Here is a 139802-nt window from a genome sequence, read left to right on the forward strand (position 1 = left end):
CATCAAAGCAGCCATTCGTCACTCTCTCCGACATTGCCGTCTGTTTTTCCCCCTAGTTTGTTCTGCCATTTCTGAGCTTTGTCTCTTAGGCCTCATTTTGCAGACCTCTGACCAGGTCTTTGCCACAGAGGTCGTACTGTGATGTACTTTGGAGCATTCAAATGAGATGACACTTTCAGTCGAAATGTAAGATAATCTTGTTTGCAGTTAAACGAGCTCTAGCTGGAGATGTTATTTGTATTTTATCTGCATAGTTTGACATTTCTGAACAAATTGCTCCAGTGATAACTACTGATTAATATTCCTCTGTTCCTACTTTATTTCCTTATTGCTCCCTTTTGCCGTGTCTTGTTCTACTATAATCCTGCTCCTGTAAAGCATTACACACCCCTCTCACCTTTGTCTTGTAGCGACGGGTCGGATGAGAGTGAACTCAGAGTCCCACGCCTCAGACGTTTCCAGAGATGAGGAGCTCCAGGGTGTGGGGGAAGTTGAGGCCGGTACACCCACTGAAGGAGCTCCATTCAGGGGACGGTCCAAGTCAGCTCCCCCTGCCTTGTGGGCAGCCAAGAAATACGGCCGGCAGCTCCGAAGGATGAGCGACGAGTTTGACAGCCTGCTGGACAAAGGGGTGAGAATGAGGGATCAGAGGATGGAAGATGGGTTCATAAGGGGTTAGGAAAAAAAAAAAAAAAAAACAATGACAGCATATTTATGTATTTGGCATGGTTGGAGGAAAAGAGGGCAAAAATGGTACATGAAGTGAAACGGACCAGAGAGCGAGGAGAATCTTTCAGTCGGCATCGAGTTGAAAGAGAGTCTGAAGTAGAGGATATAAAAAGTCCCGGCCTCCATGCTGCTTTTACTGTTCCTTGTTTTCCGGTGTGTTCATGATTGTTGAATGTGACACAGCAGAAACAAACTTCTCAACTGGCAGTCGGAAAGGAGTCAGTCACCTATTTTTAGTTGGTTTACCCAAAAACCTGAATCCTATACATGTTAAATTTGGGGCAAAAGCTGACTAGTTTAAACTTTATATCATATCCCTATTTCATACAGGAAATGAAGAAGTCGAGGAGCGCTGGGACGGCCCAACAGATGCCCCACTCTAGAAGCTGGTGGAGCTACCTCTTTAGTCACCAGGAGACAGAGGGAGAGAACAACCTTCATGAAAACCACACATCCCGCACTGAGTAGCCACTGAGAGGGGAGATAAAGAGTGCTACAGGGTTTGAGGAGTTGATGGGGATGAGAGGAGAGCAGTGGGGAAGCCAAGAGAACAACAGTGTGAGAACAAGTAGACCTGCTCTGAGAAGGGACGGTAGAAAGATGGGTTGATCAAAAAAGAGAAAGGTCCAAACAAGAAGGCATGGCTAAGTCATGTCATTTTTATACATTATTGGTGAGGATATTTAGTAATTTGTTTGTATTTGTGATGGTTGTGATGTTATTCTTGGGCAGCCCACTATGGAAGGGTAAAAGTCAGGCATGAACGCGGACTGTTAGCTATCTGAACCCCATAGAACGGATCAAACGACGGTCGAAGAGAGGAGAGACGATGTCTTCAAAAGGCAAAGAAAGACAAGCACATGAGTGCATTTGAGAGGTGACCTCTCAGTTTAAAGATACCGTTTCAGTTGTCTCGCCCATCAAAACGATGCAATATACTGTGGATGGAGGGATAAAAGCACTGAAATCAAATCACCTGAGGCCACCTTGAATGCTGTTAGAATTTCCTTCCTCGTCTCCTCGAGGAGGACACAAACGTCACTGTGTTACTAATGCTTGTGTAGCTTCAAATGCTCGCGCTCGACTGACGCGAGCTGATGGAGATCACTGTAATTGTGTGCCAAAATAATCTGCAGGCAGCAGAGGAAAGAGCGTGAAAAGGAAGGATTTTTTAAAGTATTCAATTGGGGCCTTTATCCCGCTTCCTATTCTGCTACCTGCAAGCCAGTACCACCACTTCAACAGCTGTACTTGACTATCAACTGCTTTATATCTCAAATTTATCAAAAGAAAAACAATCTTGTACAAAGACAATCTCTGATGATGCAGAAGTAATATCTTTTATAAAATTTCAGGGTTAGATTTTATCTGAAGAAAATGACATTAAACATACATATAAAAAGCACAAACCAATATTAATCTATCTTTTTAAAGCCTTGGATGAGCAAAAAAAAAAAAAAAAAAAGACTTTGGAATTTTTATGTGTAAATATTTTGTTCATAGTTTATCAAATGGGTATAGGTTACAATCTACGTGGTTTAGCCAGAATTTTATTTTCCAAGTTGCTATTTTCCAAGGTTACCATGCTATTTAATAAGTCTGGCCAACCTAGCAATAGGCAGTGTACAATCCATGGCTGTTGTGATAAATGTTATGTGCATATTTAAAGATGTGTGTGGGGATCAATTAACTGCTGTACAAGGAGCCAACACTAGCCTTTGGCCTCATTTACTCAGTGCCCGGTGCATAAAGAAAACGGACAGTTTGCTCAGTGAAATCAGTTCCCAGTCCTGTCGGATTTCTAAAACAATCTGCTTAAACGTGTGTCGTTCACCTTTATCTGCATTGGGATGTGAATAACACAGGATCGTGATCTGTTAAGGTCTAGGAGTGCTGATCTCATGCTATTTATGTATTATATTTAGGCTTTTGAGGATGACTTATTCACATATTATATTCCACACAATATGAATTACGTGGAGGTTATTACTCATATAACTGATAATAAACTAGGATCAGCACTTCTACACTGCCTGGTAAATATGAGTAGGCTACTCGTGACTTGTCCATCGATATGTGATTTATTGAAAATGGTGATAGGTTTGTTCTTCTTGTCTTATCCTCTTCCTCTCAGCTTGTGGGGTTGAGTTGTGACGTGCTCGGGTGTGCAGGCTAAAGGGCTGCATTTGTTCTGTCTTAAAGCTTTTGCTCCTCCTTTTTTATACCTTTTACTAAACTTGGTTAAGGAAAATTTCTAATCAGTAGCTGAGACAATCTGAACGGCACCACCTTTCTTATGATTCATCCTAGTCTGACTTGTTTCTGTAACATGCAGCGCCACGACTGTGTAAGGTGAACTGACTGCAACGTTTTGGTGACCCTGTTAAATTGAATTAGTATCTGGTATAAAGCTCCCAACATGGTTAATAGACGATGCTGTTGCATTAGAACTGCTTAAAAAAGAAGCAATTCTACCATCTTGTGATATCAGATCAGGGAACAGGGACATTTGGAAGAAGTTTACTTTGTTTACATTTGAGCAAGTCAGTCCTAGTCGACCTGTAGCTGTACTTTGACACATGTGGTACAGTTGGATCAGCTGGCAGAGAATATTTATGTACATGGTGTTGAGAGCTTGGGGCCAGATATGAATGCTTTACTCTCTTGAAAATAAAGTTTAGCAGGAGCATAACTTTGTTCTGAACTGCCTTGGACATGCTGTAACCTGTGATGTGACGCCGCATAGCCAGCCTTGTCTGTTCGCTCAATTACCGCCTTAAACTTTACAGCTTGCTGTCACGTATTACGCTCAAGAAAAAAAAAAAAGCACAATAATGGGGGGGGGTGCATTTGCTGTCACAACTGTGAGGAAAGCATGCCAATGGCTGAAGTGGATTTTCAATTCAATTCAATTTTATTTGTATAGCGCCAAATCACAACAGAAGTTGTCTCAGGACACTTTCCATATAGAGACTTATTTTGTCTAGAAAAGGCGTTTCAGAAGATGTCGTGGTTTTGCCTTTTAAACATTTGTGGCAGTGAACACACCCTGGAGGAAAAACCTGCCTGGGCACCTGGAGTTTTGCAACCATCCTTGATATTACTTGAATCTGGAGATGAGTGTGGAGAAAATTGACTTCTGATATTTCCTTCTTTATGTTGGATTCCTTTGAATTTTTTAATGACTTTTGTAAATGTATTTTCTCTACAGCTGTGAAACTTCTGGTATATGCTGTCCTGAATAAATAATTTTAAGAGTGCTTTTAAAGAGAGTGTTTAATTCTCGTACAGCTCAGTTATACAGACTGGGGTCAGTCTTAAAACGATGGCACACAACATTTTTTGTTAGTAGGTGTTTCATGGCATATGGGTCAATACACAGGGCAAATTATTGGCTAGTATTATCCAAACTCCCAGTATTCTTGGTGCATACATATACATTGATCTAAATTCTCTACATTAGCCCAGTGGATTTTTCATGTAAACTCTAATTTCTGTCAGTCAGATCTGAATAACAGCAGCTTTAAAAAGGCATCATGGAAGTTGATGTTTGTTCCCAGTGGTCTATCAAACCACACCTGATGAATCCCAGCAGTACTTGTGGTCACAGTCCAAAGCTGACAGTCTGTCCATGTCCGTGTCACTCAGTGTGAAGTCAAAAAGCCTGGCATTGTCCTTTATTCTGTCTGGATTGGAAGACTTGGGGATCACTGGGACGCCCTGCTGCACAGCCCAGCGCAACAGCACCTAGAGAACAGAAGAGCTAAGTGTTTGTGCTAGAAATGTTATTTATTAAACACTGAGTAGACAAAGTTCACCCAACAGGACCTAAGTCAAGATGTTTTGTCTGTGTTTGTTTACCTGTGCAGGTGTGCGTTCACAATTCTTGGCCACCTCCATGACCACAGGGTCAGTGACCAGTGCTCCCTTCCCTAAGGAGGAGAAGGATTGAAAACACACTCCATACTCCTCACACACACTCCTCAGCTCTGTCTGGCACAGCCGTGGATGAAACTCTACCTGAAGGGAAAAAAAAACATCTGTATTGGCAACCTGAGTGCATCCATCTTATTTTCTCCATCTGTGAACAAGTGTTGTATGTGTAATACATGTATGTCCTTTCATTCTCATGCATTACACACCTGTAGCACCGCAGGAGGGACTTTGCAGCTCTGCATCAGTTCTCTCATGTGTGCTGGTGTGTAGTTGGACACTCCGATGGCCTTCAGCTTCCCCTGGGCATGCAGCTCCTCCAGTGTGGCCCAACTCTGAGCTCGGTTGCCTGGAATCAAATATTAATGAGGACCTCGTCCTCAGTGTTACCCAAGTACAACCACATTGAGACAAGGAAAGTGAGAAGACTGCTTGAATTGTATCTCATAATTAATTAATTGCTTGCTTTACATTTGTATACAACATAAATGTACATACAGTACATGCAAAACACACACCTATGTTTCCAGTGATATTTTGGTTCATGGAGGAAAACACTGACTTAACCTGAATTCCTTACCTGGGTTGCATTGGTCAGACACTGGCACACCCTGTGTGCCCGGCCAGTGGATCAGGTAGAGGTCAATGTAACCCAGGTCCAGCTGAGACAGGCTGTGGAGGGCTCCTTCCATGGCCCTCTTGCCTTGATCCTTGGGGCCCAGTTTACTGCAGGGAGAAGAGAGAGGAGGATTGTTTAGATTTGTACACTGTGCCTTTGACAATATGTGAATGTAATATATGTGAATATGTTTATTCTCCAGCTGTACAGTATACATGATGACATGCATGTTCAGAAAATTGCTGGAACTAAAGAGCCTGCATTAAGAATTGTAATACCCCAAAGGTCACATATTTACTGATATGCTGTGTTTTTTTTGTTTTGTTTTTTTGGAACATATATGAGCCTGCATGTATCACCTGGTTATGAATACATCCTCTCTGGTTAAACCATGTTTGGGTAGGAGCTCCTTCAGGGCTCGGCCCAAGTCAGCTTCATTCTGGTAGACGGCTGCGCTGTCAAAGGCCCGATAACCAGCAGCCAGAGATGCATCCACAGCCTGGTAGACAACTTCAGGACCCACCAACTTGTAGGTCCCCAAACCCAGGAGGGGCATCTGAACCCCCATATTTAGGAGGACAGAAGTGGTAGTGGAGGAGGACATCTGATCTGACAGGCAGCTCTTCTTTGTACCTTGTTTGGGCTATTTGGTCTACTGGACACTGTTAAAGAGGGAGAGAGAGTTCATTCAGAAATGAATGGGGGATTTTTCTGAGTAGCAAAAATTGACGTGGTTATGTTTAGACTGGTCCTGCACCTCTGAAGGTGGAGAAGCAGAGAGGTTAAACTGATGTCTGCAGGTTTCCCACAACTTCCCATCAGTTTCCTTACTGATGCCCATATTGTTGTAAAGTAGCAAATCAGTACCAATGCTGACAACTGTTACAGTGGGAGACCTGAAAATTCTGTAGCTGTAAGTATAAACGGTGCTACAGTGGCGCAATGTTATGACGTCACGGCGTCGCAATGCTGCTAGGTGCACCACATGACTGTGTGTGATATTCAGTACTATTATTATATGACACAATTCTTGAACGCTGGGACGTCACAATGCAGTTGGTACACTGCGACAGTGTTACATCGTTTTAACGTCAATTATGTATAAACACTGTAACAATGAACCGACGGTGACGATGTTTCAGAACACTGGAACGTCACATCGTTTTGTAGCATTGTCACAGTAATGCTGTTTAAGCAAACTTAACGTCATAATACAGTAGAAACAGTGCTGCAGTGACGCAACGATGTTAAAACAGATGAATGTGACATATCTAAGGGGACATTACTATTTAGAAAAGTGGCTGGGAACGCTCTTAAATATGGTTGCCAGTGTTACATATAACACATTTCAACTCACCTTTAGTACTCCTTGAATAGGCAACAACTTGTCGCCTCCTCACATACTAAAGAAAACTGTCAACGAAAGGAAACGCCGTGAGCAAAAAAAGAAAAGTAAAATCTAACCTTACTTCTAACTTTCACCGGCGTACAGAGGGAAATGTTTACAGCTACTCTCCTCTGCTAAACGTAGTCAGCTGACAGTCATGTGACAGTTTGGGCGGTTCTCCGCGTCACCATAGCGACACCTTCCCTTTACGCCGCTGATTGGAAGATCCAGGTACGGCGGAAAACCTGTCCAGAGAATCTCGCGGCGTTTGTTTGTAGCCGGTCAGATTTAGCGTTGGACGTCCTGCTGCTGGAGGATGAAGGTGGCTCTCCGGACGACCTGCTCTGTGGAAATTACGGTCATTTTCAGTGCGAGAGTGAGAAGCACGCTCTCATTGTTGATTCCTTATCATGTTTTAATTACTTTTATAAACAGAGCTATACAAATTATGGCGTATGCTGTCCTCAATAAATAATTTTATTGCAAATTTGTGGCAAATCATAGAGAGCTGAAACAATAAAGCTAGCACAAGAGCCATTATATTCATTTGTAAGAGTAAGATTAAAGAACAGCACGAGGCAACAAAGAATATGGAGGTAGTCTTAAAATGTTGGCAAACTGACAAATGTGTAATTAACAGAAAACATTTTTTCGTCAACATGCAACACACCCAGAGGTACTGCCTGAAAAGGTCCTCCGTGTTTCATCCAAAACATTACTTGAACTCTCAGACGTCTCAGTATACATTTGTCTAAATTCTCGATACATCAACTCAGTGCATTTGAAAAAAAATATTGACTGAGATGTCTGTGTCTTAATCTCCCACTTTTTCTGGTGGCATTTTCCCATCACGGCATGACCACCAGTCAGATCTGAATAACAGCAGCTTTAAAAAGGCATCATGGAAGTTGATGTTTGTTCCCAGTGGTCTATCAAACCACATCTGATGAATCCAAGCAGTACTTGTGGCCACAGTCCAAAGCTGACAGTCTGTCCATGTCCGTGTCACTCAGTGTGAAGTCAAAAAGCCTGGCATTGTCCTTTATTCTGTCTGGATTGGAAGACTTGGGGATCACTGGGACGCCCTGCTGGACAGCCCAGCGCAACAGCACCTAGACAACAGAAGAGCTAAGTGTTTGTGCTAGAAATGTTATTTATTAAACACTGAGTAGACAAAGTTCACCCAACAGGACCTAAGTCAAGATGTTTTGTCTGTGTTTGTTTACCTGTGCAGGTGTGCGTTCACAATTCTTGGCCACCTCCATGACCACAGGGTCAGTGACCAGTGCTCCCTTCCCTAAGGAGGAGAAGGATTGAAAACACACTCCATACTCCTCACACACACTCCTCAGCTCTGTCTGGCACAGCCGTGGATGAAACTCTACCTGAAGGGAAAACAAAAAATGAAATAGAATTACCATCTTGCCATTGTATGCCTCATATGTGTTTGAAGACTCACCCCAGTGCTGTCTTTACTTGGAGACTATTTTTACAGAGGAACACAGAGGGCTGATAGAGAGCTCCATCACATGGTGCAACAGCAATGACCTGAAGCTCAATATCAGCAAAACCAATGAGCTTGTAGTCAACTACAATGCTTCAAATATGAATGTTGCTGCAAAGAAGGCACAGATTGTAAAACTTGCCAGACAACTTCAACCAGCAGCACAGAAGATCTATACAATCAGTTTCAATGTGGACGCCCAAGATCAGTGTCAGCAATTTAGTATCTGACCAGATGTGAAAGATGGTCACAGTCTCCCCTTCTGTTACTGATTTATGGTGCTGATGTCACAGAGAAGTTGAACTTTGACCTTTTGGATATAAAACTTCATCAATTTACCTTATGAGACATTTGTGTGAAATTTTGCCAGAATTAGTGAATGAATTCTTGAGTTATGCTCAATAATGATTTTTTTGTGGTCATAATGACCTTTGACCTCCAAAGCCTAATCAGTTCATCCTTGTGTCCTAGTGACCATTTGTCACAAATTTGAAGAAATTCCATCAAGGTGTTCCTGAGACATGAGAAAGGAATGTATGGACAACCTGGAAAAATAATGCCACCCAGCTGTTGTTGTTGGAAAAAAGACATTTGTGCTTTCAAAAACTGAGTGCATCCATCTTATTTTCTCCATCTGTGAACAAGTGTTGTATGTGTAATACATGTATGTCCTTTCATTCTCATGCATTACACACCTGTAGCGCCGCAGGAGGGACTTTGCAGCTCTGCATCAGTTCTCTCATGTGTGCTGGTGTGTAGTTGGACACTCCGATGGCCTTCAGCTTCCCCTGGGCATGCAGCTCCTCCAGTGTGGCCCAACTCTCAGCTCGGTTGCCTGGAATCAAATATTAACCAGGACCTCGTCCTCTGTGTTACCCAAGTACAACCACATTGAGACAAGGAAAGTGAGAAGACTGCTTGAATTGTATCTTAATTCTATAGTATTTATTTAGAAAACACTGGATACACCTGAGAGCAAATACTTATTTCAGATACTTTATATTTATATACAATATAAATGTACAGACAGTACATGCAAAACATACACTTACTGTATGCTACCAGTGATATTTTGGTTCATGGAGGAAAACACTGACTTAATCTGAACTCCTTACCTGGGTTGCATTGGTCAGACACTGGCACACCCTCTGTGCCCGGCCAGTGGATCAGGTAGAGGTCAATGTAACCCAGGTCCAGCTGAGACAGGCTGTGGAGGGCTCCTTCCATGGCCCTCTTGCCTTGATCCTCGGGGCCCAGTTTACTGCAGGGAGAAGAGAGAGGAGGATTGTTTAGATTTGTGAACTGTGCATGTGAATATGTGAATATGTTTATTCTCCAGCTGTATACATGATGACATGCATGTTCAGAAAATTGCTGGAACTCGAGAGCCTGCCTTAAGAACTACAATACCCCAAAGGTCACATATTTACTGACATGCTGTGCTTTTTTTTTTGGAACATATATGAGCTTGAATGTATCACCTGGTTATGAATACATCCTCTCTGGTTAAACCATGTTTGGGTAGGAGCTTCTTCAGGGCTCGGCCCAAGTCAGCTTCATTCTGGTAGACGGCTGCGCTGTCAAAGGCCCGATAACCAGCAGCCAGAGATGCATCCACAGCCTGATAGACAACTTCAGGACCCACCAACTTGTAGGTCCCCAAACCCAGGAGGGGCATCTGAACCCCCGTATTTAGGAGGACAGAAGCGGTAGTGGAGGAGGACATCTGATCTGACAGGCAGCTCTTCTTTGTACCTTGTTTGGGCTATTTGGTCTACTGGGCACTGTTAAAGAGGGAGAGAGAGTTCATTAAGAAGTGCATTTTAGAACACTGGCAACATCACAAAGCAAGTTACAAGGACATCGTTTCAGAAAATGTATGTATTGTCACAATGAATCAATGATTCACCATTAGAACAATAGAAAGTCACATCACCGATGACGCTGGATTAATTAAGAAGTAGAAACGTCAGTTGTTGGATTACAATCTCTCAAACTAGGTGGGGACGTCATTAAATACCGCTGCCACCGTTAAAGATAATACATATTTTCATCTCACCTTTTGGGCCCCTTCAGCTGAACTATTTTCAAGTGAATGCGCATCACATGTACATGTAAATTTACTGGACTTCAAACTTTGACCGCTGTCCAGAGAAGAATGCTTACAACCTCCCCTTCCTGCTACACGTGGGCTGTTGACAGTCATGTGACAGTTTGGGCGGTTTTCGCCGGCACCATGGTGACACCTGCTCTGACGCCGCTGATTGGAAGAAGATCTAGCTAATCAAGGAAGGACAAGCGACCGGAAGGCGGGAATTAGCCCTGTCCAGCGACGCATGAGGCGTGTCAAGCGTTTGATTGACGTTCACCGTTTTAACCGTTGGCGTCCCCTATGGAGGATGAGATACGGTTCCTGGACGACTGACGAATTTCATGCTCGCCATTTTCTGTAGACATTACGGTAATTTTAGGAGCGAGAGAGAGAGAGAATGAACATGAATGGAAGTTAATGTAACAATCAACTGTATGTGTAAGTTTTTTCTAGCTAGCTAGACCAATTCAACATTTTCAGTGATGTTGTTCTGTGTTTTGGTTTCCCTCTGAACAAACCCTCCATCAATTAATAGATGAATCTGTTTATTTGCTGGTTTTATCGTCCAAACCACTTTAGGTCAGCCATGCCACTGCAGACCTTCTCCTTCCCTTTACCTGAAACTCGATTCGTCAAAGCTAGCAATTTTATCTACAAGTTCAAGATCAGGGGAGGCAGCAGCTACAGGCAAGGCAGACATTGATCGTTACATCGCACAGCCTCATATTCGCACGTAGTATCTACTCTTGCTTCCTCCAGTGTCTTCTCTTTTGGTAAGGACAGCACAGACAAAGAAGACACTGACATAAAATAACATCCCAAAACCAACCTTGAGATAGGATTAAGTGGATAGTAGTGAGCTGGAAATCAAATTTTGTGGCCTATCTCGGTGATCATTCTTCAGATTGGGATGAGCATACTCTAATGACCTGACATGAGCAGAAATTTAATAATTTGTGCTTTCAACTTGTGGCCAAACCCAGGACAGTTTCAAGTGAAAAACCGAATAGTTTAAGGAAAGGTGGAATGTATAAGTGTAAGGAAAGGTGGAAAGTATTTTCAGACCAGACTTGAAACAGAGACTAGGCTCTGGATTAAACAACACAAGCTCAAAAATCCATACAGCAAACATACCAGCAAGAGAAAGACTATTGATTGATGCTGCATCCACTCATTGCTTCTTTCCATTTCCCCCCTGAAGTTCTTCAAAGCTTTGCAAAATGTTCCTCAATCTCAAAAGCAGCTGGGGAGATGTGCTGAGCTTCAGACAAGAGAGGAAACATTGATCCTTTTCTCTATCTTAACTCCATCCTTTAACGCTGCCGCCTGTGTTGGCTGCTGTTACGTGTTCTGATGTGTGTTACCTAAGCTTGTCTCGACGTTTCGTTTCATCTGCAAAACAGGAGGATCTAAGGCCCCACAGGACCTGTCAGCTTTTATTCAGGGATAACGTGCGAGAATAAGAGTCCTAACTGATCCTGGAGGGCCTTAAAGCCAGTTTCCTTCGACTGAGAAGGCTCTTTTTATTTAAACTACACGCTAATATTTTTGACACTCAAAGGCTGAGCAGCATTGCAGCGTTACATCCTCTTACCGTTTGACATTGTGCTCAACAGTCGAAGCCTTTTGATGCATGCGCTGCATCAACGAGAGGGATTCACTCATGTATACAAACCCTGACACTAATCAGCATTTTTTAAAGCTACCAAAACTGAACTGCTAATATTACAGCATAACTGTTGAGATACTAACGTGTAGAGAACATATTATAATGTGTGTAATATGTTTCATCAGTGGAAAGGAGGAAATGGAAGGCACACTCAGTCAGGAGCTGGAGGTAATTATGGATACTGCTCGCCTGTTGACTCCCTGTCATTCTTGCTGTTCTTCTTAAATTAATTGTCTGCTTTCATAGTATAGTGATTCATTCTGACCTATCATTATTCGCAGTGCTCTTTCTTTATATTATTATCTCTTCGACTCTCTCTTTCTGTTCTCCGTTTTCAGGAAATTACCAGAACTGTTCTCGGCAACCTGGACAGTCTCCAACCCTTCTGTAGTCCCCACTTCAATGTCTTCCCTTGTATCCTTTACAGTGAACTCACCACTTTATTCACCCATGAGTGTGTTTATTTGTCTGGCAGCTTCCGAACTACTCCACCATTCATCCCCACATCAGTAATACTGTGTATCTCAGAACTCTTCAGCATTAGGTCATGCAAGTGTGGAAGTATGTCACCAGTGCTGCTTTTACATGAGATCGTGGTTGCAGGGAATAAGTCAAAGTGTGGCCCCAATAGCTGTAGTGCATGCTTTAGTGGACAGTACTGCAGCAGCTACATGTATTATCCTTAAATCGCTACACTGCAAAGTACAGATCCACAGAACACAGCTAGCGATCGTCAGCTTGCTAAATGCTAAATTAAAAGAGTTAACCGTGAACTAACAGATAAAAAACGGTGGGAGGGAGTGTCTAAGGTGATGTGCAAGCATTGTGAGAAGAAGCTGAGAGCCTACCCGTTTACTCTGGTCCTCTACCTGGAGAAAAACACACAAAATGGTGAGGATGAGCAGAAACTCACAGCTTGGTGACACAGGGTTCAAAGAGCAATTCCTGTACTTGGAAAGACGTACACAACTTGTGCATCCCTTGTTGAACTGATTGTCCTCATCAGGACAGAGATGGGGTTCAACAGTGACAGTGACACATAGTGTAGTAGTAGACACTGTGAATCTCAGAGCAGCACATAAACGTACATTGAGATAGTGTTCAGCCATATTAACGCCTCATGTGTTTTTCTTGTTTCAGGAAAGCGAACATTGGAGAAGTTGAGCCCCGTGAGTGGTTGTTCTCTTACTTACATATAACAGAGTGAGAATACAGGGAGCTCAATTTACTGTACTGTATGGCCTGCCTCACAGCCATCTATCATACACAATACACTCCTGTGTGTTGCAGGACAAAGAGGCTGCACAGCAAATCCCCTCTGTGTCTGAGCCGCAGCGAAAGCGCCGTAAAAGAGATTCACCACTAGAGGAGGCTGTACTAAAGGACTTGATGAAGGACTTGGACGCTGAGAGCAAGGTTTCTGTGGTCGAGTGAGTGCTCTGTTCACTACTGCACAGCTAATCTTTGCAAATAAATACTTATGTTGACTAAATTTAGATGAAAAACTGAATCCCCCCCCCAAACTTCCTGACAGTGTTAAGACTCTACAGTGCAACAATACAGTCACGTTTGCTCTGTAAAAATCTACGCTGTGCTCCCACAAACACTGCCACACAGGCTCCAATGTGAGTGAACATTGTGATTATGTTTTAAAGAGAGTGTGTCTGCTTATGTCCCAATGCTAATGCTAATATTTAAGGCGGCTGTTGTCATAAATTAACGAGCCATTCTCTCTACTAAGGCGTGGTGATATGACAGTGTATACCATTAGACAATATAGTTGCATATGGTACTTATCCATCTAATATCTGTGTGTAAGGCCATTGCAGGTATGTGAACACGGCTGTCATGTCATACAACAAAAGTGGGGCTTTGAGTTCTTTAATTCCCATCTGGTTATTGTATTCATATTTTGTAATATGTACTGACAAAAGCAGGCATGGCTGAATTGATTTGCAAGGCTGTCATTGCTTATCCTCCTTATCCCTCTTCACTGTGAACGGTGTGTATTGTTGTAAGGGTGCTGATGTGGATAATGCGCCGCTGACAATGATGGAGGCAATGAGAGGAAGCTTGTTCACTCATACACACCTGCATACACATAATGATGAAAATAAGGGTTCTTATTCATAAAATCACAGACATCCATTCTGACAACTGCCCTGCTTCTCACACACACACACACACACACACACACACACACACACGCTTCAGTGACTCTTGCAGTTATGAAACAGACAAGAGGCGAATGGGCGCCACCTCAATCACACTGACAGTCAGATCAGTGGGGCGCAAATTATTATGTAAAATGCACGCACACACACACAAACAAGGTCTTGCCCTCTGCCTGGTTTATGTATTGACCTTATATAAACAGAATTGTCTCCTTTTTTGAGCTCGAGGAAGACACACTCAAATGCACAAACTGTGTAAACATCCTGCAAACAGCGGAGCCTCAAGCTTCATTACCAGTTCACAGGAAATCAAGTTTCACTGAGCAGTTCTCATTGAATTATATTCACCACATTGACCATTAAAGTTACATGTCTTCACAGAGGTGCTACACATAAAACCACACAGGTTCTGTCAGCAGTACGTGTTCTTTCTGTTCTCAGAGGCATTCATCAGTGTGTGTGTGTGTGTGTGTGTGTGTGTGTGTGTGTGTGTCTGCAGGATGCCCTGGAGAGACAGATGGTTTGTTTTGGTGTTAAACCTGCTGGAAAAATGGGAACAGAAAAGAATGAGTTTCAAAGAACAAGTGTGGACTTAGGACGGACAGAAAATGACAGCTTTTATATTTGTTTTCAACACTTTTTTCTGCTTTGCTGTTCTTAAATTATGGTGCAGTTTCTATTCTCTACAGGCTGAACAGGCAGGAAATTGTTCCAAAGGTATTTCTGATCTATTGTATTGATGGAAAACTGAATTATTAACCATTTGTTGCTGTTGATTGCTGAGGGAAGTCAAAAATGGTTGAAGCTCAGGTAATTTGTCTGCAAACTTGGTGCTCAGGGCGCTTTTTAGTGGAGTCTGTGCATCAGCTGCGTTCGGTTTGCCATCTCTCAGGCCTTCGGCATGATGGTCTGCCTCTCTATGAATTTGAGATGTGTGGAGCTGAAGCTCTGAGGGCTGTGGCCTGCTGCTGAATTTCCATGGTCCTCTGCAGCTGTAGCTCAGGCATGGGGGATGTGGTTTGGTCAGTTTTGACAAAGCATTGTAGTTAAAGGGCTGTTGGAAGGATGTTTTTTATGTCATTCATGTCACGTAAGCTCTTCTGTTTTATGCAGTCTTGGACTTGAGAAGCACAGCTGAGTCTTACTGAACAAAAACGGATAGCTTCACTGCACCCTCTTACTCTTTTCATTTCCAGCAGAGCAGCTTTGCTCCTTTAATGTGTGTTCGGTTGCAGTAAACACTGGGCACTGGGTTCTCTGATGAACACTGCGTGAACATAAAAATCAAGAGTGGAGCTTAATTTGAAAATGAAAAGGAACGTTCTCGTGTATTTGACCTGTTTGAAAGAGTACTTGCAGTAATTGTTCTGATAATGGAAGAATAAACTTGGTTTTGTCCAACATTCAACAGGCCGCACGTTCACCCACATGCAGAGGACGAGGTCAAGGAGCATCCAGGACACGTTGACAAGGTGATTCTTTTCATGTGTTCGTTCACCTCAACCTTTGATTCGTCACATTTAGCTGAAGTAATGATTTGTCGCTCTCTTAAATGTCAAATGAAGAAGTCATTTCAGCCCACAGCTGCTTTGAATTCACCTTCCAATGTCATAACACCCTTTCGTTTCCTCTCTAGTACGTACTTTTAGCATTTCTGTCTTTATTGTAGCTCCAGGCTAACATTAGCGCAGACAGGTAGGATAACAAGCGTGATTAAGGTGAATAATAGCATTACATCAGACACTCAGGTGTTCTGTGTAATTGTGTGTAGAGTGTGTGTTTCTGGTGATGTCCTTCAGTTTGATTAGCAACAAAGTCCCCTCTCTGCCTTCCTCTATGGCCCTTCATCCCATCTCATCCTCTTCTCCACTCTGACTTTTTTCCTACCTCTTCCGTCTCTAACTTTGTTTCCCCCCTCACATTTGTTTCAAGTGGAAAAAATGATTGAAACTAATTATGTCAGCCCATTGAGTTATTTATTTTCTGAGAGGGAAGTGCAAACTCAAGTCTACAAGCTTCAAAAAGGATCAACTCTGAACAAGTTTTCACTGTTCCTTGTCATCCTCTCCCACAGAAAGCGACCAAGGGGTTTGATGCTCCCCAGCACAACCCAGGTGTCAACTCAGGAGATGGGACTCCAGGTGAAGAGCATCCTGGGACAAATGAGGACATGGGAGAGGAAGAGGGTAATGAGGAGGAAGAGAATGCAGAGTCGGCACCTGAGACACCTGTGAAGCCAGGGATTTTGACTCGACTGGCCAGGTTGGTGTGACAGCACAGCCGGCAATAAGGAGGTACACCTTCTGCTGCCATTATACAAGCAAAAGCTGAAAAATGAATCTGCACACAGCAAGATTCATACCCCTGGAGATGATGGTGATGTCGTTATTAGTAGATAAGATTGACTTTTACACCCACGGGAGAAAAAAGAGCTAATTGCTGCTGTACATCTGAGGGAATAAAGTTGTCAAGGACTAAAACGGATCGGGGAAATCCAGCTGCTATAAACACAGAAATTACAATATTCCTGGGAAATATCTGTCGAGACAAGCTGAGACGCCATAGGTCCTTAGGCGCATGGAAGCCTGCGAAAGTATCTCCACGTTCAAAGAGCACGATCGCAGTCTTAATAAATGTCGTCTTTTTGTGGTAGTGATGATAAACAGTGGCAGCCTCGTGGGATGAGCCCCCATGAGCATTGATCATGTGTGCAGTGCGCTAACAAGAGCAAATTGTAAGTGTCTTCTCTGTCTTTGCAGACACATCTTCCCTTTCTCCTTGTTCTTCAGAGACCCCCGAGAGCCGCGGCAGACGGACAGCAGCTTTACTGGTTCCAGCAGTGGAAGCTAACTTGTTTTTCTTTGTTTTCCTTCATCCCACATTGACCATCTTTTACATTAGTGTCATAAGTGAGAGAGTTCTCCTCTTGTTCCCTTACCGTTGCATTCATTTGTATTAAGATATTATCTATTGCCACAAAGAGGGTCTCTTATACATCAGCCTATTGTTGTAGCTCTTTTTTGACGCCATAAGTTAATAAATGTTGCTACTTTTTTGTTTCTTATCCCATTCCTGATTGTTTTTTATGGTGTTTTATGTAATTCACAGGACCACATTCAAAGGCTTTATTCTGGTAAATGTAGACAAAGCCTGCTCTTTCTTAATATTTCCACTCCTGTGTGTGTGTGTTTGCATGTGTGTTTGTTTTTCTATGTTTGTTAGGCTACAACACCAGAGGGGACTTTGAGGGGAGCAAAATGCTGGACGCTATAAGATAAATCATTAAATTCTGGCATTAAGACTTGGGTTAAGGTTAAGGTTGGACAAGGAGGGTTAGGGTAAAGTATGTCTACAGGATATGAATTTAAGTCTATGTAATGTCCCCACAAGTCATGGAAACAAGTGTGTGTGTGTGTGTGTGCGCACGCGTGCACACATGTGCTCACATGTGCTCACCTTGAGTTTAAGTGAGCATCACCTTGTGGAAACTCCACTTTCCTCCTGTCAATCTAAATTAGCTAAGTGTTCTATCTCTGTATGTGTGTGTGTGTGTGTGTGTGTGTGTGTGTGTGTGTGTGTGTGTGTGTGTGTGTGTGTGTGTGTGTGTGTGTGTGTGTGTGTTTTGCGTTTGCATGCTCAGAGATGATGTTTCCCACCTTTAAATGTGCACAAATGTTGGAACTGTGCAAATACAACATTTTAGAGAATAAAAAAGTTATTGTTTAACTTGAAAGAGACATGTGTGTTGGCACGCACGTGTCCGTGCCTGCACCAGTGTGTTTATGTATGGGGGTAAATGGGTCAACTGGCCTGAAACATCGTCTTAGAAACGGGAAAACTGTGCCTAATCCTCTCCTTGTATTGTCATAGAGCCCAAAATAACACACACATAGTTCATCTTACACTCACGTCTACTTACACACTTTGACCACACACACAATCAGCTGTCAGACATAATTATACACACACACATATAGTAGCCTACTTAAAATAACAGACACACACATACATCATATACTTTCATTCACACACGTGCAGATGTACATGTGCGCACATACACACTGAGATTAAAATAACAGGGCAGAAGTGGAAGCGGACACATTAATGATATTATAGTTATTCAAGACGCCACGGTTTCCACGGCAGCCGAGAAAGACGGGGCCACTGAGCGATACAAACATCAGTCACCCCGCTGAGTCACACTGGAGCAATGTGTGTGTGTGTGTGTGTGTGTGTGTGTGTGTGTGTGTGTGTGTGTGTGTGTGTGTGTGTGTGTGTGTGTGTGTGTGTGTGTGTGTGTGTGTGTGTGTGCGCGCGCGCGCATGTCAATGACAAGAGAGTCTCCAGTTTAACAGAGTTCATTCATGTCTGACTCTCCTGATGAGGTGCTGTAGGCCATTCAGATTTATGGTCTCTCTACCTCCTCTCTCTCTCTCTGGTTGGCATGGAATCAGAAGAAACACACACTGCGGCCGTCCCTGCAACTTACAGTCAACACACTACTGTGTGTGTGTGTGTGTGTGTGTGTGTGTGTGTGTGTGTGTGTGTGTGTGTGTGTGTTAGGTGGGGGGCTTAGGTGATGATGTCACACATTCCGTTTTCCATTGACATAACTAGATTGGGAATGTTTGGGGTAGAGGGGCCATAAGATGATAATTGTGTTTTCCTTCAGAGGAGTGCATGTGTGAGATGTGTGCGAATGTGTGTGTGTGTGTGTGTGTGTGTGTGTGTGTGTGTGTGTGTGTGTGTGTGTGTGTGTGTGTGTGTGTGCGTGCAGCCATAGCATCCATCCTGAATCAGTACTTAAATGAGCAGTACAACCTGTTCTTTGTAAAAATGGTTTGAAGCAGAATCGTTTTGCAGCATCTATCAGATTGTAGCATCTGGAAGGTGAACCAAAAAACAATGGTTCTTACTGTGGTGCAGAAGGAGGCTTTAAAGGATAAGCATTCAGCCCTTTAGTTTCCCACTGACGATATAAATCTCATAAACAGGTCTCAGACATGTGGTTTCATTTCTGATGAACAGTTGATTTAATGAAACAGTTGATCACTACTTTTAAATTACTCAATAGACTTTGGAGCTCTGTGGTACAGAGGAATAAGGTGGATTATATACAGTATAAGTGGGAGAAATTCATTGTATTTTTTGTTATTTTAATTTGGATTTGTGGACAAGAAGTATTGTCTGTAATTCAGTCTTAAAGGTTTGGTTTTCTTAAAACAAGTGGGGGGAAAAAAGTCTGCCAGCACTGATAGAATAATCCCACCTTTTCCCAAAGCAAATCAGCCTAATTCAGGTTAATTTTTTCCTGATTCTTGTGCAGCGACCTGCCGTATTCAATCCAATTTGATTTATTTTTCAAACCATTTGAAACATTCTTACTGCACCAGCAGGATTTTCCACTTGATTTAGGTGTTTAACCTACACAGAAATGATCTGATGAGATTTCTGCGGCTGAGAAACGAGCTTAAAGGCATCAGTCAAGCCCCATTGTTTCCAGGATGAATTGCTTATTACAGCGCTGCTCCTCCAGAGAAGTTTCAACGGTTCAGCTTTTTGTCGTTTCAGTTGGTCAAAGGTCGCGGCAAGCATTTGCAGCTCTATGAGGAGCTGCTGCTGCAGCTGAATGCATCCAAAGAAACAATGATTATTTCATCTGGGATCCAACCAAAGAATCAGGGGCTGTAACGACATGTGACCGTGATTTTATCATTTCATCACAAGCTCTGTCGAAGACAAAGATAGTTTTTTAAAGACAAGTCGTTTATTTTTATGGCCCAGTGTCTTTACAGACCCACAAGAGCAATGACTCCCAACCCAGCCCGAACTCTCTAGGAAGACATGGAAAAACTCACTGAAGAACCAAAGTAACCTCAGAGGAGCTGATTCTGATTGTCGCTGTTCCAGCAAGTTAAGACATTTGTTCCTACACCCTGAAAGCCGGTTCCTCTGGGATACTTAAAGAACTGCACACGGCAATCTGTGGTCTGATCTGGCAGTGTGTGACCTTTGTGACATGTCACTCAAGTGTCCAGATACTGCTGCAAATGCCCAGCAAACAGTCTCAGAGTCTATTAAAAGAGCGAATTTACCCACTGGAGTTTGGACAGGACGGTTGCTAAGCCGATTTCCCCTGTTCAAGACAAGGAAGACGAGAAGCAGAGCCAGGCGTTCCCCTCAATGTACCCATCATGTGCCACACACACAGAGTTGACCCAAACCCACAATATCTTCTGACCCGACCCTGCCCTTCCTCCTGCGGCCGCAAATGGAAAACCCAGGCAAACTTTGTGTGTGTGTGTGTGTGTGAGGTCTCCCATTCAGTGCATTTATTAGTTCACTCACAGTGTGTATCAACTGCCAGCTGAGGCCTACAATATTATGTCTTGTGTGATTCCGAGTGCACGCCTGCAGATGTGAGCTGTTTCTGCGCGCCCCTTCGCGTGCGCGTGTGGGGTAAAGCCGTGTGGGTTCTCACTATTGTGGTGGTGCGTTGATGGAAAACCTATCTAGTTTTCCTCTGTGTCACAGCAGCGGTCCCCCTAAAGGTTTAAAACAGAGAGCGAGGAGGGGCAGGGCAGAGGGAGAGAGATGGTAGCACACTCCAGGAGAAAGAAGGAAGAGGTTTAAGGCGGTTTTAATAGTTTTTAGAGTTTCACTTTTTTGTGCAGGTAGGTGGGGAAGAAGAAGAAGAAGAAAAAAAAAAAAAAGATTTACACACTCAGCTCTCTAATTGTGGGTGTGTCCACGGCTATAAGTGCCTTCGCCCTTACCTGTGTTACTTACATCCCCGCATGAGGCTCAGAGCAGACGCGCTCACACACACACCTGTCAGTCGACACACCTGCCCTGCACTTGAGAAGCTGCGCTCTGCGTCTTCAGGTAAGACTTTTTACACCTGGAATCAAATTTGAGTGCATCCGTCTACACATTGGTGGTATAAACGTGTGATTGTTCTGTTAAATTCAGGCTGTGCTGCTGCGATTGTTGTGTCTTTCTTGTCTTTCTGCAAGTGTTTTTTGCACACAAGGGGAGTTCTGTGGTCGAGGAAGGTGAAAATTAGGAGAAAATACACCTTTAACCCTTTATCTCATGCTTATGCATTACATTACATTTCTTTACATTCTGCTTCTGCTGACTTTTTACATGCTTGATTATATTTAACACTTGAGCTGTTAATGTTTCAAAATTTCACAATGTATGCGTAAATTTCCCATATTAAGAACATTTACTTGTCCTTCACATTAGAATAAAATTGTTGCTTGAGTTTTATTTTGAAACTCCTCACTGCTCAGCTGACTTTTTACTTTCATACAGAATGTGTTTTCATAAAAACAAAGCATTATTTTACCATGTGATGGACTGCATAGATCATTCCTTTAAAAAAATGCCTCTTTTGAACCTATCAGATTTACAGAATGTATTCTCCCTTTCACGTTAGCACAGATAACGAACAACAAGTTGTGATGCTATTTAAAAAAAACTGCATGAAATTACACTTGTTTAGAGTTAAGTATAATAAGTAGAGGTTTCAGGCGCTTGTGTGTAATGATGCAGATGGTCCAATACTAATATATATAACAGCAACTTTATGGTTTTTAAATAAAATAAAATAGTCTGCAACTTCGAGGTCTAAACTGACAAGTTGAGTTACAAGAATGGAGGATAATTTGGGCGTTCGACAATGACAAATTCCCTCTTTTTTATACTTTTAAAAGAAAGGAAAACAATTGAAAGTTTAATTCAAAATTAGTTTAAAGGAGCAGTAGCTTATGTTATATAACTGATCTGAGGACGGGACACATTTTTTTAATTAATTTTACATGCAGCACTGATGCCATGATTTTTTTTTCCAACGTGTAAAATAGTGTAACAAGCACTTTAAGGATCCCAGCTTTTGAGGTTCTTTGGCTGTATTGGTGGTCTTGAACACGAGCCCTTGTACTATCACTTCCCAAAGCGGGCTGTTGTGTATTACGACCCCCGTTCCTCAAAGACGAACCAAACCTTCAGGCATGGAAACCCCACATTAGAGGAAAAAGACGGGCATTTCCTGACACAGGGTTAATGGCCTCACACACACTCACACACACACACGGTTCTGACCTGTTAATTTGGTCGTGCCAGCGGCGTTAATGGCGTCCCCAGGGCCGCTCCGCCATCACCACAGCGGCAATTCCCAATGCTCAGTCGCAGGGAAGCGGAGCTGGAAAGAGTTGCCATTTTACAAGGGTCAGGATCACTAAATTCCCAGGAAAACATGACTTTATTGTTGACACACGTGTTGGGGTGTGTGCATGAGGGGGGTCATGAGCACGTGCATCCGCGGACACCCGCTCAAGATCATGCATGTGTGCACATACACATACATGTTCATGCTTATGTGTTTTAAAGATCCTTCACTGTTCCTCTATTTTAAAGACTTTCATTCACGTACAGTATCTGATTATGGGACTGCTGTCATGTGTGCATCTACGTGTACATTTATACGCATCGGCGTGAGCTAAAACTGTGCACGTACATGTGTCAGCAGGTAGCTGTTAAATGAAGCAGATTGAAAAGATAAAGACAGGATTGTTTTTATTCACATCAGCTGCTCCTCAGCTGAGTGACACACAGGCAGACAGGAGAGGCAGGATGGGAAATCACCTTGGTGGGTGAAGGAGGGGGCTCTGGGCAACGCTTTGATTTAAGGGGAAAGTTCAGAAGGGGAAGATCACCTCAGGATGAGTGGAAGCGTCACAGCATTTCTCCTGTTGACCAACCTAGTTTCAGCTATGTGTCGTACACTTCCACTTCACTCTTTACTTATTATAGATTTGCATCAAAAAAAAAAACATAAAAACAGCCACATTTCAGATTTTCTCAGTAAGGTCTCACATTTTTTGGTGTTCTGTTTGGACCCTCCAGGCTGCCATCCAGATGTCGCCGTGCATGAGCTCACATTTCTGCCTGCTGGTGCTCCCAGTGATGTCGCTGCTGCTGGTCTTCTCTCCTTTCGGCTGGAGCTATGAAGGCCTCACCCCAGGGTGTCACCTGCACCGTAAGCAGCACAGACGGTTTTAGAACGTGCTAACACTTTCCCCAAATGGTGTGCGTGGTTTCACAATGAACAAGTCTTTGACAGGAAGTAACAGGGTTTATGGGAAATGTGGTCTTGAGAACAAAAGCAGCCACTCTAGTTGAGAAGTAACCTTGATTATCAGTCTCAGCTTTCTGCTGTTTATATTGATGCATGTTAACAGATTTAACGATGTTGCTCTGACATGTTGAAGTGCTGCATACGTCACCTGACCTCCTTCACCCTCATCATCTGCCTCCTCTCCACCTCCAGCCTTCAATGTTACCATCCGCAGCGACCGTCGTGGCACATGCAAAGGCACCCACCTGGTCTACGCCTGCGTGGGCTACTGCGAGTCCAGCGCCTTCCCATCCAGATACTCCGTGCTCGTGGCCTCCAACTTCACCCACAACATCACCTCCGCTTCACGGTGCTGCACCATCAGCAAGGACGCTAAGGTGAGGGGAGGGACGCGCAGTGGTGGATGAAAAGAGGGGTTAGCCTCTGTTTTTTTCTTTTTTTGCTAGCTCTTCATGTCCTCTGGCTTGTCTTCCCTCAGGTCAAAGTTCGCCTGGACTGCCCTCGAGGTCGTCACCACGACGAAATCGAGATCCTGACGGCGAAGGCATGTCGCTGCGACATGTGCCGCAAGTCCCGCTACTGACACATGAAGACCTGCTGAATGCCAAACGGACACCAGGACAAGAACCAAACACAGCTTAGTCAGTTCATCGGTACGACCGCTGGGAAATGATTGAAATAGTGTCAGTGAGGCACCATTAACTCTCCTCTTTCTATCTATCTATGTCCACCTGGTTTGAATGTTGAAAGAAAAGTTCACTTTAACTTATTTAACTGGAAATCAGCCTCATCTCAAGTACCTATCAAAAGCAGGCTTTCCTTCATTTGCGTTCTCAAGGATTGAGAGCAGGCGGACAGAAAACAATCCAAAGACACAAAGGTCTCTGCAGGTCCACCTGGACCACGTGACTCCACTAACATCAAGTGAAATTCACTCAGGCAAAGTGAAAACTGCTCAATCTTAAAACTAAAATGGGAACTTCACACTTTGTTATGTCTATAAAGATGTGCCGCGTGTGTGTGTTTGCGTGTTTCTTTGCATGTGTTTGTGTTAAATGTGATGTAAGGCAGGTTTTTCTAGAGAACTCGATTGACACAGTTTGTGTTAAAGGCTGTATAAACCATTCTGTTACTCACACTTCAAACAAACCTTTTTGAACTGTTTTTGCTTTGAGGCTTGGCAGACACTTGACTTTCTAAGCAGCACAAAATAAAAAAAATAGTCACTCTACCCTTCATTCTTAGCGGCTCAGTAGCAAGTGCAGAGACTTCAGCATGATAACCAAACTCAAAATCACTGATTTTGCTTGCCACAATGAATTACATTTCAGACCGTTACGTTATCTCTTCATTGGCTTGTATTAAAGAAAGAAAGTCAATATATTGTCAACCATTAGAATCAACACAAAGGTCACACCTACACACAAGCAGATTCATTCTTTGCAATAACCACTAAAACACAGACAAGAGACCAAAGAATGTACAAAATTTATTTATATTTATGAATTTGAACTAAAGGACATTTTGTAAATAATATCTATTGATGAAACCAAAGAGGAAATGTCAGTGAACAGAGACAGAATGCACTGTATAGATTGTGATGAAACTGTTTTTCAATAAATTTCTATTCTGCAACTGTAATAATCGATGTGGACGTTTGATTTTTCTTCTCACTTTATACAGAAACTTGTTTCCATTGACTTACATTAATTCCCTGCACGATCACCACACACTTAACCCCAACACTTATCTCAAACTTAACCTTAAACCAAGTCTTAAGCCTTGCATTTAAACTTGCATTTTATCCCCAAAAGCGATAAAGTTTTAGTCAATATTGACCTCATCACCACTGTCTCTCTGAGCAATATGCATGAATCATATATAGGAATATTGATCACAACATAAACTTCAACAGTGAAGATATTGATTGATTATTATAGCAAAACTATTTTTTGAGCCTCAAGATGAGTGCGGGGCACAGTTTAAGGAGTAATTTCTGCTACAATTATAAATGAAAAATTTAGTTCAACACCTGAAGTACAGAACACACGAATACATGTACTGCAAACCTAATCTTTTTGAACACATATTCAATAGGTTCCCTTATCTGAATGTTGCAGAGAACTCCTATTTTGAAGCGTAATGCTTGCTCTGATGTGACCAAATATAAACCTCTTGCTAACACTTCTTGCTAGCAGTGCTGTCACTCCCCCTCAGAAACTCTCACGCTCACTCAAATGTCTTGATTTCATGATTTTATTCAGCGTGGTTCATGCCAGTGAAAGCATTTTCCTGCCCATCAGAAGGTCTCACACTCTGTGTCCTGCGTGGAGCAGACGGCACAGTGGCACTCCAGAGCCATGGGATAGTGGTAGAGGGGGGAGACGCTGGGCTGGCAGCCCGGCAGCCGGGCGGTCATGTGGCGGGTGCGGCTGTACATACACACACGGTGGTGGCGGTGGATGTAGGGGGGATCCGGCACAGGTTTCTGCAGGGTTCACACACACATACAGGAGAATGCAAATTACTGATTGGTGGTAATAAACAGGAAGTTGTTCTTTATAGAATAGCTGCTATCTTCTTGGTAATGACCAGCATTCAGTTGTGCCACTCAGGGACAGAAACAAAGTAAAGTCTGCCATTACTGCAGCATTCATGTATGAGTAGAACTCTTCTTAGGAGGCACCATTAGTCAGAGATACACTATAAAACACTAAGTTTGCTTCAACAACATCTGTCCTCACTTTGTGAGCATGTGTTGAAAACACATTGATTACATTTGTTTATTCTTGACCTTGGAAGTCTCCTCTCCTACTGTTGAAATCCTGCTAGTCAAGATAAGATTTTAAAACCTTATTCTAGCAGTGTAACTGAGTCAGCTCTGTCATTGCTGATTCAGAGCTCTTTCTCTTCTGAAGGGTTTAAATCTGAGTTTTCCGACCCCCTATGTTTGGTTTTTCAATCACTTCAAGCTGAAATTTGAATCCCTGCAAACTAGACCAAGTTCAGTAAAAGTTCAATAACCCTCCCTGCTTGGATGGATGTTTCTTATGACAATGGCATATGGGTAAGAGCCGAGAATGGGTCGTCAGCCTTCCTGCGGTTTGGTTTGAATCCTGGACCATTAATCATTTATTTGATGTTTCACAATTACAGCATTGCGGAAGCTTTCAGAAATAGCAACGGAAAAGAGCGGAACTCCTACACTGGCTAAATGTTACTGATGTTCAGTCACTTTTCTGCGCGTTTGCATGTGTGCGTTACCTCCCAGGTGTGACAGCGCCCCCAGCAGGCCTCTGTGGTGATGCGCAGCCCCTTGCAGCCGGGCTTCTGGGCCACAAAGGAGAACTCTCGCACAGCGCAGCCTCGGAAACCATGAAGTGTGGTTGTCACAGCAACGCACACCACAGCTGTCCCAGCGACGAGGAGGAGGAGGAAAGAGAGGGACAAGGGATGGAGATGCATGCTGGGAAAGATGGGTAGAGACAGAAAAATGAAAGAAAAAGGAGTATGATGTAATTAGTTATGTTCACTGTGCCTCAGCTTCCTAAGTGACCTGCATGCTGTGGGCCTGAAAGTAACTTTATTCATTTAAAAAATCAGAGCAGACAAAATATTCAGCTTGGCCTCTTCAATAGGTAATTGATACTGAATTATTAAAGGTGTTATTGCTAATATTTTACATCTATAGGGGCAGATGATCCACAAAGGTTGACTTTCAGAGCAGCATACTGTCAATCAGCATTACTCACAACTCCCCCCAGTGTTCATTATGGCTACTGCAGGCAATAGTACCAGTGACCTACACACTGCAAAAGATATATTTATGTCAATGGGGAAAAATTTACGTTCAAACTAAAAACAAACAACAACAAAAGATTTTATTGCTATTTTAAGCGACACTATAGATGCTTAATTTCACCTACAAAAAGCCACTTTTCATTTCTCCTTTCAGTCAGAATCAAGAGTAATTTCCTGAATGCTATTGGACACATCTGCTTAATTACTTCAACTGTACAGAAACAACTAGAGCTATCTTAACTCAGCCGGACTACAGAACGCTTTAGAAATATAACACAGAAATAAAAATACTTTCTGCATGAGCAGCATGATGTGGAGTACTTTTATAAGCAGTTAGACCACTAACACCACACTGCGCTGTCAGTGCAATGACTCCATATAAGCTATGAGACTACACTGACTGTTGTATAAAGCAGCCTGCTAACATAATTATGTACTTTTTGTCCATGAAGCAGTTGGAAGTGAATTATCAGTAACATTTTAATGCTACATACCTGCCCTACATCAATTTATGGATGTATAAAAAAACACTTCTCACCTTTTCAGCTGAAGATCTTGCAGAGATTTGAGCTGCTGGACTCCTGTGTCTCTCTGCCCGGACAACAACCAGTGAATGGAACCAATCTGTTCTTGTTGTTGTTTTTAGAAGCCCATTAGGGCGGACGGACACTCTGACATCATAGCAATTACAATGAAAATACCATTAGAGACCCCAAGCCAGAAATAATGGAGACTCCCTGGAAAATACTGATGCTTGTCTATGTTTTCTTAACCTCAGCCTGTATCTCTCTGTGTGACTGTGTGTGAGCGTGCAGTCCTTTGTCCAACTTCGGTCAACTCAATGATGGGAGGATTGTCAGCACTGACTGTGACAAAGGATTAGTGATGAGTGCAAAGGCAGAACTTTTTAAACTCATACGAGGTACGTTAATGTCTACAGTCAACTGGGTCCCGTTCATTGTTTGATCATAGTGCAATAAAATGAATAAATGAATGAATGAATAATTAATAAATAAATTCAAATAAACTGCATCGCAAAGCAACAAGGTAAATGATCAATTTGATGTTAAGTGCGATGGCTCACGCAACTCAAGCAAGTTTTGAGAGGCTGCTAATTGATTTTGAGAATTTATGGAAATGAATGGAAATCTACGGTCGCCTGACAACCAAAAAATGGTCAGCGAACATGTGTTTAAAACAAGAGCAAAAACCTTTCATGCCTTTCAAACACACTTATTTGCAGATTGAAGCTGCTTTTTTTTTTTTTTTTTTTTTTGCCAAACACCATTGACATCACTATAAAGCTGGAAAGCCTAATGTATCAACAGTGGATGAACACTAAGCAAAAACAGCAACAACAGCAGCAACGTTAGCATTCATTTTACTCGTGTTTTGCAAGCTGACTAATTTAAGCCCAGAACCTACTCTCCTTCTCACTCTGCTGTGGTCTCTACCAACCCCTGAAACAAATATCTTTGCTGCTAGCTTAGCTGCACCTTAGCTGCTCCATGTTCAATTGGCTAGGTGCTAACTTGGTCTGCTGTTTGATGCAAAGAATAAGCTAGCAGTTAAAAAGTTGTGTTAAGCTAAGGGAAAAGCAGGGTTGGGTTAGAATTCTCTATGTGTTTGTAACTACATGAGCGACCCGTCACACTGCTCATTATAATATAAACACAGTCAGCATATTATCCCCGTTGATCAAATTATCAATGAAAGGAAGTGGAATTAAAATTACTATATATATAGTATATATAGGAACATTATCGAAGAGACAAAGACAGCACAGACTCCCAGAGTGTTTTCTCAAAGTGAAGTTTCATTTTTAGCACATAGTTTTTTTTTCTCCATTCTACACCCCTCTGTAATGTTACGTACAGTAGTAAGCCTCTCTACATTCAAACCCCCCCACCGCTGTGTTGGTCCCCAAAATATACATCTTCATCTTCTTCTGCATCATCTTAATCATCTTCTCTAAGGTTTTTCTTCAACACAACAAACACAGACCATTGGGCAGACAGTGCAAATCTAGAAATTCAGTGAAATTGCTACGTAATGCGGTTGTAGGTTTCGATAACATTATATTCTCATTCTGTTACTGTTGCTCTGACTTATTGCCATTCTATTGAGTCTAACTCTATGTCTTTTCTTTCCTCTGTCTTTCTCCTCCTCTGTTTTTTATCTTTACTGGCTGCTTTCATCCAGGCTGTTCACATCACCTCTCAGATTTAAAGCATTTCTTTCAATTTGGCCGTATGAAAATGGCCCCAGAGAGGAAACGTGACAGCGAATGAAACCAGCGTTTGATGGCTGTCTGTGAGGCGATACCAGAGCTCTCTATGAACACTCTCCTCTCTCGCTTCCTGTTCTGTAGCAGTTCCAGAAAGTATGACAGAATCCTCGAAAGAGAGATATTACTATTCATCAACATAATTGAGATTTCTAGAGCAGTGGGACCTGGGGTCCGTTTTTCCCCGAGTCAGCTGACTGACTGACAATAACAATCGAGAGGGTTCGTGAGTAAGCAAGCCAAAACTGAAATCATAAAGTAAGCTGAGTTTTACGACAGCGAGGTCAAGTTTTGTGTCTTTTCAGTTGTGTTTTTATGAGTGTTTTTTTTTTTTTTTTTGCCTGTATCGAAACAATGCTTCAAATCAAATGAGGGCATTTGTTTTTCTTGCTCGCCCAGAATTCCAGCTTGATGGTGTTTACAGCTATGAGGCTGCTATTACACTGAACCATCAGCGCATTTTCTGTGGCTGCAATGGAGCGTTTTACACTCCTGTTGCGTGCAGAAACAAAAGAGAAAACGGCTTAAAGAAAAAATGTACAGCATTATGGTGCTTAGAGAAGAGAGGCATGTGTCAGTGGTTCCCAGCCTGGGGGCCTTAAGGGAAGAACAAAAGTATTTTATTTTCACATTTTTCCTGATTGGGATTTTTGCCTATGAAATCCCTACAATCCAAATTATTTGAAGAGGAAAAACACTCTCTGTTTTAACTACTGGGAACTCGCGTTCACGTGAAGTCCAAGGAGTCACAAGCAGACATTAATTTGGGATCACAGGGGGAAAGGTTGGGAACCACTAGAAACTTCCAATTCCTAGCTTTTGGTGAGGATTTCAATCGTATCAGATGGAGATTTTGGTTAATTGTCATGTTGATGGCTCAGGTGTCATCATGTGGCAGTACACTTAGAACACCTGTTACGACCACAGTTCCATAATTCAGTCATGTGACGACAACTGAGCCATCTCTAGGGCCACTGAGCAACTCCATCCCCTGGTCAAGACCATGCCATGGGATGGCAAGCTGCAGAAAAAGCTAGTAAATGGACCTTGAACTCAGTTTTTATTCAAGCATATTTGACTATATGGGGTTTTGGTTGGACTAACAAACATGTGTGAAGTTAGAATCTGGATGTTGGATGCAACATCTACAAATGACATTAAATGCAAAGCTGTAGCATCAATGTTTGAATGCACCAGCTTCTTTTGTAATAAGAAGCAAAGGCTGATTAACATAGATGTGATTGCAAGCTGAAGAGCATCACAGCAAGTCAACCAAACTCAAAAAGGCCTGGAACTCTGGGGGAACAAATGCACCACTGCAACATGCAGCTCTGTAACACCTGAAATGCCAATCTAAGAGCTGCAAGTCAAATGGATTTCAAAACCTTGTTGACTCAGGCATGATCTGAAGTTTGGAAAAACTGCTGGTCTGAAGGGTTTTTGAATGTTTGGTTACAAAGCAGCCGACAGGTAAGCCAGCTCTGCGTCTCAAGCATCAAGAAAACAATCAATCAATTTGTTTTACGATACATTCGGATTCAAACCCTGTCCCTCAGGAAGGAGAGAAGGAGAGAGAGAGAAAAAGAAACAAAGAGAGAACTGCTGTCTCTCGTTCTCTGTCACTCTGTCTACGCACATCTCCTGCTAACCGATTCACTCGCTGGATGCACACCAGCACACGCACGCACGCATGCACGCATACACAACCTGACCATCGTCTTCAAATAAGGTTACATTTCCTGATCAAATAGAAAATAAATAGCATCAGTATCAGTTTTCCACAAAATGAACAAGATCATACAAAAACCAAGAAAAAAACAACATAATTACAAAGAAAAATCATTTCTCATCAAATAATTTACACAGAAAGTACCTTTAAGACAATGTGAATATCAAGGACGCAAAAGGAGTAAAAACAAGAGTGGGGGGGTAAACATTTGAATGCGACACCCACTTCCTGTTTAACCCCCTGAAAACACACAGATTATCCTGAAAGAATGAAAATATTGCTAAAATAATTTTTTTCTGTTTTTTTCCCCTCTCTTTATCCCATCACTCTATCATAATGATCAGACAAGAATAAACAGATTTTTGTTGGTTCACACCGAAAAAAGTTATCATGGTCATGGTCGCCATCTAGCAGCGTCAGGTCTGCTGAGCCTTAAGGAACAGACCCCCCAGGTTCAGAAAACCAACTGGATCACTGTGTTTTTCTTTTGGTCTGAAACACTTGTGGTGCGCTTTATTCATCCTCCAGTAACCTCTGCGTTGGGTGGGGTTTACTTGTCTGTTTGGAATCCTATTTTTGGTTCGAAGTTGGAGGTTCTACACTTCAACTTTGTAAAATGTAACCAAGAGAAATGAGTAGATTTGTAAAACTTTGAACCCAAAAAATCATTGTGTGCTGCAAAATCAAAAACTAAAGGTACCCCATGGAGATTTTCACCACTAGAGGAGCTAAAGAGCATTATGTTTGTACCACACATAAGGTTGCACATGTATGAGGACACTGGCAATGTGATTCACATCATGCCACCAGCTGCATGCTATTCCACTGATCAATGTGCAGAGAAACAGAACACAGGGAGACTGCTAGCTAGTAAACGTGAATGTAAACAATGCAAGAGTTAAAATATTCAAGTTGACTTTTTCAAATGTTTTAAGAGGAAGGAAATGCCTTAAGCGCATCTGTCAAGACTCGAGGATACACACAATGCGTTTTGGTGAGTAAAACTGAATGTAAACATAACTTCTCCAAAATCCTCCGAAGGGCACCTTTAAATGACCAAAATAAACATAGTAAGGATCTTTAAATGTGGAATGTTTTGAGATTTCTATGAGACACCCCATTAAAATGCACCCACCGCACCACAAACATGCAACTTTTCAAAAGAAAAGAAAAACAGCCACAGCTGATCGAGTTCATTCCTCCCCTCTTTAAGGTCTGTTAAAGGGGAATTCCACTGAATTTCAGCACTCACATTATGGCCTCATACAGTTAAGATGTCATGTGAATTCAGAATTCGAGCTGGCCTTCCCCTTTATGGTATCTGCTACACTAGTGTTTCTCCCATAATACACTACAGAAATATCCAGAGACATATGTATATATATATAAAAACATTATCATCATCATCATCAGTAGTACTTAGAGTAGAGTAGTAGTAGTAGAGTAACAAGTAAGAAGAAGGAACAGTATTGTACTTTATATCATTATCATCATCTTCATCAGTGGTAATTTAACCTCGAGGGACTTTAGGCTCGTCCTTTGGTGGAACCCGACAGAATGGGAGAGGAGTTAGCACCAGAACCAGCTGTGTGTGTGCATGTGTGTGTGTGTGTGTGCGTGTGTTTGTATGTATGTATGTGAGTGAATGTGCGTCAAAAAGAAACAGTGCGAAATATCTTGGTGCATCAATCGATTGTTGGTGTGTGAGATTTGTCTGACCTGGATACACTTTCTCTATGTCTTCCCATATTTACAGTAAATATGTACTTGTGTGTGTGTGTGTGTGTGTGTGTGTGTGTGTGTGTGTGTGTGTGTGTGTGTGTGTGTGTGTGTGTCTGAGAGGGTTTGCGTGTCTGGTCTGTGCCGGAATAGTTTTGGGACATTTGTGTGAAATTGCTTCTTTTGTTTATTAATGCATTGTGCTATCCACGCATGAAATAAGCATCTTTGACCAAAAGATAAATACGAGGCCACAGTACAGACTCTGACTCGGTTGGTTAAATATCAAGACAAGTTAGACACATGTTAAACTTGGTTAGTGTTGCACCAAAAGAGAAATTGTATCTCTTATTTTCAGGCTGATTTGAAGCAGGACAGCTACCAATTTTGAGTACTGACCTGCAGTGTTAACAAACCGACCGTTAATTGAAACGTCAGCACTTCTGGACAATATTCATCTTCTGATCTGCAACATGATGTGTGTACAGCAAAAAGTGAACCAGTTTCACACAACTCTGTCAGAAAAAAGGTACAGTCTTCACCTCGGATCACTGAGTTTGCACACTTTTTCACAAAAAGCCACCCCCTCAGTGATACAAGATAAAAAGATCTGTTTTGCACCTTTCCTGTTTGACCTCTCCCAACACTTTCACCATCAACCTCATGTCTTCTCCCTGTCCCCTAACCCTTGTGTTATCCAATATCTGTGGAGCAGCACCTAGGTGGCGCTCTCCCCAGCTCCAGAGGAGGAAGAAGAGGCCCCGCTGGGCTTGGGCTCGGGCTGGTCGGAGTGAGCCGTCTGCGGGGACGAAGGGGTCGGCGGGTCCCCTCTCTCGCCTCGCTCCTGGAGGTTGCGCTGGTTCCTGGCAGCCTCGGTGAGCATCTGCATCCGGCGCTCCTGGTGCTCCTCCAGGCCTCGCCAGAGCTCAGCACGCTCCCTCTCTCGCTTCATCTCCCTGGAGAGGCAGGTTGAAGGGAAGAAGAGAAACCACACCAGATTACAATGTTGATAGACGAGATGGAAAATACAGTATGGGAGGTGAGGATGTGATTTACATTAAGGAAGGTATACAGTGTATACAAATTCATGTTGCTGCTTCCTTGAAGTTATCAAGGTTAATTTAGAAGGGTAAAGGGAACAGTGTTTCATGACCTACGCAAGCCAATTCAATATGTCTTACTAAGGTGTTCAACTATCCTCTCTCTAACAGCACACTAAATTAGATAAAATCATATCTGTCAGACCGCACCCAGTCTGTTCAGGTAAATAACAGCCTGTATAAATGGGAGTACCACAAGGCTCCATACTGGGGCCACTGTTATTTAGTTTGGAAATCAGTGATCTGCCATCTGTGTGAAGAAATCCTGATGTACTGTACGCAGATGACACAGTCCTATACAGTCATGGGAGATATGAAACCTGCAGTGTGCCAAGAGATTCAGCAAAGAAGTGCTGAGCAGATTGCTGAACTGTTGATCGTCAAGCAATGAGATCCCAATAAACATATTCTAAACTTTGAATAGTGCCAGGTTAACTTTTTCCCGATCCCGTCTTTATGCTATATTACATAAAATGCTATTTATTCTAAATCTAACTCCACCCTGACTCCAAATGCATACTCTGATCACAAGACAAGACTGATATTTCCTAATCTCACTGTTGGAAAAAAAGCAAAAATGTTGGACTACCCCTTTAAAGTTTGCTTCCCAGAATCTGCTATCTTGAGTTTGAAACAGGGTAATGAATAAGTGGAATCATGATGTGATCCATGTTCAAAAGATGACCTAAGCGATACATGCTTACAATGTGAAATATAATGTGATGGATAATGGAACAAATACTGTCTAAAACATGACATAAGAGTCTTCTATTTCTCCTTTCCTCTTGTTGTCACTGTCGTATCCAGTGACACAAACACACACACACACACACACACACACACACACACACACACAAAGAGAGTGAGTCATACTCACTTCTGTTTCTCCACTTTGTAGGAGGCAGTGAGGTCATCAAACAACTTGCTGTTCATCTCCATGAAGGTCTTCAGCACGTTGTAGATCAGAGACACAATGGTCCTGGAGGGGGCAGAATGAGAGGATAATTAACCTGGATGGTCATCAATGCCATGGGATTATGGGTCAGGAGATAGAGGTTAAAGGAAAAGTTTTGGGAAGATTAACCCACTGGCAACCGTATCTGTTGCCTAAAATAATAACACGTGGGTCTTTCACGTGTCCCCGGCAGGTTATTAGCTCTATTAGTAGCTCATCCGCATGCACTGTTAGTTGATAGGATTGAACATTTATCTCAGTGTTGTGGAATTAGGGTTTGTGTCTGCTGTGAAGTTAAATGGTAAATCTTCTAAGTATGAGCAGTGATGGAAAGTAGCTAAGCTAAGTAGCTCCTACTAATTTACTTAAGTACAATTAATTAAGTATTAAATACTTGTACTTTAGTATTAGCATTTCATGCTACCTTGTATCTACACTTCACCACGTTTCAAAAGGAAATTATTCACTTATTACTAAATGACATTTGTTCAACAGCTGTATTAATTAGTTACCTTGCAGATGTGCATTTTACAGAAAATGTAATCAGTTTAGAAAATATGATCCAATGTTCCTAATTAAATAACACAAGAGAACGTAAACTGGATCATACTTGACCAGCACGAGTGAACACAGTAATTATTATTCCACAGTATATTTAACGATACAACACTCTAAAAAGGACCTGAGCATAATTAGTACTTATACTTTTGATACTTTGTCATATTAGAGATACATGAGCAAAAAAATGTTCATGAGAATACCAAAAGCTTTGCAATATGACTTGTATTATTTTGTGTGTGTGTTCATGTGTGAGCCACTGACTGGTTCCAGTGCTCCTTGGACACTCTGTAGAGGGTGGCGAATACCAGCGGCAGGATGACTTGACAGTTCTCCTCTATCAGACTGAGGATGTACTCGTTGTTCCAGAAGTAAAGAGCCCGCTCCGCTACCTTAAACAAACACAGACAGAAGAGTTGACTTTCATTCCACTGACGTCCGTGCACAGTTTTCAGTGTTCAATGAGAGTGAAGGTTGATGTGTGTAACTATTCTCTCTTCAGATGACACTTTTAAACATTTCAGATGGAGGGAGGGCTGGCGTTGACCTGGAAGTGAGGGCTGGAGATGCAGGCTGCGATCTGTTTGAAGAGTGGCTCCTGCACCCGGATGAACTGAGATGGCTCAATCACATCCAAGATCTCCTCAATCTCCCCCAGGAACATCACCTGATGACGCATAAAGGACAGAAAAGACACTCATATGACCCCCAGTGGGTAAAAAAATGTTAAGACGCTTCGAGGAGGAGTCAAAAACAGAGACGCAGGTAGTACACAATTCCTACAAGAGCAGCATACACTAAAGAAATCACATGAGGAAATGTTTCAGCAGTGATTAATGAGAGCAGCTGAGAAGCATCAGCCTCTTTTTCATTATCAGCTCTCTCACCTCTTTCTGCGTGCAGGTTTTTGGCCAGTATTTGAGCAGCCCTCTGATGATCTGCAGAGAAATTTAAAAGTGAATTAATAGAAATAAACACTGGAGCCATTAGCTCAGCAGGGTAGCTGGCTGGCGTCCACCTGTGCCATCTCCACTAACTCATATTCATACTCCAGTTAGTGCATTAAGAAATTCTTTAACTTTGCACTGAGTCTCATTTTTACTGTATGGATGTTGGTGAATGAAGACGTAGGTCAGAGTAAACAGTCCAATTTTAACTCAGACCGGCAGAGGTGAGCTCCCATTGGTGAGCTACTTGCAGGTCTAACATTGATTATAATGTCTGATGGTCATGTGACTGGTAATAAGATTTAATAATAATTCTAAAGAAGCATTTGTTATTACTTTAGTCTTATTTGTTGCAGTTTTGCCAATCATTTCAATCAGTTGTGATAACATGGGACTCAGTAAAGTTAATGCTGAGGTGTTGTTAATAACCTCTCATTACACATTAGGTACAGTAGGTCAAAGTTGAACAATGTTGACTTTACAGCTTATTCTGTTCACCTTTTGTTTTCCAAGTTATTTACTTCCAAATAGCTAGCTAGCTACAGCAAACATGCTAGCAAACAGTTGCTTACTTTACTTTACACATCAAGCAACGTTAGCATTCATTTGGAGTTGTGTCTCTGGCCTCCTGAAGGTATTCTCTCTCCTTTTAGCTCTGTTTTTGGTCTCCACCACCCAAATATCTGGCTCTTTAGCTGCTTTTAGACTTTGTCTGTCGTTGCAGGACAGGTAGTGTACAACGGGCTTATCAAACTATTTTGCTAAAAGCACTGATTAGCAACTTTGCTGTAATGAGCAGAGTAAGGTCATAAAAATCAGTCTTACATATTCAGTCACTGTAGCATCTTTCTCCATAAACTGCACCACACAGTAGGCCAGCTGTAAGGACAGGGGAGACGTGGTTAGAACACACACACACACACACACACACACACACACACACACACACACACACACACACACACACACACACACACACACACACACACACATTCCCTGAAGCTGTCAAGGAGACAAGGGGGATCTTAGCACTTATCCCTCAGGATTACACACTGCTAAAGATCGGAAAGACAAGTTTTCCAAGGGGAGATGTGTGGCCTTTGTGTGTGTGTGTGCGCGAGTGTGTGTGCGTGCACGTGTCTACTTCTGCATCAGCTCTCGTCTCCTCTTGTATGATCTGCAATCATTTGCTATTATTCAGCGAGTGTGCGCGTACATGCGTGTGTGCACGTGTGTGTTTTGCGGTTGCCCCCTTCCACCCAGTCCGGTTGCCGTGGCGAGTGGGCACCGTGGCGACGGGGACTGTGTGTGCGTGTGTTTACTTCGGAAGGAGTGATGTCACTCACATGAAGTCCCTTAAGGGCAATGTGAGATAGAGTTTAGACCTCTTGTCTCGGCCTCTCCGTCTTCCCCCTCTGTCCTCTTTGTACCTTTGCCTTGTTCAAATTATTACTTCACTCCAGTTTATGACTTTTGGATGAGTGAGTTCAAATCAGCAAAATAAAAGGATGCTGGATTGTCCAGTATTATAGTTATAGACAATAGAGGTTGTGTACTGTCATATCTTTTTGGAGGACAATCAGTTTTCACTTTCTTTCATCTTTTTTCAATGCTTCTGTCTTTGTCTGATTCCTGACCTGTGGCTCCATCGTCTGTCTCTCTCCCTGTCTGGCTTTCACATCTTCCACCACTTTGATCTTTTTTTCCCGTCTAATCCCTTTTCCTTCTTACGGTGCACCTTTCTTGTTTGTCTTGTCCCGTTGCTCCATCCCTAACTTTCTTGTCCCTCGCTCGCACCACAGCGCGGTTACAGCAGCAGAGGGGAAGAGGGAGCGGAGGCTATAAAAAGGGACGGGTGAAAGCAGGGATGTCAAGCTTGAATAAGATAGAAAAGGAGGAAAAAGAGGAGGATTAACGCAAACGTGCTGAACGGTCAAACTATTTAAAGCATTAGCGAGGCATTAGAGAGACTGCTTGGGGTAAATATGATGTTGGATTCTGTTGTCAGGCCAGGCTTTGTGGGTGCAGGAGGCCGTTGTTAGGCTATGGATTATGGGCATTGTAGTCTTTTTAAGACTGAGACTTTACCAATATTGATTTGTCAAGGTGACAGGTCAAATTAAGGTCTATTTTTTGGGATGAAGTCATTCCAGAGAGCTCTCATGCTGGGTTGTTGCCTGTAAATTTGTTACGACCTGCACTTCAAAAAGCAGCATTTCCACGCTTTTGCAGTTCTTTTAATTACTTTGTCAGATATAAACATGGTTATTCACGACGTGTGAATCATGCTGACTTATTCACAGTTTCAATTGAAGAGAATTTTGAATTCTCCTGATGCTTTGTGTAAGGTATTTCCTTTTTTCAAACAAGGATAAAAACGCAGTGTCTGCCTCCGTGTAGGCTGCTGACTGGAGTGCGTCATAGCCCTGCGTGGCGTACAAACACTGATACAAGGTCCTGCTTTGTGCTTTTCAACAAGCCTACATAACATTGGTGATTTAAGACATCTGTCCCCTTACAACATAGAAACATAGACGAAACTTGTCAAATCCAACTTTAACACAAGAGAGCCATAAGTGCTTAAAATGTAAAAGCATTGCATTTGCTTTTTTTTTTGTTGCATTTGGAACAATGTGTAACCATGCTGTGGCTACACAATATAGCCCTAACAGCTGTTATTACAATTCAGTGACATGAATATAAATGAGAAAACCCTTCACAGTCTGCAGGAAGGATGATTCAAATGTATTTCACAGTGTTGAGAAACCTTTAAGATGAATAAAAGGTGCTGCTGTGATATTATAATCTGATATTTAGATCCAGAACTGGGTCACTCCTTTGCCGCCGCACGCGAAATTGCTGTCCACTAGCACTGTATCCCCCATGACCCCGTCGTACCAAGTGTGTGTTTGAGTGTGTGAATTATGTATGTGTGTGAACCACAGGGAGAGAGACAGGGAGGAGAAATGTAGGGCAAGCTGATGCTCAGACCCAGTACACACACACACACACACACACACACACACACACACACGCATACCTCAGACCAGTTTGTGGAGAACAAACTGTACCTTCTGCATAATCAAATAATGTGTGACACAAATAAAATGCCCAGAGACACAAACACACATACACACAACACACATACACACATACACACATACACACATACACACATACACACACCATAGACTGGCTGCCATCTGTGTCATCAAATATTATGATAACCCAAACACACATACTCACACACAAACTCACACAGACAAAAGAGACCAAAGGCACACACACCCTCTGAGTGTAATTCAAAGGTGAGTGGATCTCTCTGCAGTATTATCTATGACTCAACTCTGACCCCTAGTGCTGAATTAAACACAGTGCAGGAATCCCAAACTACCACTACCATTGAAGGCACGGGGAAAAACTGCAATACCCAGAGTATTTTGGGTTTCAATTTATATTTTTAGTTAAGCAAACTCTCACTTTCAGCAGTTTACACCCAGGCAAACACAAAGCATAATTCAGAGCTTTGTTTATTGTTTGCTTTTCCTTCAAAATGATGTCCAGAGTATTTGCACAAAATATCAGTAGCATCAGTGTTGGCCTTCAAAAGCCATATGAACACACACGGAAAACAGCTGCAAGGTGCAACCATCAAATAAACATGTGTGCCCTGCATGTATGCACTGCAAAGTGTGTCAGCAAATGTTCCTGCTGTGTATTCACATTTGTGGTGTCACATGAAGCATGAATGGGTGTCAAACAGTCTAACAGGGTAGACATTTAACACCAGAAGTTATCCAAAGAAACTGGTGGTAATACCAGCTATTATGAAATAGTCTAATACAGTATACAAACAATTCAAATATATGGAAGATGCAGGAATATGTCATTGACCTGTGCGTGGAAGATGGAAAGGGACTTTGCCGTGTGTAGCGGGATGAGAACCCGAACCAGGAACTGCTTGTGTTCAGCCTTCAGGGGCAGGGCGAAGCCATTTATGATGCTGGAGAAGAGAAGAAGACAGTTAAAGTTACAGTTAAACACGTGAACTCTTTTGTTTTTTGATCACATTTGCTTTTGCCAAAAAAATCACAAGGTGATGAAAATTAGCAATATTCATCAGATTAAAGCTTCATCTAGTGAGTAATTTCAATGTCAAACAATCTTCCAATTAATATTAAAATATGATACAATGATAGAAAAAGGGAAAAATTATCATTGCAGATTCAGAAAACTCAAGATGAAATTGTCAAAATGCTTGTTTTTTACGATCAACGGTCCAAAACCAAAAGATTTAAGTGATAAAGAGAGAGAAAGAGAAAGGCAGCAGATCCTCACATCAGAGGAGCTGCAAGAAGTGAATATGTGGGAATGTTCGCCTGATAGATAACTTAAATCGATCATCAAAATCTTCGGCCAATCAATAAATCAACTAATCGCTTCAGCGCTAGACTAGAGGTGATCCGGACCAACTGTGAGAATGTGAAAAAAGCCATTATCTCCTCTGATTTCACAGGAAGATGTACCGTCATTATGCATTTATAGCTCACAGCACTGAAATGATGAAAACATCACACATTCCTTCTAAAATCTACCACTCACATCTGCGTAAGCATGTCCATTCGTCTGTGTGGTCTATTCTTGTTCTGTGTCCACTTTCAAGTGACTGGACAATTGCGTGGTCTTCTCTCCTCACTACTACACTGACTGACACAGAGGAGGGAAGAGCATGAGCAGCGGAGGAGTGGGAACTAAACTTGGAAACATTTATTTAGCAGCACTCCGAGCTGTTTGTCAGTTTGTATGTCTGTCTGTCTCTGTATCAGCTCGTCTGTCTGTCTGTCTGTCTGTCTGTCTGTCTGTCTGTCTGCCTTCATTTTTCTAATAGCATCTTTGTTTAATAGAACATTCCTTCAATGATATCTCCCTCCTGCTGTTTCTCTAATCTTTCTCTCTGCTTCCCTCTCATCCCTTTCTTTCTGAATACCTCCATCATCTTCCTCTCTCTCTCTTTCTGTACAATGTATCCTCTTTCACCCATCTCTCTCTCCCTGTCTCTGTGTGGGCGGAGCTATAAATACCTCTGTTACCACCAACATGAATACAAACCTCTCTCTCCTCTCCTGCTCTCCCTCCTCCTTCCTCCACTTCTGACTCACCGTTCACTCACTCATCCTCCCTCCATCTCCTTGCATGCCTCCATCTCTCATCCCTCCATTCCTCCCTCTTTTCTCACCTTGGATTCATCCTCTCCTCTACCCTCCTCACTTTTCTCCACATTAACCGGCTGTTCTCAAACCTCAGATGCCATCGTCCATTTTGGATTTCACTGTTTGATCAGGTGAAATAGTGATTATGGGTTAGAAGAAAGGTTTAAGATTTTGTATGAATCTCTTTATCCTTTATGTTGGGGAAAAACTAAGCAGAAACTTTTACAAAAATATTCTAGCACTTAACCAACATTCAGACAAACCACCCCAGTCTCTCTAAACCTCTTTGAATCCAGCCGTCTTTCAACTCCCTTTACTTTCTTCTATGTTTAACATCAATACAGATTATTTAAAGGCACTTCTGTCTCATTGGTGTCAGATAATGAAAGACAGAGACAGAGGGCACAAGCTAGATTCCAGCCACCAGAATGGTTTACAGAAAAAATAATTTTTATTCACTTAAATACTGATTTGTTTGCTGTGCAATTTCTCATCCTCCATCTTCTTTTATTCTCCTTCTCCTTCCATCTCCCCCATGTCTAAATAATTCAGCTCTCAGTCCGTCTGTTCATGTAACACAAGTATTTCAACGGAACAAACTAATGTCATTACTAGTTTCTCTGTCTCAAACTTGAGAACAGATTGATAAAGCTCTGCACTCATCTGCTTTCTTTCCACGAGAGAAACTGTAACTGAGCGCTCCTTTTGTATAGGTTAGCATGACATGGCCACTTCCTACCTAGCTGGCTAACTAACTAGCAAAACTGGTATGTAGCATTAGCTTGGACTGTTACTCAGCATCAAAGTGAACAGCAGCAGCTAGCTGGTTATCAGAGTTACCTTGTTAGTGTTTTGCTTTTTAAAAAGTTCTTCAGAGAAAGACAAACAATTCTGAAATGTGCAAAAAGTGTTCATGCTAGCCAAGAGGAGCTCGCTAACACTGCTAACACTTTAATGCTGACTAATAGTCCAAGCTCAGGCAAACTACTGCAGTGTGCCGTCATTTCAGGTTTCATCCACTTCTTATAAAATCAATACATATAATCAATGCAAATTATCTAAAGGCATTTCTGCCTTAGTAGTGCTGAATAATGAAAGACAAATGGTAGAATAAATTCCACTAGAACGTCCTTGAGAGAAAAGCAAAGAAAGAATGCAATACATAGGCATACAAACAAGGCTACATGCTACCTAGCTAGCCAGCTAAGTATTGTAGCTAGGCTGCGATATGAGCTTGAACTATTATTCAGCCTCAAAGTGGAGAGCCAGTGTTAGTGGGACAAGGTAGCTGGTTAGTTCAGAAAATGTTCCTCAGACTAGGACAAAAAAACTGACCAAGCAGCAGCTAGCAGACAATTCTAACACTGGGTGCTGAGTGATAGCCCAGAATATCAAGTTAGCCTGTTAGCAGATAGAAAAATTTCACTTTGGACAGACCGAGGCTAACTGTCCCCCTTCTTCCAGTCTTAATGTTAAGCTAAGATAGCCACATCCTGACTCCAGTTCAGTAATGCACAGACATGAGGTTAATAATTGGTCCTCAGTCTTCCTCAGTCTTGTTTGTATTCATTCTCCATTTTCTCTCTCCCTTCTATGCACTTTATTACTGCCATCTTTCCATTCTTGTTCCTATTGATTTGTGTACGAGCACAGGCAGAGAGCAAGACATGTTTGTTTATCAGTTTGGCTTTCTTCCTTTCTCTCTCTTCATTTCTATCTTCCTCATATTTCACTTACTGGCCTCAGAGACAAAGCAACAAACTATGCAAACCTCTGAGTCATTTTCCATTTATGTCTTTAACCCCTCTCTTGTTTCTGTCTCTTCTTCCTGTCATGCCCACCCACCTTTATTCATTTCCCCCTGCCTCATAACTCATTTCTCCCTCTGCCAGGCTTCACCCACAGTTGTGTTTACCTGATAAGAAAGAGGCAGCCATGACGATAAATGCAAAAAAATTGTATATTGGTTTTTGTTTGGAGCAGCTGCAGTGTTTATACTTTGTTGCCATTTTTTGTAGCTGCTTAATTCACTGGGTTTCCAGCTGTCTTATAAATTGGAGCAGCTGGCAAAGTACAGTATGTGTATATAAGTGTGTGTGTGTGTGTGTGTGTGTGTGTGTGTGTGTGTGTGTGTTTACACTCAACTCCAAATGCATTCATCATGCTGTAATATACAACAAAGTATGCTTTCCTCCAGAGCGGCAGAGTATGCGTCAAAGTGTGTGGATTGATTGTGGTTACAAACCTGCCGAGGATTTCAAGAAGCTCCGCGACTCCATTGAAGTGCTCAGTTTCATATATGAACCTGAAGTTCAGATACAACAGAGAGAGAGAGAGAGAGAGAGAGAGAGAGAGAGAGAGAGAGAGAGAGAGATGTAATGATTCATCAGTACATCAAAGCATCTTTTTGTAGTTTAACTAAAGTAATGGCAGCTAAAGGAAGGCCTGCAAGTCAAGAAATAGTAAAACATATTCTGTTAACTTCTTATAAAATGACCCACGCATTAAATTCCCTGGCAGGGGCTGGAGACAGAGCAATATCACAATGTACCATGTCTGAAGTACAGCTGCGGTACCTCTGTGATGATATCATGTGAGAGAGGGAGAGAGAGAGAGAGATGAAGGACAATAACAGATTTATGCTTACATTCTATCTCTTTGCTGTCAAAACACTGAAACCAGTTAACTGAGACAGAAAGAGTGTGTTGCAGCATTGCAGCTTGACCGTGCTTGAACTGCAAACGCAACCATTCAGCCACACTTGGTGAAGGAAAAAGATGAAACATGATGGTGCATCATGGCACTCTTATTAGTCAGAGCTGCCAAACCAATCACTTGAGGAGATTTGTGTCACTACGCCATGACTTGAAACTCTCAGGATAGATGCAGGGAGGCTGATTCAGTGAGTGTTATGATGCGAATGTGCACAGTCATGTCCGTGCACGCCTTGAGCCCTTTCGTTTGATTGTGAGGCTACTACTAAAATACCACCAACAACATTTGTGATTCTCAAAATGTAAAAAATGTCCCTTAAACCCTGGTTCTTCTTTTCACAATAAGGATGTTGCTACTTATGGCCCATTCACATCCTATCATGACAAGCAGCTATAGACAACAATAAATATGCATCCTGAAGACTTGTTTTAAGTTTGTTTGTACTGTAAAATCATCATAATTTGTTCCAGTGAAGGCCCAAGCCTAAAAAAAAAAAAAAAAGAAGAAGCATTGCACAGGTCATAAACACAGCTGTTCTCCCTGCTGATGATCTTTGTTGGCTAATATTTGATTTATTGATGTTAAAATGCTATAAATAGCAGCTTTGAATCCTGTGCACTGGATTGGTGGAAAGCAGACCGTACCTGAGGAAGATGTTGTTGATCTGTTTGCGGATGTAGGCTCGGAGGCCCAGTAGTTTTCCATAGACACGGTGCAGGATGGTCTTTAGGTACTCCCTCTCCCTGGGGTCCTCGCTGTCAAACAGCTCCAGGAGCTGCAAATACATACGATAATTACAGGCGAGTACGCTTGTGATACAGCTTTCGTCTCACTGCAATCATCCGAATCCTAACCTTCCACTCATTTTAATTATGGAGTATTTGTCTCATTGCTTTCCCCTGTGAAAACATTTTATGGTCATAGAAATATTGTTTTTATGACCCAAAAGGAAAAATGAATATTACATTAACCATCTTTTTCATCATCAATTTCTACAATAAAACAGGATATTGGACATAAAAGTTGGATGACTTAATAGAATCTTTTATATGTTCCCTAGCCTGGATAACCAGATTCTGAGAGCACCTCAGCAGAGATGTTACTAAGTTCTGCAATGGCTGCGGATTCAAAGAAGAGCTTCATTTATTTCTACCTTTCCACTCATCAGTATTCTACAAACATCTCAGAGCTTTGGATTTGACAAACTGTGTCCCTCAGTGACAGAGAGGATTACCTGCAGGACAAACTTCTGGTCAACGTAGCGTTTAGCCATGGAGGGCTGGAAGTCCGGGCTCTCCAGGAAACGCAGAAAGAACTCGTACACAAGCTAACAGAGGCACAAACAGCAAGCGATTAGCCATGATGATAAGAGAAACCCTCACCTGCTCAATGCATGCTCAAGTTCACAGACAGCAGCGGTTTACATCAAAAGACGCCAACTGAGCGAGAAAGGCAAAAAGATTTTGTTCCATGAGACAGTTTGGACTTCACGCTTACTGACTCATCTCTTCCTGAAGCAGCAGAAGCCTACACCAAACCCAAATGTCATCTGGGCAAACATCACAAGTCTATTCACGAGATGTGACATTCGCCTTTGCTGGAGCTTCACTTTGTGGTTCAGGCTGATTAAACAGGTACATTTTGTTATAATGTTTTGCTTTAGCACAGCAGATTTAAGTGATATGAAGGATCTCAGACTCAGGTACAGTATATTTATGTGCAGATAAATGCTGAACTCTGCATTAACAGCAACACCTGGAGGGAGCTGTGTGCATGCTGGCCTTGTCCCCCCTCCCTAATATAGTATATAATATGTAGTACAGCCCATTTTTCATGGTATGTACTGACACTGCATTGTGTTTCACTTTACTAACAGAGCAAGGACATCACAACATTTCCCAAGCTGACCAACCTGCAGATGTGGCCAGGAGGCTTCGAGTGTCGGCTCGTCTTCCTCAGGGTCAAACTCTGGATTCTCGCTGGGTGGGAGAGTCCGGAAGATATTCACTGAGATCTGGAAAACCCCAAACAAGGACGAGGAGGGAAAGAGAGAAATGGGCACAGCAGGGGGAATGTGACGGAGAAATCAGGAAGTGGTGGAGATGAAAATGGATTAGAGGGATGTGGATACAGGAAGGGGATAAGGGAAGATGAGGGAAAGAGACATTAGAAAGAACTGGCATACAGCACATTCCTGTTAGTGTTGGACATTAGGTGTGTTTTCCAATTACGGGTCTGTGAGTCTCAGAGTCATAGTCATGAAAAACATTGACAAAAACATCCCTTGACTCATCATGCTGACACTTCAACATGATGCACATCACAGATTTGTGTCACTACACATTAAATTAGCTCTAAAGACCGATCCAGGATGAACAGTTGGTGTTGGACAACAATGACGATCACTCAAATGCAAAACTTGAAAGAGTCCTCTATGAAAAGGACAGTCAGCTGCCGTTATTCTAACTATATTGCATGACTGTCAATAGTCAAAAGACGAAGCTGCATCGTGGTCTTGACTCACTGCTTTAGGCAACTCCAGCTATTGTCCGCCATGTTTGATGCTGTTTTTTGAGACTGTGTTTGAGAAGCACAACTAATAAGCCATGCAACCTGACATCTCGTATCATGATTTATTCAACAAATGCATTTCCACCGGGCCGGCTAGTGCATAAACATTATTGCAAAAAGCAAATGTGGTAAATCCCAACGCCCCACTTCAGAATTATTTTCTTCCCCATTCTTTGCTTCTCTGCGCAGCGCTGTTTGCATTAGTAAAGCCTCTCACTGCAGGGGGATAAGGGCTCCTTTCACATGACCATGCAAGCCTCGCTTGGATTTCACAGGGTCCACACGGTGCAGCCACTCATTCCTTATGCTGCAGTACTTCATCAATATGGTTTTCTGGACATATGAGCCCTGTCAGGCTAATCACATCATAGCTTCTCTCATCTCCTCTCCTGACTCTTACCTCACTCTTACCTCCTCTCACCCTTTAGCCTTGATCCTTATTATTTTATCATTAATATCTATTTTGTATTCATTGCTCATCAAGATCTTAAGTCCCATGTTGCCTTATGTTAAGATACTTTATTGACTTGTTTGCCACAGTTATCTTTTTGGTGATTTAGATTTAATTCCACCACATTTCCATGTTTGGGAAATACAATTTTCTTACTTAAGTTCACTCTCTCAGCCTCCCCCTTTATCCTGCATTACATTTACTACGTTGCAGCACTTGGGCTCTAACTTGTGCACTTAGTTGTATTCGCAACTTCTGTTAAAGGATTTTAGCATTTTAGGGTGAGGGTTAAAATTGTGGCCACACATTAAAGCTTTCACCCACTTTCACATCCTCTGGGCTGTGACTCCATAACTTAAGCCATATCCTCGGCTCGCTTTACCGTCTTTCCTCAATCCCCTTTTCCCTCTCCTGCTCTTTATATCCTCTGGGACCTCTGGTGCTCTGTGATGCTGTCCACACATTTTCCATCACACTCCACTTTATCTTTCTTGTCCCTCCCTCTCTTTCTCGCCATCTGTGCAGCCCATTGCGACTTAGCACCCTTTGCAAATGTTCTATCCTTTCCTCTCCTCTCCTCCCCTTATCTCTCTATCCCTCTGCTGCTTTCTCCTCTCTGCCTTTGTTTATGGTGTCTGGTGACTCCACCTGAGCTCCACAGCTGGATGTCACACTGTTTACCTCCTGTCTGTTCCTCCTCCACCCATCTTTTTATCCTTCCAGGTATAACTAATGATGAGGATTGGTTGATAATCATTTGTTTGGTATTTGGCTTCTTAGCATTTAGTGATTTGTCTTTCATTTAAATTCTTTTATCCATCATTTCAACCCTTAAACTCCCTTCTCCTCCTCCCCTCCTACCATCTTTATAGCCTCTGGGTACAGAGGCTCTATGAGGACTCCTCTGCTCGTGGCCACACTCTCCACCAGCTCGTTGAGCGCCGCACGTTTGATCTCCTTCCCCTTCAGGTCAGCCACACAGTCCAGGAAATCAAACAGTACGCAGCACTGCTGCAGCTTCTTACAGAACAGGTCGTGTAACTCTGCCACCGGAGCATCTGGATGATTGAGAGGCAGACAGAAAGAGAGAGAGAGAGAGAGGAGAGATATTAGGCTCTGAGGTTAAAGGACAAAAAAGGTGATGCAGCTCTGCTAAATCTGATGGCATTCCTGAAAGTCACTTTGTGTTTGGTAGTGAATGACAAAGTGGGAGTGTTGGAGTACACAGAGATGTATTCTACAGGCTAGATCTTCTCTCAAAGGTAATGAGGGAAAGAGAGCAGACTATTACTCTACAAACACATTTGTACACACCCACACACAGAGGGGCTTGGATCCATAGACACACACGCGCGCACACACACACACGCGTGCGCGTGCGCACACACACACACACACACACACACACACACACACACACACACACAGACACGCACACACACAGTATCTCTGTCCTATTACCTGTCAGATTCATTCTCAAGACCTGTTCTTCACAATGAAATAACCTGCTGCCGGCCGTCAGATTAAAACCTTGTACATCCAAAAAACACCACTTTTCACAGATGTAGAGAAAGTGGCTGATACCCATGGATTACTGAAGACATACAGTGGGTTTTAAATTGATTCCACGAGGCCTGAGGGGGTGTGTGAAACTTAGCAGCTCGGCTTCTAAAGCATTATGCAAAAAGTGAAAAAAAAATCAAGTAAACACTAAAGTACGGTTACAAGCTTTGGCAGCGGCCAAATGGGAATGCTTGGTTCTTTTTCTGAGCAACCGGATGATTGATGACTCAATAGCTAAGTATAGCAGGGAAATATACCAATTTTAGCGAGACATATGCGAAGTTTGGTATGAAAAACAATATGCTGGCTTTTATTGAGATAAATGATACAATGCACATCAAATCGAAAAGCTATTCCTCTTTGCAAAGGTCTTTGCAGGATTTCCAGTAGAACGCTCCAGACTGTATGTTTACGTCAGGATAACTGCAACGAAAATCAAGAGACGGTGTCCTGGAAAGACATCACAGACACATCATCGTCTTTCAATATACATTTAGAGCTGTGAATCCTTTTTGTAAGGTACACAACCATAACAAAATTTTACACCAATTGGTGCAATACTTGTTGAGATATTTCAGCCTGGAATGAAGTGCGAGGCACACAGACAGATTGCCATCCCTGCAGCCATGGCGCTAGTGTGGCTAAGAAGAAAAAGCCATTATGTATGATTCCTGACACTACACTTGTAAGCTTGGTGCTTATTTAGCCGTTGCTGTTTTCTTTCTTTCTCACCTTTATTTATTCAGGGAAGGCCAATTGAGAGCAAGCTCTCATTTCCAATGACGCCCTGATTACAGCACAACACATTTCAATACACATCACAATACATATCCATACACTCAACAGAAGCACATAATGAGATCAACAAGCACATGCACATTCAGAAATCATGAAATCAACAAGAATGCATTTAAAATGATTAAAAGGAATCAGTGTATCTAATCGAAGCTGAGACAGCAAATTATTCCATTTAAAAGGTGTGAAATAACTAAAAGCAAATTTCCCTACCTTCGTTTTAACAGCTGGGATATTAAGAGCCAGTGGATTTTGTGCACGAGTGGGGTAGCTAAGAGATCTGAAGCTCAATAGGCTTGATAGGTATAGAGGAATTTTTTTAAGTAGTTCCTTATAAATAAACAATATACAATGTTGCTCCCTTCTCTGAGCCAGGGAAGTCCAACCGACATTATGATAGAGATGGCAGTGATGGGTCATGAACCCATTGCCAGTAATAAATCTAATAGCAGAATGATAAATTGTATCAAGTGGTTTAAGAACAGAGGGAGAAGCATGCATGTAAATAATGTCACCATAGTCTAAAACCGATTGAAATGTAGCACGGACTATCTGTCTCCTACAGTGCCGAGGAAGACAGGATTTATTTCTATAAAAGAATGCCAATAAAGGCTTCAGCTTCTTTAAAAGTTCTGCAACATGAAAATTAAAGGACAATTCATCATCCATCCAAATACCCAAGTACTTATAACAAGAAACCCTTTCCAACGGAGTCCCATCTGCTGTGGCAAGGGTAAACTTATTTAAGTCAACAGTACATTTTTTTGTAAAAAAAAAAACCATGTACTTTGACTTTCCTGGATTTAAAACCAATTTTAAGATGATAATGCAGAAATCATCTTGAAGATTATTTAGAGCTTGTTCAACAGATGGAGCAAAGGAATATATGATTGAATCATCAGCATAAAGATGAATTAAGCTATTTGTGATACCACAATTAAAATCATTGATATAAATAGAAAAAAGCAGAGGTCCTAAAACCGAACCTTGCGGTACCCCTTTGTATATGTTTAAAAATTCTGATATGAAACCAATCACAGCTTGGGATCGATCAGATAGATAATTCTCAACCCATTTACAGGAGTGGTAATCAAAACCAATATCATGCAAACGCTCAAGAAGGATGGAATGATCAACCGAATCAAAAGCCTTAGAGAGGTCAATAAAAAGGGCAACACTGTCTAAAGCATGCGCAATATCATTCACAACCTTAGCAGTGGCAGTCACAGTGCTGTGCCCAGGTCTAAAACCAGACTGATAAATATTTAAAACTGCAAATTCAGATAAAAAAAGATCTAATTTGGTTGTTTATCAAGCGTTCTAAAATTTTTGCCAAGCAGGATAATTTTGAGATTGGACGGTAATTATTCAGATCATTTGCGGGGCCACCTTTGTGCAGAGGAGTTACAAATGCTGTTTTCCATATATTAGGAATACAGCCAGTTAAAAGAGTCAGATTAAAAACATGCAAAAGGATGTCAACAATAAAGGGTGCAGCTAGTATCAGAAGTCTAGTGTTCAATTGATCAGCTCCAGTAGGCTTCCTACGATCAAGATTGTTGCCTGAGTGAAAGAAACAAAAGAGTGGGTGACCAAACATAGTGGCTAATAAGAGGCTGCACAGAAAAGATGAAATAACTAACAAGACACTGATGTCTGTGCCACACAAACGAGAACAGTGGCTCAGCCTGGCTCCTTACATACTGTAGGTGTACTGTATATACTGGTTACTCTGTGTACTTACAGCTGAACAAATAATCTCCCTCTGCCAGAAGAGAACAATACGCTTCACCAATGGCTGGGAAGCAGTCTAGACTAACTGTGCAGTTGGAAAGAAGATGATCCAAGGCTCACACAGACACACACACAGAGACACACACACAGCAAGAGCAGATTAGATTTAACCCTTCTTAACCCCCAGGTGGGAAACACAGGCTGGTTAAAGGGGGCTGACTGGAGCATTTCCAACCCCAGACCCCCCTCACCTCTTGTGGGCACACCAGGACCATCTGCTCCCTTTGGCACAGAGCTGCACAACAGTGGATGAGGACTGCCCTTTGTTTGACTTATCAAGGCACAAGACACACACTCTTTTGAGACCACTGAAAGTGGCCTTTTATTCTATCAATTATGACCAACTGAGCTTCCCATACTGAAGATGGTGATGTAACGCAGTGTCTATATTCACCAGAGGATTTATTTAAGTTTATTAAGTCCAAGGATGGTGACATGGAAACACCTAAATGCTAAATTATGATTAAATTAAATCCCAACTTTAAGTATTAAGGGTTAAATTTAGTTTAGATTCAGACTAAATTCAGATTTGTCCAAGTTATACAAGCATATGACTGTGTGTTGTTTGTGTATAAAACCTCAGAATACCAGAACTTCTTGTCCTTCATGACATGACCTGCACAAACTTTCTCTGTGACTCGTCTTTAACGTGTCTTTTTACCCATTTTATATTCAGTGTTGACATCTATGAGCCTGTCCACTGAGCTGCACTGAGCAGTCCATTTGTTCTTGAATTGCAGCCATTTCTCAGTGACTGGACAAACGTGTGACAGCCGAGTTCACACGATTTTCTGACTGTTTGTGACTCAAGACAAGTGTGAAAAGTTTAAGCGGGTGAACTATTTCTTCTGACTTTGCTGTGAGGACTAACGTGAGTCTAAATCTGCGAGGCGACTGAGGGCCTTGGCTGGTTTGAGATAGCTGCAGCTTCAGGCTTTCATCGTCCTGACCCTTCATCGCTCTTCTTCCTCCCTCCCTCTTCTAGAGGACCATCCTTTCCTTTCTTTCTCAACCACTCTATTCTTCTTTCCCTTCCTAATCTGTCCTTTCCTATCCTCTCTATCCCTTCCCTCCTCTCCCCTAATTCCCCATCATTTCTCTTTTCTCTTTCTCTTCTTCCTCCATCCTTAGACAGACTGTGAAGGTGAAATCTAATCCATTTTTAATGGAGAGTAATTGTATGAAGATGTGCCGTGCTGGGATTGAGAAAAAAAAAAAAAAGAACAGAGGGAGGTGAAAAGACGATGGGAAGGAAAAAGCATGTGTGTGTGTTTGGGAGACAGAGAGTGAGATAGTATGTGAGAAAAAGAGAGCGAAGATGAAGGGAATGAAGAGACTTGTTGGGTCATGTGAGAGCAAGTGTGGGAGAGAGCGAAGAAAAAGAAAATGAAAGAGCAGGGAAGAGAGGAAAAGTGGTGGGAGATGACAGGCACAGACAGTGTGTATTTTAAGGCAACGCAAATGGGCCAAAACTGTTTGTGGTTGTCAGTGTTTGCTAAACTGGACACCAGTATTACCTCACTGTCTATCACCACGTCTCGTACAGGTGCTTACATAAAACTTCAAAAGGTAGAAGAGACACCAAAGTGAGATGAGACTGGCTCAGGTGAATTCTGGTTTTCCTCATGGCTGATTTAATATCAGGTCAGCACAGGTCCCTCCAGACCCACTCATCCAAAGCAGCTTCTGATATCAGTGCAGTCATTACAATATTAACTACGATCTTAATCACAGCGAGTGAGTCATTTGTGACTGAGCTATTTTCATGTTTCTGACAATCTAAACAGGCGTTTTGAATACGTAACAAGCTGAAAAGTGTTGTTTTTTTTTATCTTTATGACCTCAGAATGTCCCCACAGATTAAAATGCGTGTCACACCATTATCAATGTTACATTACTACAATTATAAAAGCATGACAAACAGTCAGTAAGACCAGCAGGCTTACAACACTCAACCCATCTTAAGAAAAGCAATTACACTCTCCACTCCATTTCTTATAAACAGACAGCTATCAGTGCCGCTACAAAGTGCTTCAAGGTTTGTATTAATATTCCTTTAATTCTCTGTTCTTCATATAACTGCAGAAAAAGGACGATTTTCAAAAAGTAATCCACTTTTATTCTGAAAGATTTACAGCAATACTTTCTTTAACTTCCTTTTTAAATCTACCTTTATCAATATTTCTGTTCAGCGATGGATCTAATAGCTGTGTAATGTCAGCTCTAAAGAAGATTTCAGTGTCTTTCAGCTCAATGTTTTGATTGATAGAGTAGTGTGCGAAGCAAAGTGTGTTTATTATATATTATGTCTTACATATGTGCGATGGGGTTTTACAGGCACACATTAATAATGGTTCCTGTGTCTGTCTAAGAAGAGTAGAAAATTCTTCGATGGAGGAAAAATAACGTGAGGAAGCTCTGGAGAGGCGGCTCAATGAGAGATCCCCCCTCCACGGATGGCTGGGGGTTCAATAGAAGCCGTAGGTGGCAAAAAAGCAACAGCAAAAAAATGAACAGAAAGTTGGAACAATAACAGTCCAATTTAGACTTACTGTGACAATACCACAAAAATAAAGACAGAAATTGGACAAAACACTATGAAAAAGTCCAATAGCACCTTTTCACATCGTTCACAGTCCAAGGGGAGACAGACAGAGACAGGCCACATATTGTATGCAATCTAGAAAAACCTCTGGGTCATTTTACATCTTGCAGATACTGAGGAGTGCTGTAAGATACCAATAAACAATATCAGACAGAAGGAAACATTAAACTGGCAGATATTTAGTGGAGTCTAATGAGAGATTACCTCCACTAGCATGACCTGAATCGGGTTAGCAGCAGACCTCCAACTCGGCCAATAGTCTTCTGTGATATTAAAATCTGCAGTGCAACTGCTTGGTGTATATGTCTGGATAGATTTCCAGAACTGTTACAATCATGTCAAAATATGGTTTGTAATCCCAGCGCTGCATGCATTAGATACTCAATTATCCGTATCCTCGTGAAGCGCAAAGGTTGAACATTTTTCCTTAATATCTCTGGTGGAGTTTATTGCAGACGACTCACAGTCGGATGTGAGTAAGAGCATAATTGGTTGTATGATATGTGTTTCCATAGCCACGTCTTAGCTTGAGATAAAAGCGTTCTCCCTCCCTTGTCTGCTATGACTGACTGTCATGTGGAGTCATTGTATTTCTACAATTGGCCATGTTATGTCACTATCGAACGTTACATTACGACCGCCTGCTGATTTCTTCTCCCAAGGCCAAATCTCGCAAAGGATCTCGCAATGTTAACAAAAGAGAAAAATAATTTGTGTATCTGTGATTTGGATCTGCTCCAGAATTGAATGGCTTCTTCCTTAGCCCGTGCTACACCCTTCCACCAAGTTCCATCAAAATCGGTTCAGTAGTTTTTTCCATAATCGTGCTCACGAACAGATCAACAAACCAACGAACAGACAAACCAAAAACAGCCTCCTTGGCAGAGGTAATAACAACACAACAAAAACGGCAGCTCAGCCACACGGCGCGCAATTATATTGAAAATGCTGTGGGCTGGTTCTGTCTCTTCAGCTTCCTCTTTCTTTGTCCCATCTCCAAATTGTATTTAAGAAAAATGTTTCTGTGTACCACTTACAAGAAAGAGCGAGAGCTGCTGTCGTTTCTGCTTGTATATTTGCGACTGGTAGAAGGAAAAGCACTAACTAAGCACTAATAATAACTCTCCAATATGCAAGCCGAACTTACTATGAATTATACCCTGTATGCAGACCCATGCAACCCCAAGCCCAGTGATTCCTCCTGGAGAGGAGAATCTTTAAAAACTGGTCATGAATACGTTTTTTGCAGTTTTCTTTAAAGCAGTCATTTCCTTAAGCAGCTGTGAACAGTAGTTTTTAGGCAACATTACCCAAACAGGAGTGAAGTGTTTGTTGGGGACTATTTTCAGTGGCGGATTAAGTTTTTGGACAATGGAATCGAGTGGAAAGACAAATCAGGATTTGGCTCCACAGAAAACACTCGTTAGTAACATGAAGTCATTGTTGTCTGTTTATGATATCTGTTAAAAAAAAGACAAATGGCAAGTAAGTCCAGACTCATCGTTTAAATACAGAGAGGAGGAAAAGACGACCTGACACACACACACACACACACACACACACACACACACAGAGGGAAAAGACAGCGTGTGACGTCGAAAAGATGGTGGGAGAGGAGGGAGAGGGGTGGATGCATTTGGTAAAATGAGCGGTAACATATAAGACTGAGCAGTGCCAAGCTCCCTGCAACAGCATCAAAATACAAACACACACACACACACACACACACACACACACACACACACACAGCTGCACTCATCTATATATAGTCCTGCAGGCTAGAGACACAGAGAGGAGAGCAGAGGAGGAAGAATGTGGGGAGGAAACAGGAGGGAGGAGAGGGGAGCGGTATAGGGTTAAAAGATGACATCATCCCCTTCGTCCTCACCCTGCTTCTCTCCCATCTTCCCATCACAAGGTACCTCCCTTCTTTTCCTCCCCCTCTTCCCTCCCTCCATCTTTCCCTTCGTCTACTCCACCCATCAATCTCTCTGAAGCTTCTCTTTCTCTTTCTCTCTCTCCTCAAATGAGCAAGTACAGCTCTAGTCTTTAAATAACAGTTATTCTGTTTGGGGCTGAGTGTGTGTGAGACAGACAGAGAGAGAGAGACAGAAGGAGAGGAGGACAGCTTCTGTTTCAGCTCCCATCCAAGCCGCCCCTGCACCTCTGTCATTAAGCACACGCACTCATGCTCAATGCACAGATACGGTGACGCAGAGAGGAAGAGAGGGAGGGGAGCGGGAAGACAGATCCAGATAAAGAAGGAAAGCAAGTGAAAGACAGTTATAAATAGGAGAGGGGAGCTACAGCAGCTATTAAAAGTGAGACACCATGAAGTGTAGAAGTCAGGGCAGTATAAATATCACGTTAAGGGGTTTAAGCGATGCGCTTTGAGTCCATCTCTAAATAATCTAATCCTCCTGATAACACATCCACGCCGTGACAAACTGTCTGGGAAACACGCACAAGACACAATCCGTTATCCTGCTTATGAACAGTCTGATTAGAAAGGGAAAGCGAAGAGGGATGTTATCACGTGTGATTGACTGCAGCCCCCTCCCATCACCCATCTTCAGATTTTCAAGCAGAAAACAGCCATTAACCTGCCAAGAATGACCAGGACGAATCATCCCACTGCTCTAAATTAGAGCAGGAAATGCCGGGAAGCTGTCACTCGGCGATGGTACAGAGAGCAAGTAATGAGAGCGGCTGGGTATTTGCATACAGCATGTAAATACAGTTGTATGTACAGTCTGCTGCTGGCAATCAAGCTCACTGACAGAACAAGGAAAAACGAAGCACATTTTTGGACACGTCTGTGCTCTGTGCCGAGGATGTTATGCTTTCTTCCTCTCAGTCAGCCTGTCTGTCTGTCAGCAGGAGATCTCACCAAATTCCTAACAGATTTTCATGACATTTGGTGGCCAGATTGGTCTTGGGCCAAGGAACAATTCATTATATTCAGATTTTGATCTGGATGTGGAATTTCCACTCTACTGACTAAGATAAAAAAAGAAGACTGGTTTCTAAATTCTGTGTCTGCCGTATGTGTCAGAAGTAGCTCTTTGCTAACACGCTGGCTATAACGACCATAAAATGTGATGTCAGCGTTGTGTTTGCAGCCTGTTCCACTGCCCCGAAGCAGCCGAAAACCATCAATGGATGCATCTTAAACTCACAGCCGTCGCCAGACACGTCTGACACATGATAACAAGTGGTTATAAATGGGGAGAACTGAACTAACTTCAAATCATTAATGAAAACTGTGGGCTGGGTTTTAAGATATACATAAAGTACTGTACTTTGACTTTTGCTTTTCTACACAAAACACTCTCAAAAGTCTGAATCTACAATGATCCAAATATGTGTTGTTTTCAAAGTTTCTTCTTCATAACGTCTTTGCAGGAGACGTCTCCTACATCACTGGCAGGTCAGTGTCAGTGTTCGTGCACTTGAGGCTTCAGGTTTCCACATTGCACGCGTGTAAGTTGAGTATTGGCCCAGGATTCGCTTCCAAACAAGTGTGATGTCACAAATCGTGACAAACTTTCCACTTTCAGCAAACGAATGTGGAAACAAAGTCTGCCCATAAATCAGAATTAAAAACATATTTTGAAGGGAAGGGGCCTTTGATTACTTTCTGAAAGACAGAGATTAAAATCAAAATTCAAAGGGATGTTTGCAAACTTCTAGTTTTTAAGAAACTATCATCTTTTCTTTCTATTTTCTAGGCTAAAACACAATCGCTATGACCTTGTGAGCACAAAGCCTGACATAACTCTAATGAAAGTCTCCAGAATTTTTGATTATTTCAAATTAAGATGGCTACCATCTGAAAAATCTAAACGATTGAAGTGAAGCCAATGACTGACTGCCATTCAAAGTGACAGCTCCTGCGTCTGAAGAGCTTAAAAACAGCATTGTGTTTTGATGGCGGCAGATCTCAAAACATGGCAGAAAGTCTTTATACGCTGCATTCAATGGACGCACAGACAGAACAGTCCAATCCTCTTTAACAACGGCGGTGAGAGGAGGCTAAGTCATTGCAAAAGATTAAGTGGCGCGCTAAGCCCATCTTTAAATAATCCAATGATTCTAATAATACACATTTCCGCCACATAGCATAGTGAACTGAGAGCAGCTGGGAGTTAAAGGCTGTGGTTCAAGCTGTATCTCTATGCTCTGCTGTCTGTCCGCTTTGCTCCACCTATAATCAGCTGACTCATTATCAATAGATAGATTTCAATTAGGATCACTAAACCAGATCGCAGTTCTTTGGGACATGCCTCCTCTTTCATTCAAAAGTCCCAAATTCTCCTTGACCGCAGAATGACTTTCAGGAATTTGGGATATTAAAATTCTCCTCCGAAGGCAGTATTTGCTGAGTGAAATGTAAACACAAACTGGAGACAGTGAGTAAACAAATATGGGAGCTGGTTATCCCAGCTGGAGACATCCTCGACATTTGATTAGCAGCTCTGTAACCCACACTTGTTGAATAATATTCCGTTGGTTTGCTGTGCAGCGTGCACATCAGGCACGGCGCTGCCCGTGCTGCTCGTCACACACAAGGAAATGTGACGAACGAAAAAAGAAATCTCACATTGTCTTGTCGTTGATTGAGCCCGGCTGTGTTTTTCTTTTTTAAAGCTGGTTGTGATTCATTGCATGCATTTGCAAATATCGTCTGCTTTCAGCGCCTCATCGCATCTCCGACAAATCGTCCTTAACAACTGACTTGAAGACAGATTCCCAACACGTCCCCTCTGCATGCACAGTATTTGATTTTCTTTGTTGACTTAGCTTTGCACAGCCTCAAAAACCGTAAGAGCATATTTAATAGTGAACACCCAGAAAGGTGAACCTTGTAGTGATTCAGTCAGAGGGCTTATTTGCCTGAGCCTCGGCGTAATCAACTCTTCCTTCAGTGACACAGCAGCGGTTGTGTTTATTGCATTGCTAGCTGTTTCATTACATCCTCCCCCTGCAATATCCTGTCTTTTTTTTTTTTTTATTCTTTATCTCACCGTCGCTCCTCCTCCCACTGTTCCTCCTCCACCTGTCAACTTAATGTTCAGTCATTTCCTCTTTCCTCATCCACTCCATTTCTTTCATCACCCCCCACACTTTCTCCTCCACTCTCCCTCCTAATTGATATGAGACAGTCATAGAGCAAAAACTACTCCATGCCTTCTGTAACCCAATACCAGGCCCATCCAGCTGGCCTCTCCCTTACACACACACACTCATTCAATGTCCCACATACAATCTGTGTGAGAAGGTGACTCTTTGACAGTAAACAGCACATTTAAAACAGAGGCTGACGTACATTCATTATTATAATGTGGACAAACACACATGCTGGACAAAAAAAAGGGAAAACACAGACAAACATATCATCTCATTCAGGTTTACATGCGACCTAAATCATGTGAGGTTATGTTATATGCTGCACAGGCAATTTATCATATTGACAAGTATAGTATCACATCGTGGCCTAAAGAAACAATAGAAATTACATCTAAGCAGGCAAATGCACCAGGCTATTTGTCACAAGCAGCTATGTGTGCCAACAACCAAATGAAACACTTTGTCGGCACTCTCTGAGCCCACTGGCTATTGTGTAACGATGATTTAGCCTCACAGGGCTAAGCCAATGGCTTCCAGCATAGCCAGCTGCTATTCAGATAATGGATATCTGAGCCAAGACTTCCTCTTCTGTCCGCCGGTCATTGTTTACAATCCAATAAGAAACTTGAGATGTGATATTTTGGCTAATCTCTATGAACAGATATCTGCATTTGAGCTCAGATAAATGTTAAAAAAGCTAATAAAAGGTTTAATCGTCGTAGGAGGATAGCTGATGGGTTCTGAGGCTGCGCTTCAGTCAGCGCTTCAGTCTTCCTTTTACAAATAAAAGCTTTAGTTCATACACAGTAAAATGTGTTTAATTCCACACACTCAGTGCTTTTGCTGCTACATCTGGTCCAGTATAGCCAGTAACTCATAGCAGCTAATGTTAGCTAATGTTAGCAAACTTTAGATACTGTAAATATTTCTGTACAATGGACTTTACTGAATAGCTCTGTTGACTTTGTGACTCTTCTCCATTTGTGCTACTAGTACTCTATATTTTAGCATTTATCACATTCCCATAATTGTCCCTTGAGTCCACATTTTTCAGCAAATTTACATGATTTAACCGTCATGTTACTGCAATAGCACACACTGTGCACTGTTAGCGGTTCTCACTGAAACTAAAAGAATGAGATTTTCACATTGGCAGTTGTGTTGTTTTTTAAAACTAAAGCCAGTGTTACCAGAAAGTGGCCAAATTCATCCTTGCACCTTAAAAATGTGCTTCTATAAGCTCAGTGACACGCTGCACGGTTAGCTGCTAAACTAGCCATAGCTTACTGCTAACAGACTAGCCGGCCTAGAACAGTAGCCTTCCAAGCTAACATGCTTGCTAAGTGTCAGTTGTTAAAGAAAGTGAATGTTCATGGTCAGTAACGTGCATCCATTCACATCAAGCAGGAGTTGTTACATTTAAAAGCTTAGTTTATGGTGTTTTTGCACCTTTAGAAAGCTGCACGGTCTTTGTGAGGACATGCATTATACTCTTCCTCACTCCAATATATTATGTATTCTTTAAGATTTCATAATGCACATGTCTGACGGCATGCTTTCCTTCTGATCCCTTCATTGTTAGCAGTGGAAATGGCCCATTTTTGAGTACGTTATGAAACACAAGCAGCAAATGCATTTCCTATCATTTCATAAAAATAGAAAGGTACACGTTGGCCTGTTAAACAGCATCCAGTGTGCTGATAGCATAATTAGACAAACGTTTAGCTGCAAGACACCCTCATTGCAAAACATCTGACTACTTGCTGGTCTCCAGTAGGATCATTATCTTAACGGGAAGTATGAGCGCACAAACTGATACTTCACATTACTACTGTACCGAAATGTCAAACAATATTTAACTTCCTGTTATCTCACTCTGGTTTGACTGACCATCTGTTTTTCTGTGAAACAATACCTGATTCAATTACATTGTCTGTGGTGCTCATCTGCAGAGTGTTTTGTGGCTTTTAGAGATGCTTAAATGCTAACAGCACCAAGCAGGAAGGGGTTTTGTGCAGGTATGGGAGATTTAACACTCTAAGCTCACACAACATCCTTCAGGGCCTGACATGGTAGTTATTTGAAGCCACTCAGCAGCTCTCTGAAAAGCCACAACTGCTGGCCGACACTGATGGAAACGTCATGGACAGAAACCATCACGCACGGCTATTTTGTTGTATGCATATTTTTTTGCATGGTCAAAATAGCAATTAGACATGCTGCTGCTAGCTTGCACACTGAAGGGTGTTTGTATGAAACATCCACCTTTTAATTACTTGATGTGAGTGCTTTCCTATTAATGATTTTTATGTTGAGCTGTTTGGAGGATTCAGCACCCAGATAGGCATGCTGGAGCTGAGCGTGTCGATTCATTTTCAAAATAGCAATTTGGCCTGCTGCTGTTCTGCCGCTTTACTGCCTTCACATTGGTGTGGGAGATAATAATAAACAACCAGGTATCAATTTTTGATGAGAAGAAATCCAACACCACAGCTGACTGAAGAAACAGCTGTGGTTAAAAAAAAAAAAAAGAAAGAAAAATTGGACTATTAACATTTTTTCAGCTTCATCTGCTGCTGTTTTCCAGATCAGATGGTGCGCCTGATAAAATTTAGCTTTTTTTCTTAACTAGGACAACAAAACTAGAGCCTCTCGTGACACACAGTCTACAGGAATAGTTTTAGCATGATCATCTTGTGACTTCCAAATACAGATACATGCGTGATAATGCCTTTGTTTTAAATTTAGAAAATGAGGCCCATTGTGAAGATGTTTGTTTCATAGAACAGGCGTAACATGACCTTTTGTATGTATTGGCTCTCCTGTCATGACAGCTTAGGTCTTCATTAAATTTACTGCAGTTTAAAATGCAATGTGAAAGAATGTGGCACCGTCTGAGCTCCTGCTGAGGTAGCTGCTGGCTGCCACACTGCTCCTCAACATCTCAAGACAGACCAAAAAGAGTCCCATGATCGCCACACATAAATACTTGCTTTTCACAATCACAAACACATACTTTGTGTTTCTGTAAGATTTCATCCTCTCTTAGCTCAGAATAGAATTACTGACCAACAGCATAGTAAAACCCACAAGTGTCAAAGCTATTCCTGACCTACATCCCTCATCATGCTGATTTGCTATCCGGATCGCGTTTCCTTTAGCAATAATATTTTTACGCACTATGACAATATTTCTACCTGCAGTAAAGGTGTTTTTATTCACACTGATGATATTTCTATTAGCAATGATCTCATTAAATTTCTACATGTTCTGATGGATCATTGTTATATTTACTTTCTACATGCAGTGATGATACTTCTGTGATGTTTTTCCTGTCGTCATGACATTTACATGCATAATGTTTTGACCTGTGGCGATGATGTGATGCCAGTATCACAACATACATTCTGCATTTTAACACCAAGTGTAGCAGGCGAGCAGCGAAGGACGAGGTGGAAAAACAATGACAAATTAGCTACAGAGGCACCTGAAACTGAGAACTGCTCAAGGACAAAAGACAGGAATACAGTTCTGTCTTGTTTGTTTGAAGGATTAGAGACAGTTGGTTCAATAATCTTCTTGTGTTTAAATGAAAAATCATCCTGAACCACGCTTGTGCAAACTGTTTTTAGTGTAGGCATAAATCTTGATCATAATTTTGTTAATATGTGCTGACTTGATGCTGGGCAGGAATGTGACCTTAGCCTAGTTAGCCTCCCAGCGACAGCACAAAACCCGTGACCAGGAAGCCTGGCTGGTGTCTGTGGCCCCAGGGGAGAGCATCGCAGCTGGGGAGGAGCGCTGAGCTAACAGCCTGCTCTCTAGTTAGACAGGGAGCTGCAGTGTAACTGAAGACATGGAGGACGACCAGGAGAGAGCAACTCAATAATCGATTCTGATAAATCTGTAACAAACAACAGCTTACATGATCAGCTATGACGCATGAAAGATTTTACATCAGTGTGGCAAATTCATGCAATGATGAAAGAGAGGCTGACATCAACACTGCTACAGTTCTGCATGTATGCGTAGACAATTTTCTATGTTAGTTTTCAGGTTGATAATAAAACAGCTAATTAGATAGCTAGCAAGCTTGTTTCACTAGTTTGTACAGATAGACAGTTAGCTCTACTGGGCTAGTTTCCAGAACCATGAGCTCCCAGCACCATCTTTACTGGGCACCGTCCTCAAGCAGTTTATTATTTAATGTGACGATTAAAGTGCGGAGACACAAGAAAGGAGGGGAATGCTTTCACTGTGTCTGAAAACATTTTTGATGCCCATCTGGAGGTTCTGTAACTGTGACAGCAGATATTAAAGATTTTAATTTGCCTGGGTCCCAGAGAAACACTAAGTTGATCGAGCCCTGGCGCCTCGGCATGACTTAATCATCACCTCATTTGGGGCCCTGTCTGAAAAATTTCAGCGGTACTTACATTAAAGCTCCATTTTTAACAGGGACATTTAAACAGTGATAAAAGAGAAGTAGAATTACTGCTAATAGTTGGTAAGGCAGTGATCAATCTCCATTTATTACTAGATAGTTTGTAATGCCTACTGAGTGCCCCGTTAGGGTTGACAGGTGTCACCACACATTCTGTGTTTGAAACAAGTGCGTCCATTGGTACAGACATAAACCATCCACTGCAGTACAGTGCAACCACTTTGAAGTCCACAAAGGGACGAAATGCCTGTGCTTGTGCATGTGTTTGCTGCAGGCCTGTGGCCAAACATGAATACACTGTAAAAGGATTATAGGTACCCTGTATCCTTCACCTTTCATCTGCGGATTAATTGGCTGTCTTGATCGTTCCTGCTGCTCTTTTATTGGTTCAGTGTTCCAGATCAGTTCACCGTTTACTGGAGCACCACAACGGTAATATGTCTCACCTTAAGACGGACTTATCCCTGTTTCCATGTGCGTCAGCGGTGTCTAACTTCAATGCATATCACCTTAACTGTGTGCAGAGATATTATAACACTGTTTTTATGACATGAAACCCCTTTAGAGAAGCTCTGGGTGGTTCAGAGGTCAAGTACAGAACATCAGCCATGAAACTAGAAGGAAAGTCAATGCCTGGTTCGGTGACACATCAGCAAGGTAGATGTTTGTTTCCACACGCGTTGAATCAGACTGCAAACATTTAAATAAGCATCTCATAGGTCAGGTAACAGCTAGATTAACTATACTGACACCTGACCATACCACATACATAATACATGGCAGATGGCCAACACGTCTGCAGTGGAATTGGCCAATGAACTGACCAGAAGACCAGAACCAATTGGCTAAAAAAATAAGCTGTTTTTCTGCTTATCCAAATTTCCAAAAATCAGTGTCATGTACTTATGTGACATTTAGCCCCACATTCTCCATAGTAAGTTTTTCAGGTCCGGAAAGCTGAGAGCAGATGGACAAAAACATCTGGCTGCTCAAATTTCAGAAAAAGGACAGTGTTTCACACGCTACTGATGACAGATCTGCAAAAGATGCAAACTGTGGCCGCGTTGCTTTCTGATCGATTGAGGCTAGGAATCAGTTTGTCTACCTCTTGTGTGATGGATTTCTTCCCGTTCTGACTGCTGAAATTTGCCAAAACATTGAGGCTCTTGCTCTTTCTGAGGCTAATATCTGAAACTCGATGTTCACTATTGTTGCAGCGTTCCCTGCTGTCAAGCCATTGTAGCTGTGCTGAAAATGTAATTTCTTTGACTTGCTGTCTATAATACAGCATCAAACAACAAAACTGATCCAGAAGAATGCATCGCTGAAGCTGTTTTTTTGCAGCGTTCGGGTGTTTCAGGGTGGATTTTACCTTTCATGCTGTGCTTTTTCTTTTGTCACACCTTCATTCTTGCATGTGATGTACTTCTGTTTCTACTGCGTTTGAGCAGAAACGAAACTTTGCTCAGGGCTTCAAGTGAAAGAGATGTTAACAGAAGGAGGAGTTCAAATTAACAATAGGAATGTGATTCCCTGGAGGGCAAAACACCCACAAGTCTGTCTACACTTGGCCTACATACTGCCCGTTAAAAGACTTCCCCACACCAGGCTTTTCTCCTGCACCGGTGCTGCAGGATCTTACTATCACTTCCTCCTGGGGATCCAGAAAGAGTGCCGCAGCGGTGCAGCACCAGCAATGTGCTAACTGGGACTTCAGTCTATGAAGTCTACAGCACGTATGCACACAGAGGTCTGAACCAAAGGTGCTGTAAAGATGCAATGGAAACCCTCCATCATCATGCTGCACGCACCCCTCGCTCACAGGCCTGAGAGGGAAGTCGAAGCAGGAGAAATAAGGTGTAAAAACATGTTAGAGGACACAGCTGCACACACCTCCTATCAACTCTAAAAGCAGAAGGGTCTTTTCTTCATAGAGGGTTAATGGGAAGAGATTGCAGGCTACATGAATGAGGGAGTAACCTTATAAAAAGGGGTCAGAGGCATATATGAGGACTTACAATGTGCCCTTGTGCTGCACAGATTGGAAAGAGAGTGAAAGAAGATACGCAAGGTGAGGGATGGGTGTAGATTAATAGGCTGAGATAGAACAGCTCTTGAGAAAGCAAACAGAAAAAAGGTGAGGGAACATGAAGGGATAGGTCTTGTTTACTGTGTGAACCAAAAGAAAAGGTACACAAGTATTGACTCGGACATCAAGGACATTTACTGGCTGTCAAAACACAAAATCTAGCAAAAGAAATTTACTTTTGGAGCTTAAAGCAACTGTACAGTAAAACATAGCCTAACAGTAACGCATGTACAGAAGAGCCATAAAGTCATTGAACTGATTCAGCGGCATCGAGCTTAGGTTTGCGGATATTAGCCACAAAATGCTTCTGGTCATCATATCAGACCAAGTAATGAATTGAATAAAGTAAGGGTGCATTTTTCATTTTATGTCTCATATATAAACTTTTCATTTGTTTCTTCATATAAAAAATTACATGGTGTGGCTTTAAAGGACCATCATGTAAGATTTAGGTGGATTCACTGGCAGAAATGGAACTTAATATTCATCAAGTATGTTTTCATTGTCGCCTAATAATAACCTGAAAGTGAGAATTGATGTGTTTTTGTTTTTGCGTCCTCTTCCACGGAGTTGACCATGTTGCACCGCCATGTTTCTACAGTAGCCCAGAATGGACAAACCAAAAGCAGGCTCTAGATTGTGCCTGTCGTGTCTCACAGCCCCCCTCCAAGCTTGGAAATGGAGGGTTGGTTGTAATCTGCAACCTCACCACTAGATGCCCCTACACAGAGGTCCTTTAAAGTATGAAGTTGCATGGACAATCTTTCTCCATCTTTAGGTATTTTCATCGGCAGTGAGTACCTTCTCCTGACACGTCTGCTCTTTTTTGCCCGTGACTCACACTGATGTTTATTCTAGGTGGTGCAACTAATGACTATTTTAATTACGGATTCATCTGTCAGACGTGTTGTTTTTTTTAATTCATTGATTTAAAAGGGGTGAAAATTGAGCAACACAAGTGGCCAGAGCTCAAGGTGACATCTTAAAATGTCCGTCCAACAGCCAAAGATGTTCAATTTACAGCTACAGTAAGAGAGAAAAACAGCTGAAAACAACAGATGTCCATAACTCGATTACTAATATCATTGAACAACTTGTTTTCTGTCAGTTAACTAATAGATTATTCAGTGAACAGCTAAATTCTTCTTTTTCTCTGTGAGAGTCCTCTTTTCCCCACTGTCTCACACCAAACCCCACCCTGATCCGTCTGCAGATTGAGCTGATAGATCCACAAATGTACACGACAATACAGTATAAAATGAAAGCCAGGGAGCTCCATGCCTTTGCAGTCTCATGCCTTCATTCAGAGAGGAAACTGAACAAGCCCACATTGATCAATGTGGCCTCGCGTAGTAACAGCAGTTCTAGGGTTAGAGCTATGGCACCTTTACGTGGCTTCAATTTGTACAAGTATGTTTTATTTTCTGTATTTTTGCTTGAGGTTTATCTAATGAGGCAATTAAGAGGCAGTTCTTCCTCTCAACAGTGGTGTGTCAAGGGGAAAGGCCTCATAACGGAGAGATGATTCTCCCATTTCCTCATCAACCGATCAAGGAAGCAGACAGATGCTCGATGGTACTGTGTTTTAATGAGGGTGTAAGTGGTCAACATCAGGCTCAGTGACTCGGCATGCACGATCATGAACTTGAAACTCATTCTTCACCAGAGATTACTCACAGCTTCTTGAGAAAACACTAATATTCATAACTGTCTTGGTTGTAAACACTTCTGTGAAACCTGCACTTTGAAACGTGAAGGCATCGGAGTTAACATACAGTAAAGTTGATGATTGTTGCTAAAAAGTCGGATAATTGGAAGGAAAATGTGCCATTTCTTACTCATCATTATCCCTCCTACCGCACCATATCTTCATCTGCTTTGGTAATAATCACATCCTAACATCAGCTCAATGTAAGAAGCTGCAGAATGGATCTGAATTATCCAATAATTCAGTTAGTTAAGTGGTAAGAAAATACTCTTAAAACAAAACTATCATCCACTCACTGGTTTCAGCTCCTCCCGCATAAGATTTGCTGTTTTAAATCATTACAAACTGACTTTCTTTTGGACTGTTGGTCAGACAAAACAAGATATGGGAGGATGTCACCTTGGACTCTCCTGGGAAACTGGAATGGGCGTCTCTTTCCTGTTTTACTTTCTGCCATTTAATCGCCAAGAAGATGAATTAATGACAAAACAGAACATGGCAACAATGGGCCTTTAAAGTCATCTGAAAGCAGACTGGCTCCTATCAGACAATAAATCAAAGCCATTGCAATCACCTCTGTGAGTTAGAAAGGACAAGGACAGAGAGGACGGTATGTTATCAGTGGACACCTATCAATAGAAATTACATCAATAGACCTTCCCCACAGTACTGCTCAATGGGTGTCTTATGTAAAGTCAGTGGATGACATCCACTCTCATCTTTTCCATCATATCTAAAGTGAGGCAGTGAGTTCATGGTGCCCTGGACTTTCCACCCCCCTCCCCTATCATACACCCCCTGACATTGACCCATGGCTGCCACAGTAAAGCAGTGTCTCACCTTTGAGCAGGGGCAGCGGGGTGAGCTCCACCTGGGAGCTCTGGTACCGGAACTGGGACGAGCTGTGGGACCTCCTCTGCCGGGCTCTGCGCATCGACCTGCGCGGGAAGCCGTCCACCTTCTCCGCGGACGGCACCGAGAAGCTGGTGGTCGGCGAGGACGGGCTGGACGGAGGCAGCTTGGTCGTCTCCATGATGGCCGTAGATGGCGGCGGTGCGTGCGTGCGTGCGTGCCTCTGCGCGTGTGAGTGCGTAAAGAGGTGCTTAAGAGGATGTACGGGTGAATGGGGCAGAGGATGGAGGAGTGGGTGGCTCTCTGAATCACAGATGGATTATGAATTGATCAGGATGAATAGACGCTCCGGGGTGGTGGTGGTGGTGGTGGTGGTGGTGGTGGTGCTGGTGGTGGAGGAGGACAAGGAGGAGAGGGGTGGGAGGTAAAGGGGGAGACAAGGTGCAGAGGCGGAGGAGAGGTGAGGAGAGAGATTTTCTGGATGCCCAGTCCCGTGCTGTGCGCCTCGCTGTCTCTATCAGAGCCGGACTGGAAATGGCAGCAGCAGCAGCGGCAGCAGCATCCCCGATTCTTCTCTTTTTCACGCACAGATGAAAAATCGCTTGTGTATCATCCCCGTGGAGGAGTAGCCTGCACAGCTACCAGATGATGTTCAGACAGGCGCGCCTCCTCACACACACACACACATACATACACACACAAACACACCTCTCTGCTGCTGTATTGGCGTCACACACACACACACGCACACACACGCACACTAAGTCATCGGCCTAAATTTGGAAATGTATTTCTATCACTGATCACACAGCTCCTTGTGGAAAGAAATCAATGCAATCACGCGCCGATTAGCCTCCTCCTGTTTATCCAGATGAAAAACAAACAAACGGACCCCAGGTCAGTTTGTAGCTTATTCCCCTCGATGACGTTCCTTATCAATAAAATCAGTGATCGGTCCTGGCGGTGGATGATGATATCATAAAATCATCAATCTGGGCCCACCTCGGCTGCCGCATCACTGTTGTCCTTCTGGCTCGTTTTTAACGGATCCTCTTTCGACCGTCAAAACGGCCGCACCTGCTTATTTTGATTTTTCTTGTCTTCCTTCAAAAGGTTGATGATGTTGTTCTCGTCGCGCTTTAAAGCCCCTCCACACAACGTCCTCCTCCTGCCGTCCTCAAACCGTTATCGGGGCGGGGAAACAAACGCTCCTCACCGCGCCGACATGTGCAGGTCCTCCGCCAGCGGCCGATGCAACACCGTGCCCCGCTGCTCCGCTCCGTCTCTACCTCCGCGGTGGGACAAGAGGGAGAAAATAGAAAAAGAGAAGAAAGCAGCCACTCTTCCTGAAGTAGCAGCCTGCAATTAAAAGACTGAAGGCCTGTGTTATACAATAGCACCCCGTCTGTCTGTCAGACTGACGCGTTTTGCTCCTGTCCCCCTTCTCGGATCCCGTTATCCGGTCGCCCTACAGCGCCTCGGCGAGCCGCGTCAAAGCGCACGCAGTGAGTCAGGCGTATACAGGAAATGAGGCAACCCGGCTTTCAAAATAAAATAAAAGCGAGAGAAAATAAAAGCGTGTGTTGGCTTTGATTCGTGAGGACTGTTGTGGCGGGCTGGCGGCAGTTGACATTTTGCTTCTAATATTCCCAAAGAAAGTTACGCTTGATAACATCAAGCAATTGCTACACAGTGACCTTTCAGGGGGCCCCAGGGGGTCACTTAGGCAGTTCACCATATTGACCAGCATTTAATGGGCCAAACTGAGTGTAAATACAGAAAGTAGACTAGGATATCAGCCTATAAGCCTGAAAGCATTTATGGATATTTACTTTATTTATGCAAATACGACTCAAGTGTTGTGAACCTATTCCCACCAACAGTGAATGTGAATTAAAAATGACTAAATGTAGGAAAATAACAGTAAGTAAGCACTCTGTCCATGGAAATTGAGATTTTCTATCTCATTCCTCTGTATCCCTGCAAAGGTTGGGATACTTTTGCCTGCACTGTGAGGTTTCCTTACATAACAAGATTTCTTAGGCACTAAAAGAAAACACACATCTTTTGAAGTGAGGTGCTGGTTTGCAGGTAAACATCAAAGAAAAGAGGAGGAATGTCTCATACTTGAAATGCAAGATGTGTTGAAACACTGATCTAATGAGTGCACAGCCATGATCCTTTCTTTTATAACAATATTTCTTGTATGGTGGTGCTATTTCACTATCAGCATGTGCAAAACTGTCTCTGTGGAATAAAAAACAGCACTTTTTGATTCCTTCAACACAACCTCAGGGTAGATTCTGCATCTAAGTGCATTCAGGCATTTAGCAACAAAACTCTATATCTATATTTGAAAGGACAAGTAAAGACAGAGGTTGATTTATTGAAAGATCGTAAAAAAAGAAAAAAGAAAAAAAAATGAAAAAGGACTATCTCCATTTTACTGCAGTATGCACCTAAAAACATGGTATCACCAAAATCCAGTTACACGACCACTACAAACGTTTGGCCCTCATTCATTTGGTCAGTGACACACTTTGCCACACTTGCTTGTTTCAGTGGAAAAACTGTTACAATGCAGATTCATTGATAAAGGTTTTATTTTGAAAGCTACGACCGGATGCTCCCTCATCTCACGCTGACTGTCTTGCCGCTGGTCCCTCAGCCTAAAGGTGGTGCAAGGAGAGAGAGAGGAATGAGGCTCCACACTGCGGATGACGCTATAGGATGTATTTATTTATTTATTTGCCTTTATTTATGTGGCATGGCTTTGCCTCTTAAAGCCGGTTTAATTTTGAACAGATGCGTCATTAGTGCTCTCACTGCATCACCTCTGCTGAACGGCTTCACCCTGCAACGAAATATTCGCTCCTATTCTCCAGCAGTGCGCCGCTTTGACGCTCGTCAGTGTTTGTCTGACTCCCCCCACTCCCCCCTCGTCTGCCCATTTTCCTCGCTTCCTATTTGAGTTGAGCGCGCGCACGTGCGTGCATGTGTGCGTGTGTGTGTGTGTGTGTGTGTGTGTGTGTGTGTGTGTGTGTGTGTGTGTGTGTGTGTGTGTGTGTGTGTGTGTGTGTGTGTGTTGTTTGTGCTTGGACGCGGGGTTATAGTGGGTTTTGAGGATCAAGTCCCATCCATTGTTCTACTCTTCACGAGCCACTTGCTCTTTCTCTCTTGCTCTCGCGCCGGCGCACACACGCTCGCGCACTCAAAAACACAATTATCCACGCGCTTCCATCTCCCTGTCAAAGTCACACCTTGGCTTGCAGGGAGTGTGTTTTGCTGGAGTGTTTGCGCTGCCAGCCCTGGCGCCTCCTTACTGCTCCTCTCACCATAAACACACTGGGTCCTTAATCTTATATCCAGCACAAGGGCGTGCGTAATACCACGCGCCTGCGCCCCTTCCTCTCCTCCTGTGTCCCCCCCCCCTGTGTTGTGTCGCAGATGAGCTCAGCCGGTTGCCTTCTGGGACCGGCAATCCAGTAAGTGGCTGGAAGTGCTACTGGTCTGCATCTTGTTTACCAGAGGCTGTTAATACTGGTCTGTTAACAATGGCCAGTGGCAACACTGGTTTAAAGCACTATTATTGTGTTGTACTGTACAAGAACAGTGGACTAATCTTTGTAAAATCTGGTAACATTTTAATGTCTAACAATAGGCTGTAACATCTAATATCAAGGCTAAAATGTCAAGGCTACTTCAGTCATGCTAGCAGCTCTATGAGGCTGTAAGCAACATGCTAACATAGCTGATTTTACACAGGTGTGATTTTTATTATGTTCACCGTCTTAGTTAAGCATGTGAGCATGCCAAGATTTTCTAATTAGCAAAAAACACAAAGTAAAAGTGAGGCAGGTTAAATTAAATCAAATTAAAGATGCTGACCTGCTGATGGCGCTGGTAGAAAGGTCAGGGGGTCACCAACATTACGGAGCGCGGCTGGGATGATGTATTTCTGTAGGCCAACCTGGACATTAGCATCACCCCGATACCCTCTGCAGACGTCAATGGGTTTTTCCACTGGATTTTGGATTATTGCAGAAAATAATACCTGCGGCAAATAAAAGGTTAGGATGCTTTGTTTAGCAAGATAATCTTCATGAATTAACATTTTCAAGAGTTTTAAAGCATAAATGCATTTGGCAGAAGTAAGAAGCAGTTAGGCAATAAATGTACTACAGCATGGTGGCATGACTCAATTGTCACCACCACTACGCACACTTCACTATATATTGATAAATCTACAAGTTGGAAAATTCGAGTTAGTTTGCAAGAAAGAGGCTGTAACGATGAACTAGTGTGTATGGATGTGCGCAGTTAGTCGCCTAGACAATTAAACTTTGCTACCCTCGCTCGTCTGCACCATAAATATTAGCTGGTTGAACTTATTATACTTTTATTAAAGGGTTTCAGATCTGGTAATTATTGTTTTTTAACTGGGAAAATCTGTCGACGTCAGACATGTTTAAGTCCTCACTCCACTCATCATGTCTGGTGAATTTAATTAGCAAGTTAGATGTGAAAATATTCCAGCTCTACACGCTGTCGACCCCCTCTGCTTCTCTGTCCACCCACTCCTGATTCGGTGAATTAGTGGTGATTGTTGGAACAATGGAAAGATGAACTGAGAAGGTTTTGGTGAGTTATATTTTGTCCCTGATTGAAGTGTGTTTTGCAATAATAAAATTTCTGCAAATGGAGTGTGGTGGCTTTGGCAAGAGTGACAGCGACCATTTCTGGTTAAACGGCGGTGACCCTGTCTGAACCCCTTCTGGAGGTCAGCCTGGAGAATTGCGGTGAAGGCTGAACTTTTCTGGAGGTTGGGCTGGAGGCTGATGGCGTAGGCAGGTCCCCTCTAAAGGCCCATGAGATGTCTCAGGAACGAGTGGCAGAGAACCTGAGCAGCAAGCCAGGAAGAGGGCAACAGGATTGGAGACCGGTGGCAGGACTGGGGGTCGGCGTGGGACATGGAGAGGTCAGGGGAACCGGCCGCTGATGAACCCCCACTACCAAGGAATACTGCAGCAGTATCTGAGGATCGTTACAGCTCTGGCTCAGACAATTGCTGTAACCCAGGGACTGGAGACGACTGCAGCTCTGGCTCAGAGGATGACTGACGCAGTCAAAGGCAGCCAGGCTCAGTAACAAGAGGGCAGTCCAATAGTGAATGCTAGAGAGTCTTACAAAGAACAATCTGGCAATGAGTGAGTGTGGGAGAGCAGCTTAAATACTGGGCTGATTAGGAATGAGGATCAGGTGAGTGGGCAGGTGGGCGTGGCTGTCAAGGATGAGTGGAAAAGTACTGGCTGAGCAGGTGAACAGATGAAAAGAGCGACAGCAGGTAAGAGACTGAACGTACTTTGATGTCAGTACGTCTATCCAAAGTTTGCTAGCATTAGCCACCATAAGCTAACGGTCAGACCAGACCAAATAAGGCAGAGTGCATCGAACTGATCATCAATGCAAATTAATTTGACTTTTTGCAACAATAATGTATGTATGTATGTACCTGTATTGTAGCTATAGTTCTATATTATATTAAAATATATTGTATTGTATCATAGACCAGAATTATAAATTGAACAAAAGTGAAATAAAACTTTTAATAAAATGTTTTATTTGTAATTAGCTTTTCAATTGCAACTAACATTACAGCATAAATATATTAATTCAATGCATGATAAATACAAAATAGTCAAAACATGTACACCAAGCCTCACACTAAATGCTAAACCTTTCTATGGAGTAAACTCATATATTTCCTATATATCTACAGATAAAGTGTATATAAGGCAGAGTAATCTATGTAAATCATCCTCTGAAAAACCAAAATCGTCATTTTTATACAATCATCGTGCAGCTACATCTCCTGACTTTTTATAACAAATTACAATCCACCTTTAATTTCCTTACAGCAGTAATACAGCCAGTTTGAGCAGCCCCGTCTTATGTCAGTTACATATAAAGGGAGTGAAAAAATTAACTCTGACTCACTTGAAATGAGCACAATAAGGGAATTATTCATTATACAACTATCATTCCTATACCATTCCTATCATAGGTTTAGATCCATTGGGCTGTTAGTGGGCCGTTATATGTGTATCTCACTGAATGACCCGTCACCATCATCATCCTTAACGAAACCGTCCCTGACCACCTCATCACCTCATTCTGCAGTTTTCTAACTGCCTCTCCCTCACAGATCAGTGCAGGCCTGCCGTCAGTATACTGCGTGTAACAGCTAATCCAAAAATTTGTGATCTCATTCATACATTTTGCTGGATCTGATCATGCAGTAGCTTCAGACAAGGGTCTTGATTTGGCACAAATTGTCCATGAAATCATGGCTGGACTTAACCTCTGGGTGGCCAGAGGGCAAACATGAGCTGTGAGCTCCTACTGACCCTCTGTGGTCAATTAGTTGAGCAAGCATTTATGAAACAGATAATTAATACAGATACTCAAACTATTTACCATTTACAATAATGAAATTACCACAAACTAAGAGACATACATTCAGTCTTGGGACTTTGGGAGACAGTCACCCATTTTCTAGTTGTGCATCGACTCTTGCGAGCAAAGCCTGGCAAAAGATTTCTAGAATTATATAGCAGAAGAATCACAGTAAGTTGAAGTAATGCAAATAAGTTAAGAAGAAATAACATTAATCCATTTTGTAATAGGAAATGTAGAAAAGTCAGTTGCAGTTTTTAAAAAGACAAACTTAAAAACCAGCCAACTGACTGATTTTTTTTCTTGGATTCCAATAAGGCAGTACATAAATAATAGCAGCAGAATATGTGAGGAGAGTGCATGTGTTTGATTATTTACTTTGAGCACGGAAAAAGAAAAGGGAAAAAGAGAAAGAATGTTTCCTGGTGAATCAAAATGACCAGCGCGTGCAGCCAGACCAGGGCTGTGGGGTCAACTTTGGCAATTCCTATGTTCACACTGCGACGCAGATGGAACTTTCTCCTAATAACATTTCCTTGAAGTTACAAGGAAGTGAGCACTCCACCCTGTCTAAAAAAAAGTCAACCTTTTGAATGGTGAGTCAGTTTTTCACTGCCTCGCACATTGAGTCTACGCCTGGCGTATGAAATGTGCTTTATAAATAAAATTACTTACTTACTTAGTCGCCTCGTCTCTTATGGAAGGCTTCTACCTGTGATTTATTTGAAAACATAAAAACTGTGCAATGCGTTTACAGCCTTGTTTGTTCATATTTCATCTAAAAGTAGATAATTTATTGTAGTTGTATTATATTATTATATTAGCTATTATATTCATTGAGTTTTGGCCTTTTGTCCAGCAAAGTTAGCGATTTTAGGAGCAAAAACAAATCAGACTCCACTCTCTGAAACCTCATCTTTGCATTGTAAACGCACTATTTTGCAACACTAAAACACTAGAGTATCCCTTTAAGAAATAAAAAGCTGAATATGAGCAACAGCCCAGACATTTATTGGGCCCTTGGTTGATTTTATGATGTCAGGTTTTCCATACAGGCGTCAGATGTATAAAGGTGTCTCATAAAACATTCGCATTTCACAGTCGTTGCTATAGCTGAGTTCTTTCAGAAGATCTCCATCGTCCAATGTCTCTGTGCTGTGATTCAGTATCACTTGGTCCAACTTGATTGAGAAAACTGCGTACTGAAATGTATTAAATGTCTATTTTGGCACAAGGAAGCTGGTTTTCCTTTGCTATGTGGCATGCTGCTAATTAGTCCCATTTATTGCAGTATCCAATCATTGACCTCTAAGAGCTCAGAAAGGGAGAGATCTCTCGAGGGATCTGCCAATGGTGGCGGCGAGGGCAGGGGTTGAGAGAGAGGACCATTAAAGCTGCTGGAGGTAGTCTGAGGCTCGTTAAGGGGACTCGGGACAGTGAGCATGGAAAGCAGGGACACGGAACTGGGCAGCATGTGTGGACTATAGCTTGGTTTTAAGGCAAAAGCAGGGGCAGAAGACGCCTCCGGGCTCGTCTGAGGGAACACTGAGAGGGACTGAAGAGTGGGACCTGATAGTAAAAGAGAACGTGGTGAACTGGAGTTGACTGGATTTCCTCTGAAGTGACCCGGATGAAGCTGGGGCGCATTCATGGGAGAACTTTGTGCTACTGGACCTGTGTTCTCTGCCACCACATGGGAGTTAAGGGGCACTACATTAGATGAAGCAGTCAGAAAAGAGGGTTGTTTCATTAGAAAGCTGTCCAGTGCCCCAGGACGAAGTGTAGAGAAACAAGCGTCCGCTGACAGTGAAGAACCCTCATGGACGGTGTCTTGCCTTGATTGAGGCCGAGCAGCGGCGGTGAAAGAGCCGGAGGGTACTGGGTTTGAATCAAGGCTGGTGCAGAGAGGCCTAACATTTGTTGGCCTTGATGTGATTAGAGAAGGGAGCTCATTGTAAAACAAAGAGTGAGGAGCCGGGACAGAAAAAGGAACAGTCATAGAGCTGGAGGAAGTGAAGAGTTTGGAAGACGAGTTGGTAGGTGAGGCTAATGTTGTAGTTGTTGGAGCAGCGGTCGAAGATGAGAGATGGGGGCTTTCGACACATTCAAGGTTTTGAAGACCCAGGCTGGAAGTTAGGGAGGTAGAGACTGAAGAGGCAGCAGCTTGAGTGGAGGCTGAGGCTTGAGGAGGGACAACAGGAGGGCTGGAGCCAGACTGACAGTCCACTGAGGGGGATAGCGAGAGGCGAGTTGTTGAGCTGGAGCTGGAGCTGGATGCGGTGCCATGGAGGCAGCAGTTAGGCTCGTGGCGATCCAGAGCCGTTGTGTAGCGGAGGAGGTCTCTTTTCAACGAGGCAATCTCCTTTTGAAGAGCTGAATTCGATCTCTCCAGACTCTGGAGCTCCTAAGTAAAGGGAAAAAGGAAAGTAGTATTGGGTAAGATAGACATCGGGGGTATAAATACAGAGATGAACACAAGAGGAGATAAGAGGGTCAGAAATGACAAAATAGTCAGTGTCAAGTTGAGTCAGGTATATCGTTATTATCCCTAAGTGTGGCACTCGCCAGCCATAAAAACTGATTAAAAACATACATCAAAAGACAATAATAAACACAATCCCATCCCACCCACATCATCTCACTCCAGGCCTGACTTGTACTGTAATGAAACACTACAGCAAAACTTTACTAATGACACTCTTCTTGAAGGCTATTCTCAGCCAGCCGTAAAGCAGATGATGTGCGGCCAGAGTCAGAACCTCAAAGGAGAACTGAAATATTGCTCTTAAGTGCCAATACTGCGAGTTCAGCAAGAAAGGAGAGAGTTGGTGGTGGAGACAGCAAAATAAAACCTGTTCCTATTAAGAGTTTCCAGAGGTGGTTTCTCGTGGTTTATCAGTAGTACTCAACTCTAACTTTTATGGCCTCTTTAAGTTTCAGTACAGTCTGGATACGTTTCAGTAATAGCCACTATTTATCTCCACTGAACATCAGTAACTGTGAGTACAGACTTGAATAACACTCACAAGAACAGGGTTTCCCTTCTGTAAGATTTAATTTCTGCTATGTTCTTCTAAAGGCCACAGAGTCACAGTCAAACTAGCTGTGCTCTGCAGCTGTGCGTCACACGCGCTGACATCGGCTGTATAGCTTTTGTATGTTAAACTGGTTTGTGGTAGGCGTGGAGGGTGAACTGGTTTGGTCAGTGGTGGGACGTCAATGCGACGGTGTGGATTTTTCAATACCGTCATTAGTGTGATAAAAGTTTTAGCATATTTACTTTACTGTGGCCATAACGTGCAGGTAGAGGGCTACGCACATACTCATAGACCTGGAGTTACATCCACTAATAACTATTTTCCTCACTATACCACCGACTCCTGTAATACGAAGATCTGGCAGTTACATTATGAGCAATGCACGCTAATTTTTCTGTTGTTGGCTGCAAGGGCCAACACGAAAGTCTCACACTCACCATCTCATAACAGTTATTAAATTTTTTCCCTGCCTATCTGTTTGACTGAGATTTACTGGTCAATGAGACAGCACTGACTTGAATGAAGTTGGTTCAATGTAAAAAAGAAATAGCTTTGATGGAGTAAAGCTGAGTAGAGCTGAGCTTGCTACATTTCTCTGGAGGTAGCTTCAGTCTGGTGAAACTTCATTTAATGTTGAATTACTGGTAGCTTAGCCCACTACACTTTCCAAGTAACTTGCGCAACCCTGGTGTCTGTTGCTGCCATATGTAAATGTACTTAATAGACAGGCCCTGTGGTATACTGGCTTTTGGATTTACACAATACACTTATGGTTTTCTGCCAGATAAACGCTGTTAGGATGCCCAATTCCACCCTTATCTAACTCTAAGAACGAGTCACATTACATTCACTAATTAACCTACGTGATGAGTTAAAGCACATGTATACTTAATATTCATTCCTATTTAGAGCCAATAAACGCATACATTTTTTAAACCTTTCTCTATTTCTTAGATGTGAATTGTTATAGTGTAAAAAGAGGTAGAATCATGTTTTGAGTGGAATACTACTTTTTTTGAGTAAGACTGTGATATAATACCTTCACCCTAACAAAAAAAAAAAAGACTGTGATATAAATTTTAGGTCATATCCGCCCATCCCGAGTTTGTGGCAGAGACACTTCTTTGAAATGAGCACGTGCGACATGCACAACAGAAAGAGACGAAGAGAGACAGAAAGTGAAAGTCTGGACTCCTTCCACACAGACGGCACACACACACACACACACACCTATTTACAAATCCAGTAAACACACACTTTTCCGAGTTCTAACAGATAAAGTAGGAGGACAACAAAGCAAACTACAAGCACTGTCGAGGAGAAACGCCTTCAACCATGAGGTTAGGTTCAGCACAGTACACTGGATTTCACATTATCTTAATGAGAATCATACAACACGTTTTATGTGTCCTGAAGATCAGATGTGATTGTTATTATTCATTGAGACACAAAACCACATTAAGATTAACGCTACTGAGGGACAAATCATGTGTTTAGCTGTACAAAATCTGTTAGAAAGGACATTTTAATACAGTAATCTATCATCGAGTACCGAGAGCGAGACGAGGAGATCAACACCACTTTCATGTCTGTCTGCTAAATAAGATGCTAAAGCCAGGAGACGGTTAGCCTAGCTTAGCTGCACTTAGCGTGAAGACTGGAAACGGGGAAACGCCTTGCTAAAAAGGTAACAAAATCCACCTACAGCACCTCCAAAGCTCACTTATTAACACGTTACATCTCCTTTTTTTCATTTGTATACTAATAGAAGTGTAAAAAAGGTAAGTTATATATCAGACTGTTTCGTGGCGCGGAGCAGTGACTTGCTAACCCACCACTTTTTGTGTTGACGAGTTTTTGCATGGATTAAACAAATTAAATATCATTTATTAATTCGTGGGCTATAGAGGTGCAGGTAGATGGATTTTTTTGGCCTTTGGATAGAACCAGGCTAGCTGTTTCCGGTCTTTATGAGAGTAACATCAATCTTCTCATCTAACTCCCAGCAAGAAAGCCAATAAGTGCATTTGTCAAAATGTCAAACCATTCAGCATCCGCAGCAATGCCACCTGTGTTTGGTTTGTTTTACACCATATTTGAACAATCAGTCCTGTTAATTTCATTAAATCACCTCTTGCCTTTTCAGAGGGATGACGGTATTCTTGGAGGATGAAATTATGAAATGATGCCTGAAATTTAAAAGAAATCTATGCGTGCGTGTGTGTCTGCGTTACACCACCTGTGGAATTTTTCCCTCAGGGAAAAAAATACAGGGAGGAAAAGGTAGGCGGGACTGTGTGTATATCTGTGTGTGTGTGTGTGTGTGTGTGTGTGTGTGTGTGTGTGTGTGTGTGTGTGTGTGTGTGTCTAGGGCAGAGGGAGGAAAGGATTGGCCGGTGGGAAGGGCAAACAAGAGGGAGTGAAGTCCTTCTTCTAAAGCAGACTATTTACAAGAAACGGCTATGAGCATGCTGACAGATTACACAAGACACACACCACTAGTCACACAGCCTGTGTGTGTGTGTGTGTGTGTGTGTGTGTGTGTGTGTGTGTGTGTGTGTGTGTGTGTGTGTGTGTGTGTGTGTGTTTGAAAGAGAGACAGAAAGTGACAGAAGCACAGTGTGATGGTTGAAGGAAGGAGAGAATGGAGATGAGTGAATGTTTCGAACCTCGTGGAGTTCGTCCGCTCTCTGCGTTTGTTTTCTCCGGCTCCTCCTCGCAGCGTCTCGGTTCTTCTCTTGTCTTTTTGTCCCTCTCTTTCCCGTCGGTTGCCCCTCTCCCTCTCTCTCCTGTAAAGATTAAACACACAGACGCACCCATTCCGTCAATGACAGCCTATATGCTGAGTCTGTGTGTTTTCCAAGAGCAGCTTTCTTGCGGTATCCCTGCTGCTTTTTAGGAAATGTTCTGTTTTTTGAGCAGATGTGCAGCGTTGTTTGATTCTGCATGATGTTTTGAAAGGTTCCCCAGTTCATAAGGTCATGAGACAAGCTTATCACATGAAATTGCATGTGTTCTCTCCGTTAAAGCAGGAAGTTGTTGTGTACCTTGTGATGCTTCACTCAGGAGCAAAGCAGAAAAAGTCAAGTGTAAAAGCTAATTTGATGAACAGCAAATGAAGTTTAGACGTGAGGGTAAATTGTCAATTTCCCGACTGATTTGCCCTAAAGCCTATGAGGAATAGGACCCAAATTGGGACCAGGAAGCACCAATTACTTTACCTGTATTAAATGTTTATTCAGGTCACTTTATTTATTTATTTAATGTTTATTTAACAGGGACGATACATACAGCATTGCCACAGGAAATGGGAAAATGTGATGTACATAAGACGCCTAGCTTCTGCTATTTTGCAGTCTTTGTCCCTGGTCAGGCTTTAGAATACTCTCCATGAAAACCAGATAACTTACATTCATTTAGATGTCATCAGATTGGAGGTGCACCCGCTCACCCACTTCTGGGCAGAAGCCAATAATCGATATCATTATCACACACGAGAACTGCTGCTAACTGTTCTATCTGCATCGTGTATTATGAGGTACAAAGAGACATATGGCACATATGTCTAGATCGCTCTCAGGTGATTGATTTATTCTATTTTAAGTATTCTGGGGCCATTTTTGCCTTTACTCAATAATGGATAGTTGAGATGTGACATAAAACAAGGAAAGCCAGAGAGGGGAGTGGGGGGTTGACATCCAGTAAATGTCCCCTGCTGGAACTGAACTGGGGCTTTGCAATCACAGCATATGGTGTGTGTCTCTTTATACCTTGTTGGGAAACCCATTACCCATTATAGTCTTATTATAGGGACCTGGGCTGTATCTGAGGTGTTAGATTGTGGGTTTTGATTGATCTCAGAGTGATTTGATAGCAGAAAACAAGTTACAATGTGCTTTGAAAAAGGCAAAAACGTGAAATGCATGGATCAGAGTGCAGTGAAATGGACACAAATAACATGAAATGGATAGTTTGAGTGATTGTTCTCATTTATTCCCATAATATTTCGATAAAATCTACACTTCTTGCACATGAGCTACCCAGTATTTTAATGCAGGTTTGTATTACAAGTCTCTATTACAGTAATCAAACACTTGTACATGGCAAGAGTGTTAATATGATTTGATTATAGTCCATTTGGACTGATTGATAACTGAAACTCACCGATCCAGCGGTGGTACTGTGGCTCTCCTCGTTTGACAGCGAGTCGGGGCTGTTGGCCTCGTACACGGTGTCCATGAATAATGGGGACATCTCTTCCCGCGGCAGCAGACAGGCCGACAGACCGTCCACGGACAGGATGAACCTTTACCCCGCTCGGATCATCCGTGCAGCGTTCCCGCAAGTGGAGTCAGTACCATTCAAACCATGAAGCTGGCGCACGATCTGCAGCTTGGAGTAAACTCTGGATGAAAAACCAAACAGTGCAGGTCAGGAAGGAGGTAAGGCTGGATCTCCGTGGGGTAAGATAATATCTGCTGGTTGCTTGGTGACTTGTCGCGTCTGTCGCGCTGTGGGGAAGCGCTCAGCCGGCGTCACTGGTGGCTTTTGAGCAGGAGGCTTGGCATCAGACAGCCGATGATGCAACACGATACTTTCGGTTTCTCATTATTTTAAACTGACCCGTTGCGGGGTAAGGGTGGCGGGGCTGTGCTGCCTTCAGTGGAGTATGTTAGTTTCTGTTTTCCGAGTCTCCGTCGGCACAACAGCACTAGAAGCAGCAGAGTTTAAAACTGGACCGCTGATAAAAGTCGTTTTGTTTTTCAAGTATCTGCTTGGAAAAAAAACAAAAAAAACAGGAGTGAACCAACCTGATTCACATCAGGCATGATTTACACCCAATCTGTTTGAGTCTTTATTCTGCAGATATTGACGTATTACACTTACAAATTTCATCCTGTTTTTCAAGAATCCTTACCTAAGTAAATTTTTCCATCAGTATCATGCAGCTATGTTGCCCTACTGTAAATGTGTAGTCAACTACAGTATACAGATATATATGTATATATATAAAAAAAAATCTCGACAGCACGTGAACGCATCATAATAAATGAATGGGAAAAGATGCTTTGGGACAGGAACAGATCGGGCCAGTCTGACCAATTTAAGAAATGGGTTGAGCTTCCCTCACGTGCCGGGGATTTTTCAAGTGACTTTGCCAGGAAATGAATGACCTAACCCTCAGACAACATCCAAGAGCCTCTACTGGTTCTCCGCAGGAAATGATGTAACTGTAGGTAGAAATAGAGCCGTTGTACCAACCATGCACATGGTTTAATGTCTATAAAGAAACTCAAAATATCCAATCTAGTTTTTACTAAGTTTGCTCATATTGATAATCAGTGTAAATTATCCTTATGTGAGAAGGAATTCTTCACACACTACTGTGTTAATTTGGTAGTGAGGATATCGGTGCTTAACGAAATCTCATAGCTCAGATGATATGATGAACTTAAGTAGCTTAACTGAGCTTTCAAAGTATCCAGCTAAAATCCAAATGTATTATTAAATTCATTATTTTAATAATAATTGCTATAAATAATTGCCAGTTATCAAGAAGAACACCTTTTTTTAATTCCTGCAAGGAAACCCTGTGAAAAGACTTTTTGTATTGTTTGTTTATTTATTATGCATGAGAGGTGGAAAAAAGAAAAGGTTTTGGATTGCAGGATGTTTTTGCACTGTTTTAAAATGTTTGTAGGGGGCTAACAGAACTTTTTACAGTGTCTTGCTTAAATGTAGAGCATGTTTTCTCTTTTTGAAATTAGTATCAGCTTTGTTATTTTATCTTCCAATTAATTTTATGTTCTTGGAAATACAGCAGTACATTCTGCATATTTTTGGAAACAAGCTGACAGATCATCTCCGGATTGCACAAATCAAATGTGTAATTCCCACAACAGACACACGGGAGCGCCAAACCTACGAAAACACGCGTGCACATCACGGCCACGCCTTAAAAGTGCTCACCGACCAATCACCCAGCTACGAAAGTCTTAAACCAATCAACGTCCGTTTTGCACCCAACAGTCCAATTGGTGGCTGCGTGGGGCGGGACTATCTTAACAGTTTCTTCCCGGTTCGCAATGCTTTTGGATGCTAAATATGTTTCATACAAAACTATAAATCAGTTAATGTAGCCTCCTTTTTTTCTAACTGTACGACAGTGGGACATCGTCGCGATGGGTTTGCTGACCATTTTGAAGAAGATGAAGCAGAAGGAGCGGGAGATGAGACTGCTAATGTTGTATCCTCTAACAGTTTAACGTTACTAGCTTAGCTGGAAATAAAGTAATATTCAAATATCAACGTGATAATGACTTTATGTGTCAGTAGCATAAGAGCTGCGAGCAGCAATTCATATCTGCGTATGGATAGAGAATATAGAATAACTGCTGTATGCTTGTGACGTTTGTTTAGCGTATTTTGTGCTCTATCATGCTAACGTGCTAGCTATTAGTTAACAGCGTTAGTTAGCCAGGCTATGGGTTTCTTTAACCTGGCTCGTGCAGAGGTCTGGACAACGCGGGCAAGACGACCATCCTGAAGAAGTTTAACGGAGAAGACGTCAGTACCATCTCCCCGACACTGGGCTTCAACATCAAAACACTGGAGCACAGAGGGTAATGCACACGCATGTTTTTGTTGCACACTGCACGTTTAGTATCACCTCACATTCACCAAAAAGTCCACATCCACACAGTCAGTGTTCACCCTGCACCTCTGTTCACAGTGAGCACCTTGCGTTAACTGTAATGTTAAATTGTCGTGCTGTGCCTTTTCTAGGTTTAAGTTGAATATTTGGGATGTGGGGGGTCAGAAGTCACTGCGCTCCTACTGGAGGAACTACTTTGAGAGCACAGACGGGCTGGTGTGGGTGGTGGACAGCGCAGACAGACTGAGACTGGAGGACTGCAGGCAGGAGCTCAGTGCACTGCTGCTGGAGGAGGTATACACACACATACACTTTCTATTGTCACAAATAGACTGATTGATAACACTAAAGGACTGTCTTCTTAACTATTGTATCATTATCTATGCTTGCATCTTTTCCTTCATGCAGAGGTTAGCTGGTGCAACGCTGCTGGTGTTTGCCAACAAACAGGACTTACCAGGTGCACTGTCCAAAGAGGCAATACGAGAGGTGACGTTCATACCCCTGTTCCAAGTCTGATTTCACTGATGTTGCTGGTGCTGATTTAAGGTCTTCATGTCAGATTACAGCTGAGTTAACACAGTGTGTGTCCTCGCTGTGTTTGTCCTGCAGGCGCTGGCCCTGGATGAGATTAAGAGTCATCACTGGTGCATCATTGGCTGCAGTGCAGTAACGGGAGAGAACCTGTTAGCTGGAGTGGACTGGCTATTGGACGATATCGCTGCAAGGATCTTCACCACTGACTGACACTCCCCCCCCCCCCCCCCCCCCAAATAAACAGCAACTTCTCGTTTGGTGAGCTCCAGCACAATTCTGGGCCCATTATTGGACTTTGGAGATCTGAAATACAGACATCTGCACAGGCTGCATCCATGATTACAGGAATCACAACTGGCTTTTACATTTTATTTGTTATAGAGTAGTGCTGTCAATTGATTAAAATATTTAATCTCATGAATGTCATAGTTAACTCGCGATCAATCGCAAAGTAATCGCACATTTTTATCTATTCTAAATGTGCCTTGAATTATCATTTTAATACTGTTATCAACATGGAAAAGTGGATAAGCTTGCTCTGTGCAAATGTTTTTCAATTGAAAACAATAATGTGCAGTGTTTTATTTCACACTAACATTCTCACTTTGAGCAATCATTCACATTTGAATGGATCAAATCTCACACAATTTAACACTTAAACAGATGACAAAGAAATAAATACTTGGTTACAAAAAAGCCCCTTCAACAGCCCTTTCTAAGGGATCAAAACAGGGTGATCCAAGATACAGTTACAAAGTGCACATCATTGTAAACTAGGACTCGAGATATTTTTGACAGCACTAGTTAAGAGATATTTGATTCAGGTCGCATGTAGAAAGGACAGAATTTGTCCAAATGTTCTAGTAAATACATACATATTGAAAACTTGTTTCCTGTACTGACATGAATCCTCAGTTGGCTCCTGCTTTTATACTTCAATGTACAAACTGTCAGATGATAATTTGTGCCTCACTTGCTCTTTAATAAATTTAAATGCCGACTGATTTAATATTGCCATCACTACTGAAAGGCACGGGTTCATAAAATACATCCTCAGACATGCTCGCTCACACACACACAGTCTACATCATATTCTCTTGGTGCTCTTCGATCCTTAGCTTGTATAATTTGCTTAAAGGTTATTTCAGTTTCTCAGTCTTCCTCCATTACTTTAGATCCACTCTTTCTAAGAATGTCATTTCACCTTTGATTTGATCTTGGATGTAGTTTCCTGGTGTAAGCGACATCACAAAAGAGCTGTGAGCAGATCTACTGTTCACAAATCTGTGTGCAGTTTAGAAACTGCCCTTGCTTTTATAATCCATGCTGATGGATTTTTTGTCCTCAGCTGACATCAGGGCACTCGCTATGGATGCACTCATCAATTGGTACATCTTGTGATCATCATTTGCATGACTTCGAGCTTCTAAAATGCATATCTTTCCTTAAAATTTTGGAAGTTAATCACATTCGGGCTCAGCCTGCAGATCTGAAAACCCTCTGAAACCCCTTTTATGTAATTTGGCCTAAATGAAGAGCTGGATAATTGACGTACACCTGAGTGCAATATTCACATTGCAGGAGCTGCAGATTCTCTGATAAAGATAAATGTATAATGCCATTCTTAAAGAAGTACTGTGCTGCTACAAGTCAGTCTGGTAGCCCTAAATTAATTGTATAGCTCTTACTATGCTTACAGCTTTGGATTAGTAGTTGTCCCCGTTTCCGCTGTTCTGGCTATTCAAACTTGTCATTTGTCTATGAGAAGCTTGAATACATTATAAAACACACAAAATAAGTTGTGCTGAACTCTGTATTTTATTTGAAGTTTCCACCATTTAATTCAGTTAACTGGAAATGGACATCAGAGTCCAGGCAGGTCGTTACAAAGCATAATTCAACACGTCACAGCAGTCCTGTTGCTCAGTTAGGATACATGTAGCATCAAGTGCCAGGGTCTGTCTTTGTCACTTCATCTTCAGACAAACTGCAGCAAATGTGTTGCAACCAAGATGGCTGAGTTATGACGGTACCCAAATTCAGTCCCGAGCCTGCAAAGGAACACATCTTAGAGAGGGGTGGCAAAAACCTCAATGCTGAACAAAAAATGTTCATTACAGTGTTGATCAGAGGGGATACCAATCAGTCATGAATCTTCAGACTGGGGCGGTAATAAGAAACTCATCACTTCTAAATTAAGCTTTAAGCAAAAGTAACTTTCAAATTCTTACCAAATGCTGGCCAAAGGCAGCAGCACAACAGGTCCAGCTGGAGTGAAGACACTATAAAAAACAAAAATAAGACATCTGTCAAAATGTGTACAACCAACACAAAATAAATAAAAGAATGCTTGTAGTCTTGTGATCAGAGGGGATACCAATCAGTCATGAATCTTCAGACTGGGGCGGTAATAAGAAACTCATCACTTCTGCTTAAATTTACACATGTAACTGGGGGAAAAAATAAAAAAATCAACACTTTGAACACTCACCTTGTGGGCGAAATGAGCAAAAGAGCATCAGGACCATGTGATTACTTCATGCCGCAAAACTGAACCTGCCACAAGAGACGAGGGTTACTCATCCAGTTTGAGAAACGTAAAATGACAACATTTAATTACGTGTGATCAGAGGGGATACCAATCAGTCATGAATCTTCAGACTGGGGCGGTAATAAGAAACTCATCACTTCTGCTTAACAACTGCCAGCGAATGTGAGCGTGCTGACCAGTTACATACCTCAACTCCGACATGCTGGGGCAGTGATGCTGACCTCCACGTCCTCAGGTCAGCTTTATGTGGAACTTTAAGAAGAAATAAATGGAAGTCAGTAACAGTCTACCATAGTACCAATGGTATTGTTGCCAACATTTAGTGTGTGTTCATGTTTGCTGCTCTTCTAAAGATCAGCCCTATATCAAATCTGACTTCAGCAAGCACCCACATCTCACTGGTTCTTATGCACCAATCACAAGCACCTCAACAGAATTAAATCATTGGTCACATTCGTGTCAAGTTTGTTTCCATTCAGACTGTTGGTGCCCCAACAGGTCTTCCCCTTATTGCCACGGTAACGCCAGTGGGTTCACCTTTTCAGGTTCTGGCATTAACACGTGGCGTAAGACGTGTGCGGGTGTCATCATGAAGGAAACGATGCAGCGAGACATTTGCAGCCAGACTTTATAAACTGCTTTAATTCCCACCATTTTGGGCCATGTCATGTGATTTGGGCTCTAGAATGACACTTGTGCCCTGGTGGCTGCTCTGAGCATTCACTCTGAGTACTCACTCACCTTGGCAGACACCTTTGGAGAGAAGATAGCATCTTCTGAAGGTCCCAAAGCCAGATACCTGCAACAGATGACACACTATGAGGTCAATATGGCAAGAGTTTTTGGGGTTTTTTTTTTTTTTAACCTTCAACAGTTAGCCTTTGCTGATGTCAGATATTCCATTTCTCAACAGCAGTTCAGACGAACGAGATTCCAAATATATCTCATCACTTTCAGCAAGTCTGTTAATAAGGGCCACTGGTGCTGTAGTAGTGACTTGACATCTTACCTTCAACTCGAACACCTTAGTCATGCTGCTGAAGCGGCCAATTAATCACCTGTTGACAGAAGACAAAGTTTCATTATTGCACATTAAAAGAAAGTACTTACTGGTCACGTACAAATTGTCCAAAATAAAACACTGGTTACACAGAACTAATTCAGATGGTAACATGGGAATGTTTACAGTAAGAGTTAATCTGAACAATTTTCAAATGCTACTGGATCAAACAATAAATGGTGAGTTGAAGGGAACAGATTTGGTGAATAAATGCAGTTACTCAGATGTTCGTGTCGTTTCACATCGGTTCAAAGTGAGCTAAGTATCATCATCATTGGAACTGCATTATGAAGAGACACTCCCTCATTGGGTGCACTTAAAAACGAGTCAACCAAACAAAAAAATAAAGCCTCACCATGTGATGTCAGCGGGTGCTCTCCTCTTCCAAGTATCCACTCAGCCTCTGCATGAGAAAGTAGCCTTTCAGTAGAGTTCAACAATAACCTCTCGTGACATAATGAAATTCAAACGCTTGATCAGTGCTTTGGTGACAAACTGCCATGTGACATTAGTCGTCCAGGCATTTGATGGGTGTTACCCCATGTCATCCTTTCAAACGGTCAGAAACACCTCGCCTTTGACTGAACACTGAAGGAAATTGGACATCCAGCTGAGCTTGTTGGTGCCAAAGACCAACTACGTTACACTAAACGTATACTTAATTTGTGCCATTTCTTATGTGAAATAACACTTGGTGCACTTCAGGAAAGGTATTTCTGATAATGTATCACTATCACAATCATGTTAAGACTCACATGTTCATCCATTCATGTGTCCTCCTCCCTTAAACTTCACAGCAAACTCCTGCCTGGTAGAGAAAACACCAGAAAGTGAATCACATGCTTACGAACTACACATTGTGTATTAGTTCACCTGTGGGTGATCAGATTAAAGGCTGACATCACTCGAATCAGGCATATGCTTGTCATTAATTCTAATCATCATGATAAGACCCCACGACTGAATACTTAAACTAGATCAATCTTTCACTCACCGGTGTGCAGTCCAGACGCTTTGAGGAGTTTGGTGAGTAGACAGCGCAGACCAGCCTGCAAAGACAACTGGTGGTTAGTCATAAACTGGGGTGTGAATCTGGCCTTGGGTATTTTGAAGGGCTGATCAGATCAATAACCTAGCATCACAAAAATCAGGCATATGCTTGTCTGTTTGAAAAAAACAAAATCATCAATCATAGCCCTGGTAGAATTTGATATATCGTTCAGCATCAGTCTAGCTCACCTGCTAAAGTCCTTCATTCTTGATCTTCATCTCTGATCAGCTTTGAACATCTGCAGGGAAAGAAAAAAAAAAGCTTCAATTTAGAAAGGAGGATCATTAAGACAATGCTGCAAATGACAAGTACTTATAACCAGAGTTGTGTTTTGGCCTTATTTTAGTATATTTGAGCCCATGTGCTACTCAGAATCTGGTAAAGAAGTTTCTTCAAAGGCTGATTCAGTAAGAGAGAGTTCAGAGATTCATCACAGCAGCACTGAGCAACTTTAGAGCCAATCATAGGCTAACTGACAACAGCAAAAACACCAATATTACTAGTTATGATCAATTTCAATAGAACATTTTCTAATTACCTTACGTAGGAGAGTTTAGCCACATTCTTCGCACACCTGAATAACAGGAGGAAAAAAGAATCATATCACATGTTGTGAGAGCAATTTCAGATGTGCACACTTGTAAGAGCTTCATGCTACTCAGCATTTGAGAGATTAAGTTTCCTCAAGATAGATTCAGTGAGAGAGTTCAAATGGGACATCACAGTAGGATGAAGCTCCATGTTAGGCCATGCTGTTACATTTCATCTGCATGTCTTATTAAAGCATATCTAAATCAATAGTGTAAACGAGTCAGATGGCATAAAGAAATTACCTTTGCAGCAAGCAGTCTCTAGATCCTTCATCGCCATCTAGAAAACAATATGAAATGATAGCTTTAGCACTCTGCAGCTAGCAGGTTAAGGTTCCACGGCCGGCCAACACGTGACCGCTCCACGCAACGTGTTCGGGACATTTGTGGAAAGACTTAATATAATTTAAGTGTCTCACATCAGAATAATTAAGTGCAATCACAGTCATTCAGTACAGGTCTGTGAAAGTTATCATCATTGAGAGACACTGCTTGCAGTCACGGCAAAGATTGGCGGCCATTTCTACAATGAGCTTCGTGAAAGAGTTAATCTTACGTTGTCTGACAAATACTACATGCAGCATGTAGAAAACATGTTGTCGTTTCTGTTAACCAAATTAATCAGATTAAATTTTTAAGTTTTAGTGCCAGATGGTTAAGGATTGTGACCCTCAATCTGGTCGGTGCGGTACTGAAACGCTGCACAAGTTGATAGCTAATTTGCTGTAAATACGTTGGAAATAACAAACTATAATTGCATATATATATGCTATATTGTCAAAACATTACTTATTCAATGTTACACCTTATCTACTAAAATAGAAAAATATGCAACTGAATCAACGCCAACAAACAATGTACAGGATCTTACCTCTTACAGCAGAGAGGAGGAAGTGGAAGAAGAAACCGGTCCGTTTGGTTTTTATGTCCCGCCTGAAGGACTCCTCCCACCCGGCAAACTTTCACCGGGAAAACGGCTCAAAGGTTCCAAAGAGCCACATTTAGCTTTGGACAGATTTAACTTGACAGAGGAAACTGTTATACGTGTGCTAAACTCACCATTTGCACAGCGAGGACTTTAAAGCTGGAGATGAAGACAAACTTGTGGAAAGTTTGAAGAGGGTTTTTTTTTTTTTTTTTTTACTACGTCATTTCCGCGAAGAAAAAAACAACGTTTTTCACATCCGCAAGGTGGCGGCAAAGATGAGGAAACGGCTCGTGCGCAAAATGTCAGACTAACAGTCTGCTGAATGATATTTTCTGCCCAATTAAACCAATTGAAGATGTATTGACCATAATACTTTCGAAATTGTTATCAAAATAAAAGAAGTTTAGCGTGTTTAATAGGCTAATAATGATAAGAGTAGGAATATGAACCACATTATCTCTCTCAGTTTTATTTGTGTTGTGTAAATAACAAAACTTTATCCACATAGAAACTGTGGTTATCACAAAGCCACCAGACTCCATTTGCAAAAACTGCCATTTTATCATTGTAAAACACACTTTAGACAGGAACAAAATAAAACTCAACAAAACCATCTTGGTTTGTCTGTCCAACCTTCCAACAATCACCAAATCTGGTTTTGTCAAAATAAACCTTTAATTCACCCTGTTAGATCTGGAAATATTGGGAGAGGAGCAAGGAGGGACATCAGGGAAGAAGTGGGGAAAACAGTGTGTAGAACCAGAATATTTTGACATCCAACTTGGTGAAGTAAGGATTTATTTCAACCACACCAGAGATGGTGATTGAACAGTGGAAAGATGAACCAAGATGATTTTAGTGAGTTTCATTTTGTTTCTGTTGAGTTTAAATTAAGTGTGTTTAACAATTATAGAGATCGTGATTCTGTGAATGGAGTCTGGTAGCTTTGGCAAGAGTGATTTAGCAGCTGTTTTTGGTTAAAAAAAAGGGGGGGGGGGATTTTATTCTTAAACAAAAAGGTCTGTTTCTACAGGGACACAGAATAATATCTGAACCTGTCAGTGGAAAAAAATAAGCACTTTTAGTGGACCTATTCTGATGTTGCAGGATTACATTGCAGCCCATTCCATGACTGACAGCTGCAGTGGTCTCACTCAAAATGGGCCAATTGAAAAAATGACTCTGACATTAGCTACATTAAATCTTAACATGAACATACAACAAGTACAATAAATTAAGTCTTTATTTAAAGTGCTTCTTGTTACAGTTCATGACTTCAGAAGCTTTGATTAGGATACAACAAGATTTTTATAAAAATTAATTTTTTAGACAATCACTGTATTCAACCACAACAAGTTTTCGACCCTGTTCAGTCTAGTCTGTAAGAATTACTGAGTACACTTGAGGTAATATAAAAAAACAAATACATAGTGGATAATAGGAAATTAAACCAGGCTTATTGTAAACATTGCATTTTTCATTTTAAGGATTCAATCATTAATACACTGAAAAATGTCCTGAATCAGTTATAGTACATCGTGTCTTCTTCATGTTGATACTGAAGCTATAGTTAGCTCTTAAATGTTATTTGACCTTTATGGAGCCAATGACTGTAGTTTTAGGCTACTAAAACCTCTCTTTTAAAATGACAATGTGCATAACAAACATGATTTACAGCTGCATTTCTAACAATCACAACGCATATTACTGCATTTAGAGCCGATTAGCATAGCCAACCTTTTTGAAATAATCTTTTTCTCTTTCTGACATGCACACACATTCAAACGCTCTCCTGTCCTGTCCCTCCAGGTTAAACAACCCTCACCAGAACACACAGTGAGAGATGAATGTTATCTCACGAGGAAGTCAAATACTGACTGTCACTGACTAAGCTGAACTATCTGTGCATACACAGGTGAGAAAACCACTGTCGAAATGGTTTAACATTGGTAAAAAAAAAAATAAAAATAAAAATAAACCTTTTCTCTCAAATACTAACATACAATCACAAGTTTTCCCTGATTACTGATTAGCTGCCAGACAGCAATAAATGGCACTGATTAACCTAAGACATCTGAATATCTCCACAACTCACACAAGTCCACTAATCAGTCATCGCTATACGGTGGACAATTTCCATCCCTTTTGGTTACACATCAACACTTTAGCTTCATAGTGCTAGACCAAAGGAACAAAGATTATATGTGGCGTAAGCTCTTAATAGTGGACTGGATGTAAGGAGCTAAGATGCTATTAAACATAGCAGAAAGGAACCTGAAGGAGCTGAGCTCAGTCACCTAAAGACTTGACTTTTCCATTGAAGCCAGTCCCATCCACTTCTATGTGAAATCAACAGCTCGGCTCCCTCAGCTCATGAAGTAAAACTGGTTACTTTCAGTCTGTCTCTAAATTAATGTGCAACGTGATGAGACAAGGCAGCAGACTTTATGATGAGTAATTAGAAGACTCAGTAACAAGCATAAATAATTAATGTTAGGCCTTATGCATGAGTCAAACGCATCACATGGCTGTAAAAGTCACCATTCAGGTCTTGGTGAAAGTCATGCAGGCCAGACTGCCCATCACAATTCAGCATTAGTGGAAATAGTATGTAATTAGGATTTGAATAAACAAAATAGAAAAGGGCTCATTTTATGGTCCATGTTGCCCTCTAGTTCTACCGAAATTCAGCGAGCACAGAGTTGTGTGTCAGTTTCTTCTTTGAGGAAGGTGAAGAGGACGGCGGTGGGGTCGATGTCACGGGCGTGAGCGTGACGCTGTAAAGGTTGGCGACGAAGGTCTCCCAGCCGCGACGAAAGGCGCGGTCCAAGGCCTGAGGGGAACAGGAGGGCAAAGATTAGTGATCCACATACCTGATGTGAAACACGGCAAGACGGCTGACCTGAAAACTGATTGCTATTCTTCATATATGGTGAATTGTTTGTTTCCAATAGAGAAAGGTCACATTTCTGCATGTTCAGCTGACCTGCTGTGTACTGACTCTGTTTACACAAGCAGCTATTGAAAAGAATCTATCAATGGGAAGCTGAAGCTGTTTTGTCTGGAGTTACTTGGCCTAAATTACTGGTTTAAACAGTCTGACAACTGTAATATTGATTGCACTTCAGTCTTATATAGTATAATTGTGTACTGTTGCATTAAACAAGTGCTGTGACCCCTTAAAATAAAACTAGATCCACTTCCTTAGCACAGGTTGCACATGTCAGTAGTTGGTGGGCAGTTCAACTCCAGAGAGATTTCTCTCTCTTAGATTGTTGTGAAGATGTGAAACAATCCAGCATATCATAAGCGAAACTAAAACTTTACATGGCAGAAATGTATTTTTTCCGCTTTCTTGCCCGCAGGAGCTTTCTTGTCCTCAAGAGGTCAGGCTCTGAGGACCGAGGGTGGAGGCTGATTGGCTAACAGTAGTGGAATGCTCTTATGGCGTGAGTTTAGTAGGCGGGTCAACACTGCCATACTTCGTTCCACTGATCAAAGGGCGCGATATTGGAGGCTCAGGAATGTCACCTCTGTACACATGCTTCAATGGAAGCAGAAAGTCTTAAGGCACATGCGAATCAGGTGAAGGTACATGCTGTACGTTTACACACCGCTGCCACTTCACCGCCAAAAGCCTGTTAGTGGAACCTCTGGTCCAGCTTGGCTTTTTCATGTCATTAAATGTGACGTGAAGGAAAAAAATCCTTTCAGAGGAGGTTACCTAATGGGTTGGTGACATGCACCAATGGCTGCTGTACCTTGACCTTGGTGGCAGGTTATTATTAAGGTGATAGTTTCCATGGTGAATAATAGCCAGTATGTGGAGGATGTTGAGGGAGAACTTTACCCCTCTGTTGTACAAACTCTGACTCTGTTACGTAACTTTGAGGGGCTTAAAGTTTAACCAGGTGGAGTGAAGCTGAATATGGAGTAACTGTGAGCGGCAGAATTTAAAAAAGTCTTTGATAGAAACAACATAAAGCTCTCGCTTTGTATTTCTTTGTCTATTTTCCCTCACCTTACGGTAATTCTTCACCGTGTTCCTCTTCACCATTTTCATCCCTTCCTCTTGCTCCCTCTTCATCCTCTTCTCCTCCTCTCCCTCCTCTTCTCTTCCCCTTTTCTTGTCTCTGATCAGGACCTGGTCATCTGCATCCTCCTGAACCGTAAAGTGCATGAGCACGGGCTCCTTTCCTCCTCCTGCCTTCTCATCCTCTTCCTCCACCTTCTTCACTGTCTCCATCTCTACCTCGATTATCACCCTTGTGTCCTCCGGGACTTGCGGGTCAGCTGGACTCTCCGTGCCCAGGCTGGGCCTCTCATCCCAGGCTGTGTCCTCCTTGGCTCTCTCCTCCTTCTGCTTCCTCCTGGAGCTTCTTCTCCACCTGCTGCTGCGGCGGCTGGGTTTCCTCTGGAGGAGAGTCTCCCCGTCACCTTCCATCATCCCTTCATTGAAGTCAAACACCTCAGCTTCTTCTCTCTCATCTGCCACAGAAACATGCACTGAACTTGGGTTCGGGCTGCTCACGACTCCCTCCTCTCTTTTGCTGTCCTCCATCTTGTTCCACCTCTCCTCCACTTCTTTTCCCCTCACATCCTCCACTTCTGCAGTGGCCTCAGGCTCATCAAGGCGACCGTAGAAGCCGCTGGATTTGTCCAGAAACTTTGGGGCCCGGATGGAGCTCCGCACAGAGCTTTTCCTGGAGTTCTTGCCAATTGCCATCTTTTCTCTTTCTGTTCTTCTTTCACTTCTTGCGTTTTCTGCTGCACTCTTCGTGTTTCAGAGCTTCTTTCTTTGTTGTTGTCTCTGAAAGATGGGGGACATGAGAGATTAGAGTTTAATGCTGTTACATAACATAGCCCTCATCCTCACTCCTTGAGTCTCCGTTTACACACACACAGGCCTTATCATTTCATAGTAGCTCCCAGAGACTTTCATACCAACCAAAGTTCAAGAAAGATGATAGACAACAAAAAACAAAGCACAGAAAAGATTCAATGGTAGTTCTTCTTCTGATTTGACTGTGTGCATGTGTGTGTGCATGTGTGTGTGCTTGCATGTGCGTGAGACTGATCCTGCTAGTCACAGTCAGTGTTATCAGGGTTGTAATGATAACTGAATGTCACCGCTAAAGACACAATGTTCTCCCAGCTGCAGACAAACATACACATGGACACGCGGACTCAGACTTTGACACTGATTTAACCAGCTGGATGTTGTACTGAAGCCAAAATCAGTGACTTCATACTGACTATCTCTCAATGCCAAAGGCAACCTAACTGTTAGCTCATTCGCAGTAATGTCAAACAGGTGTGTGATCAAATTCACCAAAAGCACCTTCTATGACGATGCTATGAAAAATGCTTCATGGTTTCACTCCAGAGAGAGCAGTGTAGTCTGATTCAGTGACAATTACCCATTAAACCCTTTGCAATACAACCTTACATAAGAAAGAAGTGTGCACAAATATTGCTGTATGGGAGTGCACTTTGGTCATCCGTGTCAGTATCTGTGTTTGACAACAAACATATGTAAGAGAACCCTATTCACTGTTGGCTTTCTAGTCCTTGAGCAAACCCAAACTATGGCACCTATTGTTAAGAAAAACACTGTAGAACGTTCACACTTGAGAGAAATAAAACTCAAAGCATGAAAAGATACTTCTCTTGTGTCTGTCCAAAGGTGAAGGTGCAGCCAGCAGGTAATTAGCTTAGCTTAGCACAGAGACTGGAAACAGGGGGAAACAGCTAGCCTGTCTCTGTCCAGTGGTTAAAAATCTCCCTGCCAGTTCCCCTAAACTTCACTACTAAATGCATTACATGTTGTTTGTTTAATCCATACAATAACCAAAGCATAAAAAGAACAGCTTGTGGTTTTACTGAGGGCTATGTGACAGACTATTTCTTCACGGGAAGCAGTGACTTCCTGGTGTCCTCCAGGCTAGCTGATTCCAGTCTTTAAACTAAGCTAAGCTAACAAACCGACTATCTACTGCACAGACACGAGCGTTATTAAACTTCTCATCAATACCTCAGCAAGAGAATATATCAAAATGTTGAACTATTTCTGTAAGAAAGCGCACCGTCTATAGGCTACATTAGAGTTCTTAGTGCTTACATCAACTTTGAGCAAGTTAAGAAGTACTAAGTTAGCATTTGCTATAGCTTGTGAGTGTGCTTGTTGGAAGCTAGCCATGCAAAGATGCCATTTGAGTTGCCCACAGGCTTTAGCATTTACGTTCCATGGAGTGATATAGGACTTGGTTGTCTGAGAGTGGATAAAATTAAAAATTGTTTAAAACAATAGTTGTAATAAGTACAGCTAAAATTGAGAGTAGAGCCAAATTCAGTTATAGTAAAGTAATTCAAATAATATGATTACCAAATAAATACATACACAATATAGACAATATCTACATTCTGTGCGGTGATAAATTCTATTTGAGTGCTCAGCAGGTAAAGTTAAGCCAGATGCAGGAAACATCTCACATCCAAAATCACTGAATTAAAATTTGATGACACAATGCTGAGAAAACCAGACAAACAGAACTGAAGGAATGAGGAAAAAATAATTTTACATCCTGCTATTTATTGTAAGAAGAAACCAGTTTTCCCTGATTTTTTTTTTTTTTTTTTTTTCCAGAAAGTAACTTCAAGATACATGATAATCTTTTTCAAATTGTGTAGCAAAAAGCAAACCGCAGAGACTTTCAGATAAGACAGAGTTGTAGGTCTTACCTGATCTCCTGCTGTGTTCTCCTTTCCTTCTCTGTATGTGTGTGTGGACACCAGTGAGCAATGCCTTTCTTGTGTGTGTGACTGTGTGGAGTCTGAGTAACTGAGCTCAGAGCTCAGGATACTCCCCTAACACACAACGTCACACACCCACTCTGCCTGAACCTGCAGCTCTGTCATCACTGAAGCAAATACACACATGCAAAAAGGGCATATACAGCAAAGCACTCTCACTGTCAAGGACTCTTTGTCTCGCTCTCTCTCCCTCGGACTCTTTCTTCTCAACGGTGCGCACACACCTATTCTTTACATGGGTAAACACAAAACGTCTCAGAGATAAAGTTCTGATTTCAAATCTGTAAAACAAACACGAGCTATGAGATGACACAGTCAAAAACTATTTCAGCTTGCAAAACAACGCCTCACCACACGCAAACATCCTATTCTTATATCAGTGTCTATCAATCATTAACCATTGAACGTCCTCAGCTGTCATAGAGGAGATTCTGTGCATAGAGATGTGACTTTCAACTCAGTGTTATCCTCAAAGGCTGAGCGTTCAACAGTCTTCAACATGCACAACATGTTAGCATTTAGCTCAACGAACGGCATTATTAATAATGAATCATAATTTAATGACAACATGTTTACTGATAACATTTACAGAATGAAACCATGTGTTTGGGTTTGAAGCACAATGTGACCCAAGTTCAAAACAGTGGCCCCTGAATTGAGGTCATTTGCCTTCATATCCACTGGTGTGCCCATGGTACAGCTCTTTACTGATAAACTGACATATCTAAAAGGAAAGCATGTGTGCATGAAAATAAAATGAATGAGCTCGACCATTGAATGCTCTCACTGTGTGGATGGTAAACACTGTGCCTGGGTGGGACGTGGAGTGGGAGCTCCACAGCTGTGTGTGTTTTCTCAAAGCTTCCTGATGTACAGTACTCACACACCTTCTTGTACATGCACACACAGGCATACTGTGTGAGGACACACCAATATTGGGAAAACTTGGCCACAAAGACAAACATGATTTCCAAGGGCGAAAGCATGACGGCGCAGATGATGACGGTTTAAAGGTTACAGTGATTAAACTACTTCTGCGAGCAGTCTGTTCAACAGGTATATGCATGCGTCTGTGAGTGAATCACAGGGGATCAAAAGATGGTGTGCGTCCGGCTCTGTGAGGTCAGCTCCACTGACTCATCTCCCAGTGCACCTTCGCCTTACAAGCCCTGTGTGAGTGTGTGTTGGGGGATGAGGTGGACTCATAGCCCCCTGACACTCCATATACAGTCAACAAGCAGGCGAGGGCGTAAGAGCCGTCAATCACACCGGCCTGTAAAAACCTCAGCTGTGTTGAGGTTAGAGGATCCCCGCCCACGTGGATAATCACTGATGACGCTACCGGACGCCGGGAGCAGGTTGCCATGGTCACTGTCAAGCAGGGAGCATTTAGGTAGAGGGGTCGGATGATTAGTGTTGATTTTCATGCGGTGAGGTTGTCTGAACAAGCAGTGGACAAAGAACGCAGATTTTCTACTCAAGTAAAAGTGCCAATACCACGATGTAAACAAGTTTGTGACATCGCAAACAAAAACACGTCCGGAGGGGATGTTAACTGTTAAAAGGAAAAGTATTTGTTCTGCAAAGTACATATTTTTCTGAGTTTACATGATCAAAACTGATGAATAAGAAGCTGCTGTCAGTGGAGCTCAGTTCAGTTTCCAACTTAGATGAGGGGCCCATTTAAAGGGTCACAAAATAAATCTGAGGGGTCGAGAGATGATTAATGGGAGAGTAAAGAAAGTTCTGATGCACCATTCATATTTTGAACTTGAATCTTTTTTAATGAAATACACGGTCATTTGATCTCTTTGGGGTTCTAACAATTACTTAAATGAAACCACGTGAAAAGCTTAAAGAGGAAATGACTCCTCAACAATTCAGATACAGACCAGCTGCAGGTTTAATCTGGAACAAACAGTGTTTTAGAAACATATAATAAAATCAATTAAATCAAATTTAAACATCTTAATTTGAACAGTAACTTGTGAATAAAGCTGTCAAATTGACAGTACTTGAGTGCTGATCTTGAACATAATGTACTTGGGACATAACGAGACAGACATAAGGGCAGAAAGGCACAGACATAATAGAGTATGAGAGGTCTGTGAAGTGTGACACTAAGTATTACCTGACACGCTCAGAGAACAGATGTGCTGCTGGCTGCGTTTCAAATAAGACACGTGAGGCAGACAGTCGAGACAGTCATTCGACTTCTTCGTCCAGTCAGCATTTCTTCAGCTGGTCGGGATCCAAAGTGTGTTCTGAGGAAAAAAGGCCCTTAAAGACACAGAGCGGACAACCTGCAGCCGAGTTTTAAACATTTGACATGAACGCATTTCATCTGCTGTGGCGGAGAAGGAAAGATCAGATCATTCTTGGGCTCATTTTGGATCAAAAGTTGCAGATCACCTCAGTCTGCTGCATTTCTCAGCAGGCCTGCGGGATCAGTCAGGTTGGGATTTAATTCCAAGTTTCTGAGAACGTTGCCACACCCAGCGAAACTGGCCCAACAAGAAGTTTATTTCACAGCTTTCTCCAAACCCGGGCAAGTAAAAACAAAACAATCTGCACGGGTTCAAACCCCAAGAGGCAAGTGACAAAATAAATGACTGCAAATACCACAAGATACCAACTGAACAATGCTCCGTCTCTGTTCCACTGTGTGCTAATTCCTCCCAAACACAAACCGCATATCAGCTTGTGAAGCAAGTTAAATATACAAAATATAATTTCTAAGCTTAAAAAAGACCAAATGCAACAAAACATGTTTTACATTATCTATTTTTATTTTCCAGGCCGAGGACAGACATCATCACATTGTACAATGTAAAGAACAGTATTACAGTAATAAATACATTACACACCAGTAGAGAATTGACTTACAGGCACTAATTACACTTATGCAGGCACTAGCTTGTTTTTACAGTATCATACAGCAGTAGCCGAGGAGCTATAATGTTATGTTGCTCTTTAATCTTCCAACTTCTGTGTCGTGGAAGATCATCAAGCACAGCTTGAGTAGTTCAATTCATATTTGTGACTTCAAATATACACTTGAAATACCGCTACTGTAACGTACCAGGGATTTCCTGCCTCTTAAGGCAAATTCAAGTCTTTCTCTTGTCATCGGAGTGCAGAAATATAACATGAACAGCGTGCTTTGTATCTGTTTATTGCATAATTTATATGAGCTTCAGTAGTGGGTTGTTGCCTTGTTTGGGGCTTTAAGATTGATTTCACAAGCCTTATGATTTTAAAAGCATCACTAAAAATATACACATTAAAATGCTGTCAAGCTGAAACTAGCTGTGCTATGACACTACTGAAAACCAGCCTTTGGACGCTGAGCTTTAAAGGTATAATATGTAACATTTCTGCATTAAAATGTCTAAAAACAACAAGACCTGTTAAATATTCTGTTGAATTGTGCGCTTACATTATTCCAAATGTTTCCAACAATGTTCAAACACAGAGAAATCTGCAATTTCATTAATGATTCATTTCATTTGGTTGCCTGACAATGCCTTCATGTCCCCTTTACCCCCCTCTAGTTGGTTTAACTTCTAGGGAATCACAGGAAACAGCAGATGACACGTCAGGAAGTGAGGAAGCGAACGTGACAGACCGTAACATGAATAACACTTTAAAACATTACCTTGTCCATGTTTCTGGCTGAGTCACATCAGACAGATTTTCATCTGCAGTGGTGGTTGTTTACCAATGAAGACAACAACTCCCATGATCCCATGCCACTACACAACGTCATCAAACTACGTCCTTGTTTCATTGTTTTGATTGAGAGACACAGAGTGACAGAAATTACTGTACATACTGTGCGTTGAAGACTAAAGCTACAGTGGGTGTGGAACCACAGAGTCTCTGTATTTACTGTACCTGTGTTGCAGCACAGTTTAGCATATTTTTTAAATAACTGGAGAGTTTTGTGGCTCTTGTCTAAAATGCTCTTTTGCACTACCTTTGTGTCACAATACTACTATGTTGACAGCAAATGCATTTTGATTAGAAAGGGTGTATAGAGATTATTATCATGCCTATGATGATGACAGACAAAATAGAACATCTAAATGGCTGAATCCAGAGTAACGGACACTAATCGCTAAAAAATAGAAGCCATGCATGAATAAAGTGCTCCGTTGCAATTGTATCTTGGTCAGAAATCAGTAAAGAAGCAGTTTCAACCCGCAGGGGAAACAAAGACAGACTTGGTGCAGCTCTAAATATCTAACGTCTGACAGGAATGAGTAATACTGCAGGATGTGCACTGAGCACAAGTTCACATGTGAAACCCTACAAATGATACAAGCATGGACGTCTGTAATAAGATGCATCGTTCCTCCAGCTTCAAGCTAAATGTACTGTGGTGTAAGAGCACGGCCTTGTAAAATTACAAACCGGCGCCCCCATCAGGCAACTGTTTAAACCTCCAGAGTCCTCATCCACTGTACTGCTGGACAAAGACAAGTACACTCACGAAAGCCAAAGAAAACCCTGATACATACACCAACAAACAGCTTGAACAACACTCACTCAATATATACACACACACGTACATTTGCTATCTGACACAAAAGAACAGACAGTGATAACCAGTTCAATTTAAATGTCAATCCAAACTGATTTCTGTTTTACAGTATTTACAACGCAGAGTTACATATGCAGCATTAAACAGCAGAGTACGCTTTACAATGTGTGTGTGTGTGTGTGTGTGTGTGTGTGTGTGTGTGTGTGTGTGTGTGTGTGTTCCTCAGACCTCCACTGCAGGGTCTGAACCCAGTCCCTGAGCCTGCAGAGCCTCCTCTCTCTTCATCTTCGGCTTCTCTGTCCGTGTGTGCCACACCAGCACCTACAAAACACACACACACACACACACACACACACACACACACACACACACACACACACACACACACACACACACACACACACACACACACAGAGGAGTATAATATCTGTAAAAAGCCCTTTATTCCAGCTTAGACATCTGTCTCCATTCTCTCAAGTCCTCCACGCATACACACTCTACATACTTTAGAGCAGTTGTCCGCTTTGGGCTCCAGTTCGTCCATGGTAACCAGCCCCTGAAGGAAGCTGCTTTCCAGGAAGCCCATTGGTGCCTCTCCATCAAAACGAGCCTCTGGATTGGCCAGGACCAGTCTGAGGGACACAGCGAAGCCAGCCATGTCCATTGGGAAGGGGCGACTGGGACGCCAGCCGGTATGGAAGCGAACCACCTGAGAAGAATCAGCAAAACATAAATAGAGAATTCTGTAAGGGTAAGAATATTTAGGCATTAAAGGCAACTGTTTGAGCTTTATGAGAGGGGAACTGTTGATACTATCATATCCTACACTAAGCCCAGATGAGGCTAATCATCATGTTGACGTGTTCCTTTAGTTCAACAGTTGACAAACCAGAACATAAAAAGCACCAACCTTCCCGCCTTCAACCACGGGCCTCTCATATTTCATCCCTCCAACCAGCCCCACCGGCCAGACCGACACCCGCTGGGTACTCCTCATCTGAGACAAGAGGGCATTTGTTTTTCTTGTTCAATCACGCCACATTCAAAACAGACAGCTGTAGACATCAGTACACCACCAGCCCACTGCTGAGGATCATAAAAATGAACACTCCAACACAAACCTCTTCAAATATCTGCAGGCCGTATGTGTTATCATCATCGGCGAAGTAAACCACTCCCTGCTGGTTGTCTCCCCCTGGCTGAGCCCTTCTGTCCTCTCTGAGCCACCGTAGACCCTCGTTCCTCTGCTCAACACCGCGAGGCTTCAGCCAGCTGGGGTCACCCTAAGGTGGAGATTGAGCATTCAGACTGGAAGTTGAGAAACACTATTTTTTTTTCATACTTCAAATGGAGGGAAAACAGTGAATGCAAAATTGCAAAAATCTGCACAAAAACAGGAAAGACTGAGGAGATTTTTGCCTGATGTATTGGCCCACCTCCTGCAGTTTGCGGTCCTTGGCGGTGGGCATGTGTAGGTGTGTGTAAGTCAGGCCACTCTTCACCAGGAGGTCAGTCACCAGTGGCGTCTTGTGCGGCGAGTCCTCCACCACGATCCAGTGGAGCTGAGGAACATGGAGGAAGGTCTGGGACAGACGAGTCAGCTCAGCCTTCTGCACCAGCCTGGACAAACACAAATCAGAGGGGTGGTGTGTTTATGTGTGGAACAGGCATGGACAGCAACAGAGGAAGGTGGAGATGAATTGGAGGAGATGAGCGAGCAGTAAATAGGATAAGGATGCCTGCCTCCTTGGCTACCTTGCGTATGTCGGGGTAATGACAAAGATGGTGGGAAGGGAGGGCTTGGCTGCCTGTTTCTGGGGTTGTTTAGTTGCCTCCAAGTTCCTAATAAGCTCCTGGAGACGATGCACTTCCCCCCGCAGCCGAGATATGGTACGGTCTCTAGACATGTCGTGTTCTGTGCAGTCGCAGCGCTGACCTGCAAAGTGTTAGGGGCACAAGATGAGACGAGACAGTTTAAAGGACAAAAACAAACAAGTACTTCACTGCCTGTACAACACGAATACGTAAATGTGACTTTGTTTGGTCGTTTGTTTTACTTTGTGTATTTGTTCACCCGTCTACCCATCCAATGGAAAAAGTATTTAATCTCAAAGTTTTGATCATTCTGAGACTGTGTGGCGACCACTTACCAAGCTGCATCAGTGCATAGACCAGGCCCAGGAGGGAGACCATGAAGTAGAGCACAAACACAGTCTTCAGCTTCAGCTTCATCCTCGTGGCCATGGTACCCTGTGTAGGCAAAACGTGACAGAAAACATTAGTTCACTTGTTAATTCTTTTAACTTTTGCTAATTTTTCCTCCCTTGGCTGCGGGGTTTGTTAACGAGGACCGAAAGCTGTCCAAAAATTCAGCTTCTCAACTGGCACTCTACATTTATGCTAGCTAGATAAACAGTTAAAAGTGTTAGCATTCCCCTTCAGCAACATCAACTTTAAATTACCTGAAGCTAAGTGTAAAACGTCGAAGCTCAGGCTGGGTTTGTTTACGCTAGAAGGTCGGCTAATATTAATATGCAGTGAACCTGATGTTAAATCAATATAAGCTAAGCTATGTTAGCATGACAATTTGTTTTAACAGCAAACAGCTCGATTATCATCGTCGTACCCTTACCAAAGGCGGGAAATCGTGGAAGGTCGGAGCGGTAGAGTTGAGTTATGAGCTTAAAGGTTCATGTCATCTTGGATAGATGACAGCAAAAGGCACCTCAGTGCATCAGAACATCCATTCATTCGCCTTAGCTAGGACATTTTTTGCAGCAATATACCAACAACTTCCGGTTTCAGTGTAACGCAGCAAGGAGTCCCCTCAGAACGTGTACAATCACGGATGGTTCCACATGAGACAGTAGCGAGATTTTCAAAAATATTGTCTTATGTGACACTCAAATGATATTCAAATGTTTGATTTAGTGTTTCGTGTCTCATATCTAACTTAATATTTTTTGACTTAGTAAGTCTTAACTTAACTTGACTCTTAACTTAATCACACTTAATACTATATTTCCTTTTCCAGACAGAAAAGGGCTTCGACGTGTTCCTCTGTTTAGTCCGTTGAAAAGAAAAAATAATCATAAATGACGAAAAACAAAAAGGCATCTCCTGAAAAGTCAAACAACTTTCCTTTATTTGTAACATACAAATAAAACACTGACAAGGCATAATGACTTAGTTTTCCCTTTCATTATCGTTTACGGACAGGACTGAAACACTCACTCTCAAACATGGAGTTCTTCCTTTAACATCATGTTTAAAAAAGTGTTTTACCTGTAAAAGGCCAAGAAATGAACATGGATCCACAACAGCATATTTATATATATGTGTGTGTGTACATGTATATATGTATGTATATACACATACATACATATATATATATACATACATATATATGAGAGAAAAGACTAAGAAGGATCTGTGATTCTGTGAGGGTATGAAACAATTTTCTAAAATAAAAGTACTCACTGACTTAAAATAAACTGGTTAAATTTAGGCTCATTTTTGAACTAAAGATATTTTCACAAAAGCATTTTTACTCCCAACGAGCCTATTTCAAAGACAGCCCACCTGTCTGGATTGAATGCAACACCTCAGCACTGATCTACGGTCAGTTCCAACATTGTTCCACATCTATTTTTTACGGCAGCATATCATAAAAACTGAAATCAGTGTCGTCGCTTCCCTAGCCGTGTTAAAAGTAGAAATTTAGATTAAGTTCTTCAAATACAATGGCCTGACAAAGAAAAACTGACTCTAGGTCAGAGCTGCGGCGCAGTCAATCCAGTGAACAGCTCACGAGCAACACGGCTGCTGAACAGATGAGGTTTGATTATGTTTGATTAACCTGAGAGAGAGACTGTCAGTCGGTTGATGTACTAACACTATGTACAACATCCTTTTTACTGAAACCTATGCAGTACAAAAACTGTTTAACCGTACTTATCAGAAGGAAGTCTAGCACTAAAACAAGCAATATGTTGTTTAATTGTTTTTGTTGTTCATGATAGAATTAGCATGAGACACCAATATGTTGTCTCCAGGTGATTTTTTTTTCTCTCCACCCAGTCTGGAAACAGCCAGAAACTTTGACCCCAGGATCTAGACTCTGTCACCCAAAAGGGTTTTCTTCTTCTTCTTTTGTTTTTTGGTGATAAATAACATTTTGTTCTTGCGTCACACAGATTATTTCAGTCTCCCGTTTCCCATATTTTGACCAGGTATTAATCTGCGTGAAATGTTGAGTTGAGCCTTGATATGACGTGCTATAAAAAACATTTCAAAACGTACCAACTGAAGCCCCTCATGGCCGCACCACACAGAGGAATCTTTCCATCCACAGCAGTGTAAATAATGTCTTTTACTCCTCCAGCCCAACATGGAGAATCTGTACAACAGTCCTGGAATTAAAGGGTTTGATGGTGGTTTCTAGACAGGGCCTCTAAACCAGCTGACACGAACGGTCCAAAAATACCCTGAAGGTTTTGTACAAAACAGATATGGAATCAATGAAATTAAATGGTCACAGCAGCCTTTCTAGGTTGACAAGTATCATGGTGTCTAAAATCCTAAGTGGAGCTCCTGCAAGCATCTTCACCTTTAAACCCCCCCCCCCCCCCCCCACATACTGTACATCTAACATGCACCGGTGTTGATGAGAGATTTGTATAAAAGGTCAATTTCATGCCATTAAGGACCATGAGAGGACTTTAGACCCATGTTCGAACAGTGAAGCTCAGGTTCAGAAGCTGCTGTGTGATCCCGATTTAGACGACAGGTTTTGTTTTAAAATGCTGTCATGCAAACTAATGAAGGTGGGCTGGGAAAGCGGTTGACAACTGAGGAGGAGGAGGAGGACGAATGACGATCAGAAAGAAAGGGGAAAAAATAAAACACCTTCAGTGCTCTGCGATTACTTCGTCCATACATCCATCCATTCATGTTCCTTCCTCCAAGGTAATAACATTCATCAGTTTCAAACGGCCACATAATGAAGAGGTGACTTCTATCAATCCTAATCCACGTTAAATCAATATGATTTGTTCATGCTAACAGAGAATGGAAGAGAAGGGGTGGGGGGTGGTTTTCAGTATGCTGTTTTTTTTTTCATTTTGTTTTGTTTAAATACAGCTAAAGGTAGCGGCAACATCAACTTGTTTATCATCAACACCTCTCGGAAACAAAGAGGCCAGCAGGGAGCGATGCAATTATACAAAGGTGAGGAAAGGGAGCACAGAGGCATAAAGCACAGGAGGAGGGGAAGGAGAGGAGGATACAGTTTTACTGAACTGGAGCCTGGGAAAACACCTGATGGGGAAAATAAGAGTGAATGATTGAGTGAGGGAAAGACCCTCTTTTCTTCAGTGAAGCAGAAAACGGAGATCCAGTTCATGATGTGCACCTCTGATAAGGAAATATGGTAAAACCAAGTTGAACATCTGATTGAGCGGGGGGGCGTATTGGGATTATTGTCTGGGTTGGGTTGCAGATTAAAAAAAAAAATCCTGATGATCTGAGTGCAGAAGATGGGTGGTGCTAATAGCGTGCTGTTATCTTTTAGCATAACGGGCCGACGTAGTTCAAAACAGTGCATTGCTGCTAGCTTGCTAGCTGCAGTGCTTCTGCTACAAACATAAATTACAAGACACATGTGCACATAACAGGTGATATTACAGTATAGCAGCGCTTCTCAGCCTGGTCTGGACCAAGATGTGACTTAATGTTCAGCCTAATCCCCGGACCCACGTTCACAGCAACCACTCTGAGGTCCAGAGCCGAGGTTTGAGAAGCGCTGCACAATGATTCAATACAGTAAAGCACGTCAGGAGATGAGAGCCAGGTGGGATGAGGTTCACTGCAGTGGTAGAGAGCGTCAGCAATGCTTTAGCTTGTGTTTGACTGAGAATTACTAATTGTCATCGTTTACTGGGATAAGAGGACGAGGAAAGATGGCTTGGACGTTGAACCAAGAAGTAGGAAAGAGGAAAAAAAAAAAAGAGCTATGTGTGAAAGCTCACACTGCATACTGCTTTTTGCAGCAGGAACACACACACACACTTACACACACACACAAAAAAAAAAACAGATAAATCTCACTCCATATTGCGACATCGATATCTGTAGCCAGGTATTCCACCATCGGTTCATCTACAGCCGTTCAAACTCAAAATGCTTGCGGAGTAGCAGGCAGCTCAAGCTTTCACACACAGCCATGAAAGTTGCTGGCTTTTAACAAATCATAAAAGGAGTAACTGAAGCGGATCAGTGGCAGCAGCCCCCGCAGTGCCCGCCCCCGTGGGTGTGTCCCGCCGAGGCCTCGCCGTGTTTGGTCCGCCGGCTGAGGATCTCGTAAGAGCAGTCGTCGCCACAGCAGCCCGACATGCTCGGTGAAGTCTCGTCGATCTCAAATCTAAATGCACGGGGGGGGGGGGGGGGGGGGGCAGAGGAGGGGGGGTGAGTTAACAAGGATGAAGGAGTTCAATGAAAGAGGACGAGTCATTTGTGGGCATGCCATCAGTACTGCAACTACTTCTGCATCTGTTCGCCTGAGTTTAAAACTACTTCACTGATTGTTGCTGACATGATTCTCACATTAAAACAGTGGGATCAACAGAGCCCACACTACACATACTGTGTACTATATATACTGCAGTTTTATCTGGTAAAGTATCTCAAGTCAATAACACCAGAAGCTTTGGAGCAGTTCTTCCCAGCTTGTTTGCTCCGTGGCCCCTGAAAACAAACCAAGTTATTAATTTCATGACCCATCAGATTGAATCTGTGGCCCCTTGTGTGGACCCAGGTTCCCAAGTTGGGAACCACTCCTCTAGAGGGGGAGAAAAAAAACAACGGAGCTCGGGACACATTGTACATTAGCTCACGGTGACCCTTGCGTTTGTCCTCTCTTCTTTATGCTTGAACAGAAACTTCAGATCAACCTGTCGGCAAAGGCCGGCTTCAGTGTGACAGACGCCAAAACATTTCGGGTATTTCCTTTCATGTTCAACTTTCCAGTTCCACATTTCCACCAAGAGGCCGCCTTTGTAGAGCTGATATACTCACTGTAAAGCTTCTCTGAAGAACTGGTAAGCCCCGTGGTTGTGTTTGAAGACTGTCAGCATCACTTTCTTCATCTGTGTACTGGACAGAGAGCAAGAAAACAGAAGAAACAAACGGATTTACTCACATTTCTCAGACAAACCTTTGCTACATCATGCATTGCTTACATCTACGTACTTTTCAGTCTTGTGAAGCTTGTAGTACAGGACACAAATGTACAGTCATGAGCCACACAACTATCTTTTTAACACTTATTAGCAGAGCGTAAAGCCATTAATCCAGATTCACTTGGTTATTCATCCACATCTTGAATCTCACACGCGGTCACACCTGTAGCTGTGCATCTTACCTGTTAGCAATGAGCTGTAGTATTTGGATGAGGAACTTGCCGAGTCCTTTCCTCCGCACTCTGCTCTCTAACTGCACCTCATAGCTGCAGAGTCAAGACAACAAGTTAGACACATCTTTAACACATCTTTTCTCCAGCTGCTGTTCAAACAAAAGTGTCTCTCCCGCTGGAAAAGCGGACCTATGCCCTTCAAGACAAGGCTGAGGGATTTACCAACATATGACAACGAGGCGTGGACACAGTGGACCCCTCTGGGCTGGACTCTGAAGTGTATGAATTAGCTGAACCTCATAAAAACAACAATCTCACAGGCCTTACCAATATAAAACCTCCTCCCCACACTCCACGTCGAATCGGAAGTGAGAGAAGGCCACAGGGGCGGAGTCGCCGTCGCGGGCCAGCAGGTACCACGCCCTCTCATCGTTCATCTCCTCCCTCTTTTCCCTCTCCTTCCACCCCCACTCGCTCTGCTCATACCTGCAGCACAGCAAAAAAGAAAATGGGTCGACTCCAGCGTGACCCGGCGTGCTAATTTTACCCTCGCCTTTCCCCCCCATCATCAGCCCGCTCTGGCAGCACCGCTCAGAGAGGGCACATTTTCTAAACGGAACAAATTCAGCCTGGACTGACCGGCCGCCATTTGTCAAACTGAATGCTACTCAGAGTCGGGCAAAGCGAGAGAAGATGCATCTCTGCCTCCGCCTCACATCTGTCTACTTTTCCTGTGCTCTCTGGTGTGCATGCTCTCGATCATGTAAAAACACTCTTACTCTGAAGCTGCTTAATATCACTCTCCTTGATTCTCCTGACCAATTTCTGGCTCGTCTGCACTTCTTCCCCCCCGCTGTCATCTGCCACTCATATCTACATGAGCATTCATACATTCTACATGTCCATTCATCACTCTTTCGCTAAAGCACAGGGTCTTACAGTGTCTGCATGTTGGCTCTGGTGAGTTCGAAGGCCCACTCCACAGACAGCGGGTTGAGGGAGGTCACTCTCTTGCACTCTATCTGCAGGTTCAGCCTGGACGAGAAAACAAGCAAACAGGGTCAACAACCTCAAGAATGTGTGTGTCTCAGTGAAAGACAAAGAGAAGAGCAGGCGTGAATTCCATCCGCGGACCAACTCTCTCCTCCATATAGAAAACCAAACAAGTATGTATTTCATGACACAGTGAATGCGTCTTTTGTGTGCGTACAAAGCAACACGTACCCGTTTCTGTCGTACTTTTTGAAGGCTGGGAAGGCAGCCAGTGGGTCGTCGAGCTGTGGGGAGAAAGGCAAAAATTAGAGACTTTCAAAACACAGAAGCATCAAGTCTTTCCCCTCTTCCACGCCCGAGTCTTATTAGATTGTCCCCGGCTGCCACGCTGCCATCGTATTTTCAGTTCTCAGTTGATTATCTGATTTGACTGTCAACATAAATCAGCCTTTTTTAGTAATTAGAGCCATTTTTGAGGCACAGAAGCCGGATATATGCTGGTTCTAGCCTCTCAAATCTAAGAATGATCTGTTCGTCTTCGTCTTCAATGGAAATAAAGAAAAAGTTTGGGGTTTTGAGTTGCTAGTTGGGGAAAAACAAGATATCTGAAGATGTCATGAGCTCTGGGAAATTCAGGAGGGCATTTTTTTTTTTTTACTGTTTTCTGACATTTTACAGACAACAACAGTTCATCATTAAAACAACAGGCAGATTAATGTTTAATACAAATGTGATGGTGCCGCTGGAGGGAATGTGGAGAAATCATGGTTGATCACGCTCAGGTTTTCTGGTCTTGTCCCTCTGTTCAGTCCAAATTAAGACAAATTTGCCTTGATTTACTGATCATCCCATTACCTAATTTGTGTGTCTTGCTTTGGGCTGTTGTTTATTATTTGCTTTTTGCCTGTTCACAGCTGCACCCCTGCAGTTCTTTTCTATTTTCAAATCGAACTCTTCTTTAACTCGAGAAAGCAGTAAATCTCCCCAAAATAGACTGTAAAAGCGACTCTACTCAAGCATCCCTCAGGCTCAACTACAGGCCAAATGGGGCCAACACAGGCAGGAAAATTACAGGGCTATTAGTATTATAACCCCATTAGTCACTCATAGTAAGCCCCCACAAAGTCATCCTTTCTGGGCACTGAGAGTCTACATAAGCTCAAATTAAGAATACCCCTCTTATTGCAGACAGAGACTCTGGGCCTCTGGGCACAGACGTGTGAACTACACAGCTGTATTTGGGGAACTATAACACAAACAAATATAAATCTAGATTTGGTATCAGCAGATATTTAAAGAGCAGAATAAATGAGTCATGGGACTTTCCCCAGTGACAAACGGGACTCTTGTTTAGGGACCCCCTGACCCCTCGAGGTCGTGGGCCTGTGCCCAGTAGGCCTGTCAGGGATACAGCCTTACCTTTCCTCCGTTTTAAGGCCACGGAGAAACTACCAGATTGGGGTTTAATGGGGAGGGGGATTTTAAAGCAGTGAATACACTATTTGTTCATTTGAAACAATAGTTCAAGTCAAGATTCATTACTGTTGGCGAGAGCACAAACAAAAATAAACGTTGTTACTTTGGGAGACTTTCTTGCATTCCTTCTCGGCTGGCACATCAACAGCGGAGAGGGGCGGGAGAGCGAGAGCGCCGTGGAACACAGAGTGCCCCATTTTGGGACAAAGTGACACAGAAAAGTAATAAGAGCAGGCAGCTCAGCTCAAGGCGAGTGCGTTTGCTCCTCCAGGCTTCAATAAGGGTTAGCCATGCTCCAGCCCACCTTCAACCTGTTGCGCAGGGAGGGATTAATAATGCTGATGTGTGTTTGGGGCAAGGAGGGCATCCCCAGCTTTTGGTGGCATTATATGAAACCATGTCTGTGACTGTAATTTAACAAATGAGGATAGATCTTAAGGGCTGAGCTCGATGCAATCTGAATCCACAGGAAATCCAGCACATTAAGGGCCAAGCGGTGGAGGCTTTTACGTGAAGCACTTAACGAGAACGACATGACTGAAAATCTCTTGCTTGTTTTGCAGGCTGCAAGGAGCGAACACCTCAGCCTCTTTTTCTTGAACAAGATGATTCAAATTCCCTAAATAATTTCAGCTCCATCTCCTCACAAGTTCCCCAAAAAGTGCGCCACGCAGCCCGCTCCCAAGGCCAACGCCACTTCATCTGCAAAGTTACCTTATTGGCTGCGTCCACCTTGGCACAGACGGCGTCCATAGCTGCCCTCTCCTCCAGACGCCGGGCTTTCTTCTCCTTTGCTCTGTTGGACTTCCTCTGGACACAGGAAATAAGGAAGGGATGAATGGAGGAATTTGTGCAGACGGTAGTCGACATGCAGAAGAGAAAAGCAGGAAGAGAGGAACAGATGCGACAGAGGATGTGGGGCAGAGGACAATTGAAAGCAAACATAAGCATTAAATTAGAGAAACTCTTCCCCACTACTCCTGAGTCGACCATGTCTGATCATTAATATCTGTAACAAAATAAAACAGAATCTGTCGAATCCATTTATTGGATTTACTGAGAATCTTTTGTATTTTTTGTCACTTAATCAATCCCCTTCTCCTTTCCATATGATCAATTATATACTTGAACTAATCTTCACTGTAGGCTGTTAAATGTGATTTAGTGTTTGCTGGCAGATTAGAAATGATACCATTCTTCATTGTGTCTTCAAACAAATCGATCCGGGACGTGCGTAGCTTCTCGTTCTAACATGAAAAGGAATTGCAGCGTTTTGGCACAAAGGCATCGGCTTGTCAGATAACATCATCACAAAGCCCGGTGGCACAGACCACAGAGCGCAGCCCAGGCAGGGTCCACGCGGTGCTTTTGGCCAACACACAAAAAATGTCAAATGCATTTATTAGCTTATTCAGCTTCGGTTGTTTAGTCCATTCAGGAAACGTGATCAAAGAAAGAATGTTGCTCTGATGTAAATGGCATTCCTGTACTGTATAGACCTTGTTAGAGCCATAACTTCAGGCTGAATTTAAGGGGGGGATAAAAGAAGAACAGAAAATGAGTTGCACCTGAATTTAGCAACTTAGTTTGTTTGTTTTGCATGTGCTTGTAGACCTTTCAATACCAGTAATGTTCCGTGTTTCTGGTGATGCATCATGTGCAGCAGCATTTTTTTCCCACACGCGCATTAACAAGAAAACACAGGCCTCATGACAAGAACGGAACAAACGTCAAACCGAAAAACAAGCAGAACCAAAAACATCAAACAAAGGAAGGTCAGGCGCGTGGAAGAAAAACTATTCCATGACTGTGATCATCCTGTCTGTAAAAGCAGCAACAGAAAGTTAAGAAAAATGCATTCATATTCAAATCAGCAGCTATTATGACCGCCGTTTGTCAATGTGTAAAAACAGTGGAGTGTTTATATCGCTGAGGTTGCATATTGCCTTCAGTGTGGGAGCATAATATTGGAAAAACTCTAATACCGATACTGTAATTTAGCCTTCTCTTGGCTTCATGTCCAATGCTAGTATCAGCAATGGTGCAGCCATAATTCACACAAATTACTCCTGACTGCATCTACGCCTCGCAACAGAAGCACACTACCATAAATAGTGATTATTAGCTGTCTTTAATCACAGACACCTGCGGTTTACAGAGAAAACGAACACTCAGCCACAGCAGAGGTGGCTTCATGCATATATTCAATTTCAGGGTATCTAGCTGCACTATTTCCTGAGGTAACTCCTGCACAGTGGTACTACAAAGAATGGGTGATTCAAACATTTGGATAAACGATCAATCATTTGAGTCATTAAATGAGGGACAGGCATTTTTCAAATGTGAGGATCTGCTGCTTAACTCTGTCTTATGTCTTTCTTTTGGACATATCTATCTGAAGACATTTGGATGGGGCTCTGGGAAGTTGTGACGGGCATTTTTAAAGCCATTTTCTGACATTTGGAGGATGAATCAATAATTAAATATTCATCAGCTGCAGCTCTGTGGGGAAGCTCTTGGGAAGCCCATGATTTTCTGACATGTTAATCAAGTTTTCAGTGACATGCCTACAGAGCAGAAATGCTTCATGGACTAACAATAGCAACAGACAAGTATGAATGAGCTAAATTCCTTCATTAGATCCAGACCTGAAGCGAAGAGGGAACAATTATAGGAAGGAATGCACTGAATAGCCAACTTTAGCTCAGAGCATTAACTCTGTACCAAGCACAGAGAGGCTGCAGACTGAGCTGGAAACACGTGGATTGGTTTATCTGGACTGAAAAGTGGAGGATAAACTCCAGTCTGCTCACAGAGACAAGGTAAAGTTATGTGTGCAGGCCTGGCCCGGTGCTGAGAAGTACACGATTCACATCCAACGAGCCTGAATTTAGCAGAACCATGTGGGCTAAAACAGAACAATCCGGCTTCCTATAATGTACACACACACACACACACACACACACACACAAGTGATGAGCAGAAACGGCTAGCATAGCGACGCACTCGTCATAAACATGGCATTCCTAAGTGGCTAACGCAGCCAGCACGCTAACAATGACACAACACACACCAGGAGGAGAAGTTAGCTGTACACAGCGGCAAGGACAATGCAGGAATAACGCTAAAAATACCACGTATAGTTGTGTGTGTGTGCGCGTGGGCTAACGTTATTATGCTATCGATGCTATCTGGAGGCAGCTAAAGTGCTAACGCAGCCAAGTCAGCCTCGGTGCCAAGCAGCACCTTTGACTAACGCTGCATCCATCCACCATGGTCTCTCTTCCTTTCCCTTCCTCCCCCCTTCCTTCTTTCTTTCTCCCCTCTCACCATCACGCATTTACGAGCCCCCAAAACATCCACCTTTCATTGTACCACCTCGCACCGAGACATGAAGCAAAACATAGACAACTCACCCCCATTTTGCAGCTGTGTCTTATCGATCCCCCTCGAGAAACACACCTCTATTGTCCCCGCGCTTCACTGTCGCTGAGTTATTAGTATCGTGACTACAGACAGAGAGAACGGGGCCAGATTAATATGACAATGATAGATAGTGTGCTAGCGAGGCTAGCTGGCTACAGCACCGACCGATGGCTGCGAGAGAAGCGGCGCTTAGACGCAATTTTGATCAAAACGTCAATGAAAAACTGGTTGTTATTTCCTCTTAAAATCGGATTGGCGCCAAGAGTGCGAGGCTGAATTTATTACACGTCCCTTCCTTGCCCTTTTCTTTCCTCCCGTCTCCGTCGTCCAACTGTGCTGCATTCACGTGCTTTTCAGGAGCTCCGATTTTTGAGCTCCGACTTCTGGACTCCGATTTCTGAGCTCCTAGTGAGTTTCACATGGACTTAGAAGTGTTTCATCGAACACTTCACTCCAAAATGTTGGGGAAAGTACAACCTGCGGCTACTCGCAACCTTTCTGTGTATATACTTGTGAAATCAGAGATTTCCATAAGTTATACACCTTGGCTTTTGTGTCAAATATTACTTTTAACATTCGTGTACTATTTTGTATTCATCTTTTTCCACACAGACAAGTCAAAGTTTGGAGCAGTGAAAGATGAGGTATTAAGATCCTTTTCCCACAATGTATTGTTTAACTCCATATAAACTCCATTAGAAATAAAAGTACTGCATTCAAAATGTTAGTAAGTAAAAGAGATAAATGTACATAAGGTATCAAAAGTGAAGGTATTTATTATGCAGCAGGGTGACCCCCTGTCAGTGATATATCATTATTTACCGTTTTGCTTGATTATTGTTAGAGATGCATTAATTGCAGATAGTTTTAAGTATTGTACACAGCTTTGGGAGGTTTAGCTAATAACAACGTGTAGGGGCATTATAGTTTTTGTATACGATCTGCAAAGTGAAAATTTATTTCTTCAGAAGAGTTGCGTAAATGGACTTCCACCACTCCACAACTCCACAGAGTATTCATCAAGGTGGATTAGACTATTTTACAAACCAAGTGGAACTTTTGTTTTTACACAGTTCTTGAAACAAGAAACCTAAACTTTTCCATTAATTTTAGATATTTCTCTAAAAAAAACAAAAAAAAAAAAAAACACGACTGACAATACAGTATGCTGAGAATCTCCTTGAAATGAACACAATGACAGTAGTACAGGCGTCAAGGTTTTGTTGCACTAACACACTCTGCAACAACATATATATCCTGCTTACACAAGATATGGATATAACAGGCACGGAGAAAGCGTCTACGTCTAAAAGCTTCTTGGCAGCGGTGGGATTCGAACCCACGCCCCCGAAGAGACTGGAGCCTTAATCCAGCGCCTTAGACCGCTCGGCCACGCTACCTTGTACGTCTTGCAATGGAATTGGGTGTAGTGGATTATTCCGACAACATTTGAAAGCACCACTTGTTTAGCGCGAACATGGTTTCCTTGTTTGGAAAGTGACGACAGACCCACAGAGCACTGGACAGGGTCAAGTGGTACGCCACACTTCACATTGAAGGAGGATAACCTTTGACCTTAACAGTATTTTCCATACTGTATTCGATACATGAATGACATTGTATTGTATACATAAATCATGTAATATGGTTATAAATCCATCATAATAAGCAACAGCATTACAGGCAGTGGGGGGAGCAACATATTATACTAACACAATTGCAATAATTTAATTACAACAAGGTCACTGACATGTGGAACCCATTTCACCTTGTTAGCAGTCAGCTATGTATTCCATTTCATTATAATCTCAATAATCTTAATTCAATAAAATTTCTCTCACATGTTTTACTTCTCATAAATCTCGTGGCAGTCAACTGCACGAGAATGTGATCGAACTTGGGCAATGGCCCTCTGCCTCCCTGAGCTCCTATATGCTGGAAAACACCACATCCATACAGACAAAGGCATCAAATGACACTGTTTTAAGTGGCTCCACTTAAACTGAATTAGAGACAAACCGCTGATTGATACAACATACTGTCTGAGATGATACACCCAAGTGTTTGAATTCAGCACTTCAAGATGAAATATTGACAACATGTAATATCAGTAAAACCACAACAGCGCCCAAGCAGTTTTCCATTATTCATTGTCAATGGAGCAGCTCCAGGACTAACACTCCAAAACACACATGTGCAATCATTTGAACTGTATTTAGGGCTGACTCTCCCTTTGACATGTACTGTATGAGACAAAGTCATCCAAGATGGTCCAAGCCATCATGGGAAAAAACTAACATATTGTGTCACAAAGTTTGCCACTGTAGCAGATTTCAATCTCTTTTCAGTTATCATCCTAAAGTTTTGGAGTAATGAAAACATAATATGTGAAACATTTGTCATAGTCAAACAGGGACCCATCTCCTGCTCATTGGTATGACAAGAAACACACACACAAACACACACAAGGTGAAATCACCTCCTGTTCGATTATTATTTAAGTGTAGTTTATCACAGTGACCACTAGGTGGCAACATGTAGCGTGAAATCACTCAAGTCATATTGCGGCCTTTTATTTCTTCCAAACCTAGAATTAAGCCGCAGACAGGATAAAAGATGAGCAGCTATAGAAAATATAAGCTTTTGTTTCAGCTTTTCCTGCCTCGGCATCCATTCTGGGTGCTCTTTTACCCTTGACGCCAGCTCTTACAAACAAACTGTAATTGGCTGGTGAAGCATAAAAAACACCCTGGTATCTCCTCTTACCCTGCAGCATATAGGATGCTGCTGCATATTCCTTCATTAGGTGAGACAGCAACCACAAAAAAATGAAGCAGAATATTAGATCACTGTCACAATACAGTGAGAACATCATCAAGAGGTTCCCAAGGAGACAAAGGAATATCATTAAAGTCACTAATAAGATGCAACTCATTGGCATGTACAGAAACTTTCCTATAGGAATATTATAGCAATATTGTGATACTTCTATGGGGTGGAAGTTACATCACAATCATATCTTTAATTTGTACAGTTCATAAAGTTTGGTGCTGTATGTTGCTGGTCAATATGACAATTTATGCTAATTATCTGTTCTAGAGTTGAAACAAATGATGATTTTCTCCAAATGTAAGAAAAGTGAGAAAAATGTCCATCGTATTTTCTCAAAGCCCATGGTGGCATCTTGAAATGTATTATCCTTTATTACGGAGAAAAGCAGCAAATTCACAAATTTGACAATTGACTGGTGTTGACAGTACTCTTCTCAAATCCCTCACAAGTCTATTTGGATTTCTGTTATTGGAGGATTGTACATAATGCATCCAACAGGGAGTTTGACCTCTCTGGGGTCTAGGTGACCTCAAATAAAATAGCATCACTGTGAGGAATAATAGACAGAACATTTCTTTGTCTGTGAGTCAGTAAACAAAAAGAATGCGTGTTTTAATGTGGAGCTCATATGACACATAAAACATGGAATATCAAATCAAAAGCTTTATGAGCCCATATATATCAAACTTGTCATAATGTCATAAAAGGGGAAAATGGAAAGAGAAAAGCTGTTGATTTTGCAGTTATTAATAATATTTTTTGCATATATAACAGTGAAGTCTTTGGAACCGCAGAACAAAAGGGTTAAATATTCATCTGTAGGACACTGAGCATGACCACCAGTTCCTGCTTTGGTGGGATATGAGATGGCCACCTTCACGAGCCTACCCACTTTTTCATAATGCAAATAAAGGCCTTGTATAGGGGGCTCTCTCTCTCTTGCACACACACACACACTCACTCACACACAGCAGCCCTCCCCAGCACACAGATGGCCCAGTCTCCAAACCCCGCCTACAGTCTTTTGTCTTCAGAGATCTGTCTCTCGGCTGTCGGTGGAAGAACTATTTATTTCAAGTGTCAGTAGGGGGCGCGACGAGGCTCTTAGAGTGTATACAGGGTCCTGGTGCTCATTGTAAGAAGTGTCTCTGTCTGCATACAGCTGAGACACACGGACAAATATCAACACATCAGCTCATTTAGCAGTTATGGGTCATTGTCATACTATCTAATGCGTACTCTGTCTGTAAAAAGTGTTTTATGCTTTCTGTACATTCTCTCTGGTGTGTATGTTTGCTGGCAGGAGTGGATAATGATATTCAAGCTGCCCCCCTCCCACCTCCACCCACACATACATTGGTAGATGCACACACACACCTTCTCTTGTAGACCAAAGATAGGTACATAGACAGATAGATGGACAGAGGATGGGATGAAGAGGATAAGAATGATGGGGGCGATGGTAATGAAGAGGACTGGAGAGAATAAGGAAGAGGAGGACAGAGGAGAGAGATGGGAAAGGGGGGTGGAGGGGGTGACAGAGCGGGAGCGAGGAGGGAAGGAGAGGGGAGGAGGATGAGAGAAGGAATCAACAGATGCAGTGTGGAAAGGAGCAGAGGAGAATGGTGGATGAGGACGAGGCCTCTCTCAGCGCAGCGAGCCCTGCAGCACAGAATCACAACGCATAGACTGGACCTCCTCCCCACACGCCTGCTCTGCTCAGGAGAAATAGTAGCACATGATGTCTGCACATGGAGAGAAAATGCCTGGTATCCATCTCCTGCAGCGGGAGTCTCATATCTGCGCAATTATAGGAAGTGATTTACAGCTGATTGTGTCCAACTATGTGGAAGGCCTTCAGCTTCCATATCTGGTGGCGATGCAGCATGAGCCAAGTCTGCATCAACTCCACTAAAAGACCTACATTCAGCCAGCCATGCGCACCAACGCTGAAAGTGATGGCCTTTCCTTTAGCTCCATTTTACAGTTTAGATCCAATGCTAATGCTAGTTTAAAAACAAGTGTTAATATATTGATTGTTTGCTCTGATGGGAGTTATGTCAAATACAGCAGCCTACTGGACCCTCTAGTCAATTTTTTATATTTCTTGTTCAATGCATTGTGGGAAAACAGAGTGCACAAAGCATGTTAAAAAAAAAACATTTTTTAGTATGAACAATGATTTTTTTTAACACTGCTATTTGTTGCTTTTCCAGTGTGCTAACAATATCAGACTTAGAACCTGTTCAGAAATAGAATAATTGAGCGTAACTAATCAGGACACTACACACCATTGGACAGTACTGGAGAGAGCAACGACAACCATTATCACTGAACCTCAGTATACCACAGCTGAATGTGGGTAAATAGAGCATCAGGACAAAAGATCATTATGACTTTAGGTACATTATTACTTTAAAGATTACTTTTAGGCCTCCTGTTATATGGGAGTTTCTAATCTTTTACACACCTTGTGATATGGCAATTGCACAGGGGTTTAAGTTGTAACTTCTCAGTGTTATATAATTTAAGTTTGAAATTACATTGCATCATACTATCTTGTGTGAGACTATAGTGAGTCATATAGTGTCATACAGTGTGACTTCAGTGACAATGCCTTGGCATCAGCGCATGAAAATCATGTAATTGTGAGCTGGCGAAGGGCATCATTTTAACGTGCCTATATCAAGGTGAGTAATACAATACAGAACATTTAGACATACATCCTGTTTGACAGTGACTATTTATTGAATACAACAGGAAGAGCACGTTCTATCACATCTGATTCTAGACATGCATCTCCTGAGATAACAGAGATGGGAGTCAGGGTGAGGTGTAAGGGAAGGAGGGACAGCTAGCAAGGGAAGGAGACAGCAGAGGAGACAGACATTTACCTCGACAAAAGTGAGAAGAGCAGACAGATAGACAGGCAAGAGGGAGAAATGAAGCAGGTGGAGAGAGGAGGGAGGGGAGGGGGGTGAGGAAAGAAGTGGAGACAAGAGTGAGCTAAAGGGAGAGTGGGAGGGACGCTCAGTTCTAAGAGATCGAAGAGAAACCGAGCGAGAAGAGGAGGGAAGGGGAGGGAGGGAGGGAGGGAGGGAGAGAGAGACGGAGTGACGAATGGAGAGGAGGACAGAGGAGGAGAGGGGAGGACAGGGAGAGGAAGAGGAGGAGGATGAAAGGGGAGCCGAGAGGTGAAGGGAGGGTGGGGAGTGATGTAGCAGTTGTTCATTAGTGAGGATGTGTTAGGGACTGGAGGACTGAGCGAGGGGAGAGACAGTGGAATGGTGAGTTTCATGGACACTGATGAAAGGAGAGGAGGGAAGGAGGCGAGTGGAGAGGAGAGGAGGAGGTGGCAGGGGTGAAAATGAGACTGGAGAGGGAGGAAGGGGAAAGGGGGAGGAAGAGGAGAAAAGAGGGAGAGGGAGGCTGAAGGTGAGCGGAGTGAAACTGCTTTACTGTGTCACCATAGGGGGAGGATGGGGGGAGGGGAAGAATTTGCACGTACGCACACACTGTTGAAATCGAAAGCTACATGAGAGGGAGGCGACAAGAGGGGGAGACAGACAAGTAGCCAGGGAGAGACAGGAAGTAGGAAGAGGAGCAGGAGGAGGGGTGAGGAAGGAGATGAAGAGCAGGAAGGAGGGGAGGGAGGCAGAGAGAGGAGTCATCACTGGAGAGAGAATGTGTGGGGGGGGGTGTAGAAGAGCAGAGGAGGGAGGGGGAGGAAAGCAGAGGAGGCAAACAAAATGGATGGGGTGAAAGGAGGGAGGTGGGGGAGAAAAGGAGAGAGGAGGAAGAAAGAGGAGCAACAAAAAAAGGTGGTGGGCGCAGACAGTAAGAGGAGAGAGAGCAAGGAGGGGGAGGAGGAGGAGAATTAGGGCAGATATTCAGGAGGTGGAAGGAAGAGGGAGAGGGGAGGAGGGAGATGGAGAAAGTATTGGAGAAGGAGAAGAAAGAAGTAAATGGAGGGAGATTAAAAAAAGAAGTATAGGGAGAGGAAGCAGACAAACAGAGGAGGTGCAGATAGGAGCAGGAAGCAGGGCTGTGGAGAGAAGGGGGGGTGACAAATGAGAAACCTCGAAGGAGATGGAGATAAGGTGGGAAAATGGGAGAACTGAGATGACGAAGAGGAGGTGGGGAAAAGGAGGAGGAGGTGGTGATGCCAAAGAGAGTAGAAAAAGAAAAGATGAGGAAGTATGTAACAGGCTGTTGTGTGTCAGCAGCAAGAACTCGTGAAGGTAGCAGCAGGTTCTGTGTGTGTGTGTGTGTGTGTGTGTGTGTGTGTGTGTGTGTGTGTGTGTGTGTGTGTTATTGTGTTTATTGCCTTCATCAGGTGTGAGAAATCCTGCTACAGCTATTGAAACGTCCCCTATTCTGGTCACACACACTCATCCACCTGTGCACTCGCACGTGCACACAGATTAATGCACACACGCGCGCGCACACACAGATGGCAGAAGACTTTGAATTGTTTGACATTTACAATAAAAAAATAAACCAAGTACAGTGAGATTATTTATCTGAGTCATTGTTAGTTCATGCCCAAAGTCACGCACGCTCTTGAAGACACGTTGATTCTATCTCTCTCTCTCTCGCTCTCTCTCTCTCTCTCTCACACACACACACACACACACACACACACACACACACACACACACACACACACACACACACACACACACGCTGGGTTCAAATGTGCCCCACTCTCCTGCCCTTTTCTCCACCATGCATACATCAGTACAAGTCTGGACAGCCTGCCTCAGCACAGAGATGCGCAGCTGACGAATCCCTCCGCCGACACACTGGCAAGTAGTCCCTAATTTAAGGGATTTGATAGATGGCAGATTAAGAGTCTATAACAGCTGCTGCTTCTACACAACATAACTGTCTCTTCGTTCTCCTTCTATTTAAATGAGATTGACTGTGGACAATAATCATAGTTTGAATGAGCAAATAGGCAGTTTAAAAAGCATTTTTTGCCAAAAGCCTTTCAGTGCGTCATGTTGATGGAAAAAAAAAATCACTCTAACGCGACTAAAACAGGCCCGGCAATAAAAAACCCCAAATTAAGAGTAGCTGCACTTAATAGTTTAACAGGACTACTTTTTGTCAATCCAAACGGCTGGTTGGGAGAGGCGAACGCATCGGGGCGGATGTCCACCTCACTTTTCCCCGGGTGTTGTCCGTCTCCCCGGCACACACTCGCGGCTGCTACCATCTATCCATGCAGTTCACCTCATTGTACTGGCTGTGCTCATCAATTAAGCAAGAATTAAGCCGTTTCAGATGCAGTAATTGCCCTTTAACACTCCGAAGAGGATTGTAAACCGCGGACATAGCCGCAGATAAGTTTTGAGTGCGGGAAAGCGGAGAGGAGCGAAACACAGGTACAGTGTGTGACTGTTATCTCGACTTCCAACTACCAACGTTACTAATGTAACGCGAGGGTACTAGCCGCAAGCTAACTGGCTAACGTTAGCATCCGAGCGACCCAACTCGCTTTGACTTCAGATAGCACTTTGGTGAGGTGAGGAAATGTCTGCGTTTTATTGTTCAGCCTCCAGAAATCACTTGGACCGTTCAAACTCACGCCGTGTGTGGCTAAACCTCCTGGAAGAGACCGCCAACTTGAGTTTTAATGATCCAGAGAGCGGGTTTTTACTCCATGCCAGCGGCACCGTAGCGTTAGTAGTAGTAACAGCAACGCAGGCGTGGGGAAAACAAAAGGACTTCAAAGTCTGACACACAGCACAGATGACTGATGAGGAAAGATGTGAAAATGTTGATTTAGTTAGCAAACGTGGCTCAGATTGGGCACCGGGTGAGAGTCTACCCGCTCGTATTTCTGTGAGGTTTAACGAATTTACACAAAAACAAGGTTTAACAGATTACTAGTTGACGCTGAAAAAGGAGCAGCCATAGTAATAGTATTTAAAAAAAAACACTATAAGGTAACTTTAAACTTAGTCCTGAGATCCATGAGCACAGTATTAGTCACTTTAGGACCACTATTGTCAACGTTATTTGTCAGTATGACTCAAAAATGATGCATCAAACCAGCATTTATGATAGAGAGGAAATTAAATAGACTTTACATACTTTCCCATGAAGATAAGATAAGACTGTACACTTGATCGATCGGGTGTAGCACTGCGTTGTGTGGATTGGTTTTGTCTAGCATTAAGCATAATCATATCAGATTTCTTAAAATTGAAAGTTAAGGTGCCAGAAGTTCCTTGTGGTGGTCAGAGGTTGTGAAAATCAATCCCTAAAGCGTCAACGTGTGGTTGAGCAGTGTGTATTACTACAAACAGACTTTGTTAAGTCGAGTTTTCAGTCACGTGTTGTAGTTTTAGCTCTTAGTGCTCTTAACAGTTTATGGATCTGGGAGAGACCGAGGCTACCGTGGCAGTGTCCGAGGCTACCACAACCCTCCAAAACTCTCTGAAAGTGACCCGTGGCGGGTTTATACATCTTTTAAAATGCTTTGTAGCGATTTCCCACCCTTAAATCCGTCAACATGTAAGTAAATAGACAGCTATGTGTCTCGGTTCGGGTGATGTGACTTTGCAGTGAAGTTAGAGGGACAGCTGTTGTAGTTGTGGGGCCACCGGGAGCCGCGATAGACAAAGACCCCCAGAGAGCCTCAGACACTTGTATTGTCTGCCGGAGTTTGGTAGATGTGTGTCGTCTCGCAAAGATTGCCCCTCACCCTCACCACAGGCATAACTGGATCATGTTTGATCAGGAGAAAGAGAGAAATGAGTCAGTGTCGCTCGTCTGTCATGTCACTGCGCGTGCCTGCTTTGTTCTGCTCGTAGTTCAACTTAGGACACCGGAGACGAAGTTGCTGTGTGGTCGTGAAAGACGGCGATCGTAAGCGATTAGGACTGGTCTGATGTAACTGGTGTGCATACTCTGATCTGTGGGAGATGTGTCTCTTTGTTTGCGGTCACCTGTCGTTTGTAGCCGCGCTGGTTTAACTGGGAGGGAGTTTTAACGCGTGACTCTGCGCTGTGTCCTGAGCTGACCGTCTAGTCTTTTGTGTTACCGTGTGATCCACTGGTCTGGAGATGCAGAGAGAGGGGGAAGAAAACGAGGCTTAACCACGTAATGATACAGCACTGAGTGTGGATGACACTTAAAATGAGAGCCCCCTTCGTGCAGGAGGGCCCTCATGTTAACCGTGGCATGTTTTTTTTTTCCTTTTTTTCAACGTTGTTTTTCTCACGCTTCCACTTGTGAGCTGTGATGGGTTTCCTTTGCACGTATGAAGAGGCGTGTGTGTGTGTTTAATTTTGGTGATGCATAGGTTTTCATACTGCAGACTGGAAAAGATGTCAGGCTAAAAATAGGACATTTCATTTTGGACATCTCAACAGTGACATTGAACATGCATAGACTGATATAAAGAACATGGTCAGGGCGAAGAAACAGCACTTTTTTTGTCTTTTTCGCATGTACTACCATACTAAGGGATGCAAATTATTTTCATTATTGATTAACGATTTTTTTCTTTATTAATTAATTGGCCCACAAAATGTCAGAAAATAGTGAAATCACCAAGACAAACACCTGATAAATTAATGATTTCAGGTCTAGATATCTGTTGTAATGTAAACAGTTCTGGTTACTCTGCTACTAGTCTTCAAATTTGAGGGAATATTTTATATTTTTCTCGAAGAATTACTTCAATAATAAATCAAGCACCATACCAGTCTGCCAGATCGATGTCACTGATACTATCTTGCTGCTCTTTTACCGACCTTGTGGATCAGATATTGGCCATAACGTGAGCAATCCACATTAAATAACGTTTATTAATCAGTGTCTCTATAAAATACACTGTTTCTGCTGTCACTTACAATCATTCATGATGGGCTGCCAACTCAGTTCTTAGTGCCACTGCAATCTGTGATATCCAGGTACCCTCCATTATAAACCATGCAGTGAGGTACAGACTTGTGATATATCTGTATGGGCAGATACCCTGAGCTGAGGTGTCAGAATTGGTATTAGGAGAGAAGAAGTCAAGAATCATTTATCAGTTGTTGTTTCAGACGACTTTTCTGTCAATTGACCCGTCATCTGAGCGCTAGTGTTTCTTAAACAGTGGTCAGGAACACTAAATAGCCTTCTGGTCTGTTTATGGGTGTTGATAAGAGCATCTTCTTGATTAGCTGGAGTTACAAAGGAAGACTAGAGTTAATCAGTTTGGGTCCTGTGATAAACAAGATGAAGAAGCACCTGTGGATTGTTTTTGAAGGTGTTCTTGAGGTCAATACCAGTTGATAGAAGATCAGAACTTAAACTTGAGCCTAAATGTAGTAATTAGCGAAATTTGTGTGTGAGCCAACGAATAGAGGCCTCGTTATGGCATCTTCATCACCTCACGTCCCACTGAACTGATAACAGCGCAGTGGGATTTTAGAGAGGTACCAAGTTATAAAGTGACCCTGAGAACCATGGGGGACATAACTGAGAGCTGTTGACTGTGAAGGACTTCTCATGCAGCAAACCAGAATTTGGAAAAATGAACTCAGTTTAAAGGAAAACAATGGGATTACTTCCAAGATGGCAGCAGAAGGTGCCAGTCTACTTTACAAGAGTGAATAAGGTTTTACAGGGTTTCAAGCGAAAACAAGTAGCAGCCAACTGGCTAATGGGCGGGAAAAACATTGTTTTATGGGGGACTGAATCATACTGAAGACAAACGAACGGTGGTCTGTACCTGGTGAAGTTGTATTTTTAGGGTCTGTGTGTTTATTGCAGCCATGCCCTCAGTGATGGAGCGCTCGGGGGCCGGGGTCCTGTCCAGGAGCAGAGCCAAGACCGTAACCAATGGCAACAGCCAGCCACACTCTGAAGAGGAGAGCAGCGATGAAGAGCATGCCCATGGTAGTGACACACACGTTAAACTGAAATATAATCCACTGACTTCATCTGAATTCAATTCTCCGGCTAAGTTCGAGGTTGATTTAGCGACTTAGCGCCTGGGTCTGCTGTGCTAACATGAATACGTGTACTTGCAGTGGACACATTTCCATTGTACAGATGCATCACGCCAGCTGTTCCAGTTGCATTCATTGCACTGCTGCAGTGCTTCTTTAGTCCCTTGCACACTGCTCTCCTCTGTCGTCTCCTCCCTCCTTCCTCCACCCCCCTCCCACACTCGTCCATCCTTGTTATCCTCTGCCCACATACATCTTTCCTTCCTCTATTCTCTCCTTCACCCACTGACTTACTGTTGATCTTTTATAACTGTTATCTCACTAGACACATGGATATATTATGAGATCAAACACAACATTAACTTAGCTCTCAAAAGGGACGTCACTACCCAGATTTCCCCACTTGGTTTCAGTCTGATGCTTTGCATCACAAGCCACCACTCCAAACATTATCGCAACCACCACTTTCCTCCTCGCCTCCACCTCCTCGATCCCTTTACAGTCTTCTAGTCACCTCTCCATCTTTCATTTTTTGCCTTCTTTCATGCCCCTAACATTCAATTTTCTTTATTCTTCATCCCCTTCCTGCCTCTCTCCACCCATTTACTCCAGTTTCTATCACCCCCATCTCCTCCCTTCCTGTCCTCTGTGCTGTCCCTGAGGAAACCGTAATATGTCTCTTCCTCCTCCTGGTCTGCTTCCCTGCCTCTCTCGTAGTCTCTCTTCACTCTTTGCCTACCACAGTACTAATTACTTAGTGTCTGCCATCCGCTGTCGCCCTTCCTCTCTCTCCCCCATCTGTGTGTGTCTGTATATCTGTCACTCAGCGATGAGCGATATGCTGAAAATGTTAGCACAATGAAAATATCATGCATAAAGATGTTTATCACAATATGTGCTATTTCTGTTGAATTTGACTGGTTCTCTTGTAAGATGAGACAAATTGAATGCTGTGATTAAAAACCTCCTTTTGTCCTAGTTGAACCAAACTGTTCAGAAACCCAAATATTTAGAACAGTTAGGAAAATGGAACAAGACCATGACAACCACTGTGTCCACCAAAGAAATGATTTGTAAACTACGCTTAAAATGATGCTTCACAAAGCAAATGCATTAAATTTAACGATGGATTGATCATCTAGTAATTGCATTGATTACGAGATTAGATGTGTCAGGATTTGCCTGATTGAGCCTTGCAGGTGATTCATTGATCGATCATATGATATGCTGTCCTTTTGGTTCTGGGCCAGGCTAACCGTTCAGCCACCGTACGGCGTTATCCACCAGCTAAAACAACAAATGGTTGGGCTGTGGCGGCTGTAGTCACGGGACCTGTCGCTATTTAACGTTAATTCCCTTGATGGTGGTCACAACTCAACTTGTCTGTCATCAAGGTTAAAGTGCTCCATGCAAACCAGTGTCTGTACTCAGCCAAAAATTGAGTGTGAGGAAAGAAGCTCCTCTCCCTGACACCACTGAACAAGCACAAGTGGACCAGGTGCTTTAGTTGGTCCAACAGAGTGACACCTCTTCTTTCTAGTGGATCGCTTCACTTCAGTGACAGGAGTCATAAAATAACCATGGCCTTCAGCGTTTTGATCATGTGGATTAAGAAGGCTGCAGCTATTGTTTAATTGTGTCAGATATTTAATCAACATTTTGGTAATTGTAAGCAGACTCGGCACATCCCCCCTGGAAAAAGATCAAGCTGATACAGTACTTTCTCATTACCTGGATGTAATGTTCAAAGAGTATGTGCTCCTTGATGTGATAAACCAGTAGTGAAGCCTGTTAGAGGGCAAAGCATGTAAAAAATACAAGATGATTCTCATTCTCAGTTATTTACTCTGTCAGGCTGCAGATGACTGTCCATCTGTCTCTCCCCATATCTGTCTTCTTATGATACAGTCCATCCAGCTCTGCAGATTCTTGGAAAATTTACAAAAATCCTTGTCCCCCATCCTCTTTATCTCTCCAGCTCGACCCATCCTTCTGGGAAATAAAATCTCATGTTCATCTTGTCTCTCTCTCTCTCTCTCTCTCTCTCTCTCTCTCTCTCTCTCTCCACAGACAGTATGATCAGAGTGGGAGGAGACTACCAGGCTCAGATCCCAGAGTTCAAACCAGGTAAACTGGGGGAGAGGAAAGCACTAGAGAAAGGGAAATGAATAGAGAGGGAGGGAGGGGATCTGGGCTGAGGAGGAGACATAGAAGTCGGAAGAAATGTGGAGGACATTGAAATGGAGGAAGGAGAGGAATGCAGATTATGAGAGAGAGAAAGGTCGAATGACCATTGTTAGTGTGGAAAGCCAGGAAGATGGAGACCCACCAGATGTCAACTAAAAAGATTCTACTAAATACTAATTCTATACTAAATCATAGTTTACGTTTTATTTATATATATCTCATGTTAACAATGTGTCTGTGGCATGTTGAAAAGCCTGAAATGAATCTGATGAATGTAAAGTTGAAGTCTTAGAAAATACAAAGTAGTTAGTGGTTAGAAAATGTGTTAAATAATTCATATTAGTTGTGACACCATGTGGTGAAAGGCTTCTTTGAGGTCGGTATCAAGTCTTTGTTCAAGAAATAAGTTAGATGTGCAATATTCAAACCCTTTATTTTATTTATCAGATTATCTTGGAAAACGGGCCTCAGATAATTTTGAGTCGTTGTAGTCGACCACAGGCTCACCGGTTCTGCTGATACTGAGCTTCAGCCTGTGATGAAGCTCTCTGTCAGTCCTCTGTACTGGAAGCATACATGTCAGTACAGTGGTAACTTCTGTTTCACCAAAAAAGACTGAATCCTTTCAAAGTCATCACTACATATAATATGAGTCTGGACAGACATGGATGGAAACTCCAATTTGACTTTGAAGTAAAAGAGTTTGTTCTTCCTAACAGACAGTCCAACCCGCTACAATGAGAAGGACCAGAGGAGCATGTTGGTCTGGTGTCCCAACAGTCTGCTATCTGATGCAATGTGTAAGCTCTACACACACACACACACACACACACACACACACACACACACACACACACACACACACACACACACACACACACACACACACACACACACACACACACACACACACACACACACACCTGCCCTACCTGACATGCACCGGTACAAGCTTAACTATGTGACCTTCAGTTTAATGCTACATGCTGACTGGAGAAGACCAATCAGCTTTTTAGTTCTCTGTTTGTGTCCTGTGCACTCTTTCTTTCTCTTTCTTTCTTTCTTTCTTTCTCTCTCTCTCTCTCTCTCTCTCTCTCTCTCTCTCTCTCTCTCTCTCTCTCTCTCTCTCTCACCCTCTTCATCTTCATCTCTATCTCTCTCTTACCCCAGTGGACGAGTACATCCTGATGGCGAAGGAGAAACATGGATACAACATGGAGCAGGTATGGCAGACCAAGATAAAATGTCTTACCGTCTTCACGGCTTGCTTGTGTCCCTCTCCTCTGACCCTGTCCGCGTCCCCTCTGCTCCTTCAGGCTCTGGGCATGTTGTTATGGCACAAACACGACGTGGAGCGCTCGCTTGCCGACCTGGCCAACTTCACCCCCTTCCCGGACGAGTGGACGGTGGAGGACAAAGTGCTGTTCGAGCAGGCCTTCAGCTTCCACGGCAAGAGCTTTCACCGCATCCAGCAGATGGTGAGACGCTGGGAGAAAAGACACACGTATACCCTCACAGAATATTTAGAGCAGAATTGTGTGTAATTTTCAAAAAATTTAATACTCAACTTATTGATTTCTGTGTCTGCGCATAGCTTCCAGACAAGCTGATCTCCAGCCTGGTGAAGTACTACTACAGCTGGAAGAAGACCAGGACCAGGACCTCTGTCATGGACCGACAGGCCAGGAGGCTGGTCAACAAGAGAGAGAAAGACGACAGGTATGAGAGACAGAGACAGAGAGAGGACGGACCAGGCTGGAAGGAAACCTTAAGCTCTCACAAACGGCTCATTTGAGATCTGACATTTGCAAAACTCTTGCTAAATGACGCTCGATAAGCATGTCGTCCTGGGGAACAAGAGTCTCATGAATATGTAGGAGACACTTTGATATTATTTCTTTGATTTTTCAGTTGACATTCTCTGCTTCTATAGACAGCCGGCTGGGGACGAAGCTTAACCACGGGCAATTTTTCTTCTCTCTTTTCCCGTAGCAATGATGATATGGAGGAGGGAGACCCCGGCAGTGACAGCGACTTTGAGATTGACACCAAGAAAGAGGTGAGCGGCAGAAAGCTTAGCAGTGGTCGCGTGTGTGCAGGAGGCATCATTCCAGTACGACCTAATGTCTGTCATTTCTCTGTCCACGCAGGCGGTGAAACAGAACCCCAGCAGCACCGCCTCTGACAAGGCCACCCCCAGCCGCTCTGGGCCGGTGAAGAAGGAAAACATCGGGGCTCAGTACCGCCACCACCCACTCAGAGCTCGCCGCCGGCCGCCCAAAGGCATGCACCTAGAGCAGGGTGACATCACCTCGCTGTCAGCCTCCCACGACGCCGGGGTGCTGACTGTACGGCAGCTGGACGCACAGTTGGTGTCCCTCAAGAGACAGGTTTGTACTTTAGGTATGAGTAAAGGCACCAGTGGACTTCTAGAGGTAGCTTTAGGGAACACCAACATCATATTATTATTATTATTATTATCAGATTATCAGAAGCTGCTTTGTGTCTGTACTTCTTTTTGGTTGACAGCCTCATTTCTCCTCCTCCCTCCTTTCTCTCAGGTTCAGTCGATTAAACAGAGCAACAGTATTTTGAAACAGGGCATAAATGAAGGTGTCAACACTTTGAGACCTGCTGAGGTAAGTTTTTTCTTTACTTCCTCACTTCTTTCTTTCCACATCTTCCCTCCTTTGCATCCTTCATCTGTTCCCTCTTTGATTTTTGCTTCCTGCTTGTATTCACTTTCCTCAGCTCTGATCTCTCCTCAGTTTGTTCCCCCTCCTCTTTCATTTAGTCACTCTGCCCTTCCCCAACTCCCTTCAGATATTATTTCACCCCCTTGTGGAACTGAGATTAGTCTTAATCTGCTCTTTGCTCTCATGTTGTCATTTTCACCTCTCAGCCTGCCCCTAAGATGAACTCTCGTTGGACCACAGAGGAGCAGCTCCTGGCTGTGCAGGGTGAGTAAATGCTGTAGCATCATAATCATCATATGTTGTATTGTCAAAATGTATACGCTGGCCTCAGGTAAAGGTCTCAGGTAAAGGTAGAAGTGTTTATAACTGTTCTGGGGTGAAAAGCAGCCACCTCAGCCTCACTCTGACTTGATCACACTGCCTCCCTGATCACTCTCCAACAATAGACTGTCCTCTGAGGCATTCATAGTGTTGCATTCATTTGCACACACAGCAGGTGACTGAGGTTGTTGTGTAATGCTTCCTCATTTCACACCCCGGCCAATCGCTGTGTAAATCAGACATGATTGTCGGGTTATCTGCTTCAGAAGGCGGTGATTAGACGATCCAGAAAGTGTGTAATTTATTAAGGCCTTGTTCAGAATAAAAGCCGTGAGGAATAAAATAATTGGGGCTGTGGACAATTCAGTCTCTGTAGCTCCAGTTGATAAGTTGCAGGTAAAGTCAGGAAGACAACTTCCCCATTCCCTCAGCAGCTGCAGTCAGCAGCAAAGCCTCTATCAGCTGCAGCTGTGCAGTGCAGTGCAAACAGACATGAATGTGTGTAGTAGTGTGAAGCAGGACGGGCCTCTAAAAGAGCAGGTGCACTCAGGCAGCCCACCTCAGGTGAAGGTTAGCAGAAGACGCACGCATCAACAAGCCTGCTCACGTGCTTTTCTCTCCTCCCGTCTCCTATCAGACGCACACTGACATACTTCTCTGACAGAGCCACAGAAAGTATTGGTGGCAGGTGATGTACATAGACGCAACATTAACCTGACATCTTTCCTCTGTCTCCTTTCCAGCTATCCGCCGCTATGGTAAAGACTTCACAGCCATCGCCGAGGTGATCGGGACCAAGACGCCAGCTCAGGTAAGAATCCTCTTCCTCTGGGGTTTAAAATCTGATGAAGATCACCCCTCTGAGCTCTTACTCTGACCTCCGTCTCACCCTGCATCCATCCAGCCGTTCACAGTGTGTGTGTGTGCTGCCGATCAGCTTTTCATCTTCCCAGTTTTGTCCTCATCCCTCATAACTATAATCTCCATCATCCCTCCTTTCATCTGTCTTCTCACCTCCAGTCTCCTTGAACGCAGTACAACTTTTCTGTCCTCCTCCATCTCTTTTCTGACTCCCCACCCCTGCCTTGTCCGCCCAGGTGAGTTCGTTCTTCGTGAGCTACCGGCGCAGGTTCAACCTGGACGAGGTGCTGAGGGAGTGGGCGGCCGAGCAGGTGGCCACCAGCCGAGACCAGAGGGACCCCAGGAGGAGCGGCGAGGAGATGGCGGCAGCTCCAGATGGAGCCGCCGAGGAGGACGAGGTGAGGACAGAGCGTACACGCGACACGAGGAGCACCCTTAGTCATTCATAGCGTCTCTGCAGATATACACAGATATACAAACGCTTCTAGTGAGCCATAAAAGATGATTGAGCGGGATTACTTTTGTCTATCCATCCTTTTTGAGGAAAATCCTCCTCATTTTCCTTGAAGTACAGAGCTGGTTTCAGAACATGGTTAGCCTAGCTTAGCATAAAGACTGGCAGCAGAAGGGCTAGACTGGCTCGAAGGCTTAAATGAACATGTTGTATCTTGTTTTAGAGAGGGATATATTTTGTAACCTCTTCACAAACAACAGCCCTCCACAGTTGTCCTCACCATATCTGGTGCTCAGCAGCCACATCTGGCAACAGAAACCGCACAGAGGTCCTGCGCAGGCAGATAAACTTGTCTGGCAAGAAATCGTTACACACACGAACTCCCTGACAACCACAAAGTTTCACTTTCACATTTCTGTTTGTCTACCTATTAACAAGATACGACAGGTTATTCAGTTGGCAGGTGTGTTTTTGAAATGCTTGGCTCCGTTCAGTCTGTATGCTAAGCTAACCTAACACGTAGAAGGAGACTAATGTCCATCTTCTCATTCTTCTTTCTCTCTTGGACTTTGATTCAAAATGAATGCTAGAATTAAACAAAACGGCTGCTTTCAACCTCAGATTTGATGGCGTGTTTTCACTTTGTTACCAATCCAAGATGGCGTCGGCCTTAAAAAGAAACGGCGGAGAAAAGCTTACAAGATATTTGGTCTGTGACATGAACAGGACCGTCAGCTTAATGCCGACTCTCACAGCCTAAATGCTTGTTGGTGCTCTGGGTGGATTTAATGGGTGACGTTCATACATCACAGCTCCTGACTTTATGGATAGAACATGAACTTGTGCTGTGGCTAAAGCAGCTAATATGACATCTGTCCTCCCTCTCCACCTCCTCCCACATCTGTGTTGTTCTTATCTCGCTTCATCTTCTTTCATCATTTAAACTGTTCGCTCTCCTCCCTCCCCTCAGGTCAAAATGGAAGACTCTCCCTCCGACACCGCCAGCGGCTCGCCTACCCCCTCCTCCACCCAGACCCCCTCCTCCCTCTCCCAGCCTCCTCCACTGCTGCGCCCTGCACCTCCCTCAGCTCCCCCCAGCCTGCTCCGTCAGCCCCCACCTCTGCAGACCCGCCCGCTCCAGAACCGAGCGCCCCACAATCACCCTCCGCCGCCGCTCATTCGGCCTGCGGTGACCACCTCATCCTCCTCCACCGGGAGCTCCAGCCTCAGGGCTTCACCTCCCAGCTCCTCCTCCGCTGCAGGGCAGATGCCTCCGTCGCTGGTTGGGCTCAAAGTGGAGCAGCCCAGCTCACACTGATACACACACATATCAGGAATAGAAACACACACACACAGAGATAATAGGAGTACAAACACACACAGTTAGCATGCAGACTTCACTCTGTACCTCCATCACTCCTAACCTTAGTTTTTGGGATCATCACACATCACATGACCATGCACACACTCAGGTCCCGAAGGTGACATCACAGCTCTTATAATGTGGCAGGAAGAGTCAAGGACCCCCCCCCCCCCCCCCCCCCCCCCCCCCCCCCCCCCACACACACACACACACACACACACACAAACAAACAAACAAACACACACAAACAAACACACAAACACAGGTCCACTTTGTGAGGCAGTGGCCTGAAGCCCCTTTACTGTACTAACAAACACCTACCTCCAGACCAGCGTTCTTTAGCGTAACACACACACACACACACACACACACACACACACACACACACACACACACACACACACACTACAAATAAGCGAGGAACTCAAAACAAACACTACCTGCACAATCGTCCCTAAAGAAAACAAAAAGAGACACTGGATCATTAAGCTGGTGAAGAAAGAGCAAGACCCACCTTCTTGTTTCCATGGCAACTGCTGAACATCTGGATTGTGGAGGAGTGTGGTTGATCACACACACACACACACACACACACACACACACACACACACACACACACACCCTATATATATATATGTACTATATCTATACTGTAGGTTCCACTGGGCAGGTATCAAGTCATCCAAACAACCTTCAGGAAAATGAGATGAGTTAACGAGGGAAAGAAAGATGGAGGACGAGTTTCCCACATCTGAGCCAAACCCGAGAGGTCACGGAGGTTAGAAAATCGTTCATATGGCTGGAAACGATGTGGCGAAACGAGCGTTTTCCTAACGAGCTCTGCTTTAAAACTTAGACCCTCACACGGGAGGGAAAAAAAAGGTACTTTTGCAAAGAAACCGGGCTTTGTAACAGAAGCTGTGCTATGAGTTTATCGCTCCGGCTTTTAATAATTAAAGCTGTTGGTTCAAAACTGAAAAAAAAAAAGAAAGGAGAGCGAGAGATCCCGCCTCTCCCTCTTCTCTCATAGCCATGTATTGCTAGTATTAACTGGAGTGATGTTTTCTTCTTTTTGTTTTTGGACTAGACTTTTTAAAGTGAGCCTTAGGTAGGCAGTTAGTTATTGTTCGTAGTTTAGATGGTGCATACTTTATTATTACGGTGATGATTATTGACTGAGCACTAAAGAGAAGAGGAGCCTTTAAAGGTGTGACTGGACTTTGTGTCACATCTCAAGACGAAGTTTGTTTTTCCCTAATCTCTATAAACAGATATCTGCATATGAATCCTGACTCTGTGGGCACGGGGCAAGGTTTGGGTATTGGAAGCGTTGTAGATTCGGTTTGTAGTTGAGGAGTTGAATTAGTATTGACCAATCAGGTGTGACCATGCATGCAGGTAAAGAGTCCACGTGAAGAGAAAAAGAGGTGGAACGCCCTGGCAACGCCGTCTCAGAACCCATCAACTGTCTGAAGACGATTTGGCCTTTTCTGCCTTCATTTGCGGATATCTGTTGATAGAGATGAACCAAAATATCATCGATACCTAAACCAAGTTGCTAATCCTCAGATTGTCTTTGGGCTCTGAGATTGGTTTTTCATTGGCTCACAGAATCCCCACGTCTGCAGTCATCTGTTGGCATCTTACAGTTATTAACTTCCTACATGTTCTACAGCCAAAGTAGCAAAACAAAAGGTGTTAAAAGAATAATTCAGCATTTTGGGAATAGTGTTCACTTTCTTGCTGAGAATGACTTGGATGGACTTTTTTTTTTTTTATTATTATTATTTCCAAAATGTTTTGGTTCATTTAGCGCCTGGTAGTTCAGAGTCCTGTCCAGGCACAGGTGGAGGCGTGGGAGGTCAAAGAGCATCTGAATGGATTCATTTAGCCTGTGAACTGACAGGAAATGCTGGATCTCGTCTTTCAGTGCAGATTTCGGCCTCTGAAATGTTCCTCCAGTTGCGTTCAAGGATATCAGCCAACCACGTGCACAAATGACTGAGCGATGTTCTGCTCTGGTGACGTGTGTGCGATTTTCTTTTGTCGGCTGCTGAATCTTTCCCCTCTCCATCGTCGACTTGTCTGCATATCACTGCCTTTCCTTTAATCTGTGTTCAGTGCTTCTCCACAACTACTTTTCGCATGGCGCGCGTTTGTCAGCAGAGGCCTTCAGCACTCACTGAGCAGGAATCAAAGCGGCCCTTCACTACGTTCGGCTTTAAACTAGCTTGCCTTTTGACTTTGACTTATTTTTGTTACATTTGTTCCTTCCTCCAAAAAACTGCTTGTGTGTTCTGTAAGTGAGAAGTTGTTTACATTGTGGAAACTGAACTCTGTGTTCAAGAAATGTTTTTGTTTTTTTTAGAATAAAGAAATGACCAAATTGTACAGTATTTGTCCTAAATTTGAAAGTAGTTTATTCACATCATTTAGTCCCAAAAGCAAAGTCTTATGAAAGCACCGTCTGCTGACTGGCTCATCCACCTGCAGCTCCCACATTCCTGAGCGGGGCTGGGGATACGAGCGCTTTGCTGGTTCTAACCTGTGCACCAGGGAGTTATTCAGAAGAAGCCTGGAGACAATGATGAAATGTCGTAAAAGGCTATGGTGCTCAAAGACTGGCTGCAGTTTCATCTGAAAAACATGGTAATGAGCCAAACCCTCAGGAAGTACTCCAGGTAATTCCACGTGAAGGATCCTGCCTGCAGTGCTTTTACACAATTATTAAGACTTCACAAGGCTGATTACCAACAAAGCCTGTGGCCCCTGACCCCCTAGCGGCTCTAAAACAGCCAAGTTATTCCCAGTATATAGATTAAGTGCAAAATTGTTTGGGACCTCACATTACTTATCCAGTAAAATCAAGGTGGGTCCTGCCACTGAGCTAATTCTGTGGCCCCTCGCCTAGTAGTTTTATATTACAGCTTATTCCTCAACAAAGTTTGTGAAAAGGTGACAGAAATGGGGACAGGGCAGTGTTATTTTGGCATCAGTGTTGGCTGGTGTCTTGCTGTCAGGACAAAGAATAATGAAGTTAACATGCAGTCTGGCTGTGTCCTCTGGGAACAATGAGCTGACAGGTCACGCACACACTCATCAGGTAAACACAGAAGAAGTGATGAACCGTAAGCAGGACTGTTGGTTCTTTACCTGTGAAAGTTTCTGATTGGACACACCTGCCTAAGATTATCTGGAGTAACAGAAGTCTGCAGTGTTACCTGTTGGCTCAGTGCAGACGCCACAGGAAGTGGCGTCAGAGATGTGCGACATGAGTCTGAAAAGATTGCAAAAATATACATACATTTAACTGGTGCAACAATCCTAAAGAGTGCTTCTCACACACCTAAAAGTGACCCAGATCAAATTTCCACACAGACTACACACCTGCACAGGAAGTTGTCAGTTAACTGCTTTTCTCTCACAGCGCCCCCTTCTGCTCATGTGGAGCAACACCATCTGGTTCTCAAACAGCAGCATGTTTGAAGATTTGGGCTCAAAATAGCACTGATTGGTGATTTCATGGCACTAATACATAGAAATCTTATGTACTGAGCAATTGCAGTTGTCATGCATATTTTGTGCTGGTGCTTAAAATCTGTGACATTTAACACTAAATATTTAACCAAAGCATACTGACGAATGAGAAAAGTGTGATTACTTCACACTCTGCAGCTGTTAAAGCGACCTTGTAGTGAGATTCTGTCAACTTTGGGGCAGCTGAGAGCGTCCTGGAAGAGAGTATCAAGTAGCTGATTTGACTTAAAACACGTATCTTGCTTTTTCACATAAGGGATTTCAGAGGCAGACTATCATTATATCATTGTTTTTATTACTATCATTGTAATTTTTCATCATTTTGTCTTTGCACAAAAAAAACAAACAATACATTTTTCAGGAGCTGTTCACCCCTCCCAACCCCAAACCCACCACTACAGTTACAGTTTGCTCAAAACACATTTAAAATCAATGTAAATTACAGCAATGTAAAACGAAATAATGTAAAATAAAATCAACCCTGAAAGAGATAATATAACAGCAACAGCCAGAATAATAATTAGAATCCAATACCCAGCACCTTAATACAATGATCAACTTTTAAAGAAAAATCTGACATATTAAAAACTGAAAGAAATAATAAAACGACAGTGTGTCATCATGATAGATAGAAAGAAAGAAAAGTGTTAAGTACAACCAGCTGACGGGACCCAGCGTCGTCCCCATCGTCCCCTTTCTCCAACCCCCGAGTGTGTGTGTGTGTGTGTGTGTGTGTGTGTGTGTGTGTGTGTGTGTGTGTGTGTGTGTGTGTGTGTGTGTGTGTGTGTGTT

The 139802-nt window shown here is 42.8% G+C and overlaps 13 protein-coding genes, 1 long non-coding RNA gene and 7 other non-coding genes across 33 annotated transcripts in view; 4 read left to right on the top strand and 17 right to left on the bottom strand.

The window, feature by feature from the left end:
- badb (BCL2 associated agonist of cell death b) overlaps positions 1-3619 on the top strand; it is a 5099-nt gene extending 1480 nt beyond the window's left edge. Inside the window, exons 3-4 of the mRNA XM_070992809.1 lie at positions 411-631; positions 1060-3619. Of these exons, the coding sequence (XP_070848910.1) occupies positions 411-631; positions 1060-1197 (359 nt within the window). The 3' untranslated portion in view covers positions 1198-3619. The remainder of the gene's footprint in view (positions 1-410; positions 632-1059) is intronic.
- Positions 3620-3621: 2 nt separating this feature from the next.
- LOC139351111 (glyoxal reductase-like) lies at positions 3622-6829 on the bottom strand. Of its 2 annotated transcripts, none has more exons than XM_070992805.1 (6): positions 6639-6829; positions 5641-5943; positions 5243-5388; positions 4872-5011; positions 4591-4749; positions 3622-4476 (listed from the first exon to the last, which is right to left on the bottom strand). In XM_070992805.1, the coding sequence occupies exons 2-6, from the start codon at positions 5883-5885 to the stop codon at positions 4297-4299; spliced, it is 870 nt and encodes a 289-aa protein (XP_070848906.1). In that variant the 5' UTR covers positions 5886-5943; positions 6639-6829; the 3' UTR covers positions 3622-4296. The 2 variants fall into 2 exon arrangements, with proteins under 2 accessions (XP_070848906.1, XP_070848905.1); XM_070992804.1 differs by having other exon boundaries at positions 6751-6773.
- Positions 6830-7064: 235 nt separating this feature from the next.
- On the bottom strand, positions 7065-10383 carry LOC139351461 (glyoxal reductase-like). The gene is made up of 6 exons (XM_070993385.1): positions 10232-10383; positions 9654-9956; positions 9288-9433; positions 8868-9007; positions 7895-8053; positions 7065-7780 (listed from the first exon to the last, which is right to left on the bottom strand). The coding sequence occupies exons 2-6, from the start codon at positions 9896-9898 to the stop codon at positions 7601-7603; spliced, it is 870 nt and encodes a 289-aa protein (XP_070849486.1). The 5' UTR covers positions 9899-9956; positions 10232-10383; the 3' UTR covers positions 7065-7600.
- Positions 10384-20701: 10318 nt separating this feature from the next.
- On the top strand, positions 20702-23835 carry gpha2 (glycoprotein hormone subunit alpha 2). Its single transcript, XM_070993807.1, is given in 5 exon segments — positions 20702-20734; positions 20910-20993; positions 23015-23153; positions 23445-23629; positions 23731-23835. Coding segments are annotated over 5 exon segments (546 nt in total).
- Positions 23836-24724: 889 nt separating this feature from the next.
- LOC139351602 (glycoprotein hormone beta-5-like) lies at positions 24725-27689 on the bottom strand. The gene is made up of 3 exons (XM_070993558.1): positions 27592-27689; positions 26517-26718; positions 24725-25740 (listed from the first exon to the last, which is right to left on the bottom strand). The coding sequence occupies exons 2-3, from the start codon at positions 26715-26717 to the stop codon at positions 25552-25554; spliced, it is 390 nt and encodes a 129-aa protein (XP_070849659.1). The 5' UTR covers position 26718; positions 27592-27689; the 3' UTR covers positions 24725-25551.
- Positions 27690-29660: 1971 nt separating this feature from the next.
- On the bottom strand, positions 29661-69768 carry ppp2r5b (protein phosphatase 2, regulatory subunit B', beta). The gene is made up of 13 exons (XM_070992853.1): positions 68264-69768; positions 48157-48353; positions 46186-46287; positions 45508-45600; positions 44918-45048; positions 43804-43863; positions 40243-40351; positions 37174-37227; positions 36289-36339; positions 35949-36068; positions 35666-35793; positions 34766-34867; positions 29661-33744 (listed from the first exon to the last, which is right to left on the bottom strand). Exons 1-13 carry the CDS (start codon positions 68454-68456, stop codon positions 33507-33509), a joined length of 1578 nt encoding a protein of 525 aa, XP_070848954.1. The 5' UTR covers positions 68457-69768; the 3' UTR covers positions 29661-33506.
- A 5852-nt stretch (positions 69769-75620) lies between these two features.
- batf2 (basic leucine zipper ATF-like transcription factor 2) lies at positions 75621-82023 on the bottom strand. The gene is made up of 3 exons (XM_070993808.1): positions 81934-82023; positions 80439-80558; positions 75621-77135 (listed from the first exon to the last, which is right to left on the bottom strand). Exons 1-3 carry the CDS (start codon positions 82021-82023, stop codon positions 76014-76016), a joined length of 1332 nt encoding a protein of 443 aa, XP_070849909.1. The 3' UTR covers positions 75621-76013.
- A 1804-nt stretch (positions 82024-83827) lies between these two features.
- On the top strand, positions 83828-86743 carry arl2 (ADP-ribosylation factor-like 2). The gene is made up of 5 exons (XM_070993602.1): positions 83828-84016; positions 84282-84392; positions 84556-84718; positions 84833-84913; positions 85037-86743. The coding sequence occupies exons 1-5, from the start codon at positions 83952-83954 to the stop codon at positions 85169-85171; spliced, it is 555 nt and encodes a 184-aa protein (XP_070849703.1). The 5' UTR covers positions 83828-83951; the 3' UTR covers positions 85172-86743.
- Positions 86744-86762: 19 nt separating this feature from the next.
- LOC139351627 (uncharacterized) lies at positions 86763-91109 on the bottom strand. The gene is made up of 13 exons (XR_011603584.1): positions 91085-91109; positions 90457-90493; positions 90162-90197; positions 89812-89861; positions 89567-89621; positions 89328-89380; positions 88928-88975; positions 88522-88570; positions 88254-88311; positions 87700-87764; positions 87453-87517; positions 87193-87243; positions 86763-87012 (listed from the first exon to the last, which is right to left on the bottom strand). It is a non-coding gene; the product is annotated as an uncharacterized lncRNA (long non-coding RNA).
- On the bottom strand, positions 87082-87156 carry LOC139351860 (small nucleolar RNA SNORD31). The gene has a single exon (XR_011603601.1). It is a non-coding gene; the product is annotated as a small nucleolar RNA SNORD31 (small nucleolar RNA).
- LOC139351861 (small nucleolar RNA SNORD31) lies at positions 87325-87394 on the bottom strand. Its single transcript, XR_011603602.1, has one exon. It is a non-coding gene; the product is annotated as a small nucleolar RNA SNORD31 (small nucleolar RNA).
- Positions 87587-87656, bottom strand: LOC139351863 (small nucleolar RNA SNORD31). Its single transcript, XR_011603604.1, has one exon. It is a non-coding gene; the product is annotated as a small nucleolar RNA SNORD31 (small nucleolar RNA).
- Positions 87983-88108, bottom strand: LOC139351864 (small nucleolar RNA SNORD22). Its single transcript, XR_011603605.1, has one exon. It is a non-coding gene; the product is annotated as a small nucleolar RNA SNORD22 (small nucleolar RNA).
- LOC139351859 (small nucleolar RNA SNORD30) lies at positions 88398-88467 on the bottom strand. The gene has a single exon (XR_011603600.1). It is a non-coding gene; the product is annotated as a small nucleolar RNA SNORD30 (small nucleolar RNA).
- Positions 88788-88852, bottom strand: LOC139351858 (small nucleolar RNA SNORD29). Its single transcript, XR_011603599.1, has one exon. It is a non-coding gene; the product is annotated as a small nucleolar RNA SNORD29 (small nucleolar RNA).
- A 2026-nt stretch (positions 91110-93135) lies between the features above and the next one.
- On the bottom strand, positions 93136-95911 carry LOC139351559 (WD repeat-containing protein 87). The gene is made up of 2 exons (XM_070993503.1): positions 95163-95911; positions 93136-93974 (listed from the first exon to the last, which is right to left on the bottom strand). The coding sequence occupies exons 1-2, from the start codon at positions 95865-95867 to the stop codon at positions 93819-93821; spliced, it is 861 nt and encodes a 286-aa protein (XP_070849604.1). The 5' UTR covers positions 95868-95911; the 3' UTR covers positions 93136-93818.
- Positions 95912-100721: 4810 nt separating this feature from the next.
- b3gat3 (beta-1,3-glucuronyltransferase 3 (glucuronosyltransferase I)) lies at positions 100722-105306 on the bottom strand. The gene is made up of 8 exons (XM_070993525.1): positions 105133-105306; positions 104651-104750; positions 104256-104436; positions 103937-104120; positions 103622-103783; positions 103411-103497; positions 103006-103209; positions 100722-102821 (listed from the first exon to the last, which is right to left on the bottom strand). Exons 2-8 carry the CDS (start codon positions 104742-104744, stop codon positions 102723-102725), a joined length of 1011 nt encoding a protein of 336 aa, XP_070849626.1. The 5' UTR covers positions 104745-104750; positions 105133-105306; the 3' UTR covers positions 100722-102722.
- A 317-nt stretch (positions 105307-105623) lies between these two features.
- Positions 105624-116150, bottom strand: naa40 (N-alpha-acetyltransferase 40, NatD catalytic subunit). Its single transcript, XM_070993436.1, has 8 exons — positions 115797-116150; positions 113095-113190; positions 111136-111188; positions 110851-110946; positions 110239-110397; positions 109921-110004; positions 109575-109652; positions 105624-108921 (listed from the first exon to the last, which is right to left on the bottom strand). Exons 1-8 carry the CDS (start codon positions 115800-115802, stop codon positions 108774-108776), a joined length of 720 nt encoding a protein of 239 aa, XP_070849537.1. The 5' UTR covers positions 115803-116150; the 3' UTR covers positions 105624-108773.
- A 974-nt stretch (positions 116151-117124) lies between these two features.
- Positions 117125-117206, bottom strand: trnal-aag (transfer RNA leucine (anticodon AAG)). The gene has a single exon. It is a non-coding gene; the product is annotated as a tRNA-Leu (tRNA).
- Positions 117207-123837: 6631 nt separating this feature from the next.
- Positions 123838-136461, top strand: rcor2 (REST corepressor 2). The gene is made up of 14 exons (XM_070993120.1): positions 123838-124028; positions 127414-127539; positions 129663-129719; positions 130499-130579; positions 130950-131002; positions 131096-131257; positions 131374-131498; positions 131772-131838; positions 131930-132169; positions 132341-132418; positions 132682-132739; positions 133540-133607; positions 133894-134055; positions 135082-136461. The coding sequence occupies exons 2-14, from the start codon at positions 127416-127418 to the stop codon at positions 135427-135429; spliced, it is 1623 nt and encodes a 540-aa protein (XP_070849221.1). The 5' UTR covers positions 123838-124028; positions 127414-127415; the 3' UTR covers positions 135430-136461.
- A 2823-nt stretch (positions 136462-139284) lies between these two features.
- mark2b (MAP/microtubule affinity-regulating kinase 2b) overlaps positions 139285-139802 on the bottom strand; it is a 52006-nt gene continuing 51488 nt past the window's right edge. For all 12 annotated transcript variants that reach the window (XM_070993676.1, XM_070993687.1, XM_070993683.1 and 9 more), the window contains one exon: positions 139285-139802. This exon is cut by the window's right edge and continues 2515 nt beyond it. The gene's annotated coding sequence lies outside the window, so the exon portion shown is untranslated.

This window comes from Chaetodon trifascialis, chromosome 23 (assembly GCF_039877785.1).
Source record: "Chaetodon trifascialis isolate fChaTrf1 chromosome 23, fChaTrf1.hap1, whole genome shotgun sequence".
In the NCBI taxonomy this organism is placed as follows: domain Eukaryota; kingdom Metazoa; phylum Chordata; class Actinopteri; order Chaetodontiformes; family Chaetodontidae; genus Chaetodon; species Chaetodon trifascialis.

Excerpts from the sequence above, each read along its gene's own strand:
- naa40 (XM_070993436.1), bottom strand. Across the intron at positions 111,189-113,094 it reads AGGTGGACGCAGCCAATAAG|CTCGACGACCCACTGGCTGC; the intron begins GTAACTTTGCAG and ends TTCTCCCCACAG. Across the intron at positions 108,922-109,574 it reads TTCTTCAGAGAAGCTTTACA|ATTTGAGATCGACGAGACTT; the intron begins GTGAGTATATCA and ends CCGTGCATTTAG.
- arl2 (XM_070993602.1), top strand. The coding sequence starts at position 83,952 with ATGGGTTTGCTGACCATTTTGAAGAAGATGAAGCAGAAGGAGCGGGAG. Across the intron at positions 84,393-84,555 it reads AAAACACTGGAGCACAGAGG|GTTTAAGTTGAATATTTGGG; the intron begins GTAATGCACACG and ends TGCCTTTTCTAG. Across the intron at positions 84,719-84,832 it reads GTGCACTGCTGCTGGAGGAG|AGGTTAGCTGGTGCAACGCT; the intron begins GTATACACACAC and ends TCCTTCATGCAG.
- b3gat3 (XM_070993525.1), bottom strand. The coding sequence starts at position 104,744 with ATGGCCACGAGGATGAAGCTGAAGCTGAAGACTGTGTTTGTGCTCTAC. Across the intron at positions 104,437-104,650 it reads CTATGCACTGATGCAGCTTG|GTCAGCGCTGCGACTGCACA; the intron begins GTAAGTGGTCGC and ends AACACTTTGCAG. Across the intron at positions 104,121-104,255 it reads ATTACCCCGACATACGCAAG|GCTGGTGCAGAAGGCTGAGC; the intron begins GTAGCCAAGGAG and ends GTGTTTGTCCAG.
- batf2 (XM_070993808.1), bottom strand. The coding sequence starts at position 82,023 with ATGTCCCCATTATTCATGGACACCGTGTACGAGGCCAACAGCCCCGAC. Across the intron at positions 80,559-81,933 it reads ACAGTACCACCGCTGGATCG|GAGAGAGAGGGAGAGGGGCA; the intron begins GTGAGTTTCAGT and ends TAATCTTTACAG. Across the intron at positions 77,136-80,438 it reads GAGCGGACGAACTCCACGAG|GAGCTCCAGAGTCTGGAGAG; the intron begins GTTCGAAACATT and ends CCCTTTACTTAG.
- rcor2 (XM_070993120.1), top strand. The coding sequence starts at position 127,416 with ATGCCCTCAGTGATGGAGCGCTCGGGGGCCGGGGTCCTGTCCAGGAGC. Across the intron at positions 127,540-129,662 it reads CGATGAAGAGCATGCCCATG|ACAGTATGATCAGAGTGGGA; the intron begins GTAGTGACACAC and ends CTCTCTCCACAG. Across the intron at positions 131,003-131,095 it reads ATGGATACAACATGGAGCAG|GCTCTGGGCATGTTGTTATG; the intron begins GTATGGCAGACC and ends CTGCTCCTTCAG.
- LOC139351559 (XM_070993503.1), bottom strand. The coding sequence starts at position 95,867 with ATGGCAATTGGCAAGAACTCCAGGAAAAGCTCTGTGCGGAGCTCCATC. Across the intron at positions 93,975-95,162 it reads CGGTGAAGAATTACCGTAAG|GCCTTGGACCGCGCCTTTCG; the intron begins GTGAGGGAAAAT and ends TGTTCCCCTCAG.
- LOC139351461 (XM_070993385.1), bottom strand. The coding sequence starts at position 9,898 with ATGTCCTCCTCCACTACCGCTTCTGTCCTCCTAAATACGGGGGTTCAG. Across the intron at positions 8,054-8,867 it reads TCCCTCCTGCGGCGCTACAG|GTAGAGTTTCATCCACGGCT; the intron begins GTGTGTAATGCA and ends TTTTCCCTTCAG. Across the intron at positions 7,781-7,894 it reads GTGAACGCACACCTGCACAG|GTGCTGTTGCGCTGGGCTGT; the intron begins GTAAACAAACAC and ends TCTGTTGTCTAG.
- LOC139351602 (XM_070993558.1), bottom strand. The coding sequence starts at position 26,717 with ATGCATCTCCATCCCTTGTCCCTCTCTTTCCTCCTCCTCCTCGTCGCT. Across the intron at positions 25,741-26,516 it reads GGCGCTGTCACACCTGGGAG|AAACCTGTGCCGGATCCCCC; the intron begins GTAACGCACACA and ends TGAACCCTGCAG.
- ppp2r5b (XM_070992853.1), bottom strand. The coding sequence starts at position 68,456 with ATGGAGACGACCAAGCTGCCTCCGTCCAGCCCGTCCTCGCCGACCACC. Across the intron at positions 45,049-45,507 it reads ACCAGAAGTTTGTCCTGCAG|CTCCTGGAGCTGTTTGACAG; the intron begins GTAATCCTCTCT and ends ATGTATTTGCAG. Across the intron at positions 36,069-36,288 it reads AAACCTGCACGCAGAAAGAG|GTGATGTTCCTGGGGGAGAT; the intron begins GTGAGAGAGCTG and ends ATGCGTCATCAG.
- LOC139351111 (XM_070992805.1), bottom strand. The coding sequence starts at position 5,885 with ATGTCCTCCTCCACTACCACTTCTGTCCTCCTAAATATGGGGGTTCAG. Across the intron at positions 5,389-5,640 it reads GAGGATGTATTCATAACCAG|TAAACTGGGCCCCAAGGATC; the intron begins GTGATACATGCA and ends TTCTCCCTGCAG. Across the intron at positions 4,750-4,871 it reads TCCCTCCTGCGGTGCTACAG|GTAGAGTTTCATCCACGGCT; the intron begins GTGTGTAATGCA and ends TTTTCCCTTCAG.